This window comes from Heterocephalus glaber, unplaced genomic scaffold (genome assembly GCF_053883595.1).
Source record: "Heterocephalus glaber isolate CG9 unplaced genomic scaffold, H.glaber_assembly_v1.0 deba00001733, whole genome shotgun sequence".
Lineage (NCBI taxonomy): Eukaryota > Metazoa > Chordata > Mammalia > Rodentia > Bathyergidae > Heterocephalus > Heterocephalus glaber.
Window position 1 is genome coordinate 1,242,268 of NW_028258444.1, and position 144,179 is coordinate 1,386,446.

Here is a 144,179-nt window from a genome sequence, read left to right on the forward strand (position 1 = left end):
AGGTACTGAGACTACAGCTCTGAATCAGCATACAGGAATTCACATATGGAGAATCAGCACATGGAGATTCCACACGGAGACCTCATAGAACTCACTGTCTACAACTCGTGGATTTCATTCACATGTCCTTTTTTTTTTTTTTTGGTACCGGGGATCAAACTCGGGTCCTTGCACTTTTGAGGCAGGCAGCAGAACCACTGAGCTAAATCCCCGGCCCCTATTCTCATGTTCTTAATCCATAAAAATATTCTGTATATAATGTCTCCTTTTTAGATTACTCATTCTTAGAAGACTATTATTCTTTTATATGTAGAATGTATCCAAAATAAATGTTACAAAAACCGGTTAACTAGTGTAATAATGCTGAAACTTCTGATAATAGACAAATTTGAACTCTGTGGGCAGTTCATTGTAAGTATGAATTGCTGTCCTGTCAAATAAAAAAAAAAAAAAGAAATTTTTTTAGTATAAATATAAAGGTATATTCTAATTCTCTTTCCTTTCAACAGATATGTTTTGGGTAGTTTCCAGAACTTTTGGAGGACTCTCCAGAGAGTTTTTTGTGTGTGCTTATTTTTAAGGAGTTCCAACAGCAAAAGCCATTGCTCCTGAGGGGAGCTTTTCAACAAGAGCCCTCCATCTTGGAGTGAAGAAAGCATAATTTTGGGGAGACACCCTGTCTATTTTAAATCATTGGAGAAGGGAAAAATATTTGTCTCCAAGACTGTAATTTTCCAGATGATGCCATATTGTTGCACAGCTGCCATACCATGAGGAACAGCATTCTTGTGGTTTCTTCATTCGAAATCCTGTAAGAATGCTATTTCTGGCATCTTTTCAAAATAAGGCCCCTGAGTATGGGCGACAGACGGGCCAACCAGATACAGACTGAGTATTTTAGAAAAGTCTCTTCCACACGCACTTTTTGTTGGACTTCTCAGCATACGAGGTGTTGAGTGGGATGATGATGAGGAGTAGGGGGTGCAAACATTAGTCCAGATCAAATCCCAGAGCAGTGGTCTGGTCAGACATCCGGACTTTCATGTGATTATTCTCTCATGAAAATAATTTTGAATTTCCAATTTTGTCTTTTGTACATGGTATAAATATTTCTTTCCAAAATTAAATTTTGATAGCTTGGGACCACAACTAAGAATGCATTCTAATAAAAATAAAAGTGACTCAATGGTGGACTGATATTCAATAGTAGTTTTTCAGATGTAGTTTGGTGACCATGAAACCTGAGTTGAATACCATGTTTAACAAGTAATGACCTGGTTTAAAAAATGGTGCAGTACTCTAAAAAACTGATCTTAAGGGCTTTATTTTCAGTTGAAAAATCAAGCAATACTTTAGTCCACAAAATAGAATAAATATTCTCCAGAAAACTCTCTTTTTGAAGGAGGAAAATTGTAATGTATTTTAATACTTGGACAACATTTTTCCCAGGTAAACATTCTCTTAGGAAGTTACCTTCCTATGCCACCTTTGAATAGCAGCTTCCAGAAATACTTTCAAACTGTATGCAGTAATAAAGAAGGCATAACACTTTCAAAAGTCTGTTAAATGCCTTAGAATAGTAGTGAGTGTGTGTGTATGTGTGTGTGTGTGTGTGTGTTGACACTATCAGAATTTGAAAACCCTTCCTGGGCTGTTCTGACATTAGAGAATAGAACTGAATTGACTGAACCCATTGCTGGAAACAAACAAACAAAACAAACCTCATTCACAGCAGGACAGAAACCTTTTTGGCCAGATGTTCTTCAAACAGAATTTCTCTTCTCACCTCTCTCTCTTTTCTTCCTGTTTCTTTCTCTCTGGCAATTTAATAGCAAAAAAAAAAAAAAAAAAAAAAGCCAAGCTTGCTCTCCCTGCTGGGCTGCTGTGAGCCTGTGAGGAAATAATACTCTTGGCCCCCAGGGCAGGGTGTGGAGGAAGCTTCTGGTTTCTCTTGCAATTGCCAGGAGCAGTGTCCACTCCCAGGCCTCAGGAGCTGGTGCAGGGCACTTTGCAGGAGAAGGGAGAGCAGCCCCAGAGGCCCCAGGCCCTGAAGGTCAGGTTTGATGCTCACTTAAACTCTTGAAGAAAATAATCTTGAAATGGAAAAATCTTTTTCACTGGACTGCAGACTCCACTAGGCAATTCTTTGCAAATAAGAAAAATGTCAGTTGCTTTTATTAGTAAAAATAATGGAACCAAGTCATTTTAAATGGTGGAGTCCCTTGTGGACTCCTGACTTCCACTAGTTAATGGAAGAGAGAGGTGTGCAGTGAGCTCTTGGTTGTCAGTTGAAGAAGCTTTGCTGAACCTTTAGAGAAAAGTGTAAAATATTTCTGGAAATTTTTATAGTTGCAGAGAGGAAGATGGTAAATTGAAATGTAAAGGTGTTAAATTGTAAAAATGGAACTTGTGGCTTTACTTTTCAGTTTTCATGAGTTAGCTAAAGCACCAACTAGTTTTGAGAAGTAACTAGAGACTGCCTGGGCAGAAAGAGGCTTTTCTAGGGCTGTCCTGCCGGAGGTTGAGGCTGCATGGGGAAAGGGTGCCAGGATACCCTTCCATGCTGCCATGGCCTGGTTCTCAGTATTTCAGAGGGCCAGTGAGAAGAGGGAGCTAAGGGGACTTCTTTTTTTTTTTTTGTACTAGAGTTTGGTAGGGAGCACTGAGCTATGTCCTGGCTCTTTTATTTTATTTTGAGATGATGTCTTGCTAAATTGTTCAACCTGACCTTGAATTTGCAATCCTTTGCCTCAGCCTCCTGAGCAGCTAGGTTTATAGGCATATGCCACCATACCCACACCACCTAAGGAGAACTTTGGATAGGAATACTTTGGTCCCTTCAAAGGCCTCTTAGGGGCACACACTACAGTCCATCTAGTCTGTGGGGAAAGTTATTGTTCTATTCTGTTTTCACTGTATACCTGCTTGACTCCCAGGCTGTTACGAACCTGTGTCTTAGTTACTTTTCTCATTGCTGAGACAAAACACCTGACACCAAAGTTAAAGAGGGAAAGGTTTATTTGGCTTACAGTTTGTAGAGATTTCAGTCCTTAGTTGGCTGGCTCCAAGGCATGGAGCAGAGGGGCACTGCAGGGAGAAACAGTTCATGGCAGGCAGAGGACAGCAAAAGCAAGCAACTGACCATAGCAGCTTCTTTCTTCCCCCTTTATATTGTATCTAGGCTGCCCAGTTTAGGGCAGATGCCAAACCAATCAGTGGACTAATTTAGTAATCACACATCCTTAATCCTAGGATCACACACCCTAGATACAGCCAGCCACCTCTGAAAAAGCCCCACCTATGACCGCAGGAGGCTTTGGGGGGACATCTAAACATAAACAGTAACAACCTAGAAGACAGATCCACAGAGAAAGCTGCAGGAGGAAGGTGAGGGAAGAGCAGAGAGTATTCTGTGTAGAATCTTCATATTCCATCAAGCCTCTGCCTGACTTCCTTTTGGTTAGGCCTATTTCCTTTAATATCCTGTACAATATAATCAGCTGTATGACTGATCACAAAGAAGTGACATACTTTAATAAAAATATATTTCAAGTGAAGTCACAGAAAAAAGAGAGTATCACAATTATAAGCTTTTATTAACCAGCTGGACAGGTTCATGGTACTATCTCAGCTAGTTGGCCATCCGAAGAGTTCTCAAGAATTAATAAGGAGAGTTAGTGAGAAGATCTGTGTTCCTTTAGGAATTTGCTACATATCTTGTAGGCTTTTCTGGAACTAGATTTGTTTTAGGAGAAAATGTAAGACTGGATTAATGCATCTTGATACCTTGATCTCAGCTATATCCATAGCTATATTTAAATGTATGTTGGATTGGGCAGTGCTTCTGATGACAGCTTGACCAAAATATTGTGAAACAATGAAAAGAAATAGGAGAATTTAGTGATAGAGAATTGGCCTGGGCATTTCTGGTTCACCTCTCAAAATGGAAAAACTAAATATAATAGTTAATGATCTTTTGGTAGCTTGTGGGAACAATATTGTAAACATATTTTTACTTTCTTGCAATTCTCAGATTTGATACAAAGATTAAAAAAATTGTGATTAAAAACCCCAATGAAAACTGTATGAATCAAAGACACTCATTGCCTGGCATGGTAGTGCACACCTGTTATTCCAGATCAGCTAGTCTAGAGGCTGAGGCAGGAAGATCACAAGTTCAGCCTTGATGAGAGATTTAATGAGAGCCTGTTCAAAATTTAAAAAGGGATGAGGATGTAGCTCAGTTGTCCCTGGGTTCAGTCTCCATTACTGGGTGGGAGTTTACTTCCCAGAAATACTGATGTGGTCTTAGAGTGTATAATATTTTCCTGAAACTACTAAATAATCTTTCAGGAAAGAATAATTTCTTACTGGTGAGGCTTGGTGCTGTATACTATGAATTTTGACAAAATTAGATCAATCTGTTTAGATTTAATAATTTTTGCACATTTAACAAGTCAGAGCAAGCAAAAACTGGCAAAGGATGTAGAGTTTTCATTATGACAAATTATGAGAGTACACTCCCTTTTTGCACCCATGTGCTGATTTTTCTTGTTGAGGGGATATGTTTGTTTCCAGACAAAACAGTTTGATTTGTTTCATTAATTAAAGTTTAAAAAAATCCAAACATTTAAACATTTAACTTTCCCTTGCAACCTTTCACAAACTGAGGAATATGCAAGGATTTAATTATAATGAAGGAGGATCAAGCCATTTTTCTGTTATGGTTACAGTGCAATTAAGTACCTGTCAAATTCAGGCAACCTTTATTTTCCTTGAGTGAAAGCAGTTGATGAACTCAAAACTAATCCTACCCTTAAGGCTTTCTTTGTGGAAGCCCTATCATTATAAATAAAGGTTCATTCAAACTTAGAAGATATTTTTTTCTGGAGACTTTTTTTGGTGCAGGGATCGAACCTGGAACCTTGCACTTGTGAGGTGGGCAGCAGAACCACTGAGCTAAATCCCTGGTCCTGGAGACATTTTATCTTGACAAAAGTTGTAAGAGTTTACACTTGGTTGTTGGCCAACAGATGCCTGGAGATGGGCATCATTACCAGTTGTTTTCATGACCTTGACACTCAAATTTGGTCCAGGGATCAGCATCATCAGCCCCTCCTGGAGGCTTGAAAAACAGAATTTCAGGTTTTAAAAATTGTGGTAAAATACCCATAATATAAATTTTACTGTTTTACCCATTTTCAAGTATGCAGTTCAGCGGCATTAAGTACCTTGGCATTGTTTGCACACATCATCACTACCTGTCTACAAAGTCTTTTTCATCTTGCTTAATTGAAATTCTACAGCCATTAAACAAACAATGACTCCCCCATTTAGGCTTTCCCAACTCCTAGCAACTAACACCCAGCTTTGTCTACATGAACTTGATGGCTCTGGCACTGCATGTAAGTGGGATCATGCAGTATTTGTCTTTCTGTGGCTGGCTCATTTTCCCTAGTAGCCGGCCCCAAGTTTCATCCATGTTGTAGTGTGTCATAATTTTCCTTCTTTTCGAGGTTGAATAGTATTTCATTGTAGGTATATACTACATTTTGTTTATTCCTTCATCTGTTGATGGACACTTAGGTTGTGTCTACATTTTGGATATTGTGAATGATTCTGCTTTGGACATGTTGGGCAAGTATCTGTTAGAATCTGTGTTTTCAATTCTTTAGGATCTATCCCTATGGTGGAATTGCTATATCATGTAATATTTCTACTTTTAATTCTTTGAAAAATACTGCTTTCTATAGCAGCTGTATCATTTTAAATTCCCACCAGCAGTGCACAAGAACTTCAAATTCTCAACTTCCTAATCGTTACTATTATTAGTGTTGTTGTTTTATTATAGTCATCTTAATAGGTGTGAGGTATTATCTCACAGTGGTTTTGATTGCTATTGCCCTAATGTTAAAGTCTTTTCATGTACTTCTTGGTCATTTGTATATCTTCTTTGGAGAAATATCTATTTAAGTCTTTTGTCCATCCTTTATTCATTTTTGGGAAATCATTGAATTGCAGGAATTCTTTATATGTTCTGGATATTAATCCTTTCTTAAGAAAGATTTCTCAAATATATTCTCCCATTCTGTGGGTTGCCTTTTTAATCTGTTGATGGTGTTCTTTGCACAGAAATTTTATTTATTTATTTATTTTTGCTTGGGATTGACCCCAGGTCTTGCAAATGCGACGCAAGTGCTCTTCCACTGAGCTGCACCCTTAGCCCAGAATTTTTCATTTTGATGTAGTCCAACTTTGGTTTTGTTGCTAATGTTTTTAGTTTCATACCCAAGAAATTATCATGAAGTCTTATATCATATAAAAATCCCATGTTTTAGTTCATTAGTTTTAGGTCTTGCATTTGAATCTTTGATCCATTTTAACTTATTTTGTGTGAGGTGTGAGGTACGAGTCCAACTTCATTCTTTTGCATATGAATACAGTTTTTCCAGCATCATTTGTTGAAAATACAGTTTTTTTCTCATTGAATGGTTTTGGCAACTTTGTTTAAAATAATTTGACCATACGTGCAAGAGTTTATTTCTGGATGATATCAGAAAATGGAAAGATATCCCCTGCTCCTCGGTAGGAAGGATTCATATAGTGAAAATGGCCATACTTCCAAAACTGCTATATAGATTTAATGCAATTTCAATTGAGATCCCAGCAGCATACTTCATGGACCTTGAGAAAGCAATCCAAAAATTCATTTGGAACAAGAAGAGACCCAGAATAGCAAAAGCAATTCTAGGTAACAGAGACATGGCAGGGGTATCACAATCCCCAACCTGCAACTCTACTACAAAGCTACTGTGATAAAAACAGCATGGTATTCACAAAGAAACAGACCTGAGGACCAGTGGAACAGACTAGAAGATGCTGAAACAATGCCAGACACACTCAGCCATCTCATCTTCGACAAAGGATCCAAACACCCTCACTGGAGGAAAGATAGCCTCTTTAATAAATGGTGCTGGACAAATTGGGCTTCAACTTGCCAAAGATTAAAACTAGACCTATATCTCTTGCCATGCACTAGACTAAAATCAAAATGGATTAAAGATCTAAATATTAAAATAGAAAGTCTGAACCAGTTGGAACAGAGGTTAGGTGGAACTCTTGAAGACATTGGTGTAGGAAAAGATTTTATGAACAAAACCTCAGTTGCCCATGAACTAGCACAAACAATCAACAAGTGGGATCTCTTCTTACTAAAAAGCTTCTGCACAGCAAAAGAAACCACCAGCAGTGTGAAGAGACAACCCACAATGTGGGAAAAAATCTTCACCTGCTCTTCCTCAGACAAAGCTCCACTATCTAGAACCTATAAAGAACTTAAAAAGATCAGACCTCCCACATTTAAAGACCCAACCGAAAATGAGCATCTGAAATGAACAGACATTTCTCAGACAAAGAAGTAGAAATAGCAAATAAATACATGAAAAAATGTTCAACATCACTGGTCATTCGAGAGATGCAAATGAAAACAATGCTGAGATTCCACCTCACTCCAGAAAGCATGGCTGCTATCATGAAATCAACAAATAACAAATGCTGGCAGGGCTGTGGGGAAAGAGGAACCCTGCTCCACTGCTGGTGGGAGTGTAGACTGGTGCAACCACTGTGGAAATCAGTATATAGTTACCTCAAAGAAGTAGGACTGGAAGTCCCGTTTGATCCCACTGTTCCCCTGCTGAGTATCTTCCCCAAAGAATTAAAAGAATCAAACCACAGAGATATATGTGCACTCATGTTCATAGCAGCACAGTTTGTATAGCTAAAACCTGGAAACAGTCCAGATGCCCATCAACTGGAGACTGGATAAAGAAAATATGGGTTTTTAAAAAATAAAATGGAGTATTACTCAGCCATAAAAAATGAGAAATTAGAGACATTTATAGCTAAATGGATGCACATTGAGGCAATACTCTTAAGTGAAATAAATAGGACACACATGTATAAATACCGAATAGTTTCTCTGGTGTGAGAAACTGAAAGTGTAAATAAGGACTAAAACGTATAATCGATAATGTGAAATAGGAAGAAAAGGGGCAAAGGGGAAGGAAGTGGGAGGGGTAGGGGAAAGGAAAGAAAGGAATGGAATTAATATGAGAAAATGGAAAAATAAGAACAAAATCTTTGTAAATAGGGAGGAATGGAGGGGTTGAAGGGAGGGCTGGGCAAGGGTGAAAAATAAGAACCAAGAGAGATTATGTAAAGGTGCAAATTTCCGATGATGAATGTCATTATATTTTATACCTAAAAAGTACCAGTGATTAGAATGAATAATCGATAATGCAAAATAAGAAGAAAAGGTCCAAAGGGGTAGGGGTAGTGGGAGGGAGAGGGGAAAGAAAATAAGGGAAAGGAAAAATGATGAGAAATGGAAAAAATGGAAATAAAGTCTTTGTAAATAGGGAAGGGTGGAGGGGGTGAAGGGAGGGCTAGGAATGGGGAAAAAATAAGAACCAAGATGCATCATGTAAAGGTACAATTCCCAATGAGAAGTGTAAATGTGTTGTATACCTAAAATGTACCAATAAAAGAATTTAAGAAAAAACAAAACAAAACAACAACAACAACAAAAAGAGTTTATTTCTGGGCTCTGTATTCTGTTCCATATATATATATATATATTTGATTCATTTCATTAATATGTATCTATTTTAAGCAATTAAAAGAGGAGGTAGAAGAGGAATAAGAAATTCGATGGGAGAAAGGGAAATCTTCTCTCCTCTATGCATTAAGCTTGGTTTTAAGTTTTCTCGCAACCAAGCAAAGAGGGAAATATAGCAAAGCAGAGCAGCATCTCAGTACTGAATAAGGGGAAACAGTCTCTTGCTTATCAATGCAGAGATTGTTGGAATGTGCCTTTCATCCTAGCCTCAAACTCTGTCAGACTTGATGGTTAGGTCCACTGAGCTTTATAACTGAGGCTTGGATATTGGTTTTGTTTCTTACAATCAATACTAGAAAAGGGTCTCCACTCACCGAGAAATAAGGAATTCAAAATGAGAACAATTGAATAATCTCAAACCACACTACAATGACTACTATTTTATTAGTGCTCACCAGGGCCCACTGAATTTCACTCCTAACAACATCCCTAACAAGTGAGTATAGAACTACGCCTTCACTGTTTCTAATAACGGATGTGCTGTACTAGTGCTGACAATAGGGTTTCTGAGTCTCAGCTCCCACCCACTTTGTGGTGCCATCATTGCTGAGTTGTAATTTCTGAGCCCCAGCTCATAGTATACTTCGCCTTCTGCCTTGTCTCCTCTTTCTTCATTCTTAGGTTGGCATCCTAGCTATTCTTCGAAATCTACTCTAGGCCAAGCCTGTCTTGCTTTTGCTCTTCCCCATTCTGGGTCTGCACCCTAGTTCCAGAATTACAGTTCTTGGTGAACCTTTTACCTGTGAGCTGACACCTCCATGGCTTTCTACTTCATATCTATCATCGTTGTGGAATATTGTTATTAAATTTGTTCCGAGTCTTGCCCCACGGGCTGACCATTTGCCTGAAGCATGACGGCTACCAGGTCTCTTTGCAGAAACATTCCTGCCAGAGTTTGTCCTCTCACATGCTAGTTTGCCTCTGTCTCTTTTTTGCTTTGAGAAAACTGCTATGGTATACAAATGAGTTTCAAAATATTGCAAAAACATCATTGGTTTTTTCATATAGTAGGTATTGATGAAAACCAAAGGGATGACAGATTGATTTTTGGTGACACAGTTTGGATTCTCTAGCAGGTAACCTGTGACAGTCTGGTATGGAGGATGCTTCTTGTCATGCCTTCCAGATGGACATCTGTGCGTGGGTGTGGAGGAGGCAGGGCTGGAAAGAGGGAGAAAGGGAATGTGTGCAGGCCCAGCAGCTTCAGCCAACCATCTTAGGCAGTTCTGGAGTCAAAATGGCTTATAAAGAGCAGCCAGGACTTTATCTCTCTGCCTCAAATAGTCCCTGCTTGTGGCCAGATGGGTCTGGAGCTGAGGCAATTTCTGAAACAATTGATGGCAGGAGGCTGTGTGCTGATAGGATTCCCACTGGTTGCCAGGAAGAATTTCCTGGAAGAATCTCAGTGCCCAGTACACTTTGGAAGGAACTGGTACCATATTGTTCAGGTCATGTAGTTTGTAGAAATTCTACTTTGTACAGGGGTGGAATTCAGGTAAAGAGATAGGGGAAATATACTTTATGCTCTAGAATATAGGTAATCGCAGAGATACTCTTTTGGCTGGGGCTGGAAAATGAAAAAAATAGAGATTGAATTTATGAGGGTGTGCCAAAATGAGGAATACCAAAGGGCTTCATATGATCAGCTATCAGGGATCTAGGTAAAAGAATTACAGTTAGCTATATGAGGTATTTCTTATTTTTATTTTCTGTAGTCCTCGAGATTGAACCTAGGACCTCACACATGTTAAGCAAGCACTCTATTGCCAAGTTACACCCCAGCCCTATAGTTAGCTATAAAATCAGAAGTTTTACTTTGTACAGGCTTATAATTTTTTGCTCAGGGTTGAGAACTTTCACATTTTTCAGGAAATACTTGTATTAGATGGCAAGAAAATCTTTGTTGTTTTTTAAATCAAGAAGTATCTATATAGCCACATTTGGACAAGTGTTTCAGTAAACCCCAAAATACTAGACTGTCAGGTGGTGAAAACTAGATTTGGTCAGAAAATTGTTAGTACAGGAGTTATTTATCATCTTCTTCTCTCAGAAATTACCCTAAAATGGCTGCATCTTTATGGTTTTGCATGATGATTTAGTGGCAAAATGCACTCATAAATAAGTTAAACTGTAAGTGGAATTTTTAGTATCATTTATCTTAGGGCTGAGACATATCTGGCAACAATAATGATTTGGAGTACAAAGGAAATGAAATTGTTCATTTGTTACAAAATTATATCTTGAAAAAAACTTAGAAACCTCTCCTTTTTTTTCCTCCATAGACTTAACATTTGATGCACAAAAGGAATGTGGTAGGAAAAAAAATCACACGGTACAGGGAAGTAAAGAATGAAAAGTAAATTTCTTGCTTTTTCTTCTACATCCCAAATTCTACATTCCAGAGTACTCATTTTTAACATTTTCCCTGCTATGTATGCTTGTATTTATTTATTTTTTATTAGGACATATTTGCAGTACATAATGTTTACATTCCTTGTGTGGAGTTGGGATATGTACATGACAAATCTTAAATCTTTGTTCATCTACTTTCTCTGCCCTCTCTCCTTTCTCTCTCTATCTTTTGATCCCCTTCTTCATGTATCTACCTTTTTTTCCCTTTTTTTCTGTTTTTATTAATTAAATTCTTTTATTGGTACATTGTAGGTATACAACACAGTTACCTTTCTCATTGGGAATTGTACCTTTACATAATGCATCTTGGTTCTTATTGTTTCCCCATTCCTAGCCCTCCCTTCACCCCCTCCACCCTTCCCTATTTACAAAGACTTTATTTCCATTTTTTCCATTTCTCATCATTTTTCCTTTCCCTTATTTTCTTTCCCCTGCCCCTCCCACTACCCCTATCCCTTTGGACCTTTTCTTCTTATTTTGCATTATCGATTATTCATTCTAATCATTGGTACATTTTAGGTATACAATATAATGACATTCATCATTGGAAATTTGCACCTTTACATAGTCTCTCTTGGTTCTTAGTTTTCACCCTTGCCCAGCCTTCCCTTCAACCCTCCAGTCCTCCCAATTTACAAAGATTTTGTTCCTATTTTTCCATTTCCTCATATTAATCCCATTCCCTTCTGTCCTTTCCCCTAGCCCTCCCACTTCCTTCCCCTTTGCCCCTTTTCTTCCTATTTCACATGATCTATTATACATTTAGTCCTTATTTACACTTTCAGTTTCCCACACCAGAGAAACTATTCGGTATTTACACATGTGTGTCCTATTTATTTCACTTAAGAGTATTGCCTCAATGTGCATCCACTTAGCTATAAATGTCTCTAATATCTCATTTTTTATGGCTGAGTAGTACTCCATTTTATAAAAAAACCCACATTCTCTTTATCCAGTCTCCAATGGATGGGCATTGGGACTGTTTCCAAGTTTTAGCTATTTTTTCCCACATTGTGGGTTGTCTCTTCACACTGCTGGTGGTTTCCCTTGCTGTGCAGAAGCCTTTTAATAAGATGAGATCCCACTTGTTGATTGTGTGTGCTAGTTTATGGGCAACTGAGGTTTTGTTCATAAAATCTTTTCCTACACCAATGTCGTCAAGGGTTCTACCTAACCTCTGTTCCAACTGGTTCAGACTTTCTATTTTAATATTTAGATCTTTAATCCATTTTGATTTTAGTCTAGTGCATGGCAAGAGATATAGGTCTAGTTTTAATCTTTGGCAAGTTGAAGCCTATTTTTTCCAGCACCATTTATTAAAGAGGCTATCTTTCCTCCAGTGAGGGTGTTTGGCTCCTTTATCGAAGATGAGATGGCTGAGTGTGTTTGGCATTGTTTCAGCATCTTCTAGTCTGTTCCACTGGTCCTCAGGTCTGTTTCTTTGTGAGTACCATGCTGCTTTTATCACAGTAGCTTTGTAGTAGAGTTGCAGGTTGGGGATTGTGATACCCCTGCCATGTCTCTGTTACCTAGAATTGCTTTTGCTATTCTGGGTCTCTTCTTGTTCCAAATGAATATTTGGATTGTTTTCTCAAGGTCCATGAAGTATGCTGCTGGGATCTCAATTGGAATTGCATTAAATCTATATAGCAGTTTTGGAAGTATGGCCATTTTTCACTATATGAATCCTTCCTACCCAGGAACAGGGGATATCTTTCCATTTTCTGATATCATCTTCAATCTCTCTTTTCAGAGTGCCATAGTTTTCAGAGAAGAGATCTTTGATTTCTTTCATTAAGTTGATTCCTAGGTATTTCAGTTTTTTGGATGCTATTGTGAAAGGAATTATTTGCCCTATTTCTCTCTCAGTGAGTCTGTCATTGGTGTAGAGGAAAGCTATTGATTTTTGTGTGTTGACCTTGTAACCAGCTACTTGACTGAATTTGGTTATTAAGTCTAGAAGACTTTTGGTGGAGTTCTTGGGGTCTTCTATATAGAGTATCGTGTCATCTGCAAATAATGACAATTTGACTTCTTCATTACCTATCTTTATTCCTTTTATTTCTTTCTCTTGTCTAACTGCCGTGGCTAATGTTTCCAGAACTATATTGAACAAGAGTGGTGATAGTGGACATCCTTGTCTTGTTCCTGATTTTAGTGTGAAGGATTTCAGTTTTTGACCATTTAGTATGATATTGGCTGTTGGTTTTTCATAGATGGCTTCTATCAGTTTGAGGTAGAGGACATCTATTCCAATTTGTTGTAGAGTTTTTATCACAAATGTGTGTTGGATTTTGTCAAATGCTTTTTCTACATCTATGGAGATAATCATATGGTTTTTGTCCTTGGCTCTACTGATATAGTATATTGCATTGATTGATTTTTGTATATTGTACCATCCCTGGGATGAATCCCACTTGATCAGGGTGTGTGATCTTCTTGATGATCTTCTGCATTCTGTTTGCCATTATCTTATTAAGGATTTTTGCATCTATGTTCATTAGTGAGATTGGCCTATAGTTCTCTTTTTCAGCTGGGTCTTTCTCTGCTTTGGGGATCAAGGTGATGCTTGCTTCTAGGAATGAATTTGGGAGTATTGCTTCCCTTTCCATTTCATTGAAGAGTTTAAACAGTAGTGGCAGCAGTTCCTCTGTAAATGTCTTGTAGAATTCAGCAGTGAAGCCATCAGGACCCAGGCTTTTCTTAGTTGATGTTTTTAATTACATTTTCAATTTCGTTGGTTGATATTGGGTTGTTCAGAATTTGTAAGTCTTCTTCGTTCAAGTTTGGTAATTCATATGTATCTAGGAATCTGTCCATTTCTTCTGTGTTGTCCATCTTATTGGTGTATAGGTTCTGGAAGTAGGTATTGATGATCCTCTGGATTTCTGCTGGGTCTGTTGTCATTTCACCCTTTTCATTCCTAATTGCATGGATTTGGGCCTTTTCTTTCCTTTTTCTGATAAGGTTGGCTAAAGGTTTGTCAATTTTGTTGATTTTTTCAAAGAACCAACTCTTGGCTTCATTGATTTTTTGTATCATTCTCTTAGTCTCCATTGAATTGATTTTTCCTCTGATCTTTATAATTTCCTCCCTTGCTCCCTTGTATGAGGTCTGGGGTTGTCCTGTTCTTCTTGTTCTAGAAGCTTGAGGTTCAGCATCAGGTTGTTTAATTCAGCTCATTCTGTTTTCCTAATATGTGTATTCACTGCTATGAATTTCCCTCGTAAGACTGCTTTCATTGTATCCCACAGATTCCGATATGTTGTATTGTCATTGTCATTTAATTGAAGGAGCTGTCTGATTTTTTCTTTAATTTCCTCTGTGACCCATTGGTTATTCAGAAGTGTGTTGTTCAATTTCCATGTGTTTATGAAATTTTTTGAGTTTCTTTTGCTATGGATCTCCAACTTCATTGCACTATGGTCTGATAATATACAGGGGATAACTTCAATTCCTTTGCACTTACTCAAACATGTTCTGTGTGTGAGTATGTGGTCTATTTTGGAGAATGACCCATGTGCAGCTGAGAAGAATGTGTATTCTGATTTTGTGGGGTGGTACACTCTGTAAACATGTTAAGTTCATTTGATCAAGAGTTCGATTGAGTTCTAGTATTTCATTACTTATTTTTTGTCTAGTTGATCTATTTGTGACAGTGGGGTGTTGAGGTCTCCCACTACAATTGTATTAGTGTATATATGACTTGTCATGTCCATTAATATTTGTTTTATACACTTGGGCACATTAGTGTTTGGTGCATAGATATTTATGATTGTCATCTCTTCCCCTTGGATTCTTCCCTTTACAAGGATGTAGTGTCCTACTTCATCTCTCTTAATCAGTGTTGGTTTGAAATCTACTTGATCTGCCAAGAGGATAGCTACTCCTGATTTTTTTCGGGTTCCTGTTGCATGCAGTATTGTTTTCCACCCTTTAACTTTCAGTCTATGTGTTTCCTTTTGAATTAAGTGTTTTTCTTGTATGCAGCATATTGTTGGATTTTGCTTCTTGACCCATTCTGCCAGTCTATTTCTTTTGATTGTTGAATTGATACCATTAACATGGATGGTTATAAGTGAAATGTATTAACTTGTCATTGCCATGACTTTTTCTTTTTGTTGGGTTCTCCCCCTTTACATTGAATTTCTTGTCATGCCAGATGGGTTCATTCTGCTTTGCTTCCTGGGGTTGTGATCCTCAATGTCTGTCCCTAGGATATTGTGTAAAATTCTTTGGAGTGCTGGTTTGGTATTCACGAAGTTCCTAAGGTGCTCTTTGTCACGAAAGTATCTTATTTCTCCATCCATTTTGAAAGATAGTTTTGCAGGGTACATCACTCTGGGTTGGAGGCTGTTTTCTTTTAGGGCTTGGAATATGTCACTCCAAGCTCTTGTTGCCTTGATGGTTTGTGTTGAGAAGTCTGCTGTGATTCTGATGGGCTTTCCTTTGTATGTGATTTGTTTCTTTTCTCTAACTGCTTGTAGAACTTTGTTCTTCTGTTGAGTTTCTGGAATCTTAACAATTCTATGCCTATGTGTAGATTTTTTTTTGATGAAGGTTATTTGGAGTCCTATATGCCTCACTTATCTGTATGTCAAGCTCTTTTCCCCTACTTGGGAAGTTTTCTGCCATTATTTCTGTGAAGAGATCTTTTATGTCATCTGCACTCTCTCTTGTTTCTTCCTTGACTCCAATCAGTCTTTTGTTATTCTTCTTTGCATTATCTAGTAGCTGCTGGGTTGATTTCTTATGGTCCTTTATAATTTTGAAGCAATTTTTCTTTTCCTGGTCACTAATTGCAATCTTATCTTCTATATCTGAAATTGTGTCCTCACATTGGCTCATTCTGCTGTGTAGCCTTTCAGTGGAGTTTTTCATGTCCTGGAAATCTATTTGCATCTGTTTTATGGATTCCATTTGTTTCTTATGTTGGGATTCCATCATGTTCCTGAGCTCCTCTCTAGATTTATTAATCATGTCTTGCACCAGGGGCACAATTTCTCCTGTTATCTGCGAAATTATTTCTGATTTCATTTTTTCCAGATCCCCTTTTGTTGCCAGTTCAGTGGGTCCAGGTGGTTGAGTATCTGAGTGTTGCATCTCATTTCCCTTTGGGGTTGCTGTAGGTGATTTGGGAGTCTGGTTTTGAGACTTATTTACGTGTTTTCTCATTTTGACTGGGTGGGGGCTGTGGGAGCCTTCATGGATTACCTCCTCTGAGCTGGGAGAGGTGGGACAGGGGCCAGGAGCAGCGGTTGGGATGATGACTCAGAAGCCCCTACCTTTGAGCCGGGAGCATTGGGAGGAATGGTGGCCTGGAAGCCCCTTCCTCTGGGTGAGGTGTGGTGGGACAGATGGTGGCCCAAAAACCCTTTCCTCTGGGCTGGGAACAGTGAGAGGGATGGTGGCTGGGAAACCCCTTCCTCTGGACCAGGAGCAGCAGGACTCAGTACTGTGGTCTGGTGGTCCAGTGTCCTCTGCGTCTTTGTAGTGTCAAACCAGCTGGCTGTACAGAGGAGTGGGGGGTGGGGGGTGGTCCAGTGGATTGTTGCTGCTGATTCGGCGTCTTCCGTGCGACTCGGAACCTCGGTAGGGCATGCGCACACCTGCCTTTCAGCAGTGGGCTGATTCAGCATCTTCCATGTGACTTGGGACCTCGGCAGTGCGTGAGCAGACCTGCCTGTCTTCAGAGGGCTGATTTGGTGTCTTTTGCATGACTCAGGACCTCCCTATTATCTATCTTTTACTTTGCTCTTTATTCATAATTTGGGTTTCTCATATAAAAGATACTATGTGATATTTAATCTTGTATATCTGATTTACTTCACTTAATATTATGGTCTCCAGGTCTATTTTCCTACAAATGACTCAAGTTTGTCTTTCTTTATAGCAGAGTAGTACTCCATTGTGTGTAAATACCACACTTACTCTATCAACTCATCTGTTGATGGTCATATAGACCCCTTCAAACAAAGGGAATAGCTGGATCAAATGGAGTTTCTAGTTTTAGTTTTTTGAGAAATTTACATACTGATTTATCCAAACTGGCTGTACTAGTTTACATTCTCACCAACAATTTAGAAGGGCTTCTTTTTCCCTACAGCTTCTCCAACATTTGTTATTATTTGATTTCTTGATGATGGCAATTCTTTTTGAGGTAAGACGGAATCACAGTGTAGTATTAGTTTGCATTTAAATAATGACCAGAGATATTGAGCATTTCTTCATGCACTTATTGTCCATTTGTACTTTTGTGAAATGTCTATTCATTTTTCACTTGCCCATTTTTTGATTTGGTCTTTTATTTTGGAGGGTCTAATTTATTGAATTCTTAATATATTCTAGATATTGGTCCTTTGACTGAGGAACAGCTGGCAAATATTTTTCACTCCTGTAAATTGCCTCTTCAGTCTATTGATTGTTTCTTGGCTGTGCCAAAGCCTTTTAATTTTGTATGATCCCATTTGCTGATTTATGCTATTAACTCTTGTAGAACGGGGTTCTGTTTAGAAAGTCTGTTCCTATGCTTATGTCCTCAAGAGTTCTATGGCTCAGTCCTGGAGCTTCTAGTCATCACCTGGTTCTGCCAGGATTCTGGAGCTCTGTCACCCATGTGTGCACTTGATTTCTCAGGATGAGTACACAGAGCCCACTAACTCTGTATGAGCAGGCCAAGCAGAGCCTGCTGAACAATGAGGCCATAGACATCACCACTCTGTATGACCTGCCCACCCTGATCGTCCATGAAATATTCATGAAGGCCTTCTTGGGGGAACACAGTGAGGTCCAGAAGGTGATGGTGCAGGCCTGGCCTTTCCCCTGCCTCCCTTTGAGGACCCTGATGGCTTTGAGGGAACCAAAGAGCTCACACACTCAGCTGGGAGAAATCACACTGCAACAGAGAAACCTATGGACCTTGAAAGCCCTACTGGATGGACATAACATATGGCTGTCCCAGAAGGTTCACCACAGCAGGTGGAAACTGCAGGTGCTGGATTGGAGGGATGTACACCAGGGCTTCTGGACTGTAGGGGCCAGAGCCATGAGTGCTGCCTGTTCAGAAGATGCCTGCAATAGGGAAACAGGCAAATCTGGGATAAGAAAGAAGCCAACCTTGACAATATTCTCACACCTTTGTTTTGAAGCCTGGAGTATGTCTTGGGCCATCCATGATGAATTAGAGTTTTGCCTCTTGAAGTGGGCATGGAAGAGACAAGCTTCAGGACACCTGTGCTGTGAGAAGGTCGTGATCAAGTCTGAAGCTGTCTCTACAATCCTGAAGTTTCTGTGTGCTGTGCAACCAGACTCTATCCCTGAGCTGAACATGTTCAGTGACTGGGGCCAGAAAAGCATGAAAGCATTTGTTCCTCAGCTCAAGATGATGAACCATTGCACATTTTACTTCAGCAGCCTGAGTCCAGAAATGTTTACTTTGTCCTCAGAAAACAAGTGGATTCCCGAATCTGTGCTTTTTCCTTAGGAGAGCTGCAAAATCTCCCGGAGCTTCATTTACATGTCTTTTTTCCTGAACAGAACTCTACATAAGATATTCAGAAGCCAGACCCCCTTGGAAGTTCTCCCCTTGAGTTCAAGTCCACTGAAGGAATCTGACCTAAAGCATCTGTCCCAATGTCCAAGCACAAGCTAGCTGAAGTCCCTGAGTCTGAGGAAGTTCTCAATGAAATCATTCAACCTGGAGACCCTCCAGGTTCTGCTAGACAAACTGTCCAGCACCCTGGAGACCATGGTCCTGGAGAGCTGTGGCATCACACACTCCCATATCCTTGCCATCTTGCCTGCCCTGAGTTGCTACTCCCAGCTCAAGACCTTCAGTTGCTATGGGAACTACATTTTCATGGACATTCTTCAGGTCCTGCTGTACGTGTGTGCCAGACTGAGCCAGTTAACCCAGGGGCTGTATCCTGCCCCCTTGGGGAGCTATGAGTCCAAGAGTCCAGCAAAGTTTGTGCACCCTGAGCAATTTCCCCAGGTCTGTGTTGAATTGGCACAGGTACTAAAGGACATAAGGCCATCTCTTAGGGTCTAGGTCTGTACCTATTCTTGTGATTGGTGCATGATATGCCAACTGTATAGACTGGAGCCCAGTGGGAGCTGGGAGTCACAGAGGAGTTCTTAGATCAAAGTAGGATTAGATGTGGCAGTTGTATGAATCCCCTGTTTGACGACCATATTTTTTTTAGTAGATGTTCCCTCAAAGCCTACTGTGCTCACAAGTGGGGCTTTTTGAAGGTGACTGAATCATGGGAGCATGATACTCATCAGTGGATTACTCCACTGAGTTTGTAGCTCAATGTAATGATTGGAGGTGAAGCCTGGTCAGAGTATGTGGGTTGCTGAGGGCATGGCCTAGAAGGTTCTATTTCTCTTTCTTCTTATGTTAAGGTCTCTCTGCTTCCCACAGCCAAGTATGAGCTGTATCTCCTCTGCCATGCACCTCTGCCATGCCAGCCTATGACCTGAACTATAGGACAAAGTAAACTTTTCCTCTTTGAAAAAAAAAGAGAGTTCTATCTATTTTGTCTTCCAGTAGGATAAGGAATTCAGTTTTAACTTTTAGAAATTTGATCCATTTTGATTTTAGTTTAGTATATGATGAGAGATATGGGTCTAGAATCAATACTGTGCATGTGGACAGCCAGTTTTCACAACAACTTTTATTAAGTGGCAATCTTTCCTCCAGTGCATGTTTTTGGCCACTTTGTCAAAGATTAAAAGTTGAATGTGCTTATGGTTATTTCTGCAAACTCTATTCTGTTCCATTGATTCTTGTATCTGTGTTTGTACCATGCTGTTTTTATCATGGTAGCCTTGTAGTAAAACTTCAAGTCTGGGATTGTGATATATCTGGCTTTGTCTTGTTACCCAGGATTGGTTCTGCTATCATGTGAATTTTAGGATTGTTTTATTCATTTCTATGAAGAAGGCTATTGGTATTTTGATTGGGATTACAATAAATCTATCAATTTTGGTTGATTTCATGATAGCAGCCATTCTTTCTGGGGTGAGGTGGAATCTCAGCATTGTTTTCATTTGCATCTCTCGAATGACCAGTGATGTTGAACATTTTTTCATATGTTTATTTGGTATTTCTACTTCTTTGTGTGAGAAATGTCTCTTCATTTCAGATGCCCATTTTTGGATTGGCTCTTTAAATTTGGGAAGTCTGATTTTTTAAACTTCTTTATAGATTCTAGATAATGAAGCTTTGACTGGGGAAAAGCAGGTGAAAAATTTTTCCCACATTGTGGGTTGTATCTTCACACTGTTGGTGGTTTCTCTTGCTGTGCAGAAGCTTTTTAGTAAGTAGAGATCCCACTTGTTGATTGTGCTAGTTCACGGGCAACTGAGGTTTTGTTATAAAATCTTTTCCTACATCAATGTCTTCAAGAGTTCTACCTAACCTCTGTTCCAACTGGTTCAGAGTTTCTATTTTAATATTTAGATCATTTATCCATTTCAATTTTAGCTTAGTGTATGGCAAGAGATATAGGTCTAGTGTAATCTTTGACAAGTTGAAACCCAATTTTTCCAGCACCATTTATTAAAGAAGCTATCTTTCCTCCAGTTAAGGTGTTTGGCTCCTTTGTTGAAGATGAGGTGGCTGAGTGTGTCTGGAGTTGTTTCTGCATCTTCTAATCTGTTCTACTGGTCCTCAGGTCTGTTTCTTTGCTGGTAACTTGCTGTTTTTATCATAGTAGCTTTGTAGTATAGTTTGAATTTGGGGGTTGTGATAGCCCCTGCCATGTCTCTGTTGCTTAGAATTGCTTTTGCTATTCTAGGTCTCTTCTTGTTCCAAATGAATTTTTGGATTGTTTTCTCAAGGTCCATGAAGTACGCTGCTGGGACTTCAATTGGGATTGCATTGAATTCATATAGCAGTTTTGGAAATATGGCCATTTTTACTATATTGGTTCTTCCTACCTAGGAGCAAGGGACATCTTTCCGTTTTCTGATGTTGTCTTCAATCTCTCTTTTCAGAGTGTTATAGCTTTCAGAGAAGAAGTCTTTGATTTCTTATGTTGATTCCTAGGTATTTCAGGTTTTTTTTTTGTATTAAATTCTTTTATTGGTACATTGTAGGTATACAACACAATTACATTGCTCATTGGGAATTGTACCTTTATATAATGCATCTTGGTTCTTATTTTTTCCCCATTCCTAGCCCTCCCTTCATGCCCTCCACCCTTCCCTATTTACAACTTTATTTCCATTTTTTCCATTTCTCATCATTTTTTCCTTTCCCTTCTTTCCTTTCCCCTGTGCCTCCCACTACCCCTACCCCTTTGGACCTTTTCTTCCTATTTTACATTATCGATTATTCATTCTAATAATTGATACATTTTAGGTATACAATATAATGACATTCATCATTGGAAATTTGCACCTTTCCATAGTCTCTCTTGGTTCTTATTTTTCACCTTTGCCCAGCCCTCCCTTCAACCCCTCCATTCCTCCCTATTTACAAAGATTTTGTTCTTATTTTTCCATTTTCTCATATTAATCCCATTCCCTTCTATCTTTTCCCTTAGCCCTCCCACTTCCTTCCCCTTTGCCCCTTTTCTTCCTATTTCACATGACCTATTATACATTTAGTCCTTATTTACACTTTCAGTTTCTCACACCAGAGAAACTATTCGGTATTTACACATGTGTGTCCTATTTATTTCACTTAAGAGTATTGCCTCAGTGTGCATCCACTTAGCTATAGATGTCTCTAATTTCTCATTTTTTATGGCTGAGTAATACTCCATTTTATAAAAAAAACACATTTTCTTGATCCATTCTCCAGTTGATGGGCATTTGGGCTGTTTTCAAGTTTTAGCTATTACAAAGTGTGCTGCTATGAACATGGGTGCACATATATCACTGTGGTATGATTCTTTTAATTCTTTGGGGAAGATCCCCAGCAGTGGAATAGCAGGGTCAAATGGGATTTCCAGTCCTAGTTCTTTGAGGTATCTCCATACTGATTTCCACAGTGGTTGCACCAGTCTACACTCCCACCAGCAGTGGAGCAGGGTTCCTCTTTCCCCACAGCCCTGCCAACATTTGTTATTTGTTGATTTCATGATAGCAGCCATTCTTTCTGGAGTGAAGTGGAATCTCAGTGTTGTTTTCATTTGCATCTCTTGAATGACCAGTGACGTTGAACATTTTTTCATGTATTTATTTGCTATTTCTACTTCTTTTTCTGAGAAATGTCTGTTCATTTCAGATGTCCATTTTTGGATTGGGTCTTTAAATGTGGGAGGTCTGATCTTTTTAAGTTCTTTATAGATTCGAGATAGTAGACCTTTGTCTGAGGAAGAGCAGGTGAAGATTTTTTCCCACATTATGGATTGTCTCTTCACACTGCTGGTGGTTTCTCTTGCTGTGCAGAAGCTTTTTAATAAGAAGAAATCCCACTTGTTGATTGTGCTAGCTCACAGGCAACTGAGGTTTTGTTCATAAAATCTTTTCCTACACCGATGTCTTCAAGGGTCCTACCTAACCCCTGTTCCAACTGGTTCAGACTTTCTATTTTAATATTTAGATCTTTAATCCATTTTGATTTTAGTTTAGTGCATGGCAAGAGATATAGGTCTAGTTTTAATCTTTGGGAAGATGAAGCCCAATTTTTCCAGCACCATTTATTAAAGAGGCTATCTTTCCTCCAGTGGGAGTGTTTGGCTCATTTATCTAAGATGAGGTGGCTGAGTGTGTCTGGTGTTGTTTCAGCATCTTCTAATCTGTTCCACTGATCCTCAGGTCTGTTTCTTTGCTGGTAACTTGCTGTTTTTATCACAGTAGCTTTGTAGTAGAGTTGCAGGTTGGGGATTGTGATACCCCCTGCCATGTCTCTGTTACCTAGAATTGCTTTTGCTATTCTGGGTCTCTTCTTGTTCCAAATGAATTTTGGATTGTTTTCTCGAGGTCTATGAAGTATGCTGCTGGGATCTCAATTGGAATTGCATTAAATCTATATAGCAGTTTTGGAAGTATGGCCATTTTCACTATATGAATCCTTCCTACCCAGGAGCAGGGGATGTCTGTCCATTTTCTGATATCATCTTCAATCTCTCTTTTCAGAGTGTCATAGTTTTCAGAGAAGAGATCTTTGATTTCTTTCTTTAAGTTGATTCCTAGGTATTTCAGGTTTTTGGATGCTATTGTGAAAGGAATTATTTGCCCTATTTCTCTCTCAGTGAGTCTGTCATTCGTGTAGAGGAAAGCTATTGATTTTTGTGTGTTGACCTTGTATCCAGCTGCTTTACTGAATTTGGTTATTAAGTGTAGAAGACTTTTGTTGGAGTTCTTGGGGTCTTCTATATAGAGTATCATGTCATCTGCAAATAATGACAATTTGACTTCTTCATTTCCTATCTTTATTCCTTTTATTTCTTCCTCTTGTCTAATTGATGTGGCTAATGTTTCCAAAACTGTATGGAACAACAGTGGTGATAGTGGACATCCTTGTCTTGTTCCTGATTTTAGTGTGAAGGATTTCAGTTTTTGACCATTTAGTATGATATTGGCTGTTGGTTTTTCATACATGGCTTCTATCAGTTTGAGGTAGTGACCATCTATTCCAATTTGTTGTAGGGTTTTAATCATAAATGCATGTTGGATTTTGTCAAATGCTTTTTCTGTGTCTATGGAGATAATCATATGGTTTTTGTCCTTGGCTCTATTGATACAGTGTATTACATTGATTGATTCTCATATATTGAACCATCCCTGCATCCCTGGGATGAATCCCACTTGATCAGGGTGTGTGATCTTCTTGATGATCTTCTGCATTCTGTTTGCCATTATCTTATTAAGGATTTTTGCATCTATGTTCATTAGTGAGATTGGCCTATAGTTCTCCTTTTCGGTTGGGTCTTTCTCTGCTTTGGGGATCAAGGTGATGCTTGCTTCCAGGAATGAATTTGGGAGTATTGCTTTCCTTTCAATTTCATTGAAGAGTTTAAACAGTAGTCAGCCTGTGTCTTTTGATTGGTGAATTGAGACCATCCACATTTAAAGTTACTACGTTTTGGTATTGAGTTATTTCTGTCATTGCCTTATTTTCTTGTTGTTGATTCCTTATCTTTCACTTCTACTTAACTGCTCACCCTATCTGGAGTGTTAATTTTATTAGACCTTTTTTCATTGTTAGCTTCATTGTCTCTTTATAGGATATTCTTGAGAATTTTTTGGAGTGCTGATTTGGTGGTCATGGATTTCTTTTGGTGAATGATATCATGAAAATATAATGATATCATGAAAATATGTTATTTCTCCATCAATTTTGGATGATAGCTTTGCAGAATATATCAGCCTGGGTTGGATATTTTTACTTTTAAGGTTTGGAACACTTCACTCATAGGTCTCCTGGCTTTTAAGTTTCATGTTGAGAAGTTTTCTATGATTCTACTGTGTTTGTCCATTTGACTATGATATGGCATGGAAAGCCTCTTTTCTGCTCATGGCTATTTGGGGTTCTATATGCCTCACTTATCTGTATGTGAAATTCTTTTCCCTTCTTTGGAAAGTTTTCTGTTATTATTTTGGTAAACAGTTTTTTTATGTCATTCTTGTTGTCTTTTGATTTTTCACTAATTCAAATTAATCTTTGATTAGTCTTTGTATTAGTTATTTTTCTGTCACTGCTGAGACAAAACACCTGACACTCAAAGTTAAAAGGGAAGGTGTTTATTTGGCTTATTGCACATAGAGGTTTCAGTCCATAATTGGCTGGCTCCAAGGCTGGAATGGGAAACAAGCATCACAGAGGAGAAACAACGTGGTGCACACAAGGCAACAAAGGTAACAAGAGAAGTTTAATAGCATCTTTCTGTCCCTTTTATCTTATTTAGACTACCAGGATTAAGGCGGTGCCAAATTGATCACTCACATGTAGTGGTTTAGTCATCCACACCCTTAACCCCAGCATCACACATTCCAGATTCAACTACCTCTGAAAAGGAAAGTCCCACCGCATCCACATGAGGCTTTGGGGGGAACGTCTAAACACAAACATAGCAGTCTTCTTTTGTTCAATCTAGCCAAATTTTTCTTTAAACTTTCTGATTATTTTTTTATTTAGTCTATTACCTGTTTAATTATATCTTCTGTGAACTTGCCAAGCACTTTATTGATCTGGTTTTTAGTCTCCTCATTATTTTGAATAACTCATCTGTGTAGCTTTTTATTTCCTCCCCCTCAATGCCTCATGGATCAGCTGTGGTGGAGTTGAGAATTTTTGAAAGCATTGTGTTGCCTTGTCTTCACATGTTTTTATCTGTATGTGTGTGCTGAAGGGTGTGGGCACTTGTTGTGCAAAGCCTATGTTGTTAGTATGGAGTCCTCTCTAGGTAGTGTCTGCTTTTCAGTGATGTACTCTGGAAGTGGCTATAGGCTTTGCCTCTTCCCAACATCCAACCACTTCCATTAATTTGGGAAGGGAAGATGTGGCGTAATTGACTCAGCACCTAGTTCTCCAGGAATGGACCACAGTATTGTTAATGACACAAAGACAATCCAGATATTGGCATCTAGAGAAAACCAATCAATAACAACAATTATGCCACTTTACTTAAAAAAAAATTTTTTTGTACCGGGGATCAAACTCGGGACTTTGTGCTTGTGAGGCTGGCGCTGGAACCACTGAGCTAAATCCCCAGCTCTCTGCCACTTTGTCAATAGGAGATAAACCAGCAAAAATAATAAGATCAAAGACAAACTGAACATTGACATATCATAAGAACAGTAATGTATCTCCCTTAACCATAGAATGAAGATCTATAATTATAGTGTAAATACTAAGAAAAACTAAATATTGATATATAGTGTATTATACTATTGATATATAGTCTAATAAACTATGATGTTTGAATAATTGAAAAGAATTCAATGGTAATAGCATAGAGATAACTATCTAAAGATTAATAAATTTTAATGTTTATTCCACTAAAGGTAGAGGGGGTGAGGAGTGGGAGAAAGGAGAAAAATTTGATAAATTATGCAATGAAAGATGAGGAGGAGATAAAAGTGAGATAAAGTATGCTATTAAGGGTTAATTGGAAATCAATATAATTAGGTAAAGACAACAGAAAAGAACAAAGATTAAAAATAAGAAAAAAGAAACGATTAAAAGAAAAAATAGGAAAACCCCAAATCCTTCTAAACAAAAGAAGAAAATAATAAATCTAAAAAATTCCTCTGTATTTTTAAAAATTAACTTTATTGATACAATTTAAGTATATCTTGATTCCTCTGTTTCTCCCAAACCCCTTCCCTCCCTTTAATCTTCCCTCCCCTTCTTATTTATAAGGGTTTGTTTCTATTTTTACTTCTTTCACCATTTTTAAATTTTCCCTTCCTCCTTTTCCCCCTCGCCTTTCCTTTTGAACAATTTCTTTCTATTTCACATTATCTATTATACATTTTGGTCCTTATTTACCCTTTCAGTTTCTCACATCAGAGAGACAATGTGATACACATGTGCATCCAATTTATTTCACTTAAGAGTAAAGTCTCAAGGTGCATCCATTTAGCTATAAATGTCTGAAGTTTATCTTTTTTATGGCTGAGTAGTAGTCCACATAGAAAAATCCACATATTTTTTATCCATTCATCAGTTGATGGGGATTTGGGTTGTTTCCAAGATTTAACTATTACAAACTGTGTTGTTATAAACATGGGTGTGCATATGTCATTGTGGTATGATGCTTTTAATTTTGGGGGGCAGATACCCAGAAGGGGAATAGCTTGGTTAAATGGGACCTCTAATCTTAGTTTTTTTTGGTACTGGGGATCAAACTCAGGACCTTGTGCTTGCAAGGCAGGTGTGGTGTGGTGCCACTGAGCTAAATCCCTGGACCTCTAATCTTAGTTTTTTGAGAAATCTCCACAATGATTTCCACAGTGGTTGCACCAGTCTGCACTCCCACCAACAGTGCAGAAGGGTTACTTTTTCCTCAAAGCCCTGCCAACATTTGTTGTTGGTTGATTTTTTGATATTAGCCTTTTTTTTTCCTGGGGTGAAATGGAATCTCAGAGTTGTTTTAATTTGGATCTCTCAGATGATCAATGATGTGAGCATTTTTTCTTATATTTATTTGTCATTTGTACTTCTTCATCTGAGAAGTGTCTATTCATTTCATATACCCATTTTTGGATTGTGTCTTTAAATTTGGAGGGTCTGATGTTTTTCAATTCTTTGTATACTCTAGATGTTACTCCTTTGTCTGAGGGACTACTGACTAAAATTTTTTCCCACTCTGTGGGTTGTCTCTTCACTCTGTTGGTGATTTCTTTTGTGGTGCAAAAAAGCTTTTTAATAGTACGAGGTCCCAGTTGTTGATTATTTGAAGTATTTCCTGTGCAGTCTGGGCTTTGTTCATGAAGTCTTTGCCTACCTCTATGTCCTCAGGAATTCTACCCATTCTCTCTTCAGCAGATTTAGTATTTTTGTTTTAATATTTAGAACTTTGATCCATTTTAATTTTAGTTTAGTACAAGGTGAGAGGCATGGGTGTGGTTTTGTCTTTGGTATGTAAAAAGCCAGTTTTTCCAGCACTGCTCATTAAAAAGGTTTTCTTCCAGTAAACATGTTTGGCCTCTTTGTTAAAGATAAGGTGGCTGAATGAGTTTGGAGTTGTTCCTGCATCTTCCAGTCTGTTCCATTGATCCTCAGGTCTGTTTTTTTTTTTTGCCAGTACCATGCTGTTTTTATCACAGTAGCTCTGTAGTATAATTTCAAGTCAAGGACTGTAATGTCCCCTGCCTTGCCTTTGTTGTTCAGAATTGTTTTTGCTATTCCCGATTTCTTCTGGTTCCAAGTGAATTTTAGGAATGTTTTTTTTAGTTATGTGAGGTATGCTAATGATATTTTGATTGAGATTGCACTAAACCTGTACAACAATTTTGAGAGTATGGTCATTTTCATTATGTTGATTCTTCCTACCCAAGAGCAAAGGATGTCTTTCCATTTTCTGATATCCTCTTTGATATCCTTTTTCAGTTTTCAATTTAAAGGTCCTTTACTTCCTTTGTTAGATTGAATCCCAAGTATTTCATTTTTTGGATGCTATTGTGAAAGGTGTTGTTTCCCTAATTTCTCTCTCAGTGACTTTATTATTTGTGTATTGGAATTTTGATCAGGATTGTATTAAATTGGTATAACAATTTTGGAAGTATGGCCATTTTCCAAAGAGCAAGAGGTGTCTTTCCATTTCTGATATCCTCTTTGATCTCCTTTTTCAGGATACTATAGTTTTCAATGTAGAGGTCTTTTACTTCCTTTGTTAGATTGATTCCTAGATATTTCATTTTTTTATGCTGTTGTGAAAGGTATTGTTTTCCTAATTTCTCTTTCAGTGAGTTTATTATTTGTGTACAGGAATGCTATTGATTTTTGAGTGTTGACTTTGTATTCTGCCATGCTACTGAATTTGGATATTAAATGTAGAAGTCTTTAGGTGGAGTTTTTGGGGTCTTCCATGTAGAGAATCATGCTGTCTGCAAATTCTGATAATTTCTCTTCTTCCTTTGCTATATTTATTCCTTTTATTTCTTTGTCTTGTCCAATTGTTCTGGATAATATTTCAAGAACTATGTTGAGTAGGAGTGGTCATAGTGAACATCCTTGTCTTGTTTCTGATTTTAGAGTGAAAGCTTTCAGTTTCTGGCCATTTAGTATGATGTTGGCTCTTGGTTTGTCATAGATAGCTTTTATTAGATTGAGGTAATGACCATTTATTCCAGTTTTCTGTAGGGTTTTATCAGGAATGGGTGTTGGGCTTTGTCAAATGCTTTTTCTGCATCTATTGAGATGATCATGTGACTTTTGTCTTTGATGCTGTTGATACGGTGCATTATATTTATTGATTTGTGTGTGTTGAAGCATCCCTGAATAACTGGGGTGAATCCTGCATGGTCATGGTGAATGATCTTCTTCATGATTTGCTACATTCTATTTGCCATTATCTTATTTTTAAGTTTAGGTTCATTAAGGAGACTGGTCTGTAATTTTCTTTTTCTGTTGGGTCCTTCTCTGGTTTTGGTATCAGGGTAATACTTGATTCCAGGAGTGATTTTGGGAGTATTGCTTCCTTTTTATTTCATTAAAGAGTTTGAGGGGAAGTGGCTTTAGATCTTCTCTAAATTTCTTGTAGAATTCAGCAGTGAATGCAACAGGACCTGGGCTTTTCTTTGTTGGTAGGTTTTTAATTACACTTCCAATTTCATTGACTGCTATTGGGTTATTTAGAATTTTAATATCTTATTGATTCAGTTTGAAGAATTCTTATGTGTCTAGGAATCTGATAAAGTTGACTAAGGGTTTATCAATTTTATTTAAGCTTTCAAAGAAGAAACTCTTCAATTCATTGATTTTTTTGTATCATTTTCTTAGTCTCCATTGCATTAATTTCTGCTCTGGTCTTTATAACTTCCTCCCTTGTGTGAGCTTTGGACTTGACTTATTCTTTTTTTTTTTTCTATAAGTTTGTGGTTCCTCATTAGGTTGTTTATTTGAGCTCATTCCATTTTCCTGATGTGAGAGTTCATTGCTATAAATTTCTCTATTAGAACTGCTTTCATTGTCCCATAAATTGCAGTGTTATGTTGGCATTATCATTTAATTGTAGATACTGTTTACTTTCTTTTATAATTTCATCTGTGATTCATTGATTCTTCAGGAGTGTGCTATTTAATTTCCATGTGTTTATGGAGTTTTTATGGTTTCTTTTGCCATTGATTTCCACTTTCATTCCACTATGGTCAGTTTATAAGCTGGGTTAATATCCATTCCTTTGCCTTTACTTATGGATATTTTGTGGGCTAGTATGTGGTCTATTTTTTTTTGTATTAAATTCTTTTATTGGTACATTGTAGGTATACAACACAATTACATTGCTCACTGGGAACTGTACCTTTACATAATGCATCTTGGTTCTTATTTTTTCCCCATTCCTAGCCCTCCCTTCATGCCCTCCACCCTTCCCTATTTACAAAGACTTTATTTCCATTTTTTTCCATTTCTCATCATTTTTTCCTTTCCCTTCTTTCCTTTCCCCTGCCCCTCCCACTACCCCTACCCCACTGGACGTTTTCTTCCTATTTTACATTATCAGTTATTCATTCTAATAATTGGTACATTTTAGGTATACAATATAATGACATTCATCATTGGAAATTTGCACCTTTCCATAGTCTCTCTTGGTTCTTATTTTTCACTGTTGCCCATCCCTCCTTTCAACCTCTCCAGTCCTCCCTATTTACAAAGATTTTGTTCTTATTTTTCCATTTCCTCATATTAATCCCATTCCCTTCTGTCCTTTCCCCTAGCCCTCCCACTTCCTTCCCCTTTGCCCCTTTTCTTCCTATTTCATGTTACCTACTATACATTTAGTCCTTATTTACACTTTCAGTTTCTCACACCAGAGAAACTATTCAGTATTTATACATGTGTGTCCTATTTATTTCACTTAAGAGTATTGCCTCAGTGTGCATCCACTTAGCTATAGATGTCTCTAATTTCTCATTTTTTATGGCTGAGTAGTACTTCATTTTATAAAAAGACCACATTTTCTTTATCTGGTCCCCAGTTGATGGGCATTTGGACTAGTTTTAGCTATTACAAACTGTGCTGCTGTGAACATGGGTGCACATAAATTACTGTGGTATGATTCTTTTAATTCTTTGGGGAAGATCCCCAGCAGTGGAATAGTGGGGTCAAATGGGACTTCCAGTCCTAGTTCTTTGAGGTATCTCCATACTGCTTTCCACAGTGGTTGCACCAGTCTACACTCCCACCAGCAGTGGAGCAGGGTTCCTCTTTCCCCACAGCCCTGCCAGCATTTGTTATTTGTGGATTTCATGATAGCAGCCATTCTTTCTGGAGTGAAGTGGAATCTCAGCATTGTTTTCATTTGCATCTCTCGAATGACCAGTGATGTTGAACATTTTTTCATGTATTTATTTACTGTTTCTACTTTGTCTGAGAAATGTCTGTTCATTTCAGATGCCCATTTTTGGATTGGGTCTTTAAATTTGGGAGGTCTGATCTTTTTAAGTTCTTTATATATTCTAGATAGTAGACCTTTGTCTGAGGAAGAGCAGGTGAAGATTTTTTCCCACATTGTGGGTTGTCTCTTCACACTGCTGGTGGTTTCTCTTGCTGTGCAGAAGCTTTTTAATAAGAAGAGATCCCACTTGTTGATTGTGCTAGTTCACGGTCAACTGAGGTTTTGTTCATAAAATCTTTTCCTACACCGATGTCTTCAAGGGTCCTACCTAACCTCTGTTCCAACTGGTTCAGACTTTCTATTTTAATATTTAGATCTTTAATCCATTTCAATTTTAGTTTAGTGCATGGTGAGAGATATCGGTCTAATTTTAATCTTTGGCAACTTGAAGCCCAATTTTTCCAGCACTATTTATTAAAGAGGCTATCTTTCCTTCAGTGAGGGTGTTTGGCTCCTTTATCGAAGATGAGATGGCTGAATGTGTCCGGCGTTGTTTCTGCATCTTCTAATCTGTTCCACTGGTCCTCACTCTGTTTCTTTGCCAGTACCATGCTGTTTTTATCTCAGTAGATTTGTAGTATAGTTGCAGGTTGGGGATTGTGATACCCCCTGCCATGTCTCTGTTACCTAGAATTGCTTTTGCTATTCTGGGTCTCTTCTTGTTCCAAATGAAAGTTGGATTGTTTTCTCGAGGTCTATGAAGTATGCTGCTGGGATCTCAATTGGAATTGCATTAAATCTATATAGCAGTTTTGGAAGTATGGCCATTTTCACTATATGAATCCTTCCTACCCAGGAGCAGGGGATGTCTGTCCATTTTCTGATATCATCTTCAATCTTTCTTTTCAGAGTGCCATAGTTTTCAGAGAAGAGGCCTTTGATTTCTTTTGTTAGGATGATTCCTAGGTATTTCAGTTTTTTGGATGCTATTGTGAAACGAATTATTTGCCCTATTTCTCTCTCAGTGAGTCTGTTATTTGTGTCGAGGAAAGCTATTGATTTTTGTGTGTTGACCTTTCAAGCAACTACTTGACTGAATTTGGTTATTAAGTCTAGAAGACTTTTGGTGGAGTTCTTGTGGTCTTCTATATAGAGTATCATGTCATCTGCAAATAATGACAATTTGACTTCTTCATTTCCTATCTTTATTCCTTTTATTTCTTTCTCTTGTCTAATTGCTATGGCTAATATTTCCAGAACTATATTGAACAAGAGTGGTGATAGTGGACATCCTTGTCTTGTTCCTGATTTTAGTGTGAAGGATTTCAGTTTTTGACCATTTAGTATGATATTGGCTGTTGGTTTTTCATACATGGCTTCTATCAGTTTGAGGTAGTGACCATCTATTCCAATTTGTTGTAGGGTTTTAATCATAAATGCATGTTGGATTTTGTCAAATGCTTTTTCTGTGTCTATGGAGATAATCATATGGTTTTTGTCCTTGGCTCTATTGATACAGTGTATTACATTGATTGATTCTCATATATTGAACCATCCCTGCATCCCTGGGATGAATCCCACTTGATCAGGGTGTGTGATCTTCTTGATGATCTTCTGCATTCTGTTTGCCATTATCTTATTAAGGATTTTTGCATCTATGTTCATTAGTGAGATTGGCCTATAGTTCTCTTTTTCAGTTGGGTCTTTCTCTGCTTTGGGGATCCAGGTGATGCTTGCTTCCAGGAATGAATTTGGGAGTATTGCTTCCCTTTCCATTTCATTGAAGAGTTTAAACAGTAGTGGCAGCAGTTCCTCTCTAAATGTCTTGTAGAATTCAGCAGTGAAGCCACCAGGACCCAGGCTTTTCTTAGTTGATAAGTTTTTAATTACATTTTCAATTTCATTGGTTGATATTGGGTTGTTCAGAATTTGTAGGTCTTCTTCGTTCAAGTTTGGTAATTCATATGTATCTAGGAATCTGTCCTTTTCTCCTGTGTTGTCCATCTTATTGGTGTATAGGTTCTGGAAGTAGGTATTGATGATCCTCTGGATTTCTGCTGGGTCTGTTGTCATTTCACCCTTTTCATTCCTAATTGCATGGATTTGGGCCTTTTCTTTCCTTTTTCTGACAAGGTTGGCTAAGGGTTTGTCAATTTTCTTGATTCTTTCAAAGAACCAACTCTTGGCTTCATTGATTTTTTGTATCATTCTCTTAGTCTCCATTGCATTGATTTCTCCTCTGATCTTTATAATTTCCTCCCTTGTATGAGCTTTGGGGTTGTCCTGCTCTTCTTTTTCTAGAAGCTTGAGGTTCAGCATCAGGTTGTTTCATTGGGCTCCTTCTGTTTCCCTAATATGTGTATTCACTGCTATGAATTTCCCTCATAAGACTGCTTTCATTGTGTCCCATAGATTCCGATATGTTGTATTGTCATTGTCATTTAATTGAAGGAACTGTCTGATTTCTTCTTTAATTTCCTCTATGACCCACTGGTTATTCAGAAGTGTGTTGTTCAATTTCCACGTTTATGAAATTTTTTGAGTTTCTTTTGCTATGGATCTCCAATTTCATCGCACTATGGTCTGATAATATACAGCAGATAACTTCAATTCCTTTGCACTTACTTAAACATGTTCTATGTGTGAGTATGTGGTCTATTTTGGAGAATGACCCATGTGCAGCTGAGAAGAATGTGTATTCTGATTTTGTGGGGTGGAACACTCTGTAAACATCTGTTAAGTTCATTTGTTCAAGAGTTCGATTGAGTTCTAGTATTTCATTACTTATTTTTTGTCTAGTTGATCTATCTATTTGTGACAGTGGGATGTTGAGGTCCCCCACTACAATTGTATTAGTGCATATATGACTTCTCATGTCCGTTAGTATTTGTTTTATATAGTTGGGTGCACTAGTGTTTGGTGCATAGATATTTATGATTGTCATCTCTTCCTCTTGGATTCTTCCCTTTACAAGGATATAGTGTCCTTGTTCATCTCTCTTTATCAGTGTTGGTTTGAAATCTACTTGATCTGCCAAGAGGATAGCTACTCCTGCTTTTTTTCGGGTTCCTGTCACATGCAGTATTGTTTTCCACCTTTTAACTTTCAGTCTATGAGTTTCCTTTTGAATGAAGAGTGTTTCTTGTATGCAGCATATTGTTGGATTTTGCTTCTTGACCCATTCTGCCAGTCTATTTCTTTTCATTGGTGAATTGAGACCATTAATATGGATGGTTATAACTGAAACATATTGACTTGTCATTGCCATGACTTTTTCTTTTTGTTGGGTTCTCCCCCTTTACATTGAATTTCTTGTCATGCCAGATGGGTTCATTCTGCTTTGCTTCCTGGGGTTGTGAACCTCAATGTCTGTTCCTAGGATATTGTGTAAAATTCTTTGGAGTGCTGGTTTGGTATTCACGAAGTTCCTAAGGTGCTCTTTGTCATGAAAGTATCTTATTTCTCCATCCATTTTGAAAGATAGTTTTGCAGGGTACATCACTCTGGGTTGGAGGCTGTTTACTTTTAGGGCTTGGAATATGTCACTCCAAGCTCTTGTTGCCTTGATGGTTTGTGTTGAGAAGTCTGCTGTGATTCTGATGGGCTTTCCTTTGTATGTGATTTGTTTCTTTTCTCTGACTACTTGGAGAACTTTGTTCTTCTATTGGGTTTTTGGAATCTTAACAATTCTATGCCTATGTGTAGATTTTTCTTTTGATCAAGACTATTTGGAGTCCTATATGCCTCACTTTTCTGTATGTCAAGCTCTTTTCCCCTGATTGGGAAATTTTCTGCCATTATTTCTGTGAAGAGATTTTTATGTCATCTGCACAGTCTCCTGTTTCTTCCTTGACTCCAATCAGTCTTATGTTATTCTTCTTTGCATCATCTAGCAGCTGCTGGATTGATTTCTCTTGTTCCCTTATAATTTTGAAGCAATTTTTCTTTTCCTGGTCACTAATTGCAATCTTATCTTCTATATCTGAAATTCTGTCCTCACATTGGCTCATTCTGCTGTGTAGACATTCAATGGCGTTTTTCATGTTCTGGAAATCTATTTGCATCTGTTTTATGGATTCCATTTGTTTCTTATGTTGGGATTCCATCATGTTCCTGAGCTCCTCTCTAGATTTATTAATCATGTCTTGCACCAGGGGCACAATTTCTCCTGTTATCTGCAAAATTATTTCTGATTTCATTTTTTCCAGATCCCCTTTTGTTGCCAGTTCAGTGGGTCCAGGTGGTTGAGTATCAGAGTGTTGCATCTCCTTTCCCTTTGTGGTTGCTGTAGGTGATCTGGAAGTCTGGTTTTGAGACTTATTTACATGTTTTCTCATTTCAACTGGGGCGGGGGACTGTTGGCGCCTGCACGGATTACCTCCTCTGAGCTGGGTGAGGTGGGACAGGGGGCAGGAGCAGCAGTAGGAATGGTGACCCAAAAGCCCTTTCCTGTGGGCTGGGAGCAGCCGGAGGGATGGTGGCCAGGAAACCCCTTCCTCTGGACCAGGAGCAGTGGGATGGTGGCTCAGAAGCCCCTCCCTCTGGGCCGGGAGTGGTGGGAGGGATGGTGGCTGAGAAACCCCTTCGTCTGGGCCAGGAGCAGCAGGACAGAAGGTGTCCCTAAAGCCCTTTACTCTGGGCTGGGAGCAGTGGGAGGGATGGTGACCGGGAAGCCCCTTCCTCTGGACCAGGAGCAGTGGGACGGCGGCTCAGAAGCCCCTGCCTCTGGGCCGGGAACAGTGGGACTCAGTACCTTGGTCTGGTGGTCTGGTGTTCTCTGCCTCTTTTTAGTGTGGAATCAGGTGGCTGCCTGACTGCAGTGGGGTGATTCGGCATCTTCTGCGTGACTCAGGATCTCGGTAGGAGGTGCACAGACCTGCCTGTCTGCAGGGGGCTGATTCGGCGTGTTCTGTTTGACTCAGGACCTAGATAGGGCATGGGCAGATCTGCCTGTCTGCAGCGGGGTGATTTGGCATCTTCCGCATGACTCTATGTGGCCTATTTTGAAGAACATCCCATGTACATCTGGGAAGAATGTGTATTCTGATGTGGGGTGGAGTACTCTGTAGACATCTACTAAGTCCATTTGTTCACAGGTTTGATTCAATTCTGCTATTTCTTTGTTGATTTCTTTGTCTAGATGATCTGTCAATTTGTGACAGTGGGGTATTAAATTCCCCCATTACAATTGTTTTAGTGCTTATTAGATTTCTCATCCCAATTAATATTTGTTTTATATAGTTGGGTGTACCAATATTTGGTGCATATATATTTGTAATTGTTATTTCTTCTTGTATTTTTCCCTTAAGAAGTATGTAGTGACCTTCTTCTCTTTTGATCAGTCTTGGCTTGAAGTTCACATTGTCTGCAAATAGAAGAGCTATGCCTGCTTTTTTCTGGGTATCTGTTGCATGGAATATTGTTTTCCATCATTTGACTTTCAGTCTATGAAATTCTTTTTTAATTAAATGTGTTTCTTTTATGCAGCATATTGTTGGATATTGTTTCTTTATCCATCCTGCCTGTTTCTTTTCATTGGTGAATTGAGATAGTTTACATTGATTGTTATAACTGATATGTATCGGGTTATCCCTTTCATATTATTTTCCTGCTATTCATTCCATGTCTTTCCCCTGTTTAATTGCTTGCCCTGCCTGGTGGCTTCTTTCTATTGGTGTTCTTAAAATTGTGATTTTTATTATCTCTTTCTAAAATTCCCTTCAGAACATTTTGTAGAGCTGAATTGTTGGTCACGGATTTCTTCAGTTCTTTATCATGTAAATATCTCATTTCTCCATTGATTTTTTTGGGGGGATATCTGGGATCGAACTCAGGACCTTGCACCTGCCAGGTAGGTACTGTGCCACTGAGGTAAATCTCTGGCCCTCCACTGATTTTGAAAGATAGTCTTGCAAGTTACATCAATCTGGGTTGGAGGTTGTTTTCTTTTAGTGTTTGAAATACTTCACACCAAGCTCACCTTGCCTTAAGAGTTTGTGTTGAGAAGTCTGCTGTGATTCTGATAGGCTTTCCTTTATAACTGATTTGTTTCTTTTTTCTAACAGCTTTTAATATTTTATTCTTGTGCTGAATTTCTAGGATCTTGATTATTATATGCCTTAGTGTGGATTTATTTTTGTCATGTGTATTTGGAGTTCTGTATGCTTCACTTATTTGTATGTCAACTTCTTTTTCCATGTTTGGGAAGTTTTCTGCCATTACATCTGTGAACAGCATTTTTATGGCATTTGCAATGTCTCCTGCTCTTTCATTGACTCTGATCAATCTTGCATTGTTTTTCTTTGCATCTTCTTGAAATTGCTGGATTGGTTTTTCATGGCATCTTGCTATTTTAAAGATATCTTTCTTGTCATGGTCATTAACTAGAATCATGTCCTCTAGATCTGAAATTTTGTCCTTACCTGTTTTAGATGATTGTGTATACTTTCAATGGAATTTTTAATCTCCTGGATATCTGTTTGAATCTGTTTCATGGATTCCATTTCTTTCCTTTGTTGGGTATTCATGGTTTCAATCATTTTCCTATGTTCTTCCATTTTTTTGTCTGTATCTACTCTAGATTCATTGAGCATGTCCTTCATTTTTATTGTCATTTTTTTACCGGAAAGATTATTTTCTCTATAGCCTCTTCTATGTGTTTATTTACTTTTCTGTTATCATTTCACATAGTTCTGGTAAGGTAGCTTTGAATTTAGTCTATCTCCTTGTCCCCTGGACTTGTCCTGATGTTGCATTTTACTTCTACATCTTGTCATTTTCTATTTTTAAATTTATTTTGTTTTCTGAGTTGTTGCTTGTAGATTTTTTATAGTAGATAGCTTTAACACTAATATCGAGGCTTCTCTAGGAAATGCCTATTCCTCAGAGATGTCTTGTGGATATAGGTGCTTCTTGGTCTTTGTATCTATCCTAAGATCCTACCTTCCCAATCTGTTGAGGGTGAGAGGCTGCTGTCTGTTTAGCTCACCACTCAGTCCTTTGGTACTGGACTATGGTGATGGTTATGACTCCAGATAATCACAGTGTTGTCATATAAGGGAGAACAAGTTACATACAAGAGGCATGATACCGTGGGTAATGTTGTACAATTAGCAGTATCAATAGCATCTAATACAGCCTAGCAACTGACAAAATGTGACCCATATTAGTCCCTTTAACCATATTACCAAGCTTTACCATTATATAAGAAAATCCACATAAATCAGGAACTTGTATACAACGAGTTTCCATTTAGTAGAGTGATTTTATCCCATGAGAGGGAATTTTAAGAGTGATAGGGGACAAAACAGATATAAGTGAGGAGAAATATAATAGAAACAAGGCTAGAGGGCAAAAAATGAACATCCAAGCTTTGGGAAACTGGATAAAAGGGCAGGGAGTAAAAACATGAAGGAGGAAGCAAAGAAATATTGAAGTGAACCCGAAAGACATGAGACACTGTTCATTCACATGAAAATATCATAAAATCAAGAGGGATAGTTGAGGAAAGAGAGAAAAACGACAAATAGAACAGAACAAGAATAAATGTATAAAACCTACATGGCCCTCCAAACCCCAAACAAACAAACAAACAAACAAAAAAACACCCAAAAAACAACTCAACCAGACCAAAAAAGGAAAACTAATCAAGCAAATAAGGAAAAAGAAAGATAATAAAAAATGCTAAAATTTCTCTGCTATCCACAGTTCTGTGTTAGTGTCTGAGACAGGACCCTTAAATGCACTGGGCAGCCCTGCCAGATGTCCAGTAAGATCAATGCTGGACACAAGGCTGTTCCTGGATTCCAGGGGGTGAGAGTTGGGGCCCTTCCCCAGTCAGCAGCCTTCCAGATGTCTCTTACTAAGTCTCCCATCTCCACACAGCTCTCTCAGCTGCTGTTGTGGCCTCTACTAGAGCCAGCCCAAGGCTTTTCCTAGGTCTGTGCACAGTTGGCCCTTTTCAGACCTTGAATTGGCTCTTTTGTTCCATGCCTTTGATTACTTTTACACTCTGGCTGGGGAGGGAGTGGGTGCTTTGTCCTTCCACTGGCTAGGGTCATTTGCTTGTTTGTGTCCATGGTCACAGTAAGGGTGTATGTGTCCCCTTTCCATCGCTGGCCAAGGCTGCTTGCCTGATCACATCTCTAGTTGCAGAGCAGAGAGGATGCCTCCATCCTTTGTAATCAGGCCCAGTCTTACCTGCCCTGGTTGATTCTGGGAGTGGAGTTTGGTTACTCCTAGTCCCTACTTCTCAATATAAATTCACTCAATCTGCTAACTGCCAGCTGCCTACTGTGACTGGACAGTGCCACAACCTGCATGGCTTAAGGTTCCATGGAGTGAGAATGGCAGGGGATGAAGAAAAAATAGATACAAAAGAACAAAGCTGGGGCCAGGTGGAGCCTCACTGCTGATGGGAGAAACAGTCTGGCAGGCAACTGCAGTGTGTTTGTTTATAGTGGTAGAGATAAGGGAAGTGTAGGGGGAGGTAAAGGGGACTGGTCTGTAACCAGAGCCAGGAGAGTAGCTAAGGATTGTAGAGCATCATGCTTTGATGGTTTTTATGGGGAATGGACAGGGAGGAAGGCATGTCAGGTTCCTTGTTCCATGTGGGGCCCTGCCTCATCCACAGGAGGAGCCAAGTTAGGTCTGGCCATAGTGATCTACAGCACAACACTCCTAGCATTTCCCCCTGTTCTATTTTGTACCTGCAGCTTGTGATGATGTCTCAAGGCAAGTTCATTGAGTTGTCCTAGGAAAACTCTGCAGAGGACTAGCAAGCAAATCATTAGTAGCAACAGGAAAATCAGGATTCCCAGGATCATAGCAATGCTATGTTTGGCCAGGTTGAAAGGATTGAATCCATTGAATGAATCAAGAATTGAATTTGCCACATCCTCAGGGGTGAGGAAACTAATGTGAGCATGTTGAATGGACAAGATCCATTGATGAAGCTTTTGGAGAGCTAGGCTGAGATTGGTATGATGAAAGATACCCATTAAATGTGCAGTAACCTTTTTCCAGTGCTATAGTGATTCATTGTAAGGAAGAGCAGTGATGCAAACGTGAGGGTATTTAACATGGCACTTCAATCTTTGATGATATTGTAGGGTTTTAACTTGATTACCAATCTCTAGCACCATAGCTTCTAAGGCATTAACCTACACTTCCAATTTAACATCAACATATTCCTGGGTCTTAAGGGCATAAGAGGTATCTTTTTGCTAAATGATTGACAAGCCGCATTCTGTACATTTTGTCCTAAGGCCATGGATGCAACCACAGTGGTGGCAAGCAGGTAACTAAAGAGATAATTCCTAGGATAATAAGTCCTACCATCTTACAGGGGTGAATGAGCCATCTGTGTATTTCTTCCAGTACTTGGAGTCCATGGTCATGATAGCAAGGGCTAGAAATTTTAGTGGGTGTCATGACAAAGGGTGGCCTATGTAATATTAGCACATCTTTATCCTTATTAATGATAGTAAGGCAAGCAGTGAGATTACAATTTTTTTTGGTACTGGGGATCAAACTCAGGACCTTGAGCTTGCAAGGCAGGTGGCAGCACTGCTGAGGTAAATCCCCAGCCCAAGATTATTTTTTTACAACTGACATTACAAGAATCTTCGGGAGTAATATGACCTTTCCAACTAGGAACACACAAGGGTTTTGTACATAAGTGTGTGCCCAGATCTTATTGGCCCCTGTGTGACTCCTGTCCTTTAAGCCATGACTAGAGTGATCACTTGTAAATTGGCAGCCAATCACCAAAGATCTCTTTGGAAGTATTTTGATGATATATGTAGCACTGATGCCAGAAGGTGGGCAGTAACATTGTACTTTGTATGAGAGCAATCCTGGAAAATTATATTTTGTATAACCATTTCATTTACTTCATGGATGCAACAGTCTTCCCAAGGAGATACTTTGAGAGAAGAACAAAATGAGTGACATTATGGCAAGAGGAGAGGGGACATGAAAGGTTATCAGGATTATCTGTTGAGGTAAGATTGAAACTATTTATTAGCACCAAGTCATGTCGATCAGTGCCTGATGCATTCGTTATGGACAACAGCTGTCTTTTCAATTACCCGAAGTGAGAGACAGCGGGAAGATGGGCTGAGACAGAGAGGGAGGCCCACTGCTCTTCCAGCATATTTACAGGTAGTAGATGTAGGAGAGATATGAGCATCAGAATGGCCCCCAAGACACTGGACTGATTGGTAAAAATAGGTACGAAAACAAGAATTTCCCAAGGAAAGGGATGAGCCAAAGGCAGGTCTGAGATTGTCCTCTGTAGGAACACAAACATACTCTGGCTCTTATTTAATTAATTTCATTGAGCCATATTACCTTTTAGTTAGGGTATCCTTTGACAACATTTATCTGACATGTCTGTAGATGTCAGATGTTGATGGAGGATATTTACTTTCCATGAGTGGAATTAAAAATTTTTAAATGAACACAACTAGAGAAGGTGACAAAATCTAATTGAGCTTGTAGAGGTAGCTGTACTCCCCCTTTCTTGTTTATGTAAGTGTGTTTTTAGGGAAAGGTGAGTACACCCAACAATGGCTCTTCTCTATGGGTTATAAGGACCTATAATGTGTTTAACTGGCCTAGTTGTCTATAATAAGCTCTTCTTGAAAGGGCAGTCCCTAACTGCAGTTGGGGATAGAGAAGGGGTGCAGGTTTTATCTAACTGCTTTGAGCTGAAAAGAGTTGATGTAGGGAAGACTGCAGTTAGGGGCCCCTTCTAGGAAGCTACTTTAACAGGCCTTAAATAAAAATCATGTGGTAACTTAGTAATTAGAAACTGTCTTTATAAGGTCAATCTGGTGGATTTTGGTATAGAAAAATGTCTAGCATATTTGTTGTTGCTATTATCTATATGATCACTTTGAGTTTGGCAGCCTATAGGCAAGAGTAAACAAAATTTTTTTTTCTTTTTTGGTACTGGGGATCAAACTCAGGACCTTGCACTTGTGAGGCAGGCACCAGAACCACTGAGCTAAATCCCCAACCCAGTAAACAAAAATTTTAAAGAAATTAGAGTGTGTATAGTCAAGGCATAAGCACTACAATAAAAGGGTGGTTTGGGGAAAGAGCCATGTTTAGAAACTGTTTTTAGGAAACTAAAATAGTGAATATAACTTGTCGACCTGTAGACCCTCCACTAATGGAGATTATCTGTAAGTCTGATATTTTGTCATAATTTTAATTGTAGCTTTAAAAGGACTAAAAACAATAATTTCAAAAAATAACTTGAACCAAAATATTTTAACAACTGTTTTTGAGATCGTATAAATTTTACCATGGTTCTATCCAATGACCCATAACAGTGGTTAGCTACCAGTGCATCTGGAAACTATTAGAAGAGGGTCAACAATTGGAGCCTTTTTTTAAGTCGAGCTAAATAACTACGTTCTTTTTTTATCATGAAGTTTATTGGTACATTTTAGGTATACAATATGATGACATTCATCATTGAGAATTTGTAGCTTTACATGATATATCTTGGTTCTTATTTTTTCCCCATTCCCCTGCCCTCCCTTCACCCCTCATCCTATTTACAAAGATTTTATTTCCATTTTTTCCTTTTCTCATATTTTTTCCTTTCCTTTCTTTCCCTTCCCTTACCCCTCCCACTTCCCCTTCCCCTTTAGAACTTTACTTCCTATTTCACATTACCTATTATACATTTTGATCCTTATTTACACTTTCAGTTTCTCACACTAGAGAAACTATTTGGTATTTACACACATGTGTCCTACTTATTTCACTTAAGAGTATGGCCTCAATGTGCATCCATTTAGCTATAAATGTCTCTAGTTTCTCACTCTTCAGATATGAGTAGTACTCCATTTTATAAAAAACCACATCTTCTTTATCCAGTCTCCAGATGATGGGCAGTTGGGCTTTTTCCAAGTTTTAGCATTTATTACAAACTGTGCTGCTATAAACATGGATGTGCATATATTGCTGTGGTATGACTTTTAATTCTTTTGGGAAGATACCCAGGAGGGGAATAGCTAGGGCAAATGTGACCTCTAATCCTAGTTTTTTTGGGTATCTCCATACTGATTTCCACAGTGGTTGCACCAGTCTGCATTCTCACCAACAATGGAGAAGTGTTCCTTTCTTTCCACAACCCCAACAGCATTTGTTGGTTGATTTCTTGATAGCAGCCATTCTTTGTGGAGTGAGGTAGATTTTCAGTATTGTTTTTATCTGTATCTCTTGAATAACCAGTGATGTTGAATTTTTTTCATGTTTATTTACTGCTTTTACTTCTTTGTGTGAGAAATGTCTGTTCATTTCAGATGCCCATTTTTGAAATTAGTCTTTAAATTTGGGGGGGTCTGATTTTTAAAAGTTCTTTATATAATCTAGATAGTAGTCTTTTGTTTGAGGAACAGCTCTTAAAATGTTTTTCCCCACATTGTGGTTTGTTTCTTAGCTCTGTTGGTGGTTTCTCTTGCAGTGGAGAAGCTTTTTAACAAGATTAGGAGCTTCTTAATAAGATAAGATCTTTTAATAAAATGAGATAAGCTTTTTAATAAGATGAGATTGTTGATTCTTTGTGCTAGTTCCTGTTCTATTGAGGTTTTGTTCTTAAAGTCTTTTCCTATTCCAATGTCTTTAAGAGTTCTCCCTAACCTCTCTTCCAGCTTGTTTAGTTTTTCTGTTTTAATATTTAGATCTTTGATATACTTTGATTTTAGTTAAGTGTATGGTAAAAGATATGGGTTTAGTTTTAATCTTGGCAGGTTGAAATCCAGTTTTTTCCAGCACCAAAGAGGCTATCTTTATTCCAGTGAAGGTGATTGACTCCTTTTCAAAGATGAGGTAGCTGAGTATGTCTGGAGTTGTTTCTGCATCTTCTAATCTATTCCACTAATCCTTGGGTCTGTTTCTTTGTCAGTACCATGCTATTTTTATCACAGTGACTTTGTAGTATAGTTTCAAGTTGGGGATTGTGATACCCCCTGCCGTGTCTCTGTTCCTAGAATTGCTTTTGCTATTCTAGGTCTCTTCTTGTACCAAATGAATTTTTGGATTGTTTTCTCAAGGTCCATGAAGTATGCTGCTGGGATCTCAATTGTAATTGCATTGAATCTACATAGCAATTTTGGAAGTATGGACATTTTTACTATATTAGTTCCTCCTACCCAGGAACAAGGGATGTCTTTCCATTTTCTTATATCCTCTTCAACCTTTTTTTCACAGTGCTGTAGTTTTCAAGGTAGAGGTGTTTTACTTCTTTCATTAGATTGATCCCTAGATATTTCATTTTGGTAGATGCTATTGTGTAAAGAATTGTTTCACAATTTCTCTCTCAGTGAGTCTGTTATTTGTGTACAAGGAGGCTATTGATCTTTGAGTGATGACCTTGTATCCAGCTACTCTACTCAGTCTGTCAATTAAGTCTAGAATTCTTTTAGCAGGGTTTTTTTTGGTCTTCTATGTAGATATTATGTTGTCAGAAAATAATGACAGTTTAACTTCTTCCTTTCCTATCTTTATTCCATCTATTTCTTTCTCTTGCCTTATTGCTGTGGCCAATGTTTCAAGAACTATATTGAACAGGAGTGGTGATAGTGGACATCCTTGTCTTGTTCCTGATTTTAGTGTGAAACATTTTAGTTTTTGACCATTTAGCATGATGTTGGCTTTTGGTTTTTTATAACCTTTAACAGGTTGAGATAAAGACTATGTATTCCAATTTTCTGTTGGGTTTTTATCATGAATGCATGTTGGATTTTGTTGAATCCTTTTTCTGCATCTATTGAGATGACCATATGTTTTTAGTCCTTGATTCTGTTAATATAGTGTATTACATTTATTGATTGATATATGTTGAACCATCCTTGCATCACTGGGATAAATCCCACTTGGTCAGGATGTATGATCTTCTTGATGATCCTCTTTATTCTCTTTGCCAGTATCTTATTGAGGATTTTTGTATCTATGTTCATCAGGAAGATTGGCCTATAGTTCTCTTTCTTGATCGGGTCTTTCTCTGCTTTTGGAATCAAAGTAATGCTTGCTTCCATGAATGAATTTGGGAGTATTGCTTCCCTTTCAATTTCATTAAGGAGTTTGAGAAGTACTGGCATTAGCTCCTCCCTAAATTTCTAGTAGAATTCAGCAGTGAAGCCATCAAGGTCTGGGCTTTTCTTGGTAAATGTTTAATTACATTTTCAATTTCACTGATTGAAATTTAGGGTGTTTAGAATTTCTTTATCTTCTTTATTCAACTTTGGTAATTCATATGTATCTAGGAATCTGTCCATTTCTTCTGTATTTTCCATTTTATTGGAGTAGAGGTTCTTGAAGTAGGTATTGATGAGCCTCTGGATTTCTGCTGGATCCATGTAATTTCACCCTTTTCATTCCTAATTGCATAGATTCAGATCTTTTCTCTCCTTTTTTTGATAAGTTTGGCTAAGGTTTTGTCAATTTTGTTTATTCTTTTGATGAACCAACTCTGTGATTGATTTTTTTGTATCATTCTCTTGGATTTTTTTTTTTTTTTTTTTGGTACCGGGGATTGAACTTGGGCCTTGCACTTGCAAGGCAGGTGGTGGAACCACTGAGCTAAATCCCCGGCTGTATCATTCTCTTGATCTTCATTGTGTTGATTTCTGCTGTGATCTTTATAATTTCCTCCCATGTAGGAGCTTTCAGTTTGGCTTGCTGTTCTTTTTCTAGGAGTTTGACATTCAGCATTAGGTTGTTTATTTGAGCTTGCTCTGTTTTCCTATTATGGGAATTCATTGCTATGAATTTCCCTTGTAGAACTGCTTTCATTGTGTCCTATAGATTCCTGTATGTTGTATTGGCATTATCATTTAATTGTAGAAACTGTCTAATTTCTTCTTTAATTTCCCCTGTGACACATTGGTTGTTTAGGAGAGTGTTATTCAATTTCCATGTGTTTATGAAGTTCTTGAAGTTTCCTATGCTATTGATCTCCAATTTAATTGCACTATGGTCTGGTAATATACAGGGGGTAACTTCAATTCCTTTTATTTATTCAAACATGTTCTATGAGCTAGCATATGGTCTATTTTGGAGAAATCCCATGCGCAGCTGAAAAGAATGTGTATTCTGATTTTGTGGAGTGGAATACTCTGTAGACATCTATTAAGTTCATTTGTTCAAAAGTTTGGTCCAGTTTTAGTGTTTCATTTTGACTTTCTGTCTAGATGATCTGTCTATTTGTGACAGTGGGGTATTGAGTTCTGCCACTACAATTTTATTAGTGGTTATTTGGTTTTTAATGTCCATTAATATTTGTTTTATATAGTTAGGTGCACTAGTATTTGGCACTTATATTTATTTATGATTGTTATCTCTTCCTCTTAGATTGTTCTCATTACAAGGATGTAGTGACCTTCTTTGTCTCTCTTAATTAGTTTTGGTTTGAAATCTATTTTGTCTGCAAATAAGATGGCTACCCCTGCTTTTTTCTGGGTTCCTATCACATGGAGAATTGTTTTCCAACCTGTTTCTTTCAGACTATGACTTGATTTTTGAATTGTGTTTGTGTGTGTGTGTGTTTGTGTGTGTGTTTTTGGTACTGGGGATCAAACTCAGGACCTTGCACTTGTGAAGCAGATGGTGGAACCACTGAGCTAAATACCTGGCCCTTAAGTGTGTTTATTGCATATAGTATATTGTTGGATTTTGCTTCTTAATCCATTCTGCCAATCTATTTCTTTTGATTGGTGAATTGAGGCCATTAATATTGATGGTCGTAACTGATATGTATTGACTTATCCTTGTCATGATATTTTCCCTTTGTTGGTTCTTTTATTTTTTTATTTTCCCCCCTTTTCCTTCAATTTATTGCCTTGCCTGATGGCTTCACTCTATTGGGCCTCATGGAGTTGTGATCCTCGTTGTATTTTTCTAGGATATTGTTTAGAATTATTTGGAGTGCTGATTTGCTATTCATGAAGTTTCTCAGGTATTCTTTGTCATGGAAGTATCTTATTTCCCCATCAATTTTGAAAGATAGTTTTGCAGGATACACCACTCTAGGTTGGAGGTTGTTTTCTTTTAGTACTTGAAATATTTCACTCCAGGCTTTCCTTGTCTTGAGGATTTGTGTTGAAAAGTCTCCTGTGATTCTGATTGGCTTTCCTTTGTATGTGATTTGTTTCTTTTCTTTAAATGCTTGTAGGATTTTGTTCTTCTGTTGGGTTTCTAGGATCTTTACTATTATATGTCTAGGTGTAAATTTTTTTGATCATGGCTAGTTGGAGTCCTACATGCCTCACTTATCTATATGTCAAATTCTTTTCCTTTGCTTGGGAAGTTTCCTGCCATTACTTCTGTGAACATTTTTTTATGTCATTTATACTTTTTCCTGTTTTTCTCGTGGTCTTCTATCAGTCTTATGTTATTCTTCTTTGTGTCATCTAGTAGCTGCTGCATTGATTTCTCATGGTCCCTTACTATTTTCAAGAAATCTCTTTTCATGGTCACTAAACACAATTGTGTCTTCTATATCTGATATTCTGTCTTCACATTGGCTCATTCTGCTGCAAATATTTTCAATGGAGTTTTTAATCTAGATATCTGTTTGAATCTGTTTCATTGATTCCATTTCTTTCCTATGTTGGGCATTCATGGTTTCCATTTCTTTCCTATGCTGGGTATTCATGACTTCCATCATGGTCTTGAGCTCATCTATTTTTTTTTTATCTGTTTCTGTTCTAGAGTCTCTAATCATGTGTTTCATTCTGGTCACCATCTCTGTAGTTATCTGGGAAATCATTTCTGTTTTGAATTTTTCTAGAGCTTCATTCATCCATTTTGTTACTTCCCATGCTATAGGTTCAGGGTGACTAGGTGGTTGATTATCATGTTTTTCTACCTTGTTGCCCACAGAATTTGCCGTTTGTGAACTGGAAGTCTGGGTTTGTGCCTTGTTTTGGTGTCTTCTCATTTCTATTTTTATTGTTGTTGTTGCTGTTTTTGGTTCAATTCCTGGGTTGATACTTCATTATTGCTTATTGTGACTATCTTTATTGTTGTCCTTAGAACACTTTTGGACTAACTTCTCCTCAGATGTGTCTTCCAGGTATAGCTGGTCTTTAGGTTTTGAGTCTCTAATCACTCTGAGACAGTCTTGTTTTCAGTATACCAGGAAGGACAACTGATTAGATCAATCAGAACACTTTAGCCCAAGTGATACAATCAGGATCAACAATAGCATCAAACACAGCTTAGAAAATGACAATTTGTGATAGCTATTAATCTGTCACCTTTAACTGTATGAACTAGATAAAAATTGAGGAACAACCAATAATATCTTTGTAGTAAGTAAACCCTTCAATATCACAAATTTACCCTTTGGGATGAGGACATAGAAAGAGTTGGGCAGGGAGGGATAGAGAGAAAGAAGGAGAGGGAAAGGTTAGAAGTGAGGCTTGAGGACTCAGGAAGATCATGGAAACTTTGGGAAACTGTTGAAGACAAGAGGAAAAGAGTGAAGGAACAAAGACCAGAACAGAATAAACTAATAGCAATAGGGAAGCTAGAAGCTGTATTCACCTTCCTATAAAAATAATGACAATGGATAGAAGGAAAGAGAGAGAAAAAAATCTGAAATAGGACAGGAACAGGAACAAAAGGAGAAAGAAATGAATAATAAGAAGGGAGGGAGAGAAAAAAAAGAAAAGGAAAAGAAAAAGGCCCTTCAGGGTATGTCTCCACTGTCACAATAGACAACATGGGCAGCAGTGTGCAGATCTAAGTCAATTAGTCTCAGCAAGCCAGCTGTAGTCCACTGAAATTCAGGCTGATTTGTGGCTTCAAGGCACAAGTTGAAGCCCCTGACCTCCTTCAGGAGTGAACACTGTAAGGTTCTACTGCAGGTTTCAGCTGCTGTTCCCCCAGTGTGAGTCCAGGTTCCAATGGGAGGTGCTAATCCCACCAATTTACCAAGGATTTATTGCAGAGATTTTCTTCACTTTCCCAGTGGGCTTCACTTTTCATCAAGGAGCCTTGGAGAGGCCCTCTCTCTGTTGTTCACTTCTGCTTTATCTTCTAGAGCTCACAACCATGGCCTCTATTGCTCTGGGAGCCTCTGCAGTATGGATCAAGATACTGGCTGGTGTGTGGTGGTCCGGGGATGCAGCTGGGTGTTTGGGTAGTGGGGGGCAGTCCTGGGCCCCCCGTGTTATGGTTTACAGTATATATTTTAAAGAGGAAGAACTTTTAAATAGTAAGTCTTGGTGTTATATTGGGATGTTATTGTGAATTATTTCTTCTCTAAGAGGTTTTGGGGGACCATTCGCAGATTAACATGGAGACAAACAGAAAGAAGATAAGAAAGTGCACCAGAAAGGTATTCAGCCTCTCTGCTAGTATTCTGTTAATAATTAAATGATGCATGTGAAAAGTGGGAAAAGTCAACCAAGAACACCACCCTCATGTGTTTGACATGAATGTATGTGGCTTTTATAACAACCCTGGGAAATAATTAGATGAATTCATTGTCCAGTGTGATACAACTAGTAAATAATAGACCTAGATCCATTTCCAAAATATAAAAACTTTCCGGAGTCTTAATCTCTGGGACTATAAAATTAAAAACTATTAAAAGGTAATTGATTAAAGGAGATCATACATACTGGTTATTGCTGGGTCCTTTAAAAATATTCTCTGTGAGCTGGGCCTGGTTGTGCATACCTATAATCCCAGCACTCTGGGAGGCTAGGGCAAGTGAATCACAAGTTCAAGCTCAGCCTGGGCAACTTAATGACTTAATGAGACTCTGTGTCAAAAACAAAATTAAATAAAGGGCTGGGAATATAGTTTAGTAGAAGGCCCTGGATTCAATCCCTAATACCACATGCAAAAAACCTCTTTATGTATTATTTATTAAATTTGTTTGTACAGCAAGGATTAAGTAATGGATCCTGATTTGACACACAGATTTAATAGACATAAATGTGTATATGTGTATGTATTGTACATAAAAACATTTATATTATATTGTGTATATTGCATATATTATATAATATAGATATACTATTGTATAGTATTGCATACATAATACATGCTATATATAATGTGTTTATTCCATTATACAGACATTATACACTTGTGTTATATACATACATGGGTAAAAATTGTTTTGACGAGGGAGAAGCTTCAAAGAGCTCACTCAAAGAAAAACTGTTTACATTTCCACAGTCAGGGAACACCACTTTAAAAATTGCAAACCATAATTCCCCTTAAAGACAGAAGGGGCTGTGAAAGAGCTAATTTTCCCTTTCACCTGGCACAAAGTCCTTTTTCTAAACAATGACACATATTCTTTCTTTATGACCTCCATTTCTATAAATATACTCATTTATTTTTTGTGAAAGCTGAGTCTTTCTTTTCTTCAAGTTAGTAAGAATGTTGTTTCTTGTGTTTTGCCATTGAATTTCCTGGTATTTTGCATTTACTTAAACATGTTATATGAGCTAGAATGTGGTCTATTTTGGAGAATGTCCCATGTGCAGCTGAAAAGAGTGTGTGTTCTGATGTTGTGGGGTGTAATACTCTAGACATCTACTAAGTCCATTTCTTCAAAAGTTTGATTCAATTCTGATATTTCATTATTGATTTTTTTGTCTAGTTGATCTGTTTGTGACAGTGGGGTATTGAGGTTCTCCTATTACAATTGTATTGTGCTTATTTGATTTTTCATATTTGTTAATATTTTTATATAGTTGGGTGTGTTGCTATTTGGTGCATATATATTTACAATTGTTATTGCTTACTCTTGTATTGTTGCCTTTACAAGGATGTAGTGCCCTTCTTTGACTCTTGGCTTGAAGTCCACTTTGTGTCATCTGCACTGTCTCCTGTTTCTTCTTTGACTCCAATCAGTCTTATGTTATTCTTCTTTGCATCCTCTAGCAGCTGCTGGATTGATTTCTCATGTTCCCTTATAATTTTGAAGCAATTTTCTTTTCCTGGTCACTAATTGCAATCTTATCTTCTATATCTGAAATTCTTTCCTCACATTGGCTCATTCTGTTGTGTAGACTTTCAATGGAGTTTTTCATCTCCTGGAAATCTATTTGCATCTGTTTTATGGATTCCATTTGTTTCCTATGTTGGGATTCCGTAATGTTCCTAAGCTCCTCTCTAGATTTATTAATCATGTCTTGCACTATGAGCACAATCTCTGCTGTTATCTGAGAAATTATTTCTGATTTCATTTTTTCCAGATCCTCTTTTGTTGCCAGTTCAGTGGGTCCAGGTGGTTGAGTATTAGAGTGCTCCATCTCATTTCCCTTTGTGGTTGCTGTAGGTGATCTGGAAGTCTGGCTTTGAGACTTGTTTACATATCTTCTCATTTCGACCTGGGTGGGGGGTGGTGGTGCTGTTGGCATCCACGTGGCTCACCTCCTCTGAGCTGGGAGAGGTAGGACAGTGGCTCAGAAGCCCTTTCCTCTGGGTCAGGAGTGGCGGGTGAAATCCACTTTGTCTAAAAATAGGATAGCTACCCTTGCTTTTTTCTGAGTTTCTGTTGCATAGAATATTGTTTTCCATCCTTTGACTTTCAGTCTATGAATTTGTTTTTGAATTAAATGTGCTTCTTGTATGCAGCATAATATTTGATCTTGCTTCTTGATCCACTCTGCCAGTCTGTTTCTTTTGATTGGTGAATTAAGACCACTAACAATGACAGTTATAACTGATATGTATTGACTTATCCCTGTCATGTTATTTTCTGGTTGAGGGTTCCCTTCTTTTCTCCTCTAATTTCTTACCTTGCTTGGTGGATTCATTCTGCTGGGTTTCATAAAGTTGTAATCTTTGTATTTCTTTCCAGAATATCCTTCAGAGGACTTTGGAGTGCTGGTTTTGGTGTTCATTAATTTCCTCACATGTTTGTCATGGAAGTATCTTATTTCTTCATCAATTTTGAAAGATAGTTTTGCAGGTACATCAATCTGAGTTGGAAGTCATTTTTCTTTGGGGCTTGAAATACTTCACTCCAGGCTCCCTTTTCTTGAGGATTTGTGTTGAGAAGTCTGCTATGATTCTGATTGGCTTTCCTTTACAGGTGATATGTGTCTTTTCTCTAACAGCTGTTAATATTATGTTCTTCTGTTGAATTTCTGGAATCTTGACTAACATATGCCTTTGGGAAGATTTTTTTGATCATGGCTAATTGAAGTTCTATATGTCTCATTTATCTGTAAGTAAAATTCTTTTTCTTTGTTTGGGATGTTTTCTGCCATTACTTCTGTGAATGTTTTTAGTGTCATTTTTACTATCTTCTGCCTTTTCATTTACTCTGATTAATCTTATGTTACTCTTCTTTGCATCATCTGGCAGCTGCTGAATTGATTTCTTACAGTTCCTAGCTATTTTTAATAAATAGTTCTTTTCAAGATCACTAACTGCAATCATGTCCTCTAGATGTGATATTCTATCCTCACATTGGCTCATTTTGCTACATATACTTTCAATGGAATTTTTAATCTCCTGGATATCTGTTTTATGGATTTCATTTTTTTCCTATGTGGGGTGTTCATGGTTTCCATCATTTTCCTGAGGCCCCCCCTCCACCGTTTTTGGATCTGTGTCTGCTTTAGAGTCACTAAGCATGTCTTTCATTCTGGTCACCATTGCTGTAGTTATCTAAGAAATTATTTCTACTTTGGATTTTTCTAGACCCTCATTCACCTGCTTTGTCACTTCTACTGTTACCATTTCAGAGAGTCCAGGTGGGTGGCTTTTGGATTATTCCACCTCATTGTCCTCTGGGGTTGCCCTTGGTGAGCTGAAAGTCTGGAGAGGGTTGCCTTTTGTTTAAATGTCTTCTCATTTTTTATTTTTAAAATTTTAATTCCTTGGTTAATGCTTGTCGATTGTTTATGGTGAGTAGATTTATTGTGAGTATTCAGAACCCTTAGAAAATGACTACTTCTCAGAGGTATCTTCCAGGTGTAGCTGGCTTTTTAGTTTTGTGTCTGTTACAATATCCTACCTCTTTAATTTATTGAGTATGAGAAGTTTCTACCTATTTGATCCAGTACCTCATTCTTTGGCATTGGCCCATAGTAATTTTTAAGACCCTTAGAAACTCTCAGTCTTGGTATACCAGGAAAAACAACTGTTTAGCACAATTGTGTCACCTTGGATAAAGTAGTACACTCAGCAATAACAATAGTATGAAAGATAGCCTAGAAGATGACAAACTATGGTTACTATTAATTTGCCATGTTTAACCATCCAAACTAAATTTGTGGTTATATAACAAAATCCAGAATGAACCATAAAATTTCATGCAATAAATAAGCTCTATGGTGATTTTACCCTAAGAGAAGATTTAGAAGGGGTTGGGGGAGGATAGAGAAATAGAAGAGTTGAGAAGCAAGACTGGAGGACAAAGGAATATCATACCAACTTTGGGAAACTGGTGAAGAAGACAGGAGGGAAACAGAGAAGGAAGAAATAAAAACAAGAACAGAACAGAATAACCACAGCAAAAAACCCCCTAGAAACTATGTTCACACTCATGTAGATATATGAACAATCAAGAAAAAATAAAACCAAACAAGAACAAAAACCAGAAAAGAAGAAAAGAAAAAAAAGAAATAAAGAAAAGAGAGAAAAAGAGAAAATAAGGGAAAAAAAGAAAAAGAATGTCCAATTCAAGGTGTGTCTCTTCTGTTAATCCCAGCAAGCTAAGAGTTGGTTTTTGGTGGGGTAGTAGGTAATCCCAGCAAGCCTGGACTTTTAGTTCCACTTAAATTCAGACTGTTTTCTAGCTATGAGGCTGGGACCTGATTTTTGAGTCTGCCACAGTCCATGAGCCTCCTGCTGTCTTGAACTCTACTCCCTAATCTCCTGCCAACTTGAACTTAACACCCTCACTGTGACACCAGGAGCCACTAGATTGAGCTGGCCTCTAGCTGTTCTGAATTCTGAGCTCAGTTGGCCCCTCTCCAAGATGACTACCAGCCAGTCACCCTCTCCTGGGGGATGTCTAAACCTGAATCACTTACCAGCCACTGCAGTCTGCTGCATCTACTGCTCTGTTCCACTGGTGCCTTTCTCCATGGAGGCCCTTGCGGTCACCAGTAATTACTGTGTAACTACAAGTTCAACCCATCCTTCCCATGCAGTGCATATGGACTCTGGGACAAAGCACCACCTGCCACCTCCATCTTTTTCATTGAAGTCTCTCTCTTGGCTCTCCCCAAGGACTTCAGTTCTCACTTCAGATCCTTCCTGGGTCCCAGGGACCCACTTCTCTCCTTCTCCTTCTCTTGCCACTATATTCCAATGTCAGGACACCAAATCCCAGAGAAGTTCTTTCTCTGCTGCTCACCACTCCACCAGCTTCCCTGAAGTTCGATTACTTATCTTTAAAGCACAGACTTTGAGATATTCTGAGTTCTGATTCCTTCTGTAATATTCATTTGCTTGCAGAAATTTCCTTGAAAGAAATTGTGGTATCTAATTTTCAGATTAAAAAGAGCTCATTTTTTCTTTTCAATTCCCCTCCCTAAAGTTTTAGAGGAGTTCCTCCCTTTATCTCGAATTTTCAAATGGCTCTGGTAATTGAGGATTTGGTAGGAATGGTAGGGACAGATTCTCCTCTGAGTTGCAGCAATTTTCATTACAAGTATTAGCAGGAAGGATGATACATTTATAAGGTTATTTGCAGTATTCTTCACTCTCATCTCTACTCTTTTGCAAGCTGTATTCTATGCAGCAATTAAAAAGAAATTTTAGACTATGGACTAACACACATGTAGAATTCAAATAAATCTTGAAGAAGTATTGGTTTCTTTGTGTGTGTTTATTTGGTTTCAGCTGGGACCAGTCCCTGGGTGTGCCATGTAGTGCACAACTCATTCTCCTTGTTTATCTTCTTGAGTGACATTTTTACTCCAGAATCCTTAGACTAAGCTATAGCATTACCTGGGTGTTGTGTTTTTATGAGAAAGTGTCTGTCAGTATTGACTCTGAAGTTGGCAGCAACAACTACCTCCTTCATGTTCCATCAAAGAGAAAAGTGAGCTCCATCAGCTTGGATTTTCAGTTGCTTGTTGGGATGATATGAACACCATGATTTTTCATCCACATATATTGTGGCCCAAGAGATTTAAACACAGTCCAGGTTTTGTTAGTGTTGTGAGATGAATATGTGCATTAGTGTTCTGTGTGTGTGTGTGTGTGTGTATGTATGTATGTATGTATGTATGTATGTGTGTATGTGTTGGGGACCTCTCTGTATAACCCTTTCCAAGAGTCTTGGTTCCAGATTTCAAGGTCCTCACTTCCAGATTTATGGTACCCTCTGGGGTGGACCTTGCTATGGTTTGAATGTTTGTCTCCAGAATTCACGTGTTAGAAGCTTGATCCCCCAAATCACTGTATTTGAAGTTGGAATCTTTGGAAGGTGGCTGGGTCCTGAAAGCTGTGGTCTTACAAGCATATTAAATCATTCAATGATTAAGGCTTCTGGAAAAATTGGCTTTGTTATAAAAACAGGCTTTTTGTGGTGTGTTTGTTCTGAATCACTATGTGAAGTCCCCCTTTGCCTCAGTATTCTGTAGAGAGGCCCCACCAGCAATAAAGTCTTCAACAGATGTGGCTGATTGACTTTGAACTTCCCAGCCTTCAAAACTGTGTGAAATAATTTTTTCCTTCAGGATGAGGGGATATTTCAGGTGCCAATATTGCTAGGCTTGAGGCACTGTGCTGCCTCCAAGCCACACCCTGTCCTATTGCCTTGGTCAAAGTCCTCTTATTATTATTGCCTCTTCACATTGCCCCTGGGTTTCCTTCCAGAACCCTCACTGAAATAGTAATAGTAATATACTGATCGTATACCTTGGACCAGCAACTATGACTTTCACACATAGCACTTGATTTGATTATTTCCTAAACACAAATAAGCTAAATGCTATTATGTTAACTTGGAAAAATAAACTTTGGAGGATTTGGTTATTTCCCAAAGGCCATACTGGAGCAAAAGGCAGAACCAGGTCCTATGATTTTCTAATCCATGTTGCTAATGGCCTCTTATATCCCTGTCTGTGGGCTACTGCTCTCCCTTGCTGCCACTGCCATGTAGGTACACTGGTGCTGTCTATCATCCTCAGTTACATTGCACATTTCAGCCTCAGGGATTCTGACTAATTCTATTTGGTCTTGAAATATAGATGTAAGAATTTACAATCAGTTTTTGTTACATATATTCATAATTTCTAGATTTTAAGCCTAGAAAAATGACTGGAGAAGAAATCTTAGATCGTAATGATAAATTTAGTTACTTGGCAAGTCAGTAGACATAGGATAATCTCCTCTCCAATTCAGGAAAGCTAAATGAAAAAATGACCTATTGCAACCTTAGCAATAAATGCAGATATTAAGATGGCACATACTGACTTGCATTGCATATAATTCAGATGATTTCAGTAATCAGCATGGGAATCATGCTTTACATTTGTCATACTTGTGGGCATAAAGACCAAGCAAATCTGCTATCCCAACCTAGGATGTTATGCATCCCTAGAAGAATCTTCTGGGATGTTATTTCATACTTTTATCTCAATACTTTCTCTGCCTGATTTCTAAGAAGATATAGATATTCACAGGATAGACAACAAACCAAAACATTGAGCTCCCTGTAGAAATATAAAACACTAAAGAGGAAAATGAGGGTCACTTGTCACATGTTGGTGAAGATTTGGCTCTTACTAAAGTATTCACAAAATTAAAAAATCATTCAAACTTTAATACATGTTTGGAATCATATAACCACATACACCACTAAGTTTTACCCTTGTGAATGTGCACTTAAGGTTTTCCCCTTTCTCCTCCTCCTCCCTTTTGCCCTTCTCCAGTTTTAGAATGAAGCCTTCTGGAAAGTCATCTCATTACAGAAGTATGGAGATATGGATTCTAACATCTTACTTTTTAATCATCTTTCCAGTGTTCCTCTTCATACTCAATGTGATTCACCAGATTACCTTTCAAGTCTATTGTAGACATATGTGGGGATGGAAAGTAAAAAGATAAAAAATCAGGACCCTGATGCTAAAAGTTGATTTCACCTATAGGATGATGTTGGCTGCAAACAAATGTTCTCTGCTCAGGTGGGGAATCTGCTGTCCCTGTGTATTTTCTTAACTTAGTGAAAATGTTTCTCTATCTTAGGAGACTGAGGCTAATGTGATGTCCAGACATCAAGTTACTGGAGACAGAGAAGAATTTGGTAAGTTGGGGAAAGCTCTGTCTTCCAGAGCTCACTTGAACCTTTCTTTAAGGCAGTGCTGGCCATCCAAGCAGCCTTCCTCTGCTTAAAGCCCCTTGGTAGGCTCATATGTTCTCCCTAAACTGTCATCTCATTTCTCATCATTATGCTTCCCCATGTTTCTCATTAATAGCACAGTTTTCCCTGTTTATATCTTAATACAGCATGAATGAGTTAAAAGTACTGTAGGGATCAGCTACCCTGACCTCATTTTTCATTTTCCTCCTTTTCACCATTTGGTGCTTTGGAATTTTACAGCCCCCAAATTTACACACCCAAGTCACAGTAGGAGGTAGCTTCTAAATAAGATCAACATTAATACTTTGACTTTCCAATGTTATTTTCCATGTTTACTGTGTTTTCCCTTTGCCTGTCCTGTCTTTGTGTGCAGTGTAGGTTTAATTTCTAAGGTTCATATTAGAGGTTACTCCTTTGGGTTTTTTCCTTGGCATTTTCAAAGACAGGAAAGAATTTCTCACCTCTGAAGTTCCACTCTGCTGCAGGTAAAGAATTTAGCAGTTATGGGGGTGATAATTAAGTCAGTAATAATTTGACTGACCTCCCCTAATCACTAAACTGTATGGGAGAATCCTTTTCATGTTATAAGATAGCTATTTAACCCTTTATATGTGTGGTTTAATAAATCTACAGTTCTTCAAAGTCACTGATAGGATGATATAGTCTACGGCATGCAAATGAATATAGCCCATATAAACTTTAGATTTATGTCAATGAGCTACAAATTATCTAGCAAAAGTAATTTTGAAGGGATGTAAAAATATATTCTTTTTTACATATTGGGATGAAGGGGGAATATCAAAGTTGGTGAATTCTGGTAATACTGTTTTAATTCATGTATTGTGGGAGGAGCTGGGGACCCTTGGGTTCAGAGAAGTAGGGCAACTGCATTGACTAAGAGCATCCCTGAAAAAGCCTGGTAACCCAGCCCAAGCCAGAGCCTCAGAGTCATCCTTAGTTTCTCCCTCTCACTTACTCTCACATTCAGTGTTAACTCTGAAATGCCTAAACAATCTGACCTACTTTTCCATTGCTACAGCTGCCACCTTAATACAGGCCTCATTGTCTTCCAGTGGGTTAATTATTACACAGCATCCTAACTGATCAAATGACTTAAACTTTTGGGCTTCTCTAACAAAGTAACACACATTGAGTGGCTTATAAATAATAGAAATTGGTTTTCTATAGCTCTGGAGGCTAGGAAGTATAAGACCAAAGTGCTGGCCACATTGGTATTGGCTAAGGGTTTCTTCTTGGTTCATAGCCAATTTTTCATCTTTTGCTGCATCCTTACATGGAAAAAGGGGCAAAGAAATGTTCTGTGGTCTCTTGAGGGCCTTAGTGCCATTCATGAGGGCTGCAGTGGAGGCTTTTTAATAGGAAATAGTGTGATTAAATCACACTCTCAGTCCTATTCTGGTGGTAATGTAGAAAGTGGAGTGGAGTGAAGGACATGACAGGATATGATTTTGGAGATGGGTGCAATGTAGTGAGACTTTGAACTATTTCAGTAGCAGTAGGAGAGAGGGAGAGAGAGAGAGAGAGAGAGAGAGAGAGAGAGAGAGAGAGAGAGAGAGAGAGAGAGAGAGAGAGAGAGAGAGAGAGAGAGAGATATCAGTGGCCAAAAACATTTTCCTGGGATAGAATCTTACAGAAGTTGGATCTGGCAAATGAGAGGAAAGAGGAGGTGGAATGTTTCAATTTTCTAGCTTTCATTATTTGCCAGATGAGGGCAAATACTTGTTAGAATTTAGTAGATTTTTGTTGACAAAATGACTGCAATTGGTTTTACTCATCAAGTTAAGAATGTAAGAAAGGATAAAAGAGTATTCGTGCGTGTGTGTGTGTACATGTGTACTGTGTGTCTTGATTTGGGGGAGGAAAATGTGTTGTCCATGTATATTACATTTGCTCTTGTTTTATCCATTTACTCATCTCCAGAAAATGGGAATAATTGTGAGTAGTGAGAGCAGAATTGGAGAGCTGGATTATTATATTTGGATATTCTCAGCACATAGGAAGATGGGGATATGTAGGACTACTCAAGAATAGTGTGCAGACTTAAAAAAAAAGCAGTCTATGCAGAAACAACTACAGATATGCTCAGCCACCTCATCTTTGACAAAGGAGCCAACCATCCTCATTGGAGAAAAGATAGTCTGTTTAATAAATGGTGCTGGAAAAACTGGATTTCAACCTGTCAAAGATTAAAACTAGACCCATGCCTGTCACCATGCACTAAATTAAGATAGAAGTGGATTAAAGATTTAAATATCAGGACAGAAACACTAAATTTGCTGGAAGATAAGTTAGGTAGAACTCTTGAAGATATTGGTATAGGAAAAGCCTTTATGAACAAAATCTCAGTGGCATGGGAACTTGCACAAAGAATCAACAACTGGGATCTTATTAAAAAGTTTCTGCACTGCAAGAGAAACCACCAACAGAGCTAAGAGACAACCTATAATGTGGGAAAAAATTTTCAGTGACTGTACCTTAGACAGAGGACTACTATCTAGAATATATAAAGAACTGAAAAAAAATCAGACCCCCCAAATTCAAAGATCCAATTCAAAAATGGGCATCTGAAATGAACAGACATTTCTCAGACAGACAAAGAAGTAGAAGCAGTAAATAAATATATGAAAAAAATATTCAACATCACTGGTTATTTGAGAGATGCAGATGAAAACAACACTGAGATTCCACCTCACCCCAAAAAGAATGGCTGCTATCAAGAAATCATCTAATAACAAATGCTGGTGGGGGCGTGGAGAGAAAGGAACCCTTCTCCGTTGTTGGTGGGAGTGCAGATTGGTGCAACCACTGTGGAAATCAGTATGGAGATACCTCAAAGAACTAGGACTAGAGGTCCCATTTGACCCAGCTATCCTCCTGCTGGGTATCTTCCCCAAAGAATTAAAAGAATCTTACCACAGTGATATATATGCACCCATGTTTATAGCTGCACAGTTCATAACAGCAAAAGCTTGGAAACAGCTCAAGTGCCCATCAACTGGAGACTGGATAAAGAAGATTTTTTTTTTATAAAATGGAGTACTACTCAGTCATAAAGAATGAGAAACTAGGGACATTTATAGCTAAATGGATGCATATTGAGACCATCCTCTTTGGATGCATATTGAGGCCATCCTCTTAAGTGAAATAAATAGGACACATATGTGTAAATAATGAATAATTTCTCTAGTGTGAGAAACTGAAAGTGTAACATGGATGAAATGGCATAATAATATATTTCTCAGATTGTGTTTCCATTGTGTGTCATATGACTGTATCAAAATTTAAATTAGGGAGAAGTTTGGCTTATGTGGAGTCTGCTAACTAACTGGAGTTTTTTTTCCCAGATCATTATTTGTTCAAAGTTGGTTTTGGGGATCTTTCTGAAACAAATCACATTCTCTGGTGTCTTGTTGGTGCTTGAGATGCTTTTTAAAGTTATATAGAAAAATGTTTAAGTGCTTTTCAGTTTTGTTTTGGTTGAGTCCTAATGTACTTGAATATTATTGTAGTTTTTTCCTCTTGCATTGTTCTTCTTTGAATGGTTTTTGTATGTGTGTGTGTTTGATAATAAAGTTATTTTTTAAAAAAAGCAGTCTAAGGATAAATAGGAAATGCCAGCATATAAGGGAACAGTAGAGCAAGAGGAGTCGAAAAAGGAGAAAGGGAAAGAGTTCAGGAGAGAAAACCATTGTAAGAAGGAGGCATTGATGGTGCCAGTCAAGTCTCAGTTCTTGATTCTTTGTGCTAGTTCCTGTGCCACTGAAGTTTTGTTCATAAAGTCTTTTCCTATGCCAATGTCATTGAGAGTTCTACCTAACTTATCTTCCAGCAAGTTTACTGTTTCTGTCTTGATATTTAGCTCTTTAATCCACTTTGATCTTAGTTTAGTGCACAGTGATAGGTATGGGTCTAGTTTTAATCTTTGGCAGGTTGAAATCCAGTTTTTCCAACACCATTTATTGAACAGGCTATCTTTTCTCCCATGAAGGCGATTGGCTCCTTTGTCAAAGATAAGGTGGCTGAGTGTGTCTGGAGTTGTTTCTGCATCTTCTCATCTATTCCACTGATCCTCAGGTCTGTTTCTTTGCCAGTAACATGCTGTTTTTATCACAGTAGCTTTGTAGTATAGTTTCAAGTTGGGGATTGTGATACCCCCAGCCATGTCTCTGTTGCCTAGAATTGCTTTAGCTATTCTAGGTCTCTTCTGGTTCCAAATGAATTTTTGGATTGTTTTCTCTAGTTCTGTGAAGTATATTGTTGGAATTTCAATCAATACTGCATTAAATCTATATAGTAGTTTTGGAAGTATGGCCATTTTCATTATATTGGTTCTTCCTACCCAGGAACAAGGGATATCTTTTGATTTTCTTATATACTCCTCAATGTCCTTTTTCAGAGTGCTGTAGTTTTCAATGTACATGTCTTTTGCTTCCTTTGTGAGGTTGATTCCTAGATATTTTATTTTTTTGGATGCTACTGTAAAAGGAACTGTTTCCTGAATTTCTCTCTACTTCTATTCTCTGTATTTCTCTATTTCTTTTCTGCTATTAGTGTATAAGAAGGCTATTATTTTTTGAGTGTTGACCTTATATCCAGCTACTCTACTGAATCTGTCAATTAGGTCTAGAAGTCTTTTGGCCGAGTTTTTTGGGTCTTCTATGTGAAATATCGTATTATCAGCACATAATGACAGTTTCACTTCTTCCTTTCCTATCTTTATTCCTTTTATTTCTTTCTCTTGTATAATTGCTATGGCTAATGTTCCCAGAATTATATTGAACAGGAGTGGCGACAGTGGCCATCCTTGTCTTGTTCCTGATTTTAGCATGAAAGTTTTTGACCATTTACTATGATGTTGGCTGTTGGCTTTTCATAGATAACCTCAATCAGGTTGAGATAAAGACATTCTATTCCAATTTTCTGTAGTGTTTTTATCATGAAAGGGTGTTGGATTTTGTCAAATGCCTTTTCTGCATCTGTTGAGATGATCATATGATTTTTGTCCTTGACTCTGTTAATATAGTGTATTACATTTATTGATTTATGAATTTTGAACCATTCTTGCATCTCTGAGATGAATCTGACTTGGGCAGGGTGTATGATCTTATTGATGACATTCTGTATTCTGTTTGCCAGTATCTTGTTGAGGATTTTTGCAGCTATGTTCATTAGGAAGATTGGCCTGTAGTTCTCTTTTTGGGTTGGGTCTTTCCCTAATTTTGGAATCAAAGTAACACTTGCTTCCAGGAATGATTTTGGAAACCTTGTTTCCCTTTCAATTTCCTTGATGAGTTTAAAGAATAATGGTGGTAGTTCTTTAAATGTTTTTTTTAACAGGGTTGGAGGACATTTATTACCTATTTTTTTTTTTTTGGTAGCAGGGATCAAACTCAGGACCTTGCACTTGTGAGGCAGGCGACAGAACAACTGAGCTAAATGCCTGGCCCTTATTACCTAATTTTAAGACTTCCTTTAAAGCTACTGTAATCTAGGCAGTATTGGTGTAAGGAAAGACATATAGATCTTTGGAATAAAACAGAAAATCTGGAAATAGAACCACACAGATATGGTCCACTGAGTTTTAAAAGATTATTTAACATTAACTTTTTATAGAACATAAACTCAATTCAAGACCAGAGGAAAAGAGTGTTTTCAGCAAATGGTACCAGAACACCTGATATCTGTATGTAAAAAATTAATCTCAACCTTTATTTCCATACATAAAGATAACTTGAAAGGATCTATGAACCTAAATATGAAAGACTAAAACTGTAAAACTTTAAGAAGAAATTATAAGGGAAAAATGTTCATGAATTTAGGGTAGGCAAGAATTTCCTAGGATACAAAAAACATGATGTATAAAAGAAAAAAATTGATAAATGAGATTCCATCAAAATTTTGAACTTTAAATGACATCATTAAGAAAATGAAAAGTAGTCCTTAAACAGACTATATTTATAATACATATAACCTATGGGCAGAATATATAAAGAACTCTTACAGCTCACTAATAGACAACCCAATTAAAAAGTAGACACAAGAAGATGATAAATAGCCAGTACACCACAAGGAAAGGTGTGTAACACTAGAATCAGAAAAATACTACTCAGTACAATAACAAGATCAAATTATACACTCATTAGGGAGATGAAGTTAAAACTCTTAAAAGAACAGATGTCAGCTTAGGTGTGTACCAGTTAGAACTTTTGAATGCTGTTACTGTGAATGTAAAATGATAAAACCATTTTGGATAACAATATAGAAATTACTTGAATTACAGTTAAGAATCAACAGTTCTGTTCTTAAGCTTTTACTTAAGAGGAGTGAAAACACATGTTCACAATAGATTTGTACATACAAATGGACTATCCCTTATCTGAAATTTTTGGGACCAGAAGTGTTTCAGATTTTGATTTGAGATCCATTTGATCTGCAAAGAGGATAGCTACTCCTGCTTTTTTTCAGGTTCCTGTCGCATGCAGTATTGTTTTCCACCCTTTAACTTTCAGTCTATAAGTTTCTTTTTGAATTAAGTGTGTTTCTTGTATGCAGCATATTGTTGGATCTTGCTTCTTGACCCATTCTACCAGTCTATTTCTTTCAAATGGTGAATTGAGACCATTAACATTGATGGTTATAACTGATACGTATTGACTTATTATCATCATGACTTTTTCTTTTTGTTGGATTATTCCCCTTTGCATTGAATTTCTTCTCATGCCCAATGAATTCATTCTGCTGGCCTTCCTGGGGTTGTGATCCTTGTTGTCTATTCCTAGGATATTTTCTAAAATTTTTCAGAGTGCTGGTTTGGTATTCATGAAGTTCCCAAGGTGCCCTTTTTCATGAAAGTATCTTATTTCCCCACGAATTTTGAAAGATAGTTTTGGAGGGTACATCAATCTGGGTTGGAGGCTGTTTTCCTTTAGGGCTTGAAATACATCACTCCAAGCTCTTCTTGCCTTGAGGGTTTGCATTGAGAAGTCTGCTGTGATTCTGAAGGGCTTTCCTTTGTATGTGATTTGTTACTTTTCTCTAACTGCTTGTAGAATTTTGTTTTTCTGTTGGGTTTCTGGAATCCTATTATATGTCTATGTGTAGATTTTTTTTGATCAAGACTAGTTAGAGTCCTATATGCCTCACTTATCTGTGTGTCAAGTTCTTTTCCCTGCTTGGGAAGTTTTCTGCCATCACTTTTGTGCACAATTTTTTTATGTCATCTGCACTCTCTCCTGTTTCATCATTGACTCTGATCAGTCTTATGTTATTCTTCTTTGCATTGTCTAGCAGCTGCTGGATTGGTTTCTTGTGGTCTCTTATAATTTTAAAGCATTCTTTCTTTTCCTGGTCAGTAATTGCAATCTTATCTTCTATATCTGAAATTCTATCCTCACATTGGTTCATTCTGCTGTGCAGACTTTTGATGGAGTTTTTAATCTCCTGGGAATCCATTTGCATCTGTTTTCTGGATTCCATTTGTTTCCTATGTTGGGATTCCATCATGTTCCTCAGCTCCTCTATTTTATTAATCTGTGTCCTCTCTAGATTTATTAATCATACCTTGCACTATGGGGACGATCTATGCTGCTGCCTGAGAAATTATTTCTGATTTGTTTTTTTTCCAGATCCTCTTTTGTTGCTAGTTCAGAGAGTCCAGGTGGTTTGAATAACAGATTGTTCCATCTTGTTTCCCTTTGGGGTTGCTGTAGGTGATCTGGAGGTCTGGTTTTGAGGCTTGTTTGCATGTCTTCTCATTTTGATGGGGTAGGTTGTGCTGTTGGCACCCAAACGGCTCACCTCCTCTGTGCTGGGAGTGGTGGAATGGTGGCCTGAGAACCTCCTCCTGGGTACTGGGATTGGCTCACTTTCTCTAAGCTGGGAGCAGTGGAATCTTCTTTAAGTGTCTTGTAGAATTCAGCAGTGAAGCCATCAGGACCTGGGCTTTTCCTTGTTGGTAAATTTTTAATTACATTTTCCATTTCACTCATTGTAATTGGAGTGTTTAAAATTTGTATGTCTTCTTCATTTAACTTTGGCAATTCATATGTATCTAGGAATCTGTCCATTTCTTCTGTGTTTTCCATTTTATTAGAGTACAGGTTCTCAAAGTAGGTGTTGATGATCCTCAGGATTTCTGCTGGGTCTGTTGTGACTTCACCTTTTTCATTCTGAATTGCATGGATTTGAGCCTTTTCTTTCCTTTTTTTGATAAGGTTGGCTAAAGGTTTATCAATTTTATTTATTCTTTCAAAAAACCAACTGTTTGATTCATTAATTTTTTTGTATTGTTCTCTTAGTCTCCATTGCATTGATTTCTGCTCTGATCTTTATAATTTCCTCTCTTGTATGAGCTTTGGGTTTGTTATGCTCTTCTTTTTCTAGGAGTTTGAGGTTCTGCATTAGGTTATTTTTCTGAGTTCTGTTTTCCTAATATGGGCATTCACTGCTATGAATTTCCCTTGTACAACTGCTTTCATTGTGTCCCACAGATTCCAGTATGTTGTACTGGCATTATCATTTACTTGTATAAACTGCCTAGTTTCTTCTGTAATTTACTCTGTGACCCATTGGTTTTTCAGGAGGGTGTTATTCAATTTCCATGTGTCTGTGGGAGTTTTGCTGTTTCTTATGTTATTGACCTCCAATTTTATTGCACTATGGTCTGATAATATACAGGAAGCAATTTCAAATCTTTTACATTTACTTAGACATGTTCTATGAACTAGCATGTGGTCTATTTTGGAGAATGACAGCTGAAAAGAATGTGTATTCTGAATTTGTGGGGTGAAAAACCCTGTAAACATCTATTAAGTCCATTTGTTCAATAGGTTGGTTCAGTTCTAGAATTTCATTGTTAATTTTTTTCCTACTTGATCTGTCTATTTGTGATAGAGGGGTGATGAGGTCCCCCACTACAATTGTATTAGTGCTTATTTGGTTTTTCATGTCCATTAATATTTGTTTTGTGTAGTTGGGGGCATTTGTATTTGGGGCATATATATTTAGGATTGTCATCTCTTCCTCTTGGATTGTTCCTTTCACAAGGATGTAGTGACCATGTTTGTCTCTCTTAATTAGTTTTGGTTTGAAATCTACTTTGTCTGCAAATAAGATTGCTACCCCTGCTTTTTTCTGGGTTCCTGTTGCGTGGAGAACTGTTTTCCATCCTTTTACTTTCAGTCTATGGATTTCCTTTTGAGTTAGGTGTGTTTCTTGTATATAGCATATTGTTGGATTTTGCTTCTTAATCCATTTTGTCAGTCTATTTCTTTTGGTTGGTGAATTGAGGTCATTAACATTGATTGTTATAATTGATAGATATTGACTCATCCTTGTCATGATCTTTTGCTGTTGTTGGCTGTTTTATTTCTTATTTTTTCCCCCTTTCACTTTAGTTTCTTAACTTGCCTGGTGGCTTCCCTCTGTTGGGCCTCATGGAGTTGTGATCTTCATTGTCTTTTTCTAGGATATTGCTTAGAATTGTTTGGAGTGCGGGTTTGGTGTTCATGAAATTTCTCAGGTGTTCTCTGTCATGAAAGTATCTAATTTCCCCATTGATTTTGAAAGATAATTTTGCCAGATACAATAGTCTAGGTTGGAAGTTATTTTCTTTTAGGGCTTGAAATACTTGACTCCAGGCTCTCCTTGATTTGAGGGTTTGTATTGAGAAGTCTGCCATGATTCTGATCCATTTCCTTTGTAGGTGATTTGTTTCTTTTCTCTAACTGCCTGTAGGATTTTGTTCTTCTATTGGGTTTCTGGGATCTTGATCATTATATGCCTAGGTGTAGATTTTTTTTTATCGTGGCTGGGTGGAGTTCTATATGCCTCACTTATCTGCATGTCTAATTCTCCACCTCTGTTTGGGAAGTTTTCTACTATTACTTCTGTGAACAGTTTTTTTTTAAATGTCAATTGTACTTTCTCCTGTTTTTTTTTGTGGACACCTGTCAGTCTTATGTTATTCTTCTTTGCATCATCTAGCAGCTGCTGGATTGATTTCTCATTGTCCCTTACTATTTTGAAGAGATGTCTGTTTTCATGGTCCTTAAATGCAATCCTGTATTCTACATCCGATATTCTATCTTCAGGTTCCCTTAATCTGCTCTGGAAGGTCTGTGCACACCCTACTGAGGTCCTGAGTCACAGAGAACATGCCGAATCAGCCCGCTGCACACAGGAAGGTCTGTGGATGCCCTACCGAGGTCCTGAGTCATGCAGAAGATGCCAAAACACCCCGCTGCAGCCAGGCAGCCACCTGGTTCCACACTACAAAGACGCAGAGGACACCAGACCACCAGACCACCAGACCAAGGTACTGAGTCCCACTGTTCCCGGCCCAGAGGTAGGGGCTTCTGAGCCATCGTCCCACTGCTCCTGGTCCAGAGCAAGGGGCTTCTGGGCCACCATCCCTCCCACTGCTCCCAGCCCAGAGGAAAGGGCTTTTGGGCCACCTTCTGTCCTGCTGCTCCTGGCCCAGAGGAAGGGGCTCCCGGGCCACCATCCCTCCCACCACTCCCAGCCAAGAGGGAGGGGCTTCTGAGCCACCATCCCACTGCAACTGGTCCAGAGGAAGGGGCTTCCCGGCCACCATCCCTCTGGCTGCTCCCAGCCCACAGGAAAGGGGTTTTGGGTCACCATCCCTACCGCTGCTCCTGGCCCCTTTCCCACCTCACCCAGCTCAGAGGAGGTAATCCACCCAGGTGCTAACACCTCCCCGCCCCAGTCAAAATGAGAAAACACATAAATAAGTCTCAAAACCAGACTTCCAGAATCTAATATCAGAATGGTCCATCTCATTTCCCTTTGTGGTTGCTGTAGGTGTTCCTTCAATTAAATGACAATGACAATACAACATATCGGAATCTATGGGACACAATGAAAGCAGTCTTATGAGGGAAATTCATAGCAGTGAATACGCATATTAGGAAAACAGAAGGAGCCCAAATAAACAACCTGATGGTGAACCTCAAGCTTCTAGATAAAAAAGAGCAGGACAACCCCAAATCTCATACAAGGGAGGAAATTATAAAGATCAGAGGAGAAATCAATGCAATGGAGACTAAGAGAATGATACAAAAAAATCAATGAAGCCAAGAGTTGGTTCTTTGAAAGAATCAAGAAAATTGATAAACCTTTAGCCAACCTTGTCAGAAAAAGGAAAGAAAAGGCCCAAGTCCATGCAATTAGGAATGAAAAGGGTGAAATGATAACAGACCCAGCAGAAATCCAGAGGATCATCAATACCTACTTCCAGAACCTATACGCCAATAAGATGGACAACACAGAAGAAATGGACAGATTCCTAGATACATATGAATTACCAAACTTGAACGAAGAAGACTTACAAATTCTGAACAACCCAATATCAACCAATGAAATTGAAAATGTAATTAAAAACTTATCAACTAAGAAAAGCCTGGGTCCTGATGGCTTCACTGCTGAATTCTACAAGACATTTAGAGAGGAACTGCTGCCACTACTGTTTAAACTCTTCAATGAAATGGAAAGGGAAGCAATACTCCCAAATTCATTCCTGGAAGCAAGCATCACCTGGATCCCCAAAGCAGAGAAAGACCCAACTGAAAAAGAGAACTATAGGCCAATCTCACTAATGAACATAGATGCAAAAATCCTTAATAAGATAATGGCAAACAGAATGCAGAAGATCATCAAGAAGATCACACACCCTGATCAAGTGGGATTCATCCCAGGGATGGTAAAATATACAAAAATCAATCAATGCAATATACTATATCAGTAGAGCCAAGGACAAAAACCATATGATTATCTCCATAGATGTAGAAAAAGCATTTGACAAAATCCAACACACATTTGTGATAAAAACTCTACAACAAATTGGAATAGATGTTCTCTACCTCAAACTGATAGAAGCCATCTATGAAAAACCAACAGCCAATATCATACTAAATGGTCAAAAACTGAAATCCTTCACACTGAAATCAGGAACAAGACAAGGATGTCCACTATCACCACTCTTGTTCAATATAGTTCTGGAAACATTAGCCATGGCAGTTAGACAAGAGAAAGAAATAAAAGGAATAAAGATAGGTAATGAAGAAGTCAAATTGTCATTATTTGCAGATGACATGATACTCTATATAGAAGACCCCAAGAACTCCACCAAAAGTCTTCTAGACTTAATAACCAAATTCAGTCAAGTAGCTGGTTACAAGGTCAACACACAAAAATCAATAGCTTTCCTCTACACCAATGACAGACTCACTGAGAGAGAAATAGGGCAAATAATTCCTTTCACAATGGCATCCAAAAAACTGAAATACCTAGGAATCAACCTAATGAAAGAAATCAAAGACCTCTTCTCTGAAAGCTATGGCACTCTGAAAAGAGAGATTGAAGATGATATCAGAAAATGGACAGACATCCCCTGCTCCTGGGTAGGAAGGATTCATATAGTGAAAATGGCCATACTTCCAAAACTGCTATATAGATTTAATGCAATTCCAATTGAGATCCCAGCAGCATACTTCATGGGCCTTGAGAAAACAATCCAAATATTCATTTGGAACAAGAAGAGACCCAGAATAGCAAAAGCAATTCTAGGTAACAGAGACATGGCAGGGGGTATCACAATCCCCAACCTGCAACTCTACTACAAATCTAGTGTGATAAAAACAGCATGGTCCTGGCAAAGAAACAGACTTGAGGACCAGTGGAACAGTTTAGAAGATGCAGAAAGAACGCCAGACACAGCCATCTCATCTTTGATAAAGGAGCCAAACACCCTTACTGGAGGAAAGATAGCCTGTTTAATAAATGGTGCTGGAAAAATTGGGCTTCAACTTGCCAAAGATTAAAACTAGAACTGTATCTCTCACCATGCACTAAACTAAAATCAAAATGAATTAACGATCTAAATATTAGAATAGAAACTCTGAACCAGCTGGAACAGAGGTTAGGTAGAACCCTTGGAGATATCAGTGTAGGAAAAGATTTTATGAACAAAACCTCAGTTGCCCATGAACTAGCACAAACAATCAACGAATGGGATCTCTTCTTATTTAAAGGCTTCTGCACAGCAAGAGAGACCACCAGCAGTGTGAAGAGACAATCCACAATGTGGGAAAAAATCTTCACCTGCTCTTCCTCAGACAAAGGTCTACTATCTCGAATCTATAAAGAACTTCAAAAGATCAGACCTCCCAAATTTAAAGACCCAATCCAAAAATGGGCATCTGAAATGAACAGACATTTCTCAGACAAAGAAGTAGAAATAGCAAATAAATACATGAAAAAATGTTCAACGTCACTTGTCATTCGAGTGATGCAAATGAAAACAATGCTGAGATTCCACCTCACTCCAGAAAGAATGGCTGCTATCATGAAATCAACCAGTAGCAAATGCTGGTGGGGCTGTGGGGAAAGAAGAACCCTGCTGCACTGCTGGTGGGAGTGTAGACTGGTGCAAGCACTGTGGAAATCAGTATGGAGATACCTCAAAGAACTAGGACTGGAAGTCCCATTTGACCCCGCTATTCCACTGCTGGGGATCTTCCCCAGTGAATTAAAAGAATCATACCACAGTGATATATATGCACCCATGTTCATAGCAACACAGTTTGTAATAGCTAAAACTTGGAAACAGCCCCAATGCCCATCCACTGGAGACTGGATAAAGAGAATGTGGTTTTTTTATAAAATGGAGTACTACTCAGCCATAAAAAATGAGAAATTAGAGACATTTAGAGCTAAGTGGATGCACATTGATGCAATGCTCTTAAGTGAAATAAACAGGACACACATGTGTAAATACTGAATAGTTTCTCTCATGTGAGAAACTGAAAGTGTAAATAAGGACTAAATGTATAATAGATCATGTGAAATAGGAAGAAAAGGGGCAAAGGGGAAGGAAGTGGGAGGGCTATGGGAAAGGATAGAAGGGAATGGGATTAATATGAGAAAATGGAAAACTAGGAACCAAATCTTTGCAAATTGGGAGGACTGGAGGGATTGGAGGTCTGGGCAAGGGTGTAAACTAAGAACGAAGAGAGACTATGTAAAGGTGCGAATTTCCAATGATGAATGTCATTATATTGCATACCTAAAATGTACCAATGATTAGAATGAATAATCGATAATGCAAAATAGGAAGAAAAGGTCCAAAGGGGTAGAGGTAGTGGGAGGGGCAGGGGAAAGGAAAGAAGGGAAAGGAAAAAATGATGAGAAATGGAAAATATGGAAATAAAGTCTTTGTAAATAGGGAAGGGTGGAGGGCATGAAGGGAGGGCTAGGAATGGGGAAAAAATAAGAACCAAGATGCATTATGTAAAGGTACAATTCCCAATGAGAAATGTAATTGTGTTGTATACCTACAATGTACCAATAAAAGAATTTAATACAAAAAAAAAAACCTGCTCTGGATGCTTTCAATGGAGTTTTTAATCTCGAATATGTGTTTCAATCTGTTTCATGGATTCTATTTCTTTCTTATGTTGGGTGATCATAGTTTCCATTTCTTTCTTATACTGGGTATTCATGGCTTCCAGCATATTTCTGAGCTCATCTATTTTTTTTTTGTCTGTTTCTGTTCTAGAGCCTCTAATCATGTCTTTCACTGTGCTTACCACCTTTGTAGTTATCTGGGAAATTATTTGTGTTTTGAATTTTTCTAGAGCCCGATTCATCTGTTTTGTTACTTCCTGTACTATCACTTCAGGGTGTCCAGGTGGTTGATTATCAGACTTTTGCACCTCATTTCCCCAAGAATTTGCCTTTTGTTGGGTGGAAGTCTGAATTTGTGCCTTACTTAAATGTCTTCTCATTTTTGTTTTTGGTACTGTCCTTGGTTTAGTTCCTGGGCTGATACTTTGAAGTTGTTTATTGTAAGTATCTTTGTTGATATATTTAGAATACTTATGGGATGTGCTTCTCAGAGGTGTCTTCCAGATATAGCTGGTCTTTAGGTTTTGAATCTCTAATGACTCTGAGGCTGTCTCATTTTCATTATACCAGGAAGGAAAACTGATTAGATCAATCACAACACCTTAGCCCAAGTGATACAGTCAGCCACACAATAGCATCAAGTACCTCTTAGAAAATGACAATTTGTGGTAGTTATTAATCTATCACCTTTAACTCTACCCATTTTATCTTATGCAGGCTTCTTAGGGCAGGTAGCAGTCACACTCTTAATCCTAGTGCCTTTGGGCCTAGCACTGCAGTATGAATTAATTCCAGCATCACACTCCAGATCCAGCCACCTCTGAAAAAGCCCTACCTAAAACTGCATGAGGCTTTGAGGGGACATCTAGACACAAGCCATGACAGTCCTTGTCATAATTTCATATTTTTGTATCCCTCCCCTCTAATCTGTAATTGATAGGGAAAAGTTTTAGATAACTTAATAGACTGAATATTAAGGTAGTTATAGAAGCAAAATAAGTAATGTGTTCTTTTATGATTTGCTTTTCCAATAACTCTCCTTGTTTAAGGTGAAGGTAATCTGACTCTTCAACCAGTAACTGCATTAACCTAACAAAGTTACAATGCCAGGGTGAATTTACAATAAATATGTGCCTTTCTTGTGTCTGTGACTTGTAAATAGGAGCTGGAATTGGATTTTCACATCAAAGACCACTAGGGATGAGATAATGGCTGAAAAGGATACAAAAAGGGAAACACCGAAGGAAAGGGGCACTGATACTAACCAGACTGGTTTCTGACATTCCAGCCCACTGGAGAGTAGAAATTTTATTATTTCTGTGTCTCTGTGTATTTCTTTCTGAGATTTCTGGAACATAATCACCAGAAAGAGCAGTACCACATCTGTTTTACTTACTGTTACTTTACTTACTCCTCTTGCCTGCATGATGCCTGGCACAGTGCAGGCCCATGGTATTTGTTCAGCAAATGAATGTTTAAAGATGTGAATGAATGAAAAGAGTTTCTTGTCAATGATACCATATACAAGATCTGTTCATTAGGTAGGAATGATAATAGATAACTTGTAACATACCTTCACAATTTAAAGCTATTTTTCCATGAAGGAAAGTCTATCCTTAGACTTTACTTTTTCATGTGAAGTAGGTCTTCTCCTGCCAAGAGAGTGTGGCATTTATTTAATTCTTAAATATTAAATTGTGGTATTAACCTAGCTCCTTAATTTTAGAAGATAAAAACAATATTTGACTTATAAAATTTCTCACATTATATTAAAAATAATATAACAGAATCATTTGTAAAAGTAGATAACTTGTCCCTTTGAAGAAGTGTCCCGTCCTGTGGGTAAGTCAACGGAGACCCTAGAGGGGGAGTGAGAATGACAAAGGACGGGGGACATGAGAGATGGAGACAAGACAGGTTTCTGATCAAGTCTCGTTTATTGCGGAAGCTGCTACAGCATATATACCATAGGGCTAGAGGGAAGGAGCAAGGGGAGGGTACTGAGGCTACTTCCTTGTTGCCGGGTAGACTTGCAGCAGGCCCAGACATGCCCGTAAAAGGCACTCAAGAGTTCTAGTGGGGGGGGGGCAAGGCCCCCCACAGGTCCTCCCTTTAAAATTATAATTTTAGAAAGGCATCAGGAGAGCCAAGCCTGCGGGGGCTGAGCCTGTCTTGGGTCAGAGCGACATACGTGTCTGCACCGTGCACCTTACCCGTCATCGGTTAACCAGAGAATCAAGGCTCTGGCACCTGTCTTAGGCGGCACACGAGGGCTCTCTCATTGCATGGCACGCTTGCTCAGTTGCCCGTCATTGGCTTGCCAGCCCACTCACCAGGTGGGGCGAGAACACTTCGCCACGGCAAGGACCTAATCGATGGTCTGGCATTCGTCCTGGTCAGCCATTGCCAATCTATGATAGTAGACCTGTATGGGTGCTGTTTTTACTGTCTCTATCTGGGCTCTAAGGAAGGCCATGATTTTGTTGTATATTATGGGCCCCAAAGAAATGAGCAGAAGTAGGCCCAATAAGGGTCCCAGCAAAGGGAGAAGATAAGGGAGGAAACCATTGAGGCCAGTCCAGAGGGGATTTTGAGTGAATTCTTGTCGTCGTCTGTTTAGATCTTCCTGAAGTTCGCGAATTTTTCCCCTGATGATCCCAGATTTATTGGCATAGAAACAACAATGTTCATTTAGGGCTATGCAAATCCCTCCTTGTTCTGCCGTGAGGAGGTCCAGGACCCTTCTATTTTGAAGGACCACCTCAGCCAAAGAATCAATCTGATCTTGTATATCTGTAAGAGTGTTGGAGAGCTTGAACATCATTAATCCACTGGTTGGATAATTTTGCATAGGAGTGTAACACCACTCCGATGCCAGCAGAGCCAGTGGCAAGGGCACCAGACACCCCCAGCCCCACGAGCAGGGGGACCAGTGAAATGGCCTTTTTACATCGCCCAGCGATATAGTCAAAGCTGGGCAAGGGCACCGGCTCATCTCTAGGAATGAGGGCGATGTCCGGGAGGACAGTCGCCACCACGCACAGCCCAGTCCACTTAGTGGGGAGGGAGGTGAACACCAAGCTCCCTCCACAGACGAGCACATGACCCGGGGCAGGGCAAATGGCGGCAGAGCCATTAAGCATTACAGAGCAGAGAGAGAAATTTTGGACTCCGACAGGTATATCGAAGCTATCATTGTGGACCGAACTTAGATAACAAGCTGAAGCATTGAACTGTACTGGCTGGACCCTGAAGGGCAGAGAAAAAGTGCAATTGTAACTAGAACTGTTGGCATAGTCAGTTTGGTCGACAACTGGCAAGGCGAGGGGCAGGGGTGTGCCAAGGGTCAAGCATAGCCAACAATCCGCAGCAAAGGCTGGGTTGGATGTATTGATCAATTGATAAGTGGCCTCTAAGACACACAGGGTTTGGACGTCAGGGTCTGGGCCTCAAGGTTTGGGAAGGGCCAGTGGATGATAATTTAGGGAGGGGTACATCTCTTGGATGATAGTCTCGAGCTGTTTTTGTACTCGCTCTTCCCTGAGCTGATCTGAAGGCCCGCCACCATCAGATACATGAATTGGGGCCTGTGGCGGCCAGCAGACATCTTTACCGGGACTGCCATTGCAGGAGGCTTGGCCAAATTTAGGATATCCAGTGGGGCTGGAAAAGTCCCAGTCACCTCCAATGGAGCCCCTGTAAGTTCTTTGTAGAACAGCAGTTAGATATATTTTTCCATCGGAATGTGTACATTGTTGGGCTTCAGTGTAACAGGTAGAATGCATCTCTATGGCCTTGGCACAATTGGCAGGGCATGGCCCTGGTTCACCATTGACTGTTGGTATGACTTTAGGCTTAGGGACGCAATCCCATTTTTGGTTATATCCTTCCGCTAGCATGGCCTCATAAACCAAGTAGGCAATCTTGTTGCCGCAATCAGTACTACGAGTGTAACTTGTGGGTGCAGCCCCTCCAGAACCCCCAGCACAGTCACAGGGGTTACCATACAGGGCAATGAGCAGTTGTTCTTTGTTAACTGGTTGAAATCCACTTTTTGTTGTCGGTGCCAGGAACAGCAACAGACCATGCAACAGATTCAGGGATGTCATCTTTTTAACCTGTAAGCAAAATTTTGTCCTGCAATGTAAGCAAGGCTGGGCTGTAGATAAGAGAGTTAGGCTAACCTGATTAAGCTTTTGAAGATAACCAATGTGGACATATTACAATAACATATTTAAAACTTAACCAATGTAAATATTTTGTAACAACATATTCAGTGCTTAAATATCAAGAATAACCAATGTAATCAATTTATAACATATTTAGATAATATTCGTTGTGATGTGTCTCCCATAAGATTATAATATAAAATTTACTAGGGGGTCCCTTTAATGAATTAAGACCAGAATAATCATTTTCTGGGTGACCACTTCTATATTCATCAAAGGGAGTCCCCATCTATATTCATTTTGACAAACAATTAAGAATATATATCTTTTTATTTTACAACTGTCAATTGCAATTTGATTATTGCATGTAGGTGACAATACACATTACTTTCATAAAATAAATCTCAGTGGCACTTTGATCAATTAGCAACCTGGGAAGGAAGGCATGTCTTTAATTTAATAATATTTATCTGTAAGTCAATTTAACAATAGGCAAATATCCTTTGAAAAGGAAGGAACATATTGAGCTCAACTGTACGAACACAAACAACAGACAATAGACAAACATATGAGACAGTGTATAAAATTAGGGTGCACTCAAATATAACTGGCCAAATTGAATTATACTATTCTCTTTATGATTATTAGATTATAATTGTAGGCGCCATTGTTAACTGGTTGAAATTGGACAATGTTAGGTCATCGGCATCATCAACACGCTTATCAACTTGTTTTACTAAGCGTTCTGGAAGCCACCTGGCTGACTTCATTTCCTTGGAATAAACACACACTGACCCTCAGCCCCAGATGAGTAAGGGGTCAGGCCCATGCCATGAGTGGTCCAGGGGGTCTCTCCACATCACAGAGGCAAATTGTTTTTGTGTCTCTGGTTGCCAGAAAATGTTAGCTGTGGATAATCCCTTAGCATCCAAATTTAAAAAGTTAAGAATAAATAGTGCATGTGATATTAGGTTTCTGGGTGACCCCTTGATAGGGTACCATTCCCCCTTTTTTATTTTATCTAATGTAATTTTGAGTGTGAGGTTGGCTTGTTCTATAATGCCTTGTCCTTGTGGATTATATGGGATTCCCGTTATGTGTGTTATATCTAATTGTTTGCAAAACTTTGAGAAACCAGAGCTGGTATAGCCTGGACTATTGTCTGTTTTAATTTGTTGTGGATATCCAAGTACTGAGAAGGCAACTAGAAGGTGGGCAATTACATGTTTAATAGCCTCCCCGGATTGTAGGGTGGCAAATATAAATCCACTATATGTATCAATGTTGACATGTATATATTTAAGATTTCCAAATTCAGGGTAATGTGTGACATCCATTTGCCATAGGGCATTTGGAATTAAGCCACGAGGATTAACTCCTAGATGAGGTGTGGGAAGATGGAGGGTGTATGTAGGGCAGGTTTTAACAATTTGTCTAGCTCGTTCTCTAGTAAGTTTATACATGAGGCGAAGTGTGTGGGCACTGAGGTGATGTAACTGGTGCGCCTTCTGTGCCTGATTAATCTGAATGGAGGCATCAATACTTAGAGAGTAGGCAGAAGCCTGAGGTCTTGTGGCCAGATCTGCTAACTGGTTGTCTTCTGTAAGTGGGCCGGGTAGGTTAGAGTGGGCACAAAGGTGCCCAATAAAAAGGGCTTGGATCTTTTTCTGATTAGATCTTGTAATTGAATAAAAAGACCACCAGTTTGAGAAGCGTGTTTTATCAATCCACATGTCTCTAATAGGGGAACAGATTGAGCAATGTAAGCACTGTCAGTAAAGAGATTAAAGACTTGTTCAGGGAATGCAGAAAAGACTGCTATGACTGTATGTAGCTCAGTTATTTGGGCTGAAGAACAGCTGGTTTGGAATTGGACAATGTTATTGTCCCACACATAGGCAGCTACCCGGTAGAAGAACCATCTGTAAAGACTAATAGGGCTTCTGTTAGAGGAGAACAGGAAGTGACTTTTGGGAAAATGAACTCATGTCTATTGGCAAAGTCAATAAGTTTGCTTGGAGGATAGTGATTGTTTATTAAGCCTGTATAAGAAGCGAGAGCAATTGGCCAGGAGTCGGTAGTCTGCATAAGCCAATCGATTTGATCTTTAGGGTAGGGTTGGATAATAATATCAGGTTCCTTTCCAAAATACATTCTTCCATGGTCTCTGTCTAGGATAATCAGGTCTGTAACCCCAATATAGTAGGAATAGAAGACCCGTTTAGGGGAAACTGGGAGATGAACCCACATAAGGGGTGCGGTTTGCCAGAAAACAGCAGTGGGAGAGAGAGAGGTTTTGCAGATAACATACTGTAAAGGAGAGTTATAATCCATAAAGGTAATTGTTTGGTTTTGGATAGCTTGTTCTACCGCGCCAATGGCTTTACGTCCCTCAGCGGTGAGCTCCTGAGGTGAAGTGGGGTGGCTATCTCCTTGTAGAGTATCATAGAGAGGTTTTAGGTCATGTTTAGTAAGTTTTAAATATGGCATGAGCCAATTTATATCTCCGAGCAATTTTTGGAAGTCGTTTAGGGTTTTAAGATTGTCCAACCGTAAGGTAAGCTTTTGAGAGGAAATGTTATGTCCCTTCATCTGAAATCCGAGGTAAGTATAGGGGTCTTTTAGCTGAACTTTATCAGGGGCAATTTGGAGGCCATGAGACTCAAGGGCCTGTCGGAGATCAACATAACAGGCTAAAACCTCACTTCCTTGTTGTCCCACCACTAGGACATCATCCATATAATGGACAATGTACATCTGAGGCCAGTTGTCTTGGGTGGATTGGAGGGCTGCGGCCACAAATGACTGGCATAGGGTGGGACTATTGGCCATGCCTTGGGGCAGTACTAGCCATTGAAAGCGTTGTATTGGAGCACAGAAATTGGTCGCCGGAAGGCTAAATGCAAAGTGTTTTTGATCAGCAGGGTGTAAGGGAATGGTGAAGAAATAGTCCTTTAAATCAATGACAACTTTATAATATCCAAGGGGGATGGCTACCGGTGAGGGAAGACCGGGTTGTAAAGCTCCCATAAGTACCATGGTCTTATTGACTGTTCTAAGATCTTGTAAGAGCCTCTATTTTCCTGACTTTTTTTTAATGACAAAGATGGGAGTATTCCATGGGGAATTGCTGGGGATGATATGGCCAGCGTGAAGCTGTTCCTGCACCAGCTGCTGAGCCGCTAATAACTTATCTTTGGAAAGGGGCCATTGATCGACCCATACCGGATCATCTGAGAGCCAGGTGATCTTTTCAGCATGGTCTGCAGGAGTGTCAATGACCCCTATGGAAAATGGCCTAACCCTGCTCAGGGGTGGTCGAAGGACTGGCTCAATGGGCTGTATAATACCTGCAGAATTTTTACCTAGCCCTTTTCCTGGAATGTACCCATTTTTAAACATCTGCATAGTGACGACTTCATTAGGGCTAGAGATAATCATCCCCATTTGTGATAATAGGTCTCTCCCCCATAGATTAATGGGTAACCCTGAGATGATATAAGGTTGAATGGTGCCCTGATTGCCATCTTGGTCTTTCCAGGTCAGATCTTTGGCACTTTGTTTAGGGTTTTGACTCTGACCTATACCCTTGAGGTGAGTGAGAGTGTCTTTTAATGACCACGCCTGAGGCCAATCTTCTCCTTTGATGATAGTTACATCAGCACCAGTGTCTACCAATCCAGAAAACTGTCTCCCATCTAACCATAAGGTCATGAGAGGCTTCTGGGCTGAGAGTATTTCCGACCAGTAGACATCGGATGAGCCGAATCCCTGGCTGCCTCTGACGTTGTTAAGAGCCTTATTAGAGGTAGGGAGAAGGGGAAGGAGTAACAATTGAGCAAATCTTTGGCCTGATTGAATGGTGTTAATGGCTTCGGGGGAAGAAACCATAACTTTAATCTCTCCGGAGTAATCACTATCAATCACCCCCGGGTAGATTAGCAGCCCATCCATAGTGTTGCTGCTTCTGCCTATTACAAGCCCAAAGGTCTCCTTAGGGAGGGGTCCAAAGACCCCAGTCGGGAGGGCCTGTACCCCCATTTCTGGAGTCAATACTGTGTGGGCGGTGGAACTGAGGTCCAGTCCGGCACTTCCCGTTGTTGCTCTGAAGAGGTCTGAAATGGATTGTTGTTTGCTGGAGCAAAATTGAGTGCCCTGTAAATTTGTTTGGGTCCAGGGGCCCGGGGCTGGCCCCCTTTCCCGTTTCCCTGGTCCGGGTTATGGGCAAGCGGGAGGGGCCGGCCTTGAGCGTCCGTCATGGACTTGCATTCATTCGCCAAATGTCTCCCTTTATTGCATCGAGGGCAAGGCACCGGAGGTGTGGCCCCAGGGGCCGACGTCCTAGGGGCCTGACATTCCTTGGCAAAATGACCCGTTGCCCCGCACCGGAAACATTTGTTACCCGGGCGGCGCGACAAAAACTGTTTGACCGTGTAACCCTGCATGGCGGCAGCCATAGCAAGCCCCTGTTGGTAGGCAGTCCCAATTTCTGAGCAAAGGCGAATGTAACCTGAGAGATCAGTTTTTTTTTTTATAAGGCCGGATGGCGGCCTGGCAAGCAGTATTAGCATTTTCAAAAGCAAGCTGTTTAACAAAATCTGTCCCGGTTTCTGTGCTCCCAAAAATCCGACCCGCTGCTGTGAGCAGGCGGTGAACAAAATCCGCGAAGGGCTCATCAGGCCCCTGTCGGATATTGGTGAGAGAAGCACTCACATCTCCTTTAGAAGGGAGCTTTTTCCAGGCTCTAGTGGCTGCGGTCTGAATCTGGGCATACAACCCCGCATCAAATTGCATCTGTTGACCGTTGGCGGCATAGGCCCCATCCCCCAGAAGCATATCAAGTATCCAACCATTACCCGCCTGAGCATTGCGTCTAGCAGTATCTCGGCAATTTTCTCTATATTCAGATTTTCATAGTAAATAATCACCTCCTGTAAGGGTGGCGCGGGCCAGAGTCTGCCAATCAATTGGGGTGAGCCAATTTTCTGCCACCGATTCTAAAATGGCCATTGTGTAAGGTGCAGTGGCCGTTTTAAATTCTTTAATGACCTTAAAATCGAAACCACTGTGGTGTCTCCATGCCTGTCCCTGCGCATCAGTAGTTTCAGTTACGGGAAAGGCTTCCACATTTTTAAGTTCTAGGGGTACTCCTGATCCGGATGGTACCCTAGGGGCCGCCCCTCTAATGGGGGGTCATGGCTTAAATTTGTCCTCTCTACGGACATTTTCATGGATTTTGCCTGTTCTTAAGCCTTCGAGCCGGGTAATAAGTTCTTGGTGTTCCTTTTCTAACCTTATTTGTTTTTTTTTAGAAATTCTATCTTGTCCCGGAGTTCCTTTTGGGGATCAACAGCAGGGCATGCCAAAGCAGGCGCATTGGGAGTGTTGGGTACTGGAACATAAGGAGGCGGACATTGAACTACGGGTGGCCAGTCAGGATTGCGATATCTGGTTGCCTCCTCCTCAAGATTGGCCCAGTCAGCCTCCCCTGGATCGTTCTGTGGCAAGGGGGGGTGTCTGAGGTGGCGGAGGGAAGGGTACAAGGCCGGTTCCTCCTTTACAGGTGGGGTGGGGTCAGAGGCAGGGGCTGAAAGAGTGGAGACGGAAGCTGAGGAGCGCCGAAGCTTTTCTTTAAAAGGCTTGGAAGAGGCAGAGCCCGCCTGTAAACCCTCATCAGTTGCATTTTGCTTTTTCTTGTCTGAGTCATCGTCACTATCAAAAGACATCAAGTATTCTTCCTCATTCTTTGAGGGAGTCCCGACCCACAGGGGCTCGGGCCTTGGCGCCATCTTGGCATCTCGGGGGGTGTTTACAAACTCCTCACTCCGAGGGAGAGTGATCAACCCTTCCTCTGATCGGAGAGCTGTCTCCCCAACATGGATGGCTTGAGCCACCAGCGGATCTTTGGTTTTTTGGGAGATAATTTTATTAATAAGATTCCAATAAGAAAATGCAATAATCGGGACCTTTCCTGGTCCACAAGTAGCATAATAATCTTTAAGGGCCTCCCCTACTTTTTTCCATCTCTTCTCGTCAATGGTACCCTCGGCGGGAAACCAAGGGCAGAGATCTCTAATATAATCAAAAAATTTTAACAACTGTTTGACTGTAACCTTTACCTCTCATGTCTGTAAAGTTTCTTTAAGACCTTCTACAAACAACTCATGTTGGCTAATCTCCTGTCCCATAATTGCTGCTCAACTCACCTAGGTGCAGGAAAGACGGCAGGTTCACGTCAAACGCAATCCTCTTTTTTCTATTTTATTGGGCTCCCGAGCAGCGTTCTTCACTGGGTCCCCCGTTCTTGGGCCCCCACGTTGGGCGCCACTTGTCCCGTCCCGCAGGTAAGTCAACGGAGACCTTAGAGGGGGAGTGAGAATGACAAAGGACAGGGCACATGAGAGATGGAGACAAGACAGGTTTCTGATCAAGTCTCGTTTATTGCGGAAGCTGCTACAGCATATATACCATAGGGCTAGAGGGAAGGAGCAAGGGGAGGGTACTGGGGCTACTTCCTTGTTGCCGGGTAGACTTGCAGCAGGCCCAGACATGCCCGTAAAAGGCACTCAAGAGTTCTAGCGGGGGGGGGGCAAGGCCCCCCACAAAGAAGCCCTCTGATTACTTGCAGAAGCTGAATAAGATGTGTAGAACATGGTATGAATTTAACTTTCATGAACCTGTATTCTTTCAACTACCCTATGATCAACAACTAGAATTTTTTCATGTTAGAATCCTTAGACTAGGCTGGGAATGTAGTTCAGCAGTGCAGTATCTGCCTGGCAAGAACAAGTCCCTCAGTTGGAGTCCCAGTATAAAAAAAAAAAGAAATCCTTAGGGATTGTTTAAGGGAATTCTTAAGGGCTTGTTTATGTAGTAGTAGCCCCATTTTTAGAAAAATCACTAAAGAATTTTTTAGAATAGTCTTTGTAAAACATTTCTGAGAATTAAAGATATACCTATTAACAACTCCACTAGTTGGGGGAGAAATGCATATTTTATTCTTCACAGGATCTAGAAAATATCTAGTACAGTGGCATGTATATGTGGGTACTTAATAAATATTATGTGATTATGACAGGGAAATGTATACTAGGAAAATAAGTCAGACTATTTCTTTGAAGGACAATATGCCCAAAAGCTATGGAAATTGTCTTTTTGAGCTCTTTGCAGTCTCTTTTGTCTTTAAAGTGTTCAATATGACTTAACATATCAGATGTTTAGAGGCTCAGTTCCTGAGCTTAGCATATAATAACTTACTGTCTTGGCTTGCTTGCAGATGTCTCTGCCCTGCCCCATCCCAGACCCTTGCATGATGCTGAGCCCATCTCTCTCTTGACTGATGAAAATGTGTAGACTTTCAAAATGGTCACTTGCATTTCCCAGATATAAAAGTGAAAAATTTTTTTCTAATGAACAAATGCTCTTCATCATAGGTTTTTAATGTTGATAATTATAGTTTTAATTCTCATTAAAAATCTATGATGCAGCATTTTCTTTTTTAAAAAATTAATTTTATTGGTACATTTTAGGTAAACAATTTGATGACAGTCATCATTGGGAATTTGTACCTTTACATGATATATCTTGGTTCTTATTTTTTCCCCATTCCCCTGCCCTTCCTTCAACCCCTCCACCATGTGCTGTTTGCAAAGACTTTGTTTCCATTTCTTCCTTTTTTCATATTTATTCCTTTACCTTCATTCTTTTTCCCTACCCCTCCGACTTCCCCTTTCCTTTCCCCTTTGGACCTTTTTTTTCTATTTCACATTACCTATTGCACATTTTGATCCTGATTTACACTTTCAGTGTCTCACTCCAGAGAAAGTATTTGGTATTTACACATGTGTGTTCTATTTATTTCACTTACAAGTATGGCCTCAATGTGCATCCATTTAGCTATAAATGTCTCTTGTTTCTCATTCTTTATCTCTGAGTAGTGCTCTATTTTATAAAAAAAAACAAGCCACATTTTCTTTATTCAGTCACCAGTTGATGGGCAATTGGGCTGCTTCCAAGTTTTAGCTATTACATACTGTGCTGCTATGAACATGGGAGCGCATATATCACTGTGGTATGATTCTTTTAATTCTTTTCGGAAGATACCCAGCAGGGGAATAGCTGGGTCAAATGGGACTTCCAGTCCTAGTTCTTTGAGATATCTCCAAACTGATTTCCACAATGGTTGCACCAGTCTACACTCCCACCAACTGTGGAGAAGGGTTCCTTTTCCCCCACAGCCCTGCCAGCATTTGTTTTTGGTTGATTTCATGATAATAGACATTCTTTCTGGGGTGAGGTGGAATCTCAGCTTTGTTTTCTTTTGCATCTCTTGAATGACCAGTGATGTTGAACATTTTTTCATATGTTTATTTGCTATTTCTACTTCTTTGTCTGAGAAATGTCTGTTCATTTCAGATGCCCATTTATGGAATGGGTCTTTAAATTTGGGAGGTCTGATTTTTTAAAGTTCTTTATATATTCTAGATAGTAGACCTTTGTTTGAGGAAGTGCTGGTGAAAAGTTTTTTCCACATGGTGGGTTGTCACTTCAAAATGTTGGTGCTTTCTCTTGCTGTGCAAAAGCTTTTTTTGGTACTGGGTATTGAGCTTGAGATCTTGCACTTGTGAGGCAGGTGGCGGCACCACTCAGCTAAATTCCCAGCCAAAGTGCAGAAGCTTTTTAATAAGAAGAGATCCCACTTGTTGAGTGTTTGTGCTAGTTCATGGGCAACTGAGGTTTTGTTCATAAAATCTTTTCCTACACCAAAATCTTCAAGAAATGTACCTAATCTCTCTTCTAGCTGGTTTAGTGTTTGTTTTAATATTTAGATCTTTAATCCATTTTTATTTTAGTTTAGTGCATGGTGAGTGATATAGGTCAAGTTTTAGTCTTTGGCAAGTTGAAACCCAGTTTTTCCAGAACCATTTATTAAAGAGGCTATCTTTACTCCAGTGAGGGTGTTTGGCTCCTTTGTCAAAGATGAGGTGGCTGAATGTGTCTGGAGTTGTTTCTGCATCTTCTAATCTGTTCCGCTGGTCCTCGGGCCTATTTCTTTGCCAGTACCATGCTGTTTTTTTGCAGTAGCTTTGTACTATAGCTTCAAGTTGGAGATTATGATAGCCCCTACCTTGTCTTTATTGCCTAGAATTGCTTTTGCTATTGTAGGTCACTTTTCGTTCCAAATGATTTTTTAAAAGTATTTTCTCAAGGTCTGTGAAGTATGCTGCTGGAATTTCAACTGGGATGGCATTCAATCTATATAGCAGTTTTGGAAGTATGGCAATTTTCACTGTGTTGATTCTTCCTACCCAGGAGCAAGGGATGTCTTTCTATTTTCTGATATCTTCAATCTCTTTTTTCAGAATGCTATAGTTTTCAGAGTAGAGATCTTTGATTTCCTTTGTTAGGTTGATTCCTAGGTATTTCAATTTTTTGGATGTTATTGTCAAAAGAATTGTTTGCCCCATTTCTCTTTCAGTGAGTCTGTTGTTCATGTACAGAAAAGCTATTGATTTTTGGTGTGTTGACCTTGTATCCAGCTACTTTACTGAATTTGGTTATTAAGTCTAGAAGACTTTTGGTGGAGCTCATGGGGTCTTCTATAGAGAGTATCATGTCTTCTGCAAATAATGATAATTCGACTTCTTCATTTCCTGTCTGTATTCCTTTTATTTCTTTCTCTTGTCTAATTGATGTGACTAATGTTTCCAAAACTGTAATGAACAGGTGTGGTGATAGTGGACATCCTTGTCTTGCTCCTGATTTTAGTGTGAAGGATTTCAGTTTTTGACCATTTAGTATGATATTGGCTGTTGGTTTTTCATAGATGGCTTTTATCAGATTGATGTAGAGATGGTCTATTCTAATGTTTTGTAGGGTTTTTATCATAAATGTGTGTTGGATTTTGTCAAATGCTTTTTCAGCATGTATTGAGATGATCATATGTTTTTTGTCCTTGGCTCTATTAATGTAGTGTATTACATTTATTAATTTGCATATGTCAAACCATCCCTGCATCCCCCAGGGATGAATCCCACTTAGTAAGAGTGTATGATCTTCTTGATGATCTTCTGCATTCTATTTGCCAGTATCTTATTAAGGATTTTGCATCAATGTTCGTTCATTAAATTGGCCTATACTTCTCTTCTTTGGTTGGGTCTTTCTCTGCTTTGGGGATCAAGGTGATGCTTGCTTCCAGGAATGAATTCAGGTGTACTGCTTCCCTTTCAATTTCATTGAAGAATTTAAACAGCAGTGGCAGTAGTTCCTCTCTAAATGTCTTGTAGCATTCAGCAGTAAAGCCATCATGGCCCAAGTTTTTCTTCGTTGGTAAGTTTTTAACTACGTTTTCAACTTTGTTGATTGGTATTGAGTTGTTTAGAATTTAGGTCTTCTTCATTTAACTTTGGTAATTCCTACCTATCTAGGAATCTGTCCATTTCTTCTGTTTTCTATCTTATTGGCATATAGGTCTTGAAGTTGGTATTGATCATCCCCTGGATTTCTGCTGGGTCTGTTGTAATTTCATCCTTTTCATTCCTAATTGCATGGATTTGGGCCTTTTCTTTCCTTGTTTTGATAAGGTTGGCTAAATGTTTGTCAATTTTATTCTTTCAAAGAACCAACTCTTTGCTTCATTGATTTTTTTTGTATCAGTCTCTTAGTCTCTATTGCATTGATTTCTGCTCTGATTTTTATAATTTCCTCCCTTGTATGAGCCTTGGGTTTGTCCTGCTCTTCTTTTTCTAGAAGCTTGAAATTCATCATCAGGTTTTGTTCTTTTGTTTGTTTGTTTTTTGGTACCGGGGATCAAACTTGGGTCCTTGTACTTGGGATGCAGGTGGCACAACCCCTGAGATAAATCCCCAGCCCAGCATCAGGTTTTTAAATTGAGTGACTCAGCATTTTCATAGGTCTGTCACTTTTGGCATAATCTTCATGTTTCCACAGGTTCTTATTTTGCTGGAGCTTTTTAGGAAAGTGAGGACATGCTACCCCTGAATATGACCATTGGCTTCTGAAAAACAGCATGGAACAGAATAGAGGATGCATAAACAACCCCATGCACATTTAACTATTTGATCTTTGACAAAGCGGCCCAAAAAATCCACTGGAGAAAAGATAGCCTCCTTAATATATGATGCTGAGAAAATTCATTATCCACATGCATAAGATTGAGTCTAGATCCAGTCTCTTTCCATATACTAAGCTAAAATCAAAATGGATCAGAGAACTAAATGTTAAAACAGAACCTCCTGGAAAACAAAATGGGCAAAACACTTGAAGTCATACGCATGGGCAAGGAGTTTTCCAGTTGCACAGGAAATAGTTCTGAGAATCATCAAATCGGAGCATATCAAATTAAAAAGCTTCTTCACAGGAAAGGAAACAACCAACAGAATGACAAGAAAACCTTCTGAATGGAAAAAAAAAATTGACAGTTACTCCTCAGACAGAGGACTATTATCTAGAGTATAGAAAGAACTCAAAAAAATTAAACCTTCCAAAATAAAACTCACTCAAAAAAATGAGTGAAATGAATAGACACTTCACAGAAGAAGTACAAATGGCCAATTAATATATGAAGAAATGCTCATCACTGGCCATCAGAGGAAAAAAAAATTAAAACAACACTGAGATTCTATGTCTTACTCCAGAAGTAATGTTCACCATCAAGAAATCCAATAATAAAAAATACTCTCAAGGCTGTTTGGATAAAGGAACACGTTTACTTTGTCGGTGGGAATGAAAACTAGTACAACCATAATAGAAACTAGTATGGAGATTCTTCAAAAAACTAAAAATAGAAATTTTCTTTGACCCAACTATTCCCCTTCTAGGTATCTTCCTGAAAGAGTTAAAGACATCATATTACAGTGATGCATGCCTACCCATGTTTATAACAGCACAGTTTACAATAGCTAAATCTGGCCTATATGTCCATCCACAGATGAATGGCTAAAGAGAATGTGATAGTTACACACAGTGGAATAGTATTCTGCAATAAAGACTTGAAAAAATGGATGCACCTTGCAAGCATAATATTAAGTGAAATAAATTAGACACAGAAGGTTAAATGTTATATGTTTTCCCTATGAGAAACTCAAATGATAAATAAAGAGCAAAATAAAAGACAATAAGCAGTATGGAGATCTTTCTCAGATGGGAAGGGATGAAGAGGTGGAGGGGTAGGCGGGAAATGAGGGAAAGGGGATGGAAAGAGGAATTGAGATGTGCTGTGTACGTGAGCCATGTCCACACAGGAGCGTAAACATTACGTACTGCAATCATGAACTAAAAGAAAACCAGCAGCATGAAGATCGTATGTGCCTTTCCTCTTGCTTCTCCCCGAAGATGAAACCCTCATTGAGGAGGCGCCCTCCCTGTACCAGGAGGAAAGGACTGTCCTTATTTGTGAAGATGCCGGGTCCCTGAGGAATCTGACACGGGCCTTAGGTTATTAACGTTCTGCCACAACCCCTCATCCACCATGCTTTCCTATGATCATCCACTTCTCCACCAAACAGGGCCTAAAAATGCACAGGGTTGCCTGTTTGGCTCTACATGTATTTATGAAGGCTCTTGAGTCAGGTAAAACTTATTAAATAAATTTGTACTTTTTTTCTTTTTAGTCTATTTTTAAAAGTAAGGGCCTCAACTGTGAGCCTGAGAAAAGGTGGAGGAAAGATTATTTCTAAGCCTTTTCACCCCTTTCGTACAACACCAATGTAAAGCGTTCTTTGGGAAGGGCAGGGCCTTCCTGAAGTGGCTGAGGGTGCCGAGGTGGGAAGCTGAGGGGTGATCACATCTCCCTTGGGACCCGTGCTCCCGACCCCTGCACTGAGTAGACTTCCGCCCTGTGCGGTGGTGCCCCGGAAGTGCTTCCCTCCGCTGCCAGCTCTACATCCCGCTCCTTTCCTGGCATTCCCCAGAGCACACTGTGGATGGCGGGTCCTTAGCTCTCCACCTCCGTCTGCCTCAGGGGGCGCCTTTCCTGGCCTCTCTGTGCTCTGAGGACCCCAGCACTCGTCCACTTTCCTGGGAGGCCCCTGGTCACTCCGAGAACTCTTTACTGTGGAGTGGGAAGCGTTTAACTCTGTCTTCCTAAATTCTAGGCCTGACTCTTGACAATCTACAAAGAAGGCAGGTAACAGGCTCCTCCGGAAACAGACTGAGGCCCTGATAGATGGGGGAAAGGGGACCGGCAACACAACAGGTCAGACTGGACGCTCTTACAGAACCCCGGACTCCTCCTTCCTGTCCCAAGGAACAGGGGAGCGTCACCTTCTCTTTTCCATCACGGTGTTGTCAGTAACCTGAAGAAATAGGAACATTTGTGAAACACCAATTTCAAATGTTGAATTACAAGTAGTACATTCTTACAACATAAATTCTTCTCAGTCCAGAGTCTGAAAGTCTCTCATCAGCGGGGCCATGGCAGCCCTTTCTGGTGTTACTTATCTTTTTTTTACTTATAAACAGAAAAAAGTGAAGTCCGTGAAACTATAACCCATGGGCATGGAAACAGAAATGCGAGGCCTGTTTCCTAGGACACTAAGTGGGGAACAAAGTGAGTGAGCAAAAAGCATTTTTTTCAGCCTTCAAGGACAAGAGGGCAGCCTCTTGTTAGAGAAGTGCAGAGGACAGATGAACCTCGAGTGAGAAGCTTGGTTCCAATATCAGCTCTGTTTCCAATGCATGGGCAAGTAACCTGAGACAACCCTCTCTAGACCTCAGTTCCTGTATTATAAAATGGGGCTGTAATACTGCATCTGTACGTTGTAGTGTTGAGTACAGGGGAATGCTTGGCACATGACAAGTGGTCTGAGAAATCAGTGTCTTATTCTCTTTTCTTCTTCCTTTTCGGTAGGGAGCTGCAGCAGAACAAAGATAACAAATTCTATAGTTCAGAAATTCTTATTATAAGACAGGTACAGTATTTTTAAATAGCAAAGTGTGCACACTTGCTTATATATTTTTAAAAAAATCAGGAAGATAAACTAATTTAAAAATTTTCACCTATAAAGAATGGGAGAGAATATAATGGAAGGGACAGGGATATAAACTGGGCTTCTTTCAATATGTTTGTTATGTTTATTTGATTTGGAACTGTGAAATATTTTACATAGTTATAAAACAAAAGTTTAAAAAGCAATCCCTGGACAGTAAAAACTAAATAAAACAAAATCAACCTTACTGTGTATTCAGTTGTTGGCAGAAAAGAGTTGTATCAAATGACTTTAAATACAGCAATTGAACAATACGTCCCTAGTGGGATATACCCTAAGCTGAAGTGAGAACAAAAATAGTATTATAAATTGCTTTTAAAAGTCATATTGATGGTTGGTATTGTTCACCTGAGACTATTGTGTGTGTATGAAGGGACAAAGAAAATGAGCAATTGTGTGACATTCTAAATCAAATTCTAGGATTCTCAGCTTGGGAGAAGTAAGAGGTTAAATTAAAATACTCTAGTCCTGGATTTGAATTCCAAGTATTAGTTGAATACATGATGAATTTTATCTTGTAAGAAATTTTCTTGTTTGTGTACTTAAGAAGCTTAGAACAATAGCTAACCCAGCAGCAATGAGTATCCTTTGTGTCTAGATTGTGGTCTCTAAATATTATTTCCTGCTAAGGAAACTTTGGCTTCTTGTAGAAATGTCTGGAGCCAAGCCTGGGACAGAGGATGTACATTGTGAGCCAGGGACATCTTGTCATATCAGAAAGAAAGAGAAGTCTTTGTCTTTGGCTCTTTGCACAGAACTCCTACAACTTGTGGAAGGTCCCAAGTGCTTAGAGTGTCCTTTGTTATACATAATGAGCTCTTTCACCCATACCTGAGTCCATGGCAATGAAATGACTTCTGTTGGTTCCCTAGATAGCATCCAGACAGTGGCCAGAAGAATCAGGAGGTTTAGAACTTTCATTCCCTGGCTCTATGTTAGCCAGCTTTCTATCGCTGTGATAAAATATCTGAGGCAGTCAAATTAAAAGGAGGAAGGATTTATTTTAGCTTGGAGTTCAGTGTTTTCAATGCATGGCTGCTCAGCCCTGTTGCTTTGGGCCTGTGGCAGCACAGTGTTTCTTGGCTGTGGCCTCATGGTGGCCAGCAAGCAAAGAGGAAGAGGAAGGGATGAGTATCCCACTGTTCCCTTGAAGGGCCCATTCCTAATGACCCATCTTCCTCATGCTAAGCCCCCACCACTTCTCAGTAGTGCCATGAGGTGAGAATCAAGCTAGTAACACACAGGTCTGTGGGCAGCATTTCAGACTCAAAGGACAGCACTGCTCCCCTTATAGGGATGGAAGGGCAGGCTAGAGCTCGAGTTCACTCACCAGTAGCCAGTGATTTGGCCAACTCTGTCCACAAAGTTAAGTTTTGATGCAAACTCTGAAAGGGACTAAGGGAGCTTCTAATTTTGATAAATGCATGGATGTACTGAGAGGGGTGGGCCCAGAGGGAGCATAGAAGGACGGCCTCCTTTGTCCTGTGCATCTTGGCATCAGTCATTTTTCCCTAAAATTATGTAGCATTGCTCCCGACACATCAGGCTGTTCAATTATGTCCTTTGTAATTACAATTAATATAATTATAATTAATAATTGTAAATATACTGTGTTCCTGAGCTCCATGAGTCATTACAGCGAGTTGTTGAACCTGGGGTGGAGGTCATGAGAGCCCCTGAATTTGTAGTTGATTGGGCAGAAACGTAATCACCTGAGGACCCCAGCTGGCATTTGAAATAGGGCCAGTCTTTTGTGGGACTGAGCGCTTAACCTCTTCAGTCTGTATTATCTTAGTGTAGTTAGTATCATAATTGAATAGTATTGTAGGGCACTCTGTTCATATCGGAGAACTGGAGAATTGTTTAGAAAACTAAATAGAAGCTATCAAAGATTACAGTCATAGCAAACCAACTTGGCCACACTGTAGGATGTAGATGCGGCAACTAATAAGGATAATACTACAAGTAAACTGAATGCCACAGTTTTAGTTATAGTAGAAAAAAATTGGTCATCATTGGAGGATCTTAAGGAATCACTTCATTATTTTGAGAATCATTTTTGAAATCAAGCATTTATCCCTTTTCATATATGAATTGTACTACTAAGTAACCAAAGGCAAGTACTGTAACTAATAAATGAGGAACAGAGGAAGGAATTACTGTATTTATAGTTAGTAACTCTTTTTTTTTTTGGTACCAGGGATCGAACTTGGGACCTTGTGCTTCCAAAGCAGGAGGCAAAACCACTGAGCTAAATCCCCGGCCCTGTAGTTAGTAACTCTTGATGAACAAGTAGATCTAGACATCCCATTCTGCATATAAGGTGGCTAAAAAAAGACACATATAAAAATTATATACTCCTGTTTTTCAGACAGTGTATCTCTCTTGTGTCTCAGGCTGGCTTTGAACTCACAGTTCTCCTGCCTCAGCCTCTCAAATTACAGGTGTGCACCATCACTCCTGGCTCGAAAAAATTATGTCCTTCTTAATGGAAAAACTTACCATCACTTATGAAGCATTCTTGTCAAAAAATTGAACTTAAATCTGATCAGGCCTCCAGATTGAACTACCAATTTATAGGAAAACAGAGAAACTTGTTTAGTTACACCATGAGGATGCAATCAGCAAAATCCAGTCTATGGGAAATTCTATAGGATTCATGATTCTATTTCTTCAACAAAAAGGTAGTGAGAGAGGCAGGCTTAGCCAGGGAACCTACACATTAAAGAAACCTACATGAAGCACCAACATTTGCAACATGCAGATTATTTGGATCCTAATTCAAATGAAGGAGCTGGTAAAACCAGGCATTGATGGCATATCTGAGACAAATAGAAATCTGAATGTCATTGTAGGTATTCATCTCTGGAAAATGGAGAAAATCAGGCTGGACATTTACCAGGGAGTGCTTCGGGGATCAGAGTGAACTTAGGTTGATGTGCAATTATCCTTTTGAGCTGGCGTGTCTCCTCCGGGGCGTCTCTTGTTGGGATGTGGGCCCTCACTGTCCACTGAGCAGTCACTGGGTGGAGGCTGTCCCGGGGGAAGGTTCTGGACCTGCAGGGGAAGAAGCGAAGCCCAGGGCTGTGGGCTGGAGTCTGAGGGCCCCAGAAAGCAGCTTGGGCAGTGCAGCATCACATCCACTGTGACTGCTGTCAGAGTTGATGGAATTAAAACTTAGTTTTATTTCCTTTAAGGGTGATGATTTTAAGGATTATGTTTTTAAAATGAGATTATCTTTTGGATAACGAAATATCACAGATGGAACTTTAAAATAATATTGGGGGAATGTGGGAGGATAAATAAAATGAGTTGGTAAATGCTGATGTTGGGTGATGGATATATGCACATCTTTATACTATTCTCTCTTCTTTCATATATCATGAAGTTTTCCATACTTAAAAAAAGTAGAGGCTACATTTTAATTGGGTTGTCTCTTAATGAGCTCTAAGAATTCTTTTTTTTTTTTTTTTTTTAGAATTCTTTATATCTTCTGCTCATAGGTTATATGCATTGTAAATATGGTCTGTTTAAGGACTACTTTTCATTTTAATGATGTCATTTAAAGTTCTAAATTTTGATGGAATCTCATTTATCAATTTTTTTCTTTTATACATCATGTCTTTTGTATCCTAGGTAGTTCTTGCCTACCCTGAATTCATAAACATTTTCCCTTATAATTTCTTCTTAAAGTTTTATACTTTTAGGCTTTCTTATCTAGGTTCATAGATCCCTTCAAGTTATTTTCATGTATGGAAAAAAAGGGTTGAGGTTAATTTTTTATATATGGATACCAGGTGTTCTAGTGCCATTTGCTGAAGACACTATCTCTTCCTCGGCTCTTGAATCGAGTTTATATTCTGTAAAATGCTAATGTTAAATAATCTTTCAAAACTCAGCGGACCATATATGTGTGGTTCTATTTCTAGATTCTCTGTTTTATTCCAATGATCTATATGTCTTTCCTAACACCAACACTGCCTTGATTACTGTAGCTTTAGAAGAAATCTTAAAATTGGGTGCTAAATGTCTTCCAACACTGTTTTTGTTTTTGTTTTTGGCTTTTCTGGGTACTTTGTACTCCCACATAACTTTTAAATTTCAATATCCAGTTCTTCATTTATAGCAAGTATACACAGACCTGAATTTTTATATATACCTTGTGTTTTCTAATCCTGCTAAATTCAAGTACAAGTTCTAGGGGCTCCTAGAGATTTCTTAGTATTTTTCTCTGTAGATGATCATTTCATCTACATATAAAGATTTTGCTTCTGCTGTGCCAATCCTATCCTAGTTGTGTCATTTTATTATCAGACTATTTTGCTGGGGACTAGGTTTCAAAATCTAATGGACAGATGAAGAGTAGGCATATATGCCCTTGTTCCCAACTTTAGGGAGAAAGCATTGTATCATCTCCATTCATAGAAGGAGTTTTTGTTGAAGTATGGAGTACATGTCTTTGATCTGTTGAGAAGGTTCTGTTCTACTTCTAGTCTCCTGATAGCTTTTACCATGAACAGCTGTAGAATTTAGTCCAATACTCTTTCTCCAACTACTGACAGGATCATATGGCTTTCTCCTTTCCTTTGTTAAAATGACGACTTTTGGGGGTGGATCTTCCAATGCTGAACCAACACTGCCATCCCTGTAATAAAACCACTTTCTACATACTGCCAGATCTGACTTCTAATAGTTTGTTTTGTTAAACAAATTTCTATCTATGTTCATACCTTTTTCTTCTATTATCTTTATCCAGTTTTAGGATTAACACAATGTTGATTTCCTAAAATGAGGGGAGAAGTGTTCCTTCTTTTTTCTGCTTTAAATGTTTGATATAATTTATCAGTTAAAATGTTTATGAGCCTGCTGTTGTCATATAGGTAGGTTTTCAAGCTAGGCATATACTTCCTTTATTATATGCTATTCAAATTTTATATTTTCTCCAGAGTTAGTTTCATTAATTTGTCTTCCAAGTTACTTCTTAGAAGTTGTCCAATTTATTTCAGAAAAGATTTTTGTAATATGCTTTCTATATCCTTTTAAATTCTGTAAAATCTGTGGTAATGTCTCCTAGATCTTAATATTGTAATTTAAAAAATGTATAACTGATATTGTGTAACAGGAAGAAAAGGTCTAAAAGAGCAGGGGAATTGGGAGGGGTAGGGGAAGGGAAAAAAGGGAAAGGAAAAAAAAATATGAGATGAGGAAAAAAATGGAAGCAAGGTCTTTGCAAATAGGGAAGGGTGGAGGGGGTGAAGGGAGGGCAAGGGAAGGGGAAAAAAATAAGAACCAAGAGACTCATGTAATGGTACAAGATCCCAATGATGAATGTAACTGTATTTTATACCTAAAATGTACCAATAAAGTTAATAGGGGGGAAAAAACACCAAAAAAAACCCCCAAAACAAAACAACAAAAAAAAGTAGAGGACTGGGAATTTAGCTCAGTGGTTCCACTGCCTGCCTCACAAGCACAAGGACCCGAGTTCAATCCCTGGTACCCCCCACCCCCCAAAAAAACAACCAGTAGAAAAAGGATGATACAATTAAAAATAATGATTTATGACCTCTGTCAGTGTGATACAATTGATGAAATTTCTATGAATAGGAGTTAATGATGTCTTCATGTAATTCTTCCTTTCTATATTAACTCAGTGGAGATCTACATTATGTTCTTTCACAGAAAGGATAGTAAGAGAACAATAAATGAGAGTGGGAGGAATTTATGTTGGAAGGAAGCAAGAGTTACTGACTATCCTGTCAGAGGATGAGGGAGAGTCGTGTGCTATCCTCAGGGCGGGCAGGTGTGTGTACCGAGAAGCCTCACGTGATATCTGATGGAGCCCATCAGGCAGTTACAGCCTCTGGCTGTGTTTCATGTTATAGAATGTAACTGTTCAGTTTTCCTTTCATCACATGGTAATTTTTCTCTCCTGTGAAGGGAAAAATGACTTTTATGTGTGCCATGAGCAAAAGATAATTTCTGTTCTTGGAAACAAAATATTTGTACATCTAGTTGCAGAATCCATTATAAATAAAGTAAAGTTAAAAATAACAGTATTAATGTCAAAATCTTATTTCTTAAAATGAAAATTCTTGCTTGCATCCTGTTTCCTGACTGTGCTGATTCTAATTTTGGCCTTTTAGCTGCACCGAAGCATCTTATCATTGTTAGCAAAGTGGACCATACAGCACCTGGAGCTCTGTTCTGCTATTGTGATTCAGCAGGAAGATTTTGAATGTGTGTGTGGTGTTGAAAAGCACTCTTTGAAAAGTTTAAATTCTAGCATGTGTGAGGCCCTGAGTCTGATCCCCAACTTCCCCCCTTTCTCTCTCCATATATATATATATATGTGTATATATAATATATATATATTATATATACTATATATATATTATATATACAATATATATATCTGGGTGTGTACAAAGTGTAAATTATGTTTATAATTCACATAACAGTTTCAATGGCATGATAAGTTTGATTTGTGCACACTGTGTGAATTGTAATTGGAAAACAGACTACACTGCCCAGACTGTCATTCCATGTGGGGACTTGTCTTCACACTAAAAGGATAAAAGCATATTTGTTCCCTGGCAGCTTTAGTCTCCCTGGAGCCCCATTTGGACCTCCCTGTTTGGACTAGATTCCTACCCTGGGATGTGGGCCCATCCCTGGGATGGGATGTGGGCCCTGAATCCTCTAATGATACTTGCTATATTTCTTGCTCTCTGCATGGCTACTTTTCTTCTGACCTTCACTCTGAGCCCTTGTTTCAGATGTAATGCCAAGATAAGTTGAGAGAATCCATTGGAAGGCCAGGAGAAAATTCAGAGGTCTCATGGGTTTTCTGAAACATTAAAAGTTTAGATGCTGCTAAGTAGAGGAAAAGCAGAATATTAACGCTGATGTTCTAGAAATTTCCCCAGAATGGAGCATTGCTAATATTTCACGGCCCTGATCATGAAGGCCTTGGCCGGCCATTACTGGGGAGTTTGGTCTCTTCACGTCAAAGGCGTGGAAGGCTCCATCCTGAATCGGATTTCCTTGTCCAGATGGCCCGGGAAGGACTTTGTTAGCAGCCACTGGTTCCTGGGTGGGGTCTTGCTCTTCTGGTACTTCTTGCTTCAGTTTTTTTTCTCTTTTGCCTTTTTCTTCTTTTTAGCCGCTGCTTCTTGTCGATTCGCTCCGTTCCCTGCCATATGTCACTCACCCACAAGGCTGACTGCGAGCCAAAGCGTGAAGTCCAAGAAACGGACTTGGGTCTCTTCTTTCTCCTGTAATCCCACACCTGCCCTAAGTCAGAACGCTTCCGGTGCCCTCACTCCTTGGCACATATGAACACTTGGATTTTAACAATGCCTTGTCCCTCCTATTTTTGTGCTTCACTTTCCTCTCCGTGACCTACCTTGCCTTCTGCTCCTCTGGCTGGTTCTGTGCCACCCTTCCCTGCCACCCTCCTTCCCCAGGGCTTGCTTCACTACTTTCTTGATTTTCTCCACAACATGCTCCTGATTCTTTGCACCTCTATCACCTCTAGAGACCAGAGAAACCCATTGCCTCTTAACATAACTTCATTGACCTTCATGACATCTTAAAATCCTTCAACTTAAGAAAATCTGTGCATGACTAAAAGACACAAGAGTGTTTATTTCTTTTTAAATTGGGTTCCAGTGCTGAAACTCCGGAACATCAACAATAGCAAACCGATGTGCTTGCAGTTGAATAGATAAATGCAGATACTCAAAACTGTGGCAAGACAGGGCCAGGAGTAGGGTCAGCTTGAGTGTCTGGGAGCAGGGTGGAGGAAGGTGCTTCCTGGGCACTGCAGCCTGATCCATGCTGCTCAGAACACAGTTTGCAGCGAGAGGACTTTGAGGCATTATGCTTGTCACAGGCCCTGCCCCTGGGAGAGGCTGGGGAATAGTGGTGATTGACCAGTTCCCTCAAATGGGAGCCCAAGCACTAGATACCCAGAAGCAGAGGGAAGTCCTGAAAGCAAAACCATGGTGCTGTGACTAAAAGCCAGGGCGATGCATGGGGTGGTCTCCAGAGCTGAGAAACAAGCTGATTCCAGGGGAGACATGAGGTACGTTCACACGACAGCACTTTATCACTGTACTGACATCAGCTGACAGTGTTCTCCCCTTTTAAAAAACAGGATGCTACTGTCAGTATTCAAAGCGAGTCTCTTCAGCAGGATTAACTAGAGAAGAGTATGCATGATAGAACCCTACAAGTCAATCTATGGTACATGCTTTTCATATATTAATTCATTTAATCCCCATAATAGCCCAAAGAAGTGGACATTATTATCAACCTAATTTTGCACAGGAGGAAACTGAGGCATGGAGAAGGTAACCAACTTACCTAACACTAGACAGCTGGTGCCACATTTGGCAGAGTCAGTATTCACACCCAGCAGAGTGGCTCAGTGTGCACCCTGGTCCACTTCACCGTGTGCCTGTGGCTTCACACAATGAAATACTCAAGAGACAAATGTTTTAAAGAAAATGTGGGGGTCTGATAATTTCTCCCCTGTCAGAGAGCAGGAAAAACAGGGATGGGGTATTTAAGTGATAGTTAATCCCTGTCACATGGACCCAACTTGGGAATGTTTTCAGTGAACACTTGTTCCCTTTCCAATGGAACAGAACAGAAGTCACTGGCAGGCAATGCACGCTGGCCTCCAGGGGAGCTGTTGGCTATATGGTTGCCTTCCTCATGGCAGTTATTTGAAAGTAATGTTTTATTTTTAGATTCCTGCAGGCTGTACCCAGGGCACATCTCTTCACTGTCTCCCAAACATTGCTCAGCTTTGCAAAAGGAAAAATGTGGCACCTCTTCTGCTCTTTTTCTGCTTTTCTGTTCCACACTGAAGGGCCTTTGTCTGAAGCCACACTTATCAACTTTCAGTGGAGAAGAGTATGAAAGCACACTGCTTCCTTTATGTGCCTCCCGCAGCTCCTGAACTCCTGTCCCTGGATTTATGATGTGCTCTGCACTTTCCACCTCCTCAGAGCTGCATTTCCACATTTGAAGGAGAAATGATCAAGAGATTTGTGCTGGAGTAAATTTATTCTGCCTTGAGCTGGGCAAAGTTTCCAAATTCACCACAGCATGAAAAATATAAATGCTGTAAGCATTGAACTTCCTTCCCCAAGGCTGTAGGCAGGCAGATCCTGCCAGGCCTGGAGGAAAATGAGCACTGCATTCTTAGCCTGCTGCTTGGGGCTGGTGGGCTTCCCTGAGTCCAGGGGCAGGAGCTGAACCAGACTGAATGGGTTGCACACCTGGCTTCCCCTGGGGAGGAGAGCCTGTTACACCTTTTAGCCACCCTTCCCCTGGTGAGGGATGAGAGGACCGTGGGCTTTCAGGGGCTGAGGCTGAGTGAGGCAGTCCTCCATGGTCTCAGGAGAGGACTCTGGAGTGAAGAAGAGTGTATGGGGTGGATGTTCATTTTTGCCTTTTAAAAGATGAAACCATTGTGGTGTTTACACACAATGGAGTACTACACTGCCATAAAGAAGGATAAACTTGAGTCATTTGTAGGAAAATGGATGCACCTTGAAGCCATAATGTTAAGTTAAATAAATCAGACACACAAGCTTAAACATTGCATGGTTTCTCTTATATGAGAAACCCAACATATAAATAAAAAACAAAATAAAAATAGATAATAGAAGAGAGAGTAAGGGAGGGTAGGGGGAAATGCAGCCAATAGACGTGGGAGGGAAAGTATAAGTAAAAAGAGTTAAGATGTGTTACATACATGTACCAACTCCTCACAGTGAACATAATCATGTACTGTAAACATGTACTAATAAAATATTTAAATACAATGAAAAAATGAAGCATTGACTTTCAGTCTTAATCCTAAAGGCACAGGGCTTTCTAGTTAAGAAGGTGATACTTTGGCTTGGTGACCAGAGGATCAGGCTTCCCTGCTTGAGGGTCCACCAGGTACCTCAGTCCCACTGTGTCTTTTCTTCCGTGTGACTGAGGGCTCTGCTTGTGCCTGTCTTTTTAGAAGTCTGACTCCAGCGCAGTCAGCCTTCAGCAACCAGAGGAGGCCTGGGGCAAGGCTGCTTGTGGCCATAGCAATCAGCCTCCTTGAGAAGTTGGCTGAGGAGTCACCATTGATGTCTGCAGCCGAGTTGACCCCATCACAAATCATCTTTGATAGTGAAGCTGGTCCTGAAAGACAGCTCCAGTGTCCAAGCTGTTGCGCTTTGCCGTTTCCTCCTTGCCACCCTTGCCTGGCTCCTGAATGTGTCCTGATTAGTGTGACAGCACTGTGAGGGCTGTCAATGGTCTGATTTTGTAGTCGGCTGGGTAATAAGGTGGGGACCCATGATCTTCCTGGTCTTCTCTGCCATCTCCATCCAGGCGGCCTTCCGGCCCTGCAGCCCCAGAGTCTCTGTTCTTTCTGTCCCCACAGGACATCCATGTGACCCAAGCTCCACTTTCTGCAAAACTTCGCTAGTTTCCTCCACAAGGGCCTCTGTCCTGTCCATGCCAGTGCTGGCCCTTCCACAGCTGTTTCCCTCCCACAGCTAGAGCACCCAGGGTAAACAGTGTGGGAAGTGAGTCTGTGATGTTTCCTCACATTAGAGTAAAAGCTCCTGGGGACAGAGGTCTATCTCTCCCATCTGCCAACATCCTGAGACCCCAGAACAGTGGCTCGCCTGAACACTTCCCTCAGAATATCTGTAGAAACTCAAAAATGTGGGTCAGAGCTTACCTGTGTGTCATGACCCTCCAATGTATCAGAAAGTGGCTACAGATATGCGAGACCCTGGCCCTGCATCCCTCCAGGGAGCTGAGCAGGGTTGAGTCACTCAGGGCCAGGTCCATGACTGCCTGCACCATGCAGCCTTCTCCACTCTCCTGGTGAGTTGTGTGCAATCATGATTTTACAGGTGTGCTGGGACATTAAAATGTTTGAGGAGCACTTTTATGTCTAAGCTGTGTTGTGTTATGCAAAAGTACACAAATCAAGCTGGGTACAGTGGCTTATGCCTGTAATCCCAGCACTCTGGGAGGCTGAGTCAGGATGATACCTACTTCAAGCCTAGCCTGGGCAATTTAGTGATTTTGTGAGACCCTGTCTCAAAATTAGAAAAAAAAAAAAAAAAAAAAAAAGGGCTGGGTGGATTAGTGCAAAAGCCCTGGGTTCAATCTCCAGTATTAGGGGGGAAAAAAGATAAATTATGTGATTTGTCCTCTGTTAGGTGGAATGCCTGTCTTGCCCACAAGTGCCCCTACATCTTGGTATCAGTGTCTCCTGAGTTCAGGCAAAGCAAGCCTTATACCAATGATAATTTCTATTTTTGGCCAATGACATGTTCTTTTTAAACAAATGGTTTTATATAATAAATTATATATTTTAAAATATCAAGAATCTGTGTTAAGTAAAAGAATTAGTGAATATGTAAAAGAGAGTGAGAAGGACTATTTGAACTGTTGACATGATTGGTAGTCATTGTGGAGGTGGCAGTGAAAAGATGGTGCTGTGGATTTTGACCTAAATTTGTATACCTGATTGCTCTATAGTGGCAGTTCTTTAAGGGGAAGGAAGTAGGGGAGGGGAGGAGATTTTTGAACAAGACCTTAAATTCTGGGGAATGGCTTCCAAAAATATTCCTGCCAGACTCTCTCTCTTTTTCAATCACAAAGGAAACTTACACATTTAGGGTAGCACCCTTAGGCATCATGAGCAAGGTCACAGTGTTGCATCTGTTTGCATTGGGTTTCTTACGTAACACCACTGCAGGCAGTTGGACAGTCTCAGCTGCTTGCTGAGTGGGTATTAAACTAGCTATAAAGGAGAAGAGGGCCATGAGCCAGAGATGAAGAATGGAGGTTGGAGGAGCTGTGGAGAGCTCAAGGCCAGAAAAGGCACTTGGCTGCACTTTGCAGTGCCCAGGATCTGGCACGCAGCACAGAACTTGGAGCCAGGAGTCAGGCAGAAGCCAGGAAACTCTGTGTTCACAAGGGGAAAGCTAAATAGAATGGGAAGAGAGGGTCAGGAACAAGACAGCAAGGACAGTGGCAGGGATGACCTGGAACCAAGACAACTTCCCCTGGCCAAAGAGCCTCACCTGTGCCTCTTGCAAGAGCAAGATCCAGTGCTAGGGGGAGTGTGCCAAGGCTGCAGGTGTATGTAGGGCAAAGGGACTGATGGGTGTGGTAGCCAGGTGGAGCCCTACAAGGGAGGTTCTGGCAATCAGCCTCCCTCTCTGAGAAAGGCATCCCTGCCTTCTCTTTCTGGAGTGCAGGGAGCAGTTTTGACTTAGAAACTCTGGAACAAATGGGCCAAGAGGCCAAGACCCAGAACATCTGATCTCTGAAGTACCTTCCACAGTGGGACTGTGGCCAAGGAACCACTACTGCCACCTTCAAGGAACTGGAGGAAGGGTGGTGCTGTCCAAACAGGGTGAGTTCAGGATGGGACACAGTCAAGCTCTGCCCACCGCACAAAGGCCTTGATTTTGTGCTAGTGATTTTAAAAAAGAATGCACACAGTTGATATAATGAACATGATTTCTTTCCTCCATTTATCCAACTACTTTTTATTTTTCCAGTTCTGTTTTTTTCTTGGTACCAGAAATTGAACTCAGGACCTTGCACTTGCTAGGCAGGTATGGCACCACTGAGCTAAATCCCTGGCTCTTTTTACTTTTAACTTTATGAAAGAATAAAACAAATTTCCATAACCAAATAATAAGAGAATAATAATAGTTATAACACTGCATGTCATTATCTTCAAAGTAATTACTCAGTACCCTACATAAACCAAAGTTTCCTACAAAAAAGAAACAAACAGATATAAACATAAACTTTCTTTTCAATGAACTAAAATAAACTACTAGTATAAATAAAACAATATGCTGAAATATTTTTAAAACAGTGGAATATGTGATTTGGGAAAGTATTTGAACTTCCAGCAAGTACAGTATGTGGTGCTCTCAGGAGGACTGACCTGCCTCTCTGGGCCAGCCCTGGGCATTTTTCTTCTGAGCACCTTCTCCCTCAGCAGATGCTTTGCCTTCAGAATGGACTTTCCTATGATGGCATTTACACTACTCATGCACACCCACTGCAGATCATTGCTAGTATCTGAATTTCAGACCACTCCAGGCATCTAGAGAATGACTGCTTGACTTCTGCATGTTCTCCTGCTATCACACATCCCAAAAGCGACAGGAAGCCCATTCACAAGCAAGGTGCAAGCCCAAGAGGCAGAGTCACAAAGTGCCATGTATCCTGCCTTCCCACCTCAAACTCATCATGATGTGGTATTCTGGGCCCTGGGCCCATGGCTGGATGCAGTGGGCAGATGACTTAGATAGAATAAATCTGACCTAATCAAAAATGAATGGGGAAAGAGAATAGATGATAATAAAGATGGTCATAATTATATGAATACTATTAATAATAATTTGGGAGGCACTATAACAAGTTCTAATCACATATCTGTGACACTTAAGAATAATCCTGACCAGGTTATTTAATTTTTTGGATTTAGTTTCTTCATCTCTGATATGAAAATAATAATACCACTGGGTAATTTGGTGTACTCTTCTAACTCTAGTAATAAAGATGCTGAGGCAAGAGGGTCTCTGTGAATTTGAGTCCAGCCTTGGCTACACAGTGAGTTCAAGGCCAGCCTGAACTACATAGAGACCCTGTCTCAAAAACAAACAACACAAAACAAAACAAAATAAACAAAAACCAACCTCCATTGAGGGCTGTTTTGAAGATGAACTCCACGAGGTAGTGTATTTTAAGTGCCTTGAGGACAAATTCTGTGGTCAGGACAGGATAAATGGTAGGTAATAAGAGCAGCTGCCGTGCAATGAGCATTTATGCTTCTCCGGACTCTGCAGTGGTAATGTTTTCTCATTTCTTGTCACCCGTGAGGTGGGAATTAGCATCCCCATTGCTCAAATTTACATAATCAACCAGAGAGTCAGCCTGGTAACCACAGGAGAAGCAAACTGACATTTATGCAATGCTTAATGCATACCCAGCACTGCGGTAAATGCCTTATAAACTTTAACTAATAGAATTATAATAATCTGAAGGGCAGGTGTTACTACTCCATTTTCCATGAGGACATTAATTTTCTCAAGGTTGTCAGCTATCTGTCCTCCTCAGAATTAAACTTGAGGGGCTTCCTGGTGCTGGGCACATGGATGGTCAGTGTTCCTAGCTTGTTTTAGGGTTTAAGCTAATGTCTCAAGCCAGTTAGGAAAGTATCCGGATACAGGAACAAGCTCTAGGAATGACAAAGAAAACTCCTTATTTTATCCTGGAAAACTGAGAATATTGCTTTTTAGAGGAAAAAATACTAAATAAAAAGAGAGGGAAAGTCAGGTCATTTGAGGCCCTTGCTCTGGCCAGCTGCCCATGTGGCTCCTGCTCGTCCCAGAACAGTTTAGTCCTGACTCCGAATCTCCTACAGTGAGACAGTTGATGGGGAGATGCTACATTAAGAACAGCAGATGCATAAGTGGAGTGCTCTCTACCAAGTGTGCAGACAAAGAGCAGGACAGAGAGGAAGGTGCTGGAACGCCTGCATTCATTCCTCTTTGTTGCCTTTTAGTGGCAGCAAAGGAGCAGGAAGTCTTTCATGCTAGCTGTGCCAGACATTTTACCTTTATCTGTTTAGCACTGAATAAATGATTATTGAGCCCCTACTGTGTGTCAGATAGAAATCTGTGTGTCAGTGAGTGATCTCCAAAGGAGGCTTACATTCTAATGGGCAGGGGATGTGCAGATCATTAGCAAATTAAATCAGTAAACAATAAAACAGGGTGAGAAGATGATAGCTGTCATAGAAAAATAAAATTTTAAATATTGGGACAGGGAATGCCAATATAACCACTCCAAGAGAGGCATCTTACTCTATTAATTTTTCAGGTGGGGAGACTGAGGCCTAGAGGAGGTAATTTCCTGAGGCCACATGGCTGAGTGGCAGAGATTCAGCTCTAAAGCAGGTCTTTTTAAAAGGAAGCTTATTCTCTTTTTTACTGCCCTCAGCTGACTGTTCAAATAAAGAAAGACTGTAAAGTGCAAGACAGTCTCTAATTTTGTGTCCTCATAAACTGATAAAATTCCTCAGCATACAGCAGTGCAGAATTTACGTGGGCTGTAGGTTTCAACTGAGAAACACGCTTTCCTGTGCTAGCAGGATGTTTTGAGTGCAGTGATTCAGCCTTATTCCTGAGGAAGAGCACAAATGAAAACTTTGAAATCTTCTTTGAGAAGACCATCTGTGTTTCCATCAAGTGCAACCCCCTCCCCTAGCTCACAGTAAGATTCAGACTTTGTCACAGACAGGCATTGTCAGCAATTGACAGCCCATTTCCAGCATTGTGGTAATCATTTGATCTTTTATTGAAGAACATTCTTCCAAAAATATTAATTTAAAAATTAATGTCAACACTTTTTTGACATTCCATCCCTGAATACTGAAGAAGAAAAAAGTTTTAGAGTTTTTTAATAATCCTGGTAAATATTATTTGAACTTTCCTTCAAGCCAAAACAAGTTTCACGGGGAAAAAAAATCCTTTCTTCAGCCATGGGCAATAAATTTGGCCAGTAGGAACTGGAAGCAAGAAACTGAACAAACTAAATATTAAGTGGGCATTCATGCCAGTGGACATCATGATTTTCAGACACATTGATTCTATTCCCCTAAAATACAAAATGTTTCCAAGAAAATTATTTCTTGCCACTGTCATTTTTTCTTCCAAGTGCATATGTAGACACAGCATAAGCACTTTCTTTCTTTCTTTCCTTCCTTCCTTCCTTCCTTCCTTCTCTCTCTCTCTCTGTCTCCTTCCTTCCTTCCTTCCTTTTTCATAACCAGTGGTTAATGAAAAAGCCATGAAGTGGACACATTATCCAGTGTTCCTCGTGTTAGGTGAAAAGAAGAAAGAAATGGAAGGTTAATGATTCTCTGGAAATCCAAACATCTGCCCCAGCTTAGGGCTGTTTCAGCGTGTGTGTGTGTGTGTGTGTGTGTGTGTGCGTGTGCGTGCCCATGTCTCTGTGTTAGCGGCTGAAGTATTATCTGAGATTTACCTTTTTTCTTTTAAGTGGAACTTTTGCTTTTATTTTCTCTGTTGCTTATTAGAAAGCTATGCTGAGGGCCTGAAGAAGGAGAAAGCTTTCTAGATGGCTCTTCCTCACAAAGGACAGTGTACTGTTTCCTTTCTCATATGTAGTAATTGCTTGAGTCAGTGGAGGAGTAGAAGGGACAACTGAGAAACAAACACAAGAAAAGGGGAAGAAGCAAATTGAAGGTTGAAGGGGAAAAGTGGTAGGGATCTTGAAACACTATAGGTACAAAATATAATATGTGAAATATATATATACATATGTGCTATGAAGTATATATTGTAATATATGGAAAAGACTAAATTCTGGAAAGATTATGCTGCCCTCACTTATTGTAGAATTTAATAAGAACACTTTTGCATGGGTCACATACTATATATATTTGAGTGTAGATGTGTAAATTAAAGTTTAATGAGCAGCACTAAACCACAGCATGATTCCAACATTTGGCCAGATGCAGCTTATCTCTGTTCATATAGATTTTGCAACAGATGATTGGTGCTGCTACAAAAAGAACACTCACAGAGAGGAGCAAGATCATTAGCAGGTAACCTAAGCACAGGGTTTTAACTGCATGAGTCAGTTTGAACAGTGTATTCATTCACTTAGGCTTATTGCTCTAAGACCCATCAAATAAGGGTGCTTGTCCTTACCAGGACAACCTGGTACCTTTCTCAGAGATAGAAAAGTCATTGCCAAAACTATTAATATTGGAATGAGAGGTACTCAGAATTTGTCCTTGCTTGAAAATTGTGGAGTTTTTGAAAAGGACCAAGCTTCTCTTTCAGCCTTCTTTACTCCCCATCTTTTTAAACTGCAGTTATGTTTAGTTTACTGTAGGTCAGCATGATGGAAGTGCATGTGGTGGTAGTGGGGGTGTGTGTGCTGCAGTTCTGCCTCCTGAAGGTAGGATGAATTGTAGCCCAGCAGCAGCCTTGAAACTGCAGATGCACTGAAGAACTGCACCTCCAGAGCCATAGCCCAGGCCCCAGTCAGTCCCAGCTGCTGAGAAAGACGATGGGAGAGAAAATGCTGTCAGGGATAGAGATTTGTCAAACTGAAAAAGAATATAAATTATTTTTCTTCTAGTTTATAAAAAGGAGAATGAAAGCTCTAAGTAAAAAGCTTAGACAATTAATTGCCAAAAGATGTGTGGTCCATTCCTGAAAGCTGCAGTGAGGCCCTACAGTACTTGCTGCACGGCCTTGTAAGTTTATTCCAGGTCTTGGTCTGTGCAGCTGTTGTAACAAATTACCATAGACTAGATGATTTATAAATTACTAAAATTTATCCCTCATTTATCTGGAGTCTGGGAAGGCTGAGATCTAGTTCCTGTGGTGTCTGGTGACACTGCTTCCTGTCAACTGATGGCTACCTCTTCACTGTGTCTTCACAGGCAGGAGAGATGAGGGAGAGCTCTGGAAACCCGTTCATTTAGACACTAGTTCCATTCTTGTCCTAATCACTTCCCAGAAGCCACATTTCCCCACACATCACATTGGGGCTTAGGTTTGCAACATACGGGTTTGGGGGGACACAAACATCAGTCCATAGTACTTGAAAGCACTTACCTGGCTGTCCTTCTACTGTGGCCTCTCTCCCTAGACAATGAAAAGAGAAAATGAAAATGTGAAATTGTAGGAATGGAATGAATGTGAAGAAACATAGACTGACTTTATTTTGTTCTGCTTGATTCCCTCCGCAATACTACTGATAATGGTAATGATAATCTGGACCACTTACTGATCACTCACTAAGTGCCAGAGATGATTTAGTCAGTTGATTTACATGCATCATTTTAATTAGCCCTCCCAACAACCCTGTGAGGTAGATTTGAGAATTATTTCCATTTACAGAAGTGAAGTAAGCTTACCAAGTTTAGTCACTTGTTCAAGTTGGTAAATATCAATGCCGAGATTGGAAACCTAACTTAATTGCATATCCTTTATCATAAAGGCATTTACCCTTTACAGTGGACCCTTATGAACTCAACTCATTCCTGAGGGCTGGTTGTAACTCAAGTTGATCAACTGGAGGCTCAGGGTCCTCCACACAGCCTTCAAAGTCTTTCTCCTGTATACATACAGGCAGATCTCAGTGTCTTTAGAGAAACATTGGACCAGGATGTCTCAGTTAACCCCACACAGGAAAGGATGTTATAGTGTTCCTTCCAGAACTCTTTAAGGGTTAAAGCTGTGTCCTAGATCATGTAGAAGCATAAGCAGCCAGCATTTGGGCCATAACTCAAGACTTTGGTCATAAGTTAAAACTAAAATTCTAGTTGTAACCCAAGCTGTTCATATGTCAGGATGGTTATAACTCAAGAGTCCACTGTATTTTGTCTTTGTTCTGATACCAGATTGCTTTTCTTTTATTTTTAATAAAATTTTTTATTAGTGAACCTTTGTAGTAGATAACGATGACATACACATAACACATTTGAATTCTTTTTCCCTAACCTCCTTCTCCTCCTTCCCCCCATACCTCTATCTCTTGGTCCCCTTCTCATTGGCAGAAGATCTATTTCCTTATTTCCATTATGTCTCTTTTATTTTACTTTTTATATTTTGGGTTTCTCATATAAGAGAAACAATGTGATGTTTAAGATTCTGTGTCTGATTTATTTCACTTAATGTTATCATCTCAAGGTGTAACCATTTTTACTACAAATGACTTAGATTTATCCTTCTGTGTGGTGGAGTAATACTTCACTGTGTGTAACTACCACATTTTTGTAATCCATTCATCTACTGATGGACATACAGGCTGCTTCCAAATTTAGCTATTGGAAATTGTGCTGCTATAAACATGGGCATGCATTTATTACTGTAATACGATGTTTTTAACACTTTTGGGAAGGCACCTAGAAGGCGCATTGCTGTGCTGAATGGAATTTCTATTTTTAGCTTTATAAGGAATCTTTATACTGATTTCCATAATGGTTGTACTAATTTATATTCCTACCAACAATGTGTAAGGGTTCCCTTTTCCCACAGCCTCTCCAGCATTTGTTATATTGATTTATTGATAATATCCATTCTTTCTGGAGTGAGATGGAATCTCAGTGTTGTTTTAATTCAGATTTCTCTAATGACCAAAAAAGTTGAAGTTTTTCATGTATTTATTGGCCATTTTTTTTTCCCTGAGAAATGTCTACTCATTTCAGTTGTCCATCTTTTGATTATGTCTTTTATTTGGGGGGGGGTCTAATTTTTGAGTTCTTAAATATTACATCACTTTTATTTCTTTCCTTCCCTCCATCTTACTCCCCACATTTAGTCCTTTAGCCTCAACAGGTAATTACAGAAACCAAATGGTAACATTTAGTTAAAAACTACAACCTAGAAAAGTAAAAGCTAAAATTATACACGGTATTTTTTCTCAATCTCCTAGTTTAGAAACATGTGTGTTGGTTTTATGATAGCTGAGAGCACAGCCAATCTTTTCCCTTAGGTCATCTGCATGAAGCATGCACAGGTTTAAATGGTGATAATATTTTCTGGACATCCTCAAAGAAGATTGCAGGCACAGCAGACTGCTTGCATTTTATTACATAATTATTTTCTAATGGCCTGTAATCACAGGCCATCAGTGGCCTCTGGCAACCAAGGGGACAGAGCTCCCCATTGCACCCCACCAAGGAGAAAGACAGCGAGTATCCAAAGACCTATATGATCAAAAATATTCAAACCTGATTAAACAAAGTAGAAAACAAAGAGGTGAGTGATGCTTTCATAAATGTTTGCAAAAATGAAAAGAACAAATATTAGTAACCCTGGAAGGAAGGAATAAAGTACCTCAAAGAAAACCCTCTATATTTATTAATGAATAATGTCTTTTGGGTTTTTTAAAAAACACCAATTCCATTGAATTGTAGTGTTTCAGCTTGTTTCTTTGAGTTGGGTGGTCTGAGAAGGAGTAGAGCCTTCAAGTTTCAAACTTGGATGGGGGTATAAAGAGCATGCTTCAGCTGAGGGAACAAGTGAAAACAACCTGAATTTACAGTGCACCTAATCTGACATATAGATCCTACCCAGATGCCTGGTATAAATTAAATTAAGGGGGAAAATTTTGATCTGGTTAGTTCATTGCAACTCATCTGTGTGGGCAGTTAAAGTGTATATGTGGCAGATGTATTTGGACTGTTACTAAATTTCTTGATCACTGTATAAGATCTGTTTCTAACATACCAATACTTAAGTTTTTGCCAGCAGTTCACATAGCAACTACTAAGCCACAGCTGAGACCTGATGTCAGACCCTTGAAAAGCTCCTCACCTTCTCAGGCTCAGCCAGAGAGTCCTGCACTCCATGGACTCCAGGCTTCTTCCTGCCTGTCTCTTTTCTTTTGCCAACTTGTTGTGGGCTCTTGGTTTGCTCTCCACCTTGTGTTTATGCTTTTCATTTAATGACACTTTCTGTACCATCTTCATTTAAGGAAGTAATTTCAAGCTTGAAGTGTAACTCAGTGGTACAATGTGTGCCTAGCATACACAGAGTCTTGGATTCACTCTCCAGCACACACATACTCACATATGCACACATGATTTTGGGTGTCATTTTGTTTGTCCCTTCCAGTTGAAGGTCAACCCTGCCTGCTCTCAATATCAGACAAAGTTCCTTAGACTCAAACCTACGGGAAAAATCTAATCTATTGTCCCCATTCAAATAGGGTAGAAGCTGTATTATTACACATGCTTACAATGAGTAGTCTATATGAATGTTCTGTGTACTCATATATGCCCAATTTCCTTACCTACCAATTCAGGATAGGCCCAACAAGCCCTTACTCCCTAAAATAGCAGATAGGGTTCTCTTTTCTTCCTACTCCTTAATCCACCTTTCATTCTATATGTGCTATATTTCTATTTGTGCTATTTAAATTTATGCTCTTTCAAGGGGGATGTCTGATATTCCTTCAAGATGATGTCTCGGTGATTAGGAAGGAGACAAAGATGTGTGAGAAATAATTGGTTCTTGGCTTGCCTAACCACATGGCATGTAATGCTAACCTCTATTAAGAGCATAACTATTGATGGTGTCCTGTCAACCAGGGAAGGTTCCTGAGGTCTCCACTTCTGCTGTGCAGGATGCAGCCGTGAGCCACATGCGGCGACTAGGTCTGCAAACTTAGCTAGTCCAAACTGAGATGTGCTGCATGGACTGTACATCTAAGAGATTTAGTGTGAAGTAACATGACAAATACCTAGTTAGTAATTTTAAGATTATATATTTAAAAATATATATTAGAATAATATTTTAAGTGTTGGGGTAAATAATATGTATTATTCAAGTTATCCCTGGTTCTTATATTTTCTAAATGTGACTACATTTTTAAGATGTGAACTTTTCTATATGGTGTTATATTTTATTTCTGTGGAAAGTACTGGCCTCAACTGTCAGTGTACAAGTGGCCTTTTGGTGCAAGGAGAGTGATTTGCATATTTGAAAGGCAGCGGGTCATGTCACTCACCCACTGGTAAATGGTGTAAATTTGTGTAGGCTGACTTTGGTTGACATAGATCCAGAGCTGAAAAAGATGCAAATTATTCTCCAAAACAGTGGTTCTCACTTTTATTTCTTGGGAGAAGATAAACACATATCCACTACAATGGATTTCTTTGGTTTGTCTCTCCACCACTGAAGATTTTATTGGGCTTTATTAGCTATAGTGTGTATTAGAAGAACAAGTAAAATATTGCTTATTTTAAACATTCTATCACCTCCCAACACCTTGGGTGCTTATACTGTTCATTCCTTGGGAATTTTTTTCTAAGTTAAAACTAAATAATTAAACATGGGCAACAGCTAATGTCTTTTTCTAAGCTTCAAATGCTTTGACAAGGAAGAGAATATTGAATGGTTCATCTTTGGGATGATATATGATAAATAGTATAAAGGAAAATATTAATTGGCACTTGATTCAATTTTCCTTAAAAATTAAGAAGCTACATCAAAAGTATTAAGATTTAAATCAAAAGATTCTTAGCAGTAAAGTTAACAGATATTGGACTATTCAAATATCTTTGTTGCTATTTAATTGGATAAACTCTGTCTTTGTGCTATGTATCTATTTTTAAATTTGTATTTACTTTCTAAAATGGAAGTAACACCTACTCTATTCAAGGAGAACTATGAATTGAAAAAATATATAAATCATTCACAACAATACAAGGAAGAGAGAAATTGTCATTAAGTAGAAATGCAAACAGCAAACCTTAAGATTTGAATTTGTTCTCCAGAAAAGCAAGTTTCTAAACTCCTGAATTACAAGATTAATGAGTGAATCTCAAAACTGGTATTCCATAGTTATTGCTTGATATTCATGGGGAAGTGGTTCTGGGACAAGCTTGGGTACTGGTATCTGTAGATGTTCAAGTCTTTTGTATAAAATGACATACTACTTGCTTCTTCTAACTAACATACCTCCTCCTGTATACTTTAAATAATCTCTAGACTACTTACAGTAGTACAATTTGCATACTATGTAAATAGTTGTTATATTGTATTATTCAGGAAATAGAGACAAGAGAAAATGTCTACCATGTTCAGATGCAATCATCACAGGCCCAAACTGCTTTTTAGATTAAGGTTGTTTGAATCTCAGACACAGAGGGTCACACGTGTGTGTGTGTGTGTGTATGTGTGTGTGTATGTCTATGTGTGTGTGTACACATAAAGTACAACAAAGAAAATATTTTTTAAAATGAAACAAATGGTGTTGGATAAACCAGTTATCAACATGCAAAGCAGCAAGGTTGGGCCAGTAGCTCACACCATATACAAAAATTAACTCCATCAAAAATGGATCCTAAAGCTAAATGAAATAATCAAATCCATGAAGTTCTTAGAAGAAAAGATAGTCTAATCTTTATTAACTTGGATTAGGCAATATTTTCTCAAAAGGACATGAAAAACACAAAAACGAAATAAGAAGTAGATAAATGGTTCTTCATAAAAATAAAAAAATAGAGGTCTGTGCACGCCTTACCGAGGTCCTGAGTCGGGCGGAAGACGCGGAATCACCTCGCTGCAGACAGGCAGGTCTGCCCACACCCTACTGAGGTCCTGAGTCACACAGAACACACCGAATCAGCCCGCTGCAGGCAGGCAGGTCGGTGCATGCCCTACCGAGGTCCTTAGTCATGCGGAAGACACCAAATCACCCCGCGGCAGACAGGCAGCCACCTGATTCCACACTACAGAGACGCAGAGGACACCAGACCACCAGACCACCAGACCAAGGTACTGAGTCCCACTGTTCCCGGCCCAGAGGTAGGGGCTTCTGAGCCATCGTCCCACTGCTTCTGGTCTAGAGGAAGGGGCTTCCCGGTCACCATCCCTCCCGCTGCTCCCAGCCCAGAGGAAAGGGCATTTGGGACACCTTCTGTCCTGCTGCTCCTGGCCCAGACGAAGGGGCTTCTGGGCCACCATCCCTCCCACCACTCCCGGCTCAGAGGGAGGGGCTTCTGAGCCACTATCCCACTGCTCCTGGTTCAGAGGAAGGGGTTTCCCGGCCACCATCCCTCCGGCTACTCCCAGCCCACAGGAAAGGGCTTTTGGGTCACCATCCCTACCACTGCTCCTGGCCCCTGTCCCACCTCACCCAGCTCAGAGGAGGTAATCCGTGCAGGCGCCAACAGTCCCCCGCCCCAGTTGAAATGAGAAAACATGTAAATAAGTCTCAAAACCAGACTTCCAGATCACCTACAGCAACCCCAAAGGAAAATGAGAAGCAACACTCTGATACTCAACCACCTGGACCCATTGAACTGGCAACAAAAGGGGATCTGAAAAAAATGACATCAGAAATAATTTCGCAGATAACAGGAGAAATTGTGCCCCTGGTGCAAGACATGATTAATAAATCTAGAGAGGAGCTCAGGAACATGATGGAATCCCAACATAAGAAACAAATGGAATCCATAAAACAGATGCAAATAGATTTCCAGAACATGAAAAACGCCATTGAATGTCTACGCAGCAGAATGAGCCAATGTGAGGACAGAATTTCAGATATAGAAGATAAGATTGCAATTCATGACCAGGAAAAGAAAAATTGCTTCAAAATTAGAAGGGACCATGAGAAATCAATCCAGCAGCTTCTAGATGATGCAAAAAAGACTGACATAAGACTGACTGGGCTCAATAAAGAAACAGGAGAGAGTGCAGATGACATAAAAAATCTCTTCACAGAAATAATGGCAGAAAACTTCCCAGGCAGGGGAAAAGACCTTGACCTACAGATAAGTGAGGCATATAGGACTCTAAATAGCCTTGATCAAAAAAAATCTACACATAGACATATAATTGTTAAGATTCCAGAAACACAAGAGAAGAACAAAGTTCTCCAAGCAGTCAGAGAAAAGAAACAAATCACATACAAAGGAAAGCCCATCAGAATCACAGCAGACTTCTCAACACAAACCATCAAGGCAAGAAGAGCTTGGAGTGACATATTCCAAGCCACAAAAGAAAACAGCCTCCAACCCAGATTGATGTACCCTGCAAAACTATCTTTCAAAATTGATGGAGAAATAAGATACTTTCAGGGCAAAGAGCACCTTAGGAACTTCATGAATACCAAACCAGCACTCCAAAGAATTTTACACAATATCCTAGGAACAGACATTGAGGATCACAACCCCAGGAAGCAAAGCAGAATGAACCCATCTGGCATGACAAGAAATTCAATGTAAAGGGGGAGAACCCAACAAAAAGAAAAAGTCATGGCAATGACAAGTCAATACGTTTCAGTTATAACCATCAAGGTTAATGGTCTTAATTCACCAATCAAAAGAAATAGACTGGCAGAATGGGTCAAGAAGCAAAATCCAACAGTATGCTGCATACAAGAAACACACTTAATTGAAAAGGAAACTCATAGACTGAAAGTTAAAGGGTGGAAAACAATACTGCTTGCAACAGGAACCCGAAAAAAAGCAGGAGTAGCTGTCCTCTTGGCAGATCAAGTAGATTTCAAACCAACACTGATTAAGAGAGATGAAGAAGGACACTACAGCCTTGTAAAGGGAAGAATCCAAGAGGAAGAGATGACAATCATAAATATCTATGCACCAAACACTAGTGCACCCAACTATATCAAACAAATACTAACGGACATGAAAAGTCATATATACACTAATACAATTGTAGTGGGGGACCTCAACATCCCACTGTCACAAATAGATAGATCAACTAGACAAAAAATAAGTAATGAAATACTAGAACTCAATCGAACTCTTGAAAAAATGAACTTAACAGATGTTTACAGAGTCTTCCACCCCACAAAATCAGAATACACATTCTTCTCAGCTGCACATGGGTCATTCTCCAAAATAGACCACATACTCACACATAGAACATGTTTAAGTAAGTGCAAAGGAATTGAAATTATCCCCTGTATATTATCAGATCATGGTGTGATGAAATTGGAGATCCATAGCAAAAGAAACTCAAAAAATGTCATAAACACGTGGAAATTGAACAACACACTTCTGAGTGACCAATGGGTCACAGAGGAAATTAAAGAAGAAATCAGACAGTTCCTTCAATTAAATGACAATGACAATACAACATATCAGAATCTATGGGACACAATGAAAGCAGTCTTATGAGGGAAATTCATAGCAGTGAATACGCATATTAGGGAAACAGAAGGAGCCCAATTAAACAACCTGATGCTGCACCTCAAGCTTCTAGAACAAGAAGAACAGGACAACCCCAAAGCTCATACGAGGGAGGAAATTATAAAGATCAGAGGAGAAATCAATTCAATGGAGACTAAGAGAACGATACAAAAAAATCAATGAAGCTAAGAGTTGTTTCTTTGAAAGAATCAACAAAATTGATAAACCTTTAGTCAACCTTGTCAGAAAAAGGAAAGAAAAGGCCCACATCCATGCAATTAGGAATGAAAAGGGTGAAATGACAACAGACCCAGCAGAAATCCAGAGGATCATCAATACCGACTTCCAGAACCTATACGCCAATAAGATGGACAACACAGAAGAATGGGACAGATTCCTAGATACATATGAATTACCAAAGTTGAACGAAGAAGACTTACAAATTCTGAACAACCCAATATCAACCAATGAAATTGGAAATGTAATTAAAAACCTATCAACTAAGAAAAGTCCGGGCCCTGATGGCTTCACTGCTGAATTCTACAAGACATATAGAGAGGAACTACTGCCACTACTATTTAAACTCTTCAATGAAATTGAAAGGGAAGCAATACTCCCAAATTCATTCCTGGAAGCAAGCATCACCTTGATCCCCAAAGCAGAGAAAGACCCAACTGAAAAAGAGAACTATAGGCCAATCTCACTAATGAACATAGATGCAAAAATCCTTAATAAGATAATGGCAAACAGAATGCAGAAGATCATCAAGAAGATCATACACCCTGATCAAGTGGGATTCATCCCAGGGATGCAGGGATGGTTCAATATACGAGAATCAATCAATGTAATATACTGTATCAATAGAGCCAAGGACAAAAACCATATGATTATCTCCATAGACGCAGAAAAAGCATTTGACAAAATCCAACGTGCATTTATGATAAAAACCCTCCAAACAATTGGAATAGATGGTCTCTACCTCAAACTGATAGAAGCCATCTATGAAAAACCAACAGCTAATATCATACTAAATGGCCAATAACTGAAATCCTTCACACTAAAATCAGGAACAAGACAAGGATGTCCACTATCACCACTCCTGTTCAATATAGTTCTGGAAACATTAGCCATGGCAATTAGACAAGAGAAAGAAATAAAAGGAATAAAGATAGGAAATGAAGAAGTCAAATTGTCATTATTTGCAGATGACATGATACTCTATATAGAAGACCCCAGGAACTCCACCAAAAGTCTTCTAGACTTAATAACCAAATTCAGTCAAGTAGCTGGTTACAAGGTCAACACACAAAAATCAATAGCTTTCCTCTACACCAATGACAGACTCACTGAGAGAGAAATAGGGCAAATAATTCCTTTTGCAATAGCATCCAAAAAACTGAAATACCTAGGAATCATCCTAAGGAAAGAAATCAAAGACCTCTTCTCTGAAAACTATGGCACTCTGTAAAGAGAGGTTGAAGATGATATCAGAAAATGGACAGATAGCCCCTGCTCCTGGGTAGGAAGGATTCATATAGTGAAAATGGCCATACTTCCAAAACTGCTATGTAGATTTAATGCAATTCCAATTGAGATCCCAGCAGCATACTTCATAGACCTCGAGAAAACAATCCAAAAATTCATTTGGAGCAAGAAGAGACCCAGAATAGCAAAAGCAATTCTAGGTAACAGAGACATGGCAGGGGGTATCACAATCCCCAACCTGCAACTCTACTACAAAACTACTGAGATAAAAACAACATGGTACTGGCAAAGAAACAGACTTGAGGACCAGTGGAACAGATTAGAAGATGCAGAAACAACGGCAGACACACTCAGCCATCTCATCTTCGACAAAGGAGCCAAACACCCTCACTGGAGGAAAGATAGCCTCTTTAATAAATGGTGCTGGAAAAACTGGGCTTCAACTTGCCAAAGATTAAAACTAGGCCTGTATCTCTCACCATGCACTAAACTAAAATCAAAATGGATTAAAGATCTAAATATTAAAATAGAAACTCCGAACCAGTTGGAACAGAGGTTAGGTAGAACCCTTGAAGACATCGGTGTAGGAAAAGATTTTATGAACAAAACCTTAGTTGCCCGTGAACTAGCACAAACAATCAACAAATGGGATCTCTTCTTATTAAAAAGCTTCTGCACAGCAAGAGAGACCACCAGCAGTGTGAAGAGACAACCCACAATGTGGGAAAAAATCTTCACCTGCTCTTCCTCAGACAAAGGTCTACTATCTCGAATCTATAAAGAACTTCAAAAGATCAGACCTCCCAAATTTAAAGACCCAATCTGAAAATGGGCATCTGAAATGAACAGACATTTCTCAGACAATGAAATAGAAATAGCAAATAAATACATGAAAAAATGTTCAACATCACTGGTCATTTGAGAGATGCAAATGAAAACAATGCTGAGATTCCACTTCACTCCAGAAAGAATGGCTGCTATCATGAAATCAACCAATAACAAATGCTGGCGGGGCTGTGGGGAAAGAGGAACCCTGCTCCACTGCTGGTGGGAGTGTAGACTGATGCAAGCACTGTGGAAATCAGTATGGAGATACCTCAAAGAACTAGGACTGGAAGTCCCATTTGACCCCACTATTCCACTGCTGGGGATCTTCCCCAATGAATTAAAAGAATCATACCACAGTGATATATGTGCACCCATGTTCATAGCAGCACAGTTTGTAATAGCTAAAACTTGGAAACAGCCCAAATGCCCATCAACTGGAGACTGGATAAAGAAAATGTGGTTTTTTTATAAAATGGAGTACTACTCAGCCATAAGAAATGAGAAATTAGAGACATTTATAGCTAAGTGGATGCACATTGAGGCGATACTCTCAAGTGAAATAAATAGGACACACATGGAAATACCGAATAGTTTCTCTGGTGTGAGAAACTGAAAGTGTAAATAAGGACTAAATGTATAATAGGTAATGTGAAATAGGAAGAAAAGGGGCAAAGGGGAAGGAAGTGGGAGGGCTATGGGAAAGGATAGAAGGGAATGGGATTAATATGAGAAAATGGAAAAATAGGAACAAAATCTTTGTAAATAGGGAGGATGGGAGGGGTTGAAGTGAGGGCTGGGCAAGGGTGAAAAATAAGAACCAAGAGAGACTATGTAAAGATGCAAATTTCCAATGATGAATGTCATTATATTGTATACCTAAAATGTACCAATGATTAGAATGAATAATCGATAATGTAAAATAGGAAGAAAAGGTCCAACAGGGTAGGGGTAGTGGGAGGGGCAAGGGAAAGTAAAGAAGGGAAAGGAAAAATGATGCGAAATGGAAAAAATGGAAATAAAGTCTCTGTAAATAGGGAAGGGTGGAGGGGGTGAAGGGAGGGCTAGGAATGGGGAAAAAATAAGAACCAAGATGCATTATATAAAGTTAAAATTCCCAATGAGAAATATAACTGTGTTGTATACCTACAATGTACCAATAAAAGAATTTAATACAAAAAAAACATGAAAAACTAATCCCACTGATTTTAAACATTGTAACTGAAATCCTAGCTAACCCAGTGAAACAAAACAAATTTGCAATAACAACAAGGGAAAAAGTAAATAGAAGTATACAGATTGGGAAGGAAGAAAGAAAATCATCTATGAGTGCAGGTCAAGAGGCTGAAATGATAAACCACAGACTGGGAGAAAATATTTGCAAGAGATATATCATACAAAGGACTTCTAATTGGTACAAAGAACTCTCAAAAACCAACAATAAGGATACAAAAAATTCAATTAAAAAAAGACTAAAATCCTAAAAATATACCTCAACAAAGATGTACAACTGGTGAATAAGCATATGTCACCAAAGATACAAATTAAAATAACACAAATTGAAACAATAAGACACTACTACATACCTAATGGATGGTCAGAACTACATAATAGTCTCAATATATGACTCAACAAATGCCTCTTGTATTTACCCCCACAAATTGAAAACTTATGCCTGTACAAAAACCTGTAAATGGACATTTTAGCAAATTTATTCATAATTGCCAAATCTTAGAAGCAACCAAGATGTCCTTCAGTAGGTGAATAGATGAATAAAATATGCTACATCCAGGCAATAGAGTATTATTCAATACTAAAAAGAAAAACTAATGAAAAGACAGAAGAAACTGAAAAGCATATTACTAAATGAAAGAAGGCAATCCAAGAAGGCTACATGCTGTGTGATTCCAACTGGAATATTCTGGAAAAGCAAAACCATGGACAATAAAAGGATAAAAGGATCCATGCTTTCCAGAGTTTAATATGGAGGGAGGGAGGGCTGAAGATGAAGTACAGAGCAATTTTAGGGCTGTAAAACTACTTTGTATGGTATTATAACAGTGGGCACATGTCAGTCATTATACACTTGCTGAACTCATAGCATGCACAACCCAAAAAGTGTATGCGAATGTAAACTATGGACACTAAGTGATGACAAGTCAACGTAGGTCACATACCACTCTGGTGGTGGATGTCAGTAATTGGCAGGATATGCATGCACGGAGCAGGGGGTATGTGGGAAATCTCTGTAGCTTACTCTCAACTTTGCTCTGAACCTCAAGCTGATCTAAAAAACAAATTCTGTTAAGAACAAGTTCTTTGTTTAAATAAACTTGAGATCACAGGGTGCGAGACAGGATTCTCTCCTGCAGATTACCATGCTTATATTAAAGCACATATTAAAGGCTCTAAGAAGTCTCACAATAAAGAAATCCAGCATAAACCAAGTTTGACTATACAACTTTTGCTCAATTTCTAGTTCTGATGGAACCGTACTCCTCACACTTGGGAAAGGCTGTCCTGGCTCATACTGCAGCTCTACTCTGAGCACCTGCAGCAGTAATCAGTCAGGATGGCAATTGCTCAAGCACATGTAGTTTCTTGGTCACTTAGGTAGAAAACAGAAAGGGTACACATGGTTAACACAGACCCATCTTTTCCATTATGGAATTCCTTACCAGTGGATGCAGAGCTCTTCTTTGGCTGAGCAGGATGGGCTGGTGGGTAACGATGGAGCTCTGCTGGGCTGCTGGTGATGTCCCAGGTTGGGCCATGCAGAAGGAAGCACACCAAGCTTGATGCCCATGGGTCTGCAGGTCTCTGATACTTTCTCTGTGTCTTGCCTTTGACTCTCTGTCTGGATACTTTGGACACAGAGGTCCCATCTTTCTCTGAAGCTGAAGTTGTGTGTGAAAGAGAAGATGACTTTAATTTTTTAAAAGTTAGGTATAATTTTCCAGGTGTGGTGGCGCATCTATAATCTCAGGTACTTCAGAGGATGAGGCAGAAGGATTGCAAGTTCAAGACCAGCCTGGGTAACTTGCTGGGGTCATGTCTCAAAATAAAAGTTTAAAATGGCTGGGGATGTAGCTTAGTGGTAGAGTGGCCTGGGTGCCATCCCCAGTACTATTTTAAAAAGTTAGCCATAGATTTCTATTTTGATGGATTCTATACATTGTAATTTTATAGTTTTATGAAACATTTACAAGTTAAACAGTAAATAACCATTTAGTTTCTGACCATAATTTGATGTTAGCAATTTATCATGCTCTATCCTTTTTTCCTAATGTGATGTTTAGATATTTACAGTCTACCATGCTTGAACTCAAAAGTGTGTGACTAGATATTTTGAAGGTTTTACAGTTTTAGATAAAAATATCACCTTTATTACTGATCTAACTGTTGAAAGAAGACAGTATGAAATTTGGAGCTAAATGCCAATACTTCATCCTGGAATTAAACATGCTCTCAAGCTCAGTTGGAAAACCTGAGTCTCTTCCCTCCTCTGTCTCCGGGGAGCAGGCTCCTTTCAGCACCAGGCAAATTGTAGCCCCAGAACACATTATTCTTGCTGAACAGGAGGAGCCCAAAAGATGAAGGGAGACAGTTCCTGAGCTGAGCTTTTCTATTTCCTCTTTACAAATTCACCAGTCAGGTAACTTATCAGAGAAGGGTCAAAAACAAAAAAGAATAAGACAAAACAAAACCATTTGTGTTTCAAAGGACATCATCAAGAAAGTAAAAAGATGGCCCACAGATTGGGAACAAATATTACCAAATACCTGGTAAGGGGCTTATCATGGAGATAGAAAAAGTTTTATGCTGAGAAGAAACCACAAATTAAATTGTTAATATAAATTATTTTATATAAATAGAAAAACAATAATAAAAAGGAAGTTAACAAGCAGGCAAAGAAATATATTGCAACATATTGACAATGATTGAGATGGGGTTAATAGTTTAGAAAGAGCTAAATTATTTGATACGATAAAAATAAAAATAAGAGAAGATGCAAACAACTCACAAAAGAGAAAGTCACACAGCTCAGGCAGGAAAAGTTGTGTAATAGCTTTTGTTTCGAAAAGCTCATGTGTTATGTTGTACAGAGAAAGGAAATATCTGTTTAGTGTGAGGGAGGGAGACAGTAAGGGCTAGGCTGAGCACAATATGGGAAAATATGCATACAAGTATGTAGTCAGAGAATAATTTCCTTCTTCTATTACTTTAGCAAGTGTTACAGTTCTCAATCTGGTGTAAAGGAAAGGAAAAAGTGCTATGCTCTGAAACACAGACAATCCATACAGTGCCATGATTGCTACAGGTCTTGGAGTCAGGCAGACTTGACATCAAATGGTAGTTTCTCCACTTAAAAGCTGTGTGATCATAGTTAACTAACACAGCCTCTCTGAATCCACGTCAGTCACTATAAGATGGTGACAATTCCTTCCAGTACTGATGTGAGTGTTAGTGATATTATGTGCAAAGAATATAGCTGAGTGCTTGGCATATAACAAACATTCAATAAACACTAATTTATAATATATGAAAACTAATAAAAATTGGCAATAAATATCAAAAGCCATAAAATTTTTACATTATTTGACCCAGTAATTCTGCCTCTGGTAGTATTAGCCTCTGGAAGTAACCATTAAGAAGGGAAAAACTATATGCATATAACCACTTCCATAGTTTTACCAAGAATAGAAAATAGTGTTCCATAATGGAGGCACGGTTAGGTAAATTATGATGCTACCAGTTACTGGACAAAGGACCATGTGGCTTCCACAGAGAATGATAATTGTGAGGAGTATATGGCTTTCTTTGAATTTTATTTAAAATACTCTGTGCATCAAAGTATACAATAAACAGAAAGAAAAGGCAGCATACATAATGGGAGACAATATTTGTAAGTCATCTCTCTGATAAGAGGTTAATAACCAGAGAGTATAAAGTACAACAAAAAAGACAACCAGATTAAGGCATGAGCAAAGGGCTTGAGCATATAGTCCTCCAAAAGAAGATGTACAGATGGGCAACAAGCATATGAAAAGATGCTCAATATCAGTATCATCAGAACCACAAAGAGATAACCCCCCACACATTAGAATGACCATTATCAAAGACAAAACAATAACAACACAAAATAAACCCAAATGATATCAGAATTGGCAAGGATGTGGACATTTGTAGGCTGTTGGTGGAAATACAAAATGGTATGGCTACTAAGGAAAGCAGTGTGAGGGTTTCTCAAAAAATTAAATGTGACCCAGCCATCTCACTCCCAGCTAGACATCCTAAAGAACTGGAAGGAGGATCTCAAAGAGACCTTTGCACATCTGCTTTCTTTCACATCAGCGTTATTTACATGGCCGCTAGTGGATGCAGCCCAGGTGACCACTGCTGGGCAGAGGGTAACCAAATGCAGTGGACTATACGTGCAGGGGACCCTTACTCAGCCTCCACCAGGAAGAAGGCCTTGTCACATGCTACAGCAGAGATGAACCCTGAGGCTGTTATAGAAAAGAAGCTGTAATAGTTTACATCTAAAATGTCTTCCAGAGACTCATGAGTGTGGAACGTGATTGATCATGGGGCATTGTACTTAGTGGGGTCATCTAGTCATTCACTGATGAGTGCAGTACTTAATGTGCTTTTGGGAGGTGAGGCCTGGACAGACATTGTCACCGGGCAGGACCTGGAAGGGAGGCTCTTGCTCCCAGCTCCTTCCTCCTCTCTGTGTTCCTGGTTGTCAGAGGATCAGCTGCTCTCCTTCACCCAGGCCCTTGCACCATCCTGCTTCTGCCCAGGAGCCAGGGGGTCATGGTCTGGAACTGTGAGCCAAACTAACCTGTGCTCCTGTGTTGTAGGTGTGTCTCAGCAATCTCAAAAAGACAAATATTATTCATAGGAGACATCTAAAGTAATCAAAATAATAGAAATAGGAAGTGGAATGGAGGTCTCCAGGGATGTGGTTGGGGGAGGGGAGCTGTTTCATGGGCACAGAGCTTCAGTTTGCAAAACGAAAACATCTTGAAGATCTGTTACACAACAGTATGAGACTACTTAACACAACTGAATTGTTCACTTCAAGGTGGTTAAGATAATAAATCTTATGTGTTTTACCCACAGTTAATAATTCAAAAGCTTTTTGATACACATAAATAAAGTGTTTTTAGTGCCAGTTATTGTAGTCTGAGAGGAGATGACTTTGAAGACCAGAGAGACCTTAAGGGACATTTGAGAGCATCAAGGAGAAGCCACTACTTTTTGAAGCAGGAAACAGAAGATTCACTCTATATTTTGAAATTAACAGTCTGATCACAGTGTAAAATGGATTAGAACATAAAATTATATATTGACTACCATATGAAGGAAAAATTAAAGGGAATTAGCATATGGGTGATTTTTTTTCTCCATTAAAAAAATTCTTGTTCTTGTCTTCTCTAACCTATAAAGGAAGTGAGCAGCAAAGCCACAGAATTACAAATTTATAACCGAATGGAGGGCATCGTTTACTTCTCTTCTATACCTTTCTTTGGCCCAGCTCACGCTCAATACCAAAGTGCCTTTCTAGGCTATCTCCTGTGCTGCCACCTAGTGGTCTAGTGGTGACTCACGGGCTGTCCGCTGAATTTAAGATTATGCCAAAAATATTTGTTTCATGTAATCACAACACAGTTTAGGAATATGATTGAAACCAGTCTGGCAAATAACCATAAAATATATCTCTTAGATTCTAGTTTTGATTGCTAGTAGTTGGAAGATGAACCTTGTAACCTCTTTAAATCTCTGCCAGTTCTCTGAGATTTAAATGGGTGGGGTGGGGCGCTTTAAACCTCTGGAAACTTATATTATGTGAACGACATAATTCTCAATAAAAATTCTGTTAATGTGAATTTTTAATAAAATTTAATCTTTGAAAATGATGAAAAGACAGTAGAGTTTTACAGAAGAGTGATGATCTTTGGCATAAATGGTCAACATAAAAATAAATATCCATTATATATTTACATAAATGACTAACATTTTTAAGTTGCTAAATTTAACATTTTATTTGCCACTTATTAATTTTTCAGTAAGAAACTTTCGAAAGTAGTTGATAAGGTAATAAATATTCAAAAGTAGCATATGCTATGATTTCAAAAAAATTTTAATAGAAGAATATCTGTGGTGTTTGCTAATTAATATATTTTAAGTAAATACGGTATGAAACAAGGGTTTTAGTCTGTAAGTTAGAATTATATTTTGTAATTAATGGGAAATGTCAATTTTTTTTTCAGAAGCCAAATCATGCACATCAAACCAATGTAAGAAATTTCAAAATATTACCTTACTAATCTAGGTTTTTTTTCTTCCTTTTTGCAATTATTTTGCCATTGTAAATACTGTGTATCAAAACACTTTAAAAATTCCCAAATGGCGCCCACGAATGTATCTTAGTGATATTGAGCTTGTCTAGCATGCTGGGGACCTAGATTGGATCCCCAGTGTTGGAAAAAAAAACCCCAAATGGTATTTACTTTTAAAATCCCAGTGAAATCTCAGTTATCACTAAGTGCATGTTTTACAAAAAACAAAGGCTCTGAGCTTAGATTGCTTGCTGCCTATTCTGATAAGACCTTTTCAGCCTTTGAACTAGTGAGTTTAATCAACTTTATCTATAACATGAGGTAAAAGCACTACCTGCACAATAGGGGTTTTGAAGGTTTGAATAAATTATGCACAAAAGGGCCTTAACCTAGTGCTCAGAACATAAAGAATGTTAAAAAATTAAGGAAAGTAATTACAAATGAAGGGATGGTAAAACCCTATGCTAATTAAATAGGTCTGTAATTATTAAAATATGGTGGTACTCAAATATCTACCATTAGATCAGTATGGTGTCTTCTTCAAATTGTGTATGTGTATGTGTGTGGAGTGGCTGGATATCTACTTGTGACAATTTTTATACAAGAGTTCTTATTTTGGAGAAATTATTACCACATAGGCATACCACAGCCTATTCTTTCATAGATATTGATTTGCACAGAGTATTTAGAAAAACAAACAAATAAGAAAATGACCTTGACAAAGCATAACCGGTTATATTGTAACATTTTAATTAAAAGGTACAAGAATGACTAAAATATTACATAAAGTTTATTTTTCTGCATACATTTTAACTACTGCTTGCATATCATTGCTTGCTAAGTAAAGCTTTAATAACTCTTTTTTAAAAATTAATGTTATTGGTACATTTTATATAATGACATTCATCATTGGAAATTTGCACCTTTGCAAAATCTCTCTTGGTTATTATTTTTTCCCCATTCCCCTGCCCTCCTTTCAACCCCTCCCCCCTCCCTATCTACAAAGATTTTATTTCCATTTTTTATTTTTCTCATATTAATTCCATTCCCTTCTTTCCTTTTCCCTACCACTCCCACTTCCCCTTCCCCTTTGCCCATTTTCTTCCTATTTCACATTATCTATTATACCTTCTAGTCTTTATTTACACTTTCAGTTTCTCACACTACAGAAATTATTCAGTATTTACACATGTGTGCCCTACTTATTTCACTTAAGGGTATCATCTCAATGTGCATCCATTTAGCTATAAATGTCTCTAATTACTCATTTTTTATGGCTGAGTAGTACTCCATTTTATAACAAAATCACATTTTCTTTATCCAGTCGATGGGCAATTGGGCTGCTTCCAAGATTTAGCTATTATAAATTGTGCTGCCATGAACATGGGTGCATATATATCACTGTGATATGTTTCTTTTAATTCTTTGGGGAAGATCCCCAGCAGTGGAATAGCTGGGACAAATGGGACTTTAAGTTCTAGTTCTTTGAGGTATCTCCATACTGATTTCCACAGTGCTTGCACCAGTCTACACTCCCACCAGCAGTGGAGCAGGGTTCCTCTTTCCCCACAGCCCCGCCAGCATTTGCTACTGGTTGATTTCATGATAGCAGCCATTCTTTCTGGAGTGAGGTGGAATCTCAGTGTTGTTTTCATTTCCATCAATGGAATGACCAGTGATGTTGAACATTTTTTCACATGTTTATTTGCTATTTCTACTTCTTTGTCTGAGAAATGTCTCTTCATTTCAGATGCCCATTTTTGGATTGGGTCTTTAAATTTGGGAGGTCTGTTTTTTTAAGTTCTTAATAGATTCTAGATAGTGGAAGCTTTGTCTGAGGAAGAGCAGGTGACAATTTTTTCCCACATTGTTGGTTGTCTTTTCAAACTGTTGGTGGTTTCTCTTGCTGTGCAGAAACTTTTTAATAAGAAGAAATCCCACTTATTGATTGTGCTAGTTCACAGGCAACTGAAGTTTTGTTCATAAAATCTTTTCCTACACCGATGTCTTCAAGAGTTCTACCCAACATCTCTTCCAGCTGGTTCAGCATTTCTGTTTTAATATTTAGATCTTTCATCCATTTCAATTTTAGTTTAGTGCATGGTGAGTGATATAGGTCAAGTTTTAATCTTTGGCACGTTGAAACCCAGTTTTTCCAGCACCATTTATTAAAGAGGTTATCTTTACTCCAGTGAGGGTGTTTGGTTCCTTTGTTGAAGATGAGGTGGCTGAGTGTGTCTGGAGTTGTTTTTGCATCTTCTAATCTGCTCCACTGGCTCTCAGGTTTGTTTCTTTGCCAGTACCATGCTATTTTGATCACAGTAGCTTTGTAGTATAGTTCCAAGTTGGGGCTTGTTATACCCCTGCCATGTCTCTGTTGCCTAGAATTGCTTTTGGTATTCTAGGTCTCCTCTTGTTCCAAATGAATTTTTGGATTTTTTTTTCAAAGTCCATGAAGTATGCTGCTGGGATCTCAATTAGGATTACATTTAATCTATATAGAAGTTTTGGAAGTATGGCCATTTTCACTATATTGGTTCTTCCTACCCAGGAGCAAGGGATGTCTTTCCATTTTCTGATATCCTCTTCAATCTTTCTTTTCAGAGTGCAATAGTTTTCAGAGAAGAGGTCTTTGATTTATTTGTTATGCTGATTCCTAGGTATTTCAGTATTTTGGATGCTATTTTGAAAGGAATTGTTTGCCCTATTTCTCTCTCAGTGAGTCCGTTGTTCATATAGAGGAAAGCTATTGATTTTTGTGTGTTGACCTTGTATCCAGCTACTTTACTGAATTTGGTTAAGTCTAGAAGACTTTTGGTGGAGTTCTTGGGGTCTTCTATAGAGTATCATGTCTTCTGCAAATAATGACAATTGACTTCTTTTCCTATCTTTACTCCTTTTATTTCTTTCTCTTGTCTAATTACTGTGACTAATGTTTCCAAGACTATATTGAACAGTAGTGGTGATAGTGGACATCCTTGTCTTGTTCCTTTTAGTGTGAAGGATTTCAGTTTTTGACCATTTAGTGTGATATTGGCTGTTGGTTTTTTGTAGATGCCTTTTATCCGATTGAGGTAGAGACCATCTATTCCAATTTTTTGTGGGGTTTTTATCATAAATGCATGTTGGGTTTTGTCAAACATTTTCTCTGCATCTATTGAGATGATCATATAATTTTTGCCCTTGGCTCTGTTAATATAGTGTATTATATTTATTGATTTTGATATGTTGAACCATCCCTGCATCCCTGGGATGAATCCCACTTGATCAGGGTGTATGATCTTCTTGATGATCTTCTGGATCCTATTTGCCAGTATCTTATTAAGGATTTTTGCATCTATGTTCATTAGTGAGATTGGCCTATAGTTCTCTTTTTCTGTTGGGTCTTTCTTGGTTTGGGGGATCAAGGTGATGCTTGCTTCCAGGAATGAATTTGGGAGTATTGCTTCCCTTTCAATTTCACTGAAGAGTTTAAACAGTAGTGGCAGTATTTCTCTCAATGTCTTGTAGAATTCAGCAATGGAAGCCATCAGGACCCAGGTTTTCCTTTATTGGTAAGTTTTAAACTAAGTTTTCAATTTCATTGATTGATATTGGTTTGTTTAGAATTTTTAGGTCTTCTCTGTTCAACTGTCGTAATGCAGATCTCTCTATAAATCTGTCCACTTCTTCTGTGTTTTCCACCTTATTGCCGGATAGGTTCCAGAAGTAGGTATTGATGATCCTCTGGATTTCTGCTGGGTCTGCTGTAATTTCATGCTTTTCATTCCTTATTGAATGGATTTGGGCCTTTTCTTTCCTTTTTTTGATAAGGCTGGCTAAGTGTTTCTCAATTTCGTTTATTCGTTCAAAGAACCAAGTCTTTGCTTCATTGATTTTTGGTATCTTTCTCTTAGTCTCCATTGCATTGATTTGTGCTCTGATCTTTGTAATTTCCTCCCTTGTATGAGCTTTGGGTTTGTCCTGCTCTTCTTTTTTTTTTTTTTTTTTTGTTACCGGGGATCGAACTCAGAACCTTGTGCTTGTGAGGCAGGTCCCAGAACCACTGAGCTAAATCCCCTGCCCATGTCCTGCTCTTCTTTATCTAGAAGCTTGAGGTTCAGCATCAGGGTGTTTAATTGGGCTCTCTCTGTTTTCCTAATATGAGTATTCAGTGCAATGAATTTCCCTTGTAAGACTACTTTCATTGTGTCCCATAGATTGTGATATGTTACATTGGCATTTTTTTCCCATTAAGTTTATTGGTATATTTTAGGTATAAAATACAGTTACATTCATCATTGGGATCTTGTACCTTTACATAATGTATCTTGGTTCTCATTTTCTCCCCTTCCCCTGCCCTCCCTTCACCCCCTCCACCCTTCCATATTTGCAAAGACTTTGTTTCCATTTTTTTCCTTTTCTTATATTTTTTTCTTTTCCTTTCATTCCTTTCCCCTACCCCTCCCACTTCCCCTACTCCTTTAGACTTTTACTTCCTATTACACAATATCAATTATACATTTTTTAAATTACAATATCAAGATCTAGAACACATTACCACAGATTTTACAGAATTTAAAAAGATATAGAAAGCATATTACAAAAATATTTTTTGAAATAAATTGGACAACTTCTAAGAAGTACCTTGGAAGACAAATTAATGAAACTAACTCTGGAGGAAATATAAAATTTGAATAGCACCTATTAAAGAAAGTATATTCCTAGCTTGAAAACCTAAATATATGACAACAACAGGCTCATATACATTTTAACTGACAAATTATATCAACTATTTAAAGCAGAAAAAAAGAAGGAACACTTCTCCCCTCATTTTAGGAACTCAACATTGTGCTAATCCTAAAACTGGATAAAGATAATAGAAGAAAAAAGTATGAACATAGATAGAAATTTGTTTAACAAAACAAACTCTTAGAAGTCAGATCTGGCAGGATGTAGAAAGTGGTTTTGTTATAGGGATGGCAGTGTTGGTCCAGCATTGGAAGATCCACCCCCAAAAGTCATCATTTTAACAGAGGAAGGGAAAAAGCCAAATGATCCTGTCACTAGTTGGAGAAAAAGCACTGGACTAAATTCTATAGATGTTCATGGTAAAAGCTATCAGGAGACTAGGAGTAGAACAGAACCTTCTCAACATATCAAAGATATGTACTCCATACTTCCAGCGAGAATGCCTTATATGAATGGAGAAGATACAATGCTTTCTCCTTAAGGTGGGGGACAAGGGCATATATGCCTACTCTTCATCTGTCTATTAAACTTTGAAACATAAGCCCAAACCAAAATAGTTTGGCAATAAAATGGCACAATTAGGATAGGATGGGCAAGGTAGAAGTAAAATATTTATATGTAGATGAAATGATCATCTACAGAAAAATAGCACGAAATCTTGAGCCAGTCCCAGCACCCGGAAGGAAGCTCCCCCACCACCATTCTATACTCCTAAGGCAGAGAAGATGAGACCCAGAAGCACCAGAAACACCCTGCCCCTTCTGTGGAAATGAGAAGACATGTAAACAAGCCTCAAAACAGACTTCCGGGTCACCTACAGCAACCCCAAAGGGAAATGAGATGGAACAATCTGATACTCAACCACCTGGACTCTCTGAACTGGCAACAAAAGAAGATATGGGAAAAATGAAATCAGAAATAATATCTCATATAAGAGCAAAGATTGTGTTCATAGGGCAAGACATGATTAATACATCTAGAGAGGACACAGATTAAAAAATAGAGGATCTGAGGAACATCATGGAATCCCAACATAGGAAACAAATGGAATCCAGAAAACAGATGCAAACAGATTTCCAGGAGATTAAAAACTCCATTGAAAGTCTGTGCAGCAGAGTGAACCAGTGTGAGGATAGAATTTCAGATATAGAAGATAAGATTGCAATTACTGACCAGGAAAAGAAAGATTGCTTTAAAATTGTAAGGGAACACAAGAAATCAATCCAGCAGCTATTAGATGATGCAAAGAAGAATAACATAAGACTGATTGGAGTCAATGAAGAAAGAGGAGACAGCGCAGATGACATAAAAAAACTCTTCACAGAAGAGATGGCAGAAAACTTCCCAAGCAGGGAAAAGAACTTGATATACAGATAAGTGAGGCATATAGGACTCTAGCTAGCCTTGATCAAAAAAAAAATCTACACATAGGCATATAATAGGATTCCAGAAACCCAACAGAAGAAAAAACTCTACAAGCAGTGAGAGAAAAGAAACAAATCACATACAAAGGAAAGCCCATCAGAATCACAGCAGACTTCTCAATGCAAACCCTCAAGGCAAGAAGAGCTTGGAGTGATGTATTTCAAGCCCTAAAGGAAAACAGCCTCCAACCCAGATTGATGTACCCTGCAAAACTATCTTTCAAAATTGATGGAGAAAAAAGATACTTTGATGATAAAGAGCACCTCAGGAACTTCATGAATACCAAACCAGCACTCCAAAAAATTTTAGACAATATCTTAGGAATGGACAATGAGGATCACAACCCCAGGAAGCCCAGCAGAATGAATCCATTGGGCATGACAAATTAAACAAAAAGGGGGAGAATCCAACACAAAGAATAAGCCATTACAATGCTTTTAAAACTTTTAACTTCATCTCCCTAATGAGTGTATAATTCAGTCTTGTTATTGTACTGCTTAGTATTTTTCTGATTCTAGAGTTGCACACCTTTCCTTGTGCTGTACTGGCTATTTATCATCTTCTTATGTCTACTTTATAATCGGGTTGTCTGTTAATGAGCTGTAAAATTTCTTTATATATTCTGGTCGTAGGTTATGTACATTGTAAATATGGTTTGTTTAAGGTGTACTTTTCATTTTAATGATGTCATTTAAAATTCTAAATTTTGATGGAATCTCATTTATCAATTTTTTTCTTTAATACATCATGCCTAGGGAGTTCTTGCCAACCCTAAATTCATAAACATTTTCTCTTATAATTTCTTCTTAAAGTTTTATAGCTTTAGGCTTTCATATTTAGCTTCATAGATCCCTTCACATTATTTTTATGTATGGAAATAAAGGGTTGAGGTTAATTTCTTATATACGGATACCAGGTGTTCTAGTGCCATTTGCTGAAAACACTATCTTTTCCTCGGATCTTGAATTGAGTTTATATTCTATAAAATGTTAATGGTAAATAATCTTTCAAAACTCAGTGGACCATATATATGTGGTGGTTCTATATCTAGATTCTCTGTTTTATTCCATTGATCTATATGTCTTTCCTTACACCAACATTGTCTTGATTACAGTAGCTTTAGAAGAAGTCTTAAAATTAGCTAATAAATGTCTTCCAACTCTGTTATTTTCTTTTCTTTTTACTTTTCCAGGTCCTTTGTACTCCTAAATAACTTTTAAATTTCAATATCCAATTCTTCATTTATAGCAAGTATACATAGGCCTGAATTTTTTATATACCTGGTGTTTTCTAATCCTGCTAAATTCAAATACAAGTTCTAGGGGCTCCTAGAGATTTCTTAGTATTTCTCTGTAGATGATCATTTCATCTACATATAAAGGTTTTGCTTCTACCTTGCCAATCCTATCCTAGTTGTGTCATTTTATTGCCAGACTATTTTAGATTGGGCCTAGGTTTCAAAGTTTGATGGACAGATGAAGAGTAAGCATATCTGCCCTTGTTCCCCACCTTAAGGAGAAAGCATTGTATCTTCTCCATTCATATAAGGCATTCTCGCTGGAAGTATGGAGTACATGTCTTTGATCTGTTGAGAAGTTTCTGTTCTACTTCTACTCTCCTGATAGCTTTTACCATGAACAGCTGTAGCATTTAGTCCAATACTTTTTCTCCAACTAGTAACAAGATCATATGTCTTTTTCCTTTCCTCTGTTAAAATGATGACTTTTGGGGGTGGATCTTCCAATGCTGAACCAACACTGCCATCCCTATAACAAAACCACTTTCTACATCCTGCCAGATCTGACTTCTAAGAGTTTGTTTTGTTAAACAAATTTCTATCTATGTTCATACTTTTTTCTTCTATTATCTTTATCCAGTTTTAGGATTAGCACAATGTTGAGTTCCTAAAATGAGGGGAGAAGGGTTCCTTCTTTTTTCTGCTTTAAATGTTTGATATAATTTATCAGTTAAAGTGTATATGAGCCTGTTGTCATATATTTAGGTTTTCAAGCTAGGAATATACTTTCTTTAATAGGTGCTATTCAAATTTTATATTTCCTCCAGAGTTAGTTTCATTAATTTGTCTTCCAAGATACTTCTTAGAAGTTGTCCAATTTATTTCAAAAAATATTTTTGTAATATGCTTTCTATATCTTTTTAAATTCTGTAAAATCTGTGGTAATGTGTTCTAGATCTTGATATTGTAATTTAAAAAATGTATAATTGATATTGTGTAATAGGAAGTAAAGGTCTAAAGGAGTAGGGGAAGTGGGAGGGGTAGGGGAAAGGAAAGAAGGGAAAAGAAAAAAATTAAAAAAAAAGAAAAAAATGGAAACAAAATCTTTGCAAATTTGGAAGGGTGGAGGGGGTGAAGGGAGGGCATGGGAAGGGGAAACAAAAATAAGAACCAAGATACTCATGTAATGGTACAAGATCCCAATGATGTATGTAAATGTATTTTATACCTAAAATGTACCAGTAAACTTAATGGGGGGAGGGGGGAAGAAATCTCTAGGACCCCCTAGAACTTGTATTTGAATTTAGCAGGATTAGAAAACACAAGATATATATAAAAATTCAGGTCTATGCATACTTGCTATAAATGAAGAATTGGATATTGAAATTTAAAAGTTATGTAGGAGTAAAAAGGACCTAGAAAAGGAAAAAGAAGAAAAAAAAACAGTGTTGGAAGACATTTATTAGCTAATTTTAAGACTTCCTCCAAAGCTACGGTAATCAAGGCAGTGTTAGTGTGAGGAAAGACATATAGATCATTGGAATAAAACAGAGAATCTAGTACTCAGTTTGGTGGTGCATATACTAAAAAACAGCATCTAGAAATAGAACCACACATATATGGTCCACTGAGTTTTAAAAGATTATTTACCATTAACATTTTATAGAACATAAACTCAATTCAAGAGCAGAGGAAAAGACAGTGTTTTCAGCAAATAGCAATAGAACACCTGGTATCCATATATAAAAAATTAACCTCAACCCTTTATTTCCATACATAAAGATAACTTGAAAGGATCTATGAACCTAAGTATGAAAGACTAAAACTATAAAACTTTAAGAAGAAATTATAAGGGAAAATGTTTCTGAATTGAGGGTAGACAAGAATTTTCTAGGATACAAAAAACATGCATAAAAGAAAAAAATTGATAAATGAGATTCCATCAAAATTTAGAACTTTAAATGACATCATTAAGAAAATGAAAAGAAGTCCTTAAACAGACCATATATATATATATAGCATATAATCTATGACCAGAATATATAAAGAACTCTTACAGCCCAATAGACAACCCAATTAAAAAGTAGATTCAAGAAGATGATAAATTGCCAGTACAGCACAAGGAAAGGTGTGCAACACTAGAATCAGAAAGATACTAATCAGTACAATAACAAGATTGAATTATACACTCATTAGGGAGATGAAGTTAAAAGTTTTAAAAGAACAAATGTCAGGTTATGTGTGAACCAGTTAGGACTTTCCAATACTGCTAATGTTAATGTAAAATGATAAAACCATTTTGGAAAACAATATAGAAATTACTTAAATTACTGTTAAGAACCAATAGTCCTGTTCTTAAGTTTTTACTTGAGAGGAATAAAAACACATGCTCACAATAGATTTGTAAATACAAGTTGACTATCACTTACCTGAAATTCTTGGGACCAGAAGTGTTTCAGATTTTGGTTTAAAATCCACTTGATCTGCAAAGACGATAGCTACTCCTGCTTTTTTTCAGGCTCCTGTCACATGGAATATTGTTTTCCACCCTTTAACTTTCAGTCTATGAGTTTCTTCTTGAATTAAGTGTGTTTCTTGTATGCAGAATATTGTTGTATCTTCCTTCTTGACCCATTCTACCAGTCTATTTTTTCTGAATGGTGAATTGAGACCATTACCATTGATGGTTATAACTGATACGTATTGACTTATCATTGTCATGACTTTTTCTTTTTGTTGGATTATTCCCCTTTGCATTGAATTTCTTGTCATGCCCAACGAATTCATTCTGCTGGCCTTCCTGGGGTTGTGATCCTTGCTGTCTATTCCTAGGATATTTTCTAAAATTTTTCAGAGTGCTGGTTTGGTATTCATGAAGTTCCCAAGGTGCTCTTTGTCATGAAAGTATCTTATTTCCCCATGAATTTTGAAAGATAGTTTTGGAGGGTACATCAATCTGGGTTGGAGGCTGTTTTCCTTTAGGGCTTGAAATACATCACTCCAAGCTCTTCTTGTCTTGAGGGTTTGCACTGAGAAGTCTGCTGTGATTCTGATGGGCTTTCCTTTGTATGTGATTTGTTTCTTTTCTCTCACTGCTTGTAGAATTTTGTTCTTCTGTTGAGTTTCTGAAATCTTAACTCTTATATGGCTATGTGGAAAATTTTTTTGATCATAGATACTTGGAGTCCTATATGCCTTGTTTATCTGTATGTCAAGTTCTTTTCCCCTGTTTGGGAAGTTTTCTGTCATCACTTCTGTAAACAGTTTTTTCATGTCATCTGCACTCTCTCCTCTTTCTTCATTGACTCCAGTCTTATGTTATTCTTCTTTGCTGGATTGATTTTCCAATAGCTGCTGGATTGATTTTTCATGGTTCCTTACAATTTTAAAGAAATTTTTCTTTTCCTGGTCAGTAATTGCAATCTTATCTTCTATATCTGAAATTCTATCTTCATCACATTGATTCATTCTGCTGCATAGACTTTCAATGGAGTTTTTAATCTCCTGGAAATCTGATTGTATCTGTCTTATGGATTCCATTTGTTTCCTATGTTGTGATTCCATCATGTTTCTCAGCTCGTTTATTTTTTTGTCTTGTCCTCTAGATTTATTAATCATGTCTTGCACTATGGGCATAATCTCTGTTGTTATCTGAGAAATTATTTCTGATTTCATTTTTTCCAGATCCTCTTTTTTTTGCCAGTTTAGAGAGTCCAGGTGGTTGAGTATCACAGTGTTCCATCTCATTTCCCTTTGGGGTTGTTTTAGTTGATGTGGAAGTTTCATTCTGAAACTTGTTTACATGTCTTCTCATTTCAATGCGGGGGGCAGGGGTGTGCTTGGCTCACCTCCTCTGTGCAGGCAGGGGGGTATGGCAGCCCAGAAGTCTCCTCTTGTGCACTGGGAGTGGCTTACCTCCTCTGTGCTGGCAGCGGGTGGGCTTGTCATTGTCATTTAATGATAGGAACTGTTTGTTTTCTTCTTAAATTTCCTCTGTGACCCTTTAGTTATTCAGCAGTGTGTTGTTCAATTTCCATGTGTTTATGAAATTCTTGTTGTTTCTTTTGCTATTGATCTCCAATTTCATCATACTATGATCTGATAATATACAGGGGATAAAGTCAATTCCTTTGCACTTACTTAAACATGTTCTATGACTTAGTATGTGATCTATTTTGGAGAATGACCCATGTGCAGCTGAAAAGAATGTGTATTCTGATTTTGTGGGGTGGAACATTCTGAAAACATCTGTTACGTAGAATTGTTCAAGAGTTTGATTGAGTTCTAATATTTCATTGCTTGCTTTTTGTCTAGTTGATCTATCTATTTGTGACAGTGGGGTATGAGTTCCCCCACTACTATTGTATTAGTGCTTATTTGATTTTTCATGTCTGCTAGTATTCATTTTATATAGTTGGGCACACTAGTGTTTGGTGCATAGATATTTATGATTGTCATCTCTTCCTCTTGGATTGTTCCCCTTACAAGGATGTAGTGTGCTTCGTTGTCTCTCTTAATCAGTGTTGGTTTGAAATACACTTTATCTGCAAAGAGGATAGCTTTTTTTCGGGTTCTTGTCACATGGAGTATTATTTTCCACCCTTTAACTTTTAGTCTATGAGTTTCTTTTTAAGTTACATATGTTTCTTGTATGCAGCATATTGTTGGATCTTGCTTCTTGACCCATTCTGCCAGTCTATTTCTCTTGATTGGTGAATTGAGACCATTAATATTGAAGGTTATTACTGATATGTATTGATTTACCCTTGTCATGACTTTTTCTTTTTGTTGGATTCTCCTCCTCTGCAATAAATTTCTTGTTTTTCCCAGTGGATTCATTCTGCTGGGCTTCCTGGGGTTGTGATCCTCATTGTCTTTTCCTAGGATAGTGTTTGAAATTTTTTGGAGTGCTGCTTTGCTATTCATGAAGTTCCTAAGGTGCTCTTTGTCATGAAAGTATCTTATTTCTCCATCAATTTTGAAAGATAGTTTTGCAGGGTACATCAATCTGGGTTGGAAGTTATTTTCCTTTAGGGCTTGAGATACATCACTCCAAGCTCTTCTTAAGGGTTTGTGTTGAGAAGTCTGCTGTGATTCTGATGGGCTTTCCTTTGTATGTGATTTGTTTCTTTTCTCTAACTGCTTGTAGAACTTTGTTCTTCTGTTTGGTTTCTGGAATTTTAAGAACTATATGCCTATGCATAGACGTTTTTTGATCAAGGTTAGTTGCAGTTCTATATGCCTCACTTATTTGTATGTCAAGTTGTTTTCCCCTGCTTGGGAAGTTTTCTGTCATCTCTTCTGTGAACATTTTTTTTTATGTCATCTGTACTTTCTCCTGTTTCTTCATTGACTCCAGTCAGTCTTATGTTATTCTTCTTTGCATCATGTAGCAGCTGCTGGATTGATTTCTTGTGGTCCCTTACTATTTTACAGAAATTTTTCTTTTCCTCCTCACTAATTGCAATCTTATCTTCTATATCTGAAATTTTGTCCTCACATTGGTTCATTCTGCTGTGTAGACTTTCAATGGAGTGTTTAATCTCCTGGAAATCTGTTTGCATCTGTTTTATGGAAACCATTTGTTTCCTATGTTGGGATTCCATCATGTTCATCAGGTCCTCTCTTTTTTTTATCTGTTTCCTCTCTAGATTTATTAATCATGTCTTTCACTATGGGCACAATCTCTGCACTTATTTGAGAAATTATTTGTGATTTCATTTTTTCCAGTTCCTCTTTTTGCCAGTTGTGGGAGTCCAGGTGGTTGAGTATCAGGTTGTTCCATCTCAATTTCCTTTGGGGGTGCTTTAGGTGATCTGGAAGTCTGGTTTTGAGACTTTTTTTACATGTCTTCTTATTTCAACCTTGTGTGTGTGGGGGGTGTTGTGCTGCTGCCACCCCTGTAGCTCACCTCCTCTGTGCTGGGGGGGGGGCTCTGCTCCTTGCTGCTTGGGGCAGTGGTACAGTGGCTTGGAAGGCTCCTCCTAGGTGCTATGGGTGGCTCTTCTCCTCGGCACTGGGGGTGGTGGTATGGTGGCCCAGAAGGCTCACCTCCTCTGCCTTGGGGGTGGCTCTACTTCTTGGCACTCAAGCTTTAATAACTTTTAAATTAGCATTTTTGGTTAAAATTAAAAGGTCATTTTGGTAAGAAAGCCCTCTAAATAACATATAAGGTTTCTAAGGCTTTACTTCTGCTCCCACCCTGCACATTGATTGAGGAACAGGACAAGTGAAGAATCAGAGAGATGCAGATTGGAGAGTGGGGAAGGTTTTTGAGCCATTCCTGAAGGTGTGTGTTGGTGAAATTGTGAACTTTTGGGGAGATGGTCCCATGTGATCTGTAGAGTCCCCAAGATCAGGCTCTCCGGCTGGTCAGCTGTGAAGTGGCATCTCTTCTGGACCCTGAGAAGCAGGGCAGAGAGATCAAGATATCCAGGCAGGGGAGATGGAATGAATGCAAATGTAGGAGCCAAATGTAGATGATGTGGTCTGGCTGCAGAAAGGGGGTCCAAATGGCACAGAAACAGCTGCAAGCATTGTGACTTAGATATGGTGTTCCTGAGATCAAGAGCGCTTTGAGTATGCAAGAGTGTGACAGGTTACAGAGCTCTTAAAACCTGCCAAGCACACACATGCCTGGTGGATATCAACCGGACATTCTTTCCACCTGGAATGCTGCTTCTCCAGATACCCACATGCCTCTCTCTTTTCCACCCTCAGGCCTTGGCTCAGTGTCTCTTGTTATGGAGGTTTTCTTTGACCACCCTGTACAGAACAGGGCTTGGGCAGTGCGAGGCAGTGGTGAATATATAGATTTAGGAGTCAAACTGCCTTAGGTTGTATCCCAACTCTGCCCTTTCCCTACAGCAAGTTACTCAATCTCCTTAAGTTTTAGCTTCTGCATGTGTAAAATGAGAAAAATAACAGTACCAATGCACAGAAGTGTTATGAGGATTAATGAATAAATAAAAGTACACCCAGAGAAGACTGTTTGTCCCACAGGAAGTACTCAGTAGGTACCTCTTCCTGTTATTGTTCCTGTTCCAAAGAATAACTGAGATATGCAAAGAGGTTGTTGCATAATGAAGTGAGCTCCCTTTCAGTCTGTTCAGTGCTCTGGGTGAGCATCAGCATTTTTTTCATAATCTTACATTTTATTTTCCCCGTAATTCTCCTGATTTTGACATTTACGTATTTTTAATTGTCACTGTATGTCAATATGTTATTGTAATTTCTTTAAAATTCCTTGGGGAACATGGCAGGGACTAAATAAACTAAAATGAACTACATTTAATTGTCTTCGTTCAAAAATGCTAAATTCTACAATGCTGATTTAATTACTATTGAACATTTCTTTTGTTTCCTTCCAAATTTAACATTGATTAATACTGAGATTAGGCCTTTAGTATTGATGTAAGCCAGCAATTGGACTACAGCCATCTCATACTTATAAATTCAGTCATTTCGAGGTTATGTTGTGGTAGAAGTCTGGGTCAGCAATGATCTGTTGGATTGGAAGATGGGAGGGAAAAACTTCTTGGAGCATTTGGTCCTTGAGCTGTGATTTAAAGAGGAGAAAGTTGTGGTTTGATTGTTGTCCCATGGATATGGAAAAAATTGACCAACAGCTCACAGCCAGGAGAAGAACCAGTGGAAGGAACCACTTGACAATAAATTTAGTTGGTGTGGAAGGTGAAGGCTGAGTTAGAGCAAGAGATGAAAACAGTCAGAGAGTGTGGGTTCAGCTGGGAGAGGCTTTTGAAAGAAATACTCAGAAATTTGTGTTTGGCTCAAAGTGTAACACGAAGTCAATGTAAGGCTACAGGTCATTAGAGGGTGTGGCCAAAGTGGTGAGTAAGGAAAACAAAAAGAGGAAAAGAAGGCTTTGGAAACTGTAGTCCTATAAGCATAATTTATGTTCCACTAAATATTCTAGAATCTATTTGTATTTGGTGAATGGATGATGCATGAATGGTGAGTGAACAAATATTTGTGCTGTTGGAGGTGGGCAATGCAGCTTCCAGAATTAGTGATATACGCCATGGTTAGGAGAAAGATTTGTCATATGTCCTGTAGGAAAGACAAAGAATAATTATATGTAATAGACACGCGTAAACCCCCATGTATACAGTGTTATATATGAAATGTCAGGCATTGCTCTGATGAAACTAAAGTATAAGAGGAGGGGTAGATAAGGTCCTTGCCTTATGGAGCTTAAAATTTAAGAGATGACACATTCATACCTGCTCAACAGATTCTTACTGAGCACCAAATAATGGCCAGGCTATTTATGTCCTGTTGGTGGAAAAAAGACAGAAGATGTGTCAGTATGCCCAAATGGATCACTAATAACTTTCTAAAGGGCCGAAGCCAGTTATCTTGAGGGCTTTTCTTTAGTAACACTGGATACAAATGTGCTCTGTTGTTCAGAGGCAGCAGAGGAGAAGTGAATTCCTGGCTGCCCCATGAGATCCCCTCTCTACTGTCCCCTGCTTGACATGTGGCTTCCCCTGTGTGTGAATGTGCAGGGCTCACTGGTTTGACAGGTGCCTTTGGCTGGCTCCTATGTCTTGAACTCAATCCTCCTGCAGTGTGGAGTGAGTGGAGCACCTGACCCAAGGTGAAGGGGAATGAAGTGCACAATACTGCAAGATGCAGATGTCCAGAAGGAGAAGCACTATGACCCCAGGAGTCAGGTGCCGGAGGAAGCCTCAGGGGTACACTTTGACAGATGGCTCCAGAAGAGGCTGATTGCAGCTTTGGCCCTGTCATGCACTAAGTGAGTAGTATCCTACTCTTCCTTGGTTATGCTCATCTCTGTGGTCCTAGAATGATGCTTTGAGACATCCTCTAGAGTAGACAGGAAATCAGGAAGTCAGAAGTCAGATTTGTTATTGGAGCTCTTTTTAATTCCAAGTAAGAAAACCTAGCAAAGTGGTTTGTGGAAAAGAGATTTCTCTTCCAATTTAGTAGAAATCTTGAGAATAGATGTGCAATGGATTGAATGATTTATCTACCAAAATTCACATGTTGACAGTCTTCAATGTGGTGGTATTCAAAGGCGAGGCCTTTATAAGATACTTAGTTGATGAGGATGGAGCCCTCATGAGTGAGCTCAGCAGCCTTAGGAGAAGAGATCTAGAGCTAGCTGGTGCTTCTTCCTCCCCACAAAGACATAAGGTGAATGAAGTCTGCCCTCTACAGGTGGGAGGAGGGGCCCGCCAGAACTGGACAATGTGAGCACCCTGCTCCTGAACTTCTTAGCCTCCAGGCCTGTGAGAAATGAATGTTTATTGTTGAAGCCACCTTAGCCTGTGGCAATTTGTCACACTGGCCAGAACTGAGTAAAAGGGTGGAAGGTGTTCCAGTTATCTTTGATCATCTTTGTCTCTGCTTTTCTTTATAACTTGGCTTCTTTCTGTCCTGTCAGGGACAGCTTCTTTGATGCAATGTGGGAGAAGATTAACAAGAGTAAACATTTTTCTTACCATCCAAGATTGCAAAGAAAGAAGGTCATTTCTGTTATGCTAGCAGGAAAGCTCAGGGAGAGGAGTGACTATTTTTGATTACATGCCCATCCCTAACTGATCACTATGGCCAGAAATAGAACAGCTCTTTGGTGAAGTTCAGGTCCTTTTCCACTCTGTGGATTGGAATCCTTTGGGATGGAGAAAGAATGAATGCCTTGAGGGAAAAATATTAATTAAAAGAAAGTAACAGTATGACTCTGATACAGATATATGCATGAATATGTGTTAAAGATTTATTTTACTCAGCAATTGAGATGGGAACCAGATTTTATAGCCTGTTCAAAGAAGAAAGAAGGAAACTGGAAATAATGAAATAAAAATGCAAATGAGACAAAACTAGTTTTTGCACTTTGGAGAGGAAGAAGGCAATTGAACCTGTATCAGGAAACAAATTACAGGCAAGGATTATTTGCATTGGTGTTGGTTCAACTCATACTAACAAAGGAACAGGTGTAGTATTTATTTATTTATTTATTTATTTTTTCTCTGGTCCTAAAATCTGAATTTCTTTTTTTTCTTTTTTCTTTTTTATTTTTTTTGGTACCAGGGATCGAACTCGGGACCTTGTGCTTGCGAGGCAAGCGGCAGAACCACTGAGCTAAATCCCCAGCCCTTTTTAAAATTTTTTATTTATATATTAATTGGTACATTTTAGGTATACAATACATTTACATTTACCATTGGGTATTTGTACCTGAACATGATGTATCTTAGTTCTTATTCTTTTCCCCATTACCTATGCACTGTTCACCCCCACCACCCTTTCCTATTTACATAGACTTTGTTTCCTTTTTTTTTCTTTCTTTCTCATAATTTTTCCTTTCCTTTCTTCCCTTTCCCCTTCCCCTCCCGCCACCCCTCCACCTTTGGACCTTTTCCTATTTCAAATTATCAATTATTCATTTTAATCATTTTCATCCTTATTTACACTTTCAGTTTCTCACACTAGAGATACTATTTGGTATTTACACGTGTGTCCTATTTATTTCACTTAAGAGTATGGCCTCAATATGCATCCATTTAATTATAAATGTCTCTAGTTTCTCGTTCTTTATGGCTGAGTAGTACTCCATTTTATTAAAAAACCACATCTTTATCCAGTTTCCAGTTGATGGGCACTTGGGCTGTTTCCAAACCTTAACTATTACAAATTGTGCTGCTGTAAACATAGGTGCACATATATTACTGTGGTATGATCCTTTTAATTCTTTGGGGGAAGATACCCAGTAGGGGAATAGCTGGGTCAAATGAGACCTCTAGTCCTAGTTCTTTGAGGTATCTCCATACTGATTTCCACAGTGGTTGCACCAATCTACATTCCCACCAACAATGAAGTGTTCCTTTCTCTCCACACCCCTGCCAGAATTTGTTATTGGTTGATTTCTTGATAGCAGCCATTCTTTCTGGGCTGAGGTGGAATCTCAGTGTTGTTTTCACCTGCATCTCTTGAATGACCAGTGATGTTGAACATTTTTTCATATATTTATTTGCTGTTTTTACTTCTTTGTCTGAGAAATGTCTGTTCATTTTGGATGCCCATTTTTGAATTGGGTCTTTGAATTTGGGGGGGTCTGATTTTTTTCAATTCTTTATCTATTATAGATAGTAGACCTTTGTCTGTGGTACAGCTGCTAAAAATTTCTTCCCATATTGTAGGTTGTCTCTTAGCTCTGTTGGCAGTTTCTCTTGCAGTGCAGAAGCTTTTTAATAAGATGATATCCCAGTTCTTGATTCTTTGTGCTAGTTCCCGTGCTACTGAAGTTTTGTTCATAAAGTCTTTTCCTATGCCAATGTCATTGAGAGTTCTACCTAACTTATCTTCCAGCAAGTTTACTGTTTCTGTCTTGA

At 38.9% G+C, this 144,179-nt stretch overlaps 1 protein-coding gene across 1 annotated transcript; it reads left to right on the forward strand.

Moving 5' to 3' along the window:
- Positions 1-17,726: 17,726 nt before the first annotated feature.
- LOC147821459 (PRAME family member 20-like) lies at positions 17,727-97,273 on the forward strand. Its single transcript, XM_087199955.1, has 4 exons — positions 17,727-18,541; positions 18,626-18,723; positions 18,811-19,054; positions 97,156-97,273. The coding sequence occupies exons 1-4, from the start codon at positions 17,727-17,729 to the stop codon at positions 97,271-97,273; spliced, it is 1,275 nt and encodes a 424-aa protein (XP_087056081.1).
- The last annotated feature ends 46,906 nt before the right edge of the window (positions 97,274-144,179 follow it).

Coding starts and splice junctions, on each gene's coding strand:
- LOC147821459 (XM_087199955.1), top strand. CDS start 17,727: ATGAGTACACAGAGCCCACTAACTCTGTATGAGCAGGCCAAGCAGAGC. Junction 18,542..18,625: donor ACTTTGTCCTCAGAAAACAA/GTGGATTCCCGA, acceptor TTTCCTGAACAG/AACTCTACATAAGATATTCA. Junction 19,055..97,155: donor GAGTCCAAGAGTCCAGCAAA/GTTTGTGCACCC, acceptor TCTTCTTTTTAG/CCGCTGCTTCTTGTCGATTC.